The 142,236-nt window shown below is 46.0% G+C and overlaps 6 protein-coding genes across 23 annotated transcripts in view; 2 read left to right on the plus strand and 4 right to left on the minus strand.

The window, feature by feature from the left end:
• Positions 1-5,101: 5,101 nt before the first annotated feature.
• mtmr10 (myotubularin related protein 10) lies at positions 5,102-32,869 on the plus strand. Of its 4 annotated transcripts, none has more exons than XR_013573814.1 (15): positions 5,102-5,497; positions 12,965-13,037; positions 16,081-16,223; positions 18,276-18,366; positions 19,093-19,243; positions 19,497-19,584; positions 20,329-20,417; positions 20,883-21,013; positions 22,238-22,307; positions 22,914-22,984; positions 24,437-24,609; positions 26,426-26,596; positions 27,232-27,411; positions 28,087-29,742; positions 29,811-32,869. XR_013573814.1 is itself a non-coding variant. In XM_078532407.1 (14 exons), exons 1-14 carry the CDS (start codon positions 5,339-5,341, stop codon positions 28,681-28,683), a joined length of 2,187 nt encoding a protein of 728 aa, XP_078388533.1. In that variant the 5' UTR covers positions 5,102-5,338; the 3' UTR covers positions 28,684-29,796. The 4 variants fall into 4 exon arrangements, 2 of the variants coding, with proteins under 2 accessions (XP_078388533.1, XP_078388534.1); XR_013573815.1 differs by having other exon boundaries at positions 30,108-32,869; XM_078532407.1 differs by lacking the exon at positions 29,811-32,869 and having other exon boundaries at positions 28,087-29,796.
• A 2,423-nt stretch (positions 32,870-35,292) lies between these two features.
• Positions 35,293-47,266, minus strand: fan1 (FANCD2 and FANCI associated nuclease 1). Of its 3 annotated transcripts, XM_078532410.1 has the most exons (13): positions 46,726-47,266; positions 43,877-44,017; positions 42,815-43,013; positions 42,018-42,251; positions 41,638-41,769; positions 39,818-39,926; positions 39,259-39,378; positions 38,768-38,932; positions 37,864-38,029; positions 37,674-37,777; positions 36,716-36,910; positions 36,245-36,373; positions 35,293-35,841 (listed from the first exon to the last, which is right to left on the minus strand). In XM_078532410.1, the coding sequence occupies exons 1-13, from the start codon at positions 47,228-47,230 to the stop codon at positions 35,701-35,703; spliced, it is 2,340 nt and encodes a 779-aa protein (XP_078388536.1). In that variant the 5' UTR covers positions 47,231-47,266; the 3' UTR covers positions 35,293-35,700. The 3 variants fall into 3 exon arrangements, with proteins under 3 accessions (XP_078388536.1, XP_078388538.1, XP_078388537.1); XM_078532412.1 differs by lacking the exon at positions 42,018-42,251; XM_078532411.1 differs by lacking the exon at positions 38,768-38,932.
• A 1,485-nt stretch (positions 47,267-48,751) lies between these two features.
• mphosph10 (M-phase phosphoprotein 10 (U3 small nucleolar ribonucleoprotein)) lies at positions 48,752-61,204 on the minus strand. The gene is made up of 11 exons (XM_078532409.1): positions 60,997-61,204; positions 59,057-59,702; positions 57,426-57,580; positions 55,457-55,628; positions 54,427-54,568; positions 54,028-54,095; positions 52,610-52,747; positions 51,534-51,644; positions 50,505-50,612; positions 49,784-50,014; positions 48,752-48,996 (listed from the first exon to the last, which is right to left on the minus strand). The coding sequence occupies exons 1-11, from the start codon at positions 61,062-61,064 to the stop codon at positions 48,847-48,849; spliced, it is 1,989 nt and encodes a 662-aa protein (XP_078388535.1). The 5' UTR covers positions 61,065-61,204; the 3' UTR covers positions 48,752-48,846.
• Positions 61,205-71,370: 10,166 nt separating this feature from the next.
• Positions 71,371-136,720, plus strand: LOC144670054 (amyloid-beta A4 precursor protein-binding family A member 2-like). Of its 9 annotated transcripts, none has more exons than XM_078532416.1 (14): positions 71,379-71,395; positions 91,367-91,476; positions 96,613-97,564; positions 101,987-102,067; positions 102,735-102,774; positions 103,541-103,686; positions 105,645-105,680; positions 105,929-106,015; positions 107,544-107,729; positions 110,158-110,337; positions 112,729-112,941; positions 119,072-119,191; positions 134,450-134,590; positions 135,707-136,720. In XM_078532416.1, exons 3-14 carry the CDS (start codon positions 96,686-96,688, stop codon positions 135,776-135,778), a joined length of 2,181 nt encoding a protein of 726 aa, XP_078388542.1. In that variant the 5' UTR covers positions 71,379-71,395; positions 91,367-91,476; positions 96,613-96,685; the 3' UTR covers positions 135,779-136,720. The 9 variants fall into 9 exon arrangements, with proteins under 9 accessions (XP_078388544.1, XP_078388542.1, XP_078388540.1 ...); XM_078532413.1 differs by lacking the exon at positions 71,379-71,395 and adding an exon at positions 77,489-77,572; XM_078532419.1 differs by lacking the exon at positions 71,379-71,395 and adding an exon at positions 77,489-77,572 and having other exon boundaries at positions 103,547-103,686.
• LOC144669940 (histone H2B type 1-A-like) lies at positions 73,493-73,901 on the minus strand. The gene has a single exon (XM_078532223.1). It carries the CDS (start codon positions 73,877-73,879, stop codon positions 73,493-73,495), a length of 387 nt encoding a protein of 128 aa, XP_078388349.1. The 5' UTR covers positions 73,880-73,901.
• Positions 136,721-136,842: 122 nt separating the features above from the next.
• Positions 136,843-142,236, minus strand: part of fam189a1 (family with sequence similarity 189 member A1) — a 56,901-nt gene continuing 51,507 nt past the window's right edge. For all 5 annotated transcript variants that reach the window (XM_078532424.1, XM_078532423.1, XM_078532428.1 and 2 more), the window contains 3 exons: positions 141,271-141,768; positions 138,410-138,732; positions 136,843-138,173 (listed from right to left, as the gene is read on the minus strand). In XM_078532424.1, the coding sequence (XP_078388550.1) occupies positions 137,988-138,173; positions 138,410-138,732; positions 141,271-141,768 (1,007 nt within the window). In that variant the 3' untranslated portion in view covers positions 136,843-137,987. The remainder of the gene's footprint in view (positions 138,174-138,409; positions 138,733-141,270; positions 141,769-142,236) is intronic.

Below are 142,236 nucleotides of genomic sequence, written 5' to 3' on the forward strand. Positions count from 1 at the left end.
CTTGCTCAGTCCCAGAATATTGGGGCCTCACTTTTAACAAAAATAACCAAGTTTGTGGAGCTGATGCTGAGGAAATTCACAGAACCAATTGCGTGGAGGCTTCAGGAGCCGGGGGGTAGGAAACGTGACAAGACGAGTTTACAAACTTTCCAAAACCCCGTCCTTTCCAGATGGCGGGACAGAGGCGTATGTGAGGGAAAAGCCAAGGTTTTTGACGGGCAGAAATGAAACTTGACCCCTAGGGCAGGCAAGGAGATATTACAACAGGTGGGCAAAGGGCTGGTCAGAGAGAGAGAGAGAGAGAGAGGGAGGTTTTAAGGAGCCTCTTAAAGAGAGATGGGAGGGAATTCCTGCCAGTGGTGAAACAACGGAAATCAGGGATGCGAAGGTGAGAGGAGTGTAGATGTTTTGGAGGTTTGTGGAGAGTGCAGGAATGCAGGGACAAGGCCACGTAGGGATTTTAAAACCAAAAGATAAGGATTTTTAAATTGCGGTGTTGTCTTAACTGTTCAAGTAGATTCTGATTGCCTCATGTTCCACTGCACACTGTGGGGATCGATTTATAATCAGTGTAAATGTGGGACTGTGCAGAAACTGACCCAAACCATAGGTTCCAGTTACATAGGCCAGGTCACATGGAGTTGATCAAGGGAGAATGGCACATTCCACTGTTAGCTGCACTGCTGCAGCACTGTTTCAAGGTGGAGTGAATTATCTGCTCGATAATTGCCAAGGCTCAAGGTCCCTTGAATATATCCTCTAACCTGGGGCAGATTGAGACCCCCAGCTGCTGCAGTGGTGTCACACCGTCTCTCAAAAGTTTCAGTTACTCTGGTGTGATTTTGCGAGGAGTTGAGCGCAGGATAACAATGTCACAATGCCAGACGAGAGGAAGGAGAGAGCTCTCCTTGGTCTGGCCAGGATCACATGCTTCAACAAAAATAATTTATTTCTATCAAGTGAACCTGGAACGTTTTCTCTGATTCTGCCACATCCTTTGTGAGTTTTCTACATGGGCAGCAGCAGTCACTAGCATGGCAATCATTTGGGAGGCCTTCATCTTAGGAACCCTAATACAGTCTGAAATGAGCTGTTGGTCTCTGTGGTGGTTACCATAACTCCATAAACAAATATCTCCTCGGTATTAAAGCCTGTTCTTCAAATAGAATACAAACTACTCAAAACATCCCCTTGCGCTTTTAATCTTTCAGAAGGTTGGCACTGTGGGAGTACCGCACTGTCAGACAGTTGGCGCAAAACCTTTTCACCCATAGGGTTGTGGGGACCTGGAACACTCTGCCTGAAAGGGTGGTTGATGCAGAAAGCCTCAAAATATGTACTTGGATATGCACTTGAAGTGCTGTTCCCTACCAGGTTATGGATGAAGAGCTGGAAAGTGGACTTAGGCTGGATGCCTATTTGTTAGCTGGTTCAAACATGATGGGCTGAATGCCCTTCTTCCGTGCTATGTTTCTATGCTAATTTTTAACTTTGTGCCATTAAACTGTGCAATGATATAAAGTGAGCGATGGGATTACTCAGTCCACATAAGCCATGTTGAACTGGATTTTGATGAGTGGGAGGTATTTAGTCACAAGTAGGTAGCGTTCCCGTCCCTGCGTTGATACCACCGTATCTGTAATAATGAGAGAGGTGTTCCACTGAGTTACGTTGAACACTTTCAGCCAGTGCTACACTCGTGATAACAGTGATTGAATGACTCACTCACATGGCAATGGGTTTTAATAATCCAACAGAAAAGTTATTGTTTAACCCACCAAAAAGAATGTGTTTAATGCAGTGTGAACAGATTAAGAAATGGCAGGGAAGAATGAATATCTCATGCACACGATAGAAAGGCACAGACTTGTAACTAGCTGTCGCAGTGACTGGATGTTTGATTATTTTTCCTGATGATGAACTGGGTGCTATTTCTGACTGCTGCTTTCCCCTCCACCCCTTTCTCGGTGCTAGAATTGGTTTGTGGCCCGTTCTCATCAGCCCACACCCACATACACTGTTGAAAACATCTTGTGTCTGTTTAATGAATTTTAAAATAACTATCTTTGACGGGTATTTGCATCTCAGTGCCCTTCTCACACCAGTTTCCAGCACTAGAAATATAGGAACAGAAGGAGGTAATTCAGCCCTTTGAACCTGTTATACTTTTTAATTAGATTATGGCTGATCTGTCTTAACTTCATCTACCTGCCTTGGTTCCATAACCCTTAATACCCTTGCCAGCAGAAAATATATCTGTTGCAGTTTTGACATTTTCAATCAGCCTCAATAGCTTTTATGGGGTGAGTGTTCCAGATTTCCACTGCCATTTGTGTGAAAAATATCTGCTGGAATTTTGAGGTTATTTGGTTACTCGGGATGTTACAGTCAAACCCTTTCTGTCCTTGTGTGATGTTAATAAATATTCCCTTCAAGCATTTATAATTTTTGTTGTACCAGCAAAAATCTTCCAGACAGAACAGGATCTTGTAAAACTCTCAAAAACTGCAGGGATTCAGGACTGTTTTCAAACAAAAACCAGCTTAAAAGCAAAAACGAGTTAGGAGTGATTTTAGAATTTAGGCATATCTCCTTGAAAGTGGGCTTAAAAAAATCAATGGGTGGAAGGGAACATTTATTTGGACTGAATTTTAAAAGTACTGATTTATTGTGTGAGATTTAGGCACAAATAGTATCTGAAATGATACCAAGTTGGAGGGGTACAAAGTGCTTGGCTTAAACCTGTGGCTGAGGCAGGTAGTGCGGTATCTTTGGACTGGAATTTTCATGCAGTTTCTGCCCAGCAGTATGAGGGTGTTTGGTCTGTAATAGGCTGCACTCTCCGACTAACTGTACAACTGGCCGGCACTCCCAAACGCAGGGCCAGCAGTCGCTAATGAGGCAGTTTTACAACCTGGAGTCTGCGCCCCGGCTGCACGTTCCTTAAGTTTTTGATATGAAGCAGCAGATGGTTGGTTATGAATACGCAAACATGTCACGTTTTTTTAACTGATTTATAACCAAGTTGAGTGGGAGCATTTGTAATCCTGCTGGGAGAATGGAGTATACCCCCGGTATGGAGTGATGTGTTAATTAAACCTCTGAGCAGTGAGATACTACACAATAATAGCTCTCCTTCATTAAATCAGAAATTTTCTGCCAATATCAAACAGTAGGTCGATGCCCTAGAATCAAAATGTTTATGGCACAGAAAGAAGCCACTCTGCCCATCATGTCTGTACCAGCCGAAAAAGGAGCCACCCAGCTTAATCCCACTTTCCAGCGCTTAGTCTGTAGCCCTGCAGGTTACGGAACTTGAGGCGCATAGACAGACACCTTTTAAATGAGTCGAGGGTTTCTGTCTCTGCTACCCTTTCAGGCAGTGAGTTCCAGACCCCTACAACCCTCTGGGTAAAAAAAAACTTTCCTCATCTCCCCTCTAATTTTTCTACCTAGACACTGACCTCTCTGCTAAGGTAAGTAGGCCCTTCCCATCCACTCTTATCAGGCCCCTCACAATGTTGTACATCTCACTCAATTCTCCCCTCAGTCTCCTCTGTTCCAAGGAGAACACCCCCAGCCTATCCAATTTTTCGTCAGCTGCAATTTTCCAGCCCTGGCAACATCCTCATAAATCTGCTCTGTAACCCCTCTAGTGCAATTACAACCTTTCTGTCATGAGGTGACCAGAACTACACACAGTATCAAGTCGTGGCCTAGCTAATGCTTTGTATAGTTCCAGCATAACCTCCCTGCTCTTATATTCTATACCTTGACTAATAAATGAAAGGATTCCATATGCCTTCTTAACCCCATCTTAACTTTTTAAAAAATCTTTCACGGGATATGAACATCGCTAGCTGGGCCAGCATTTATTGCCCATCCTTAATTACCCTTGAGAAGGTGGTAGTGAGCTGCCGTCTTGAACTGCTGCAGTCCATGTGGAGTAGGTACCCCCACAGCACTGTTAGGGATTATTTGTTGAAGTGTTTTTAATCTTTCAACATTGCCCTTGGTTTTTTATGAGTCAAGCTGCAGATCATCAGAATGGAAGAATATAATCACTTGCTTATTTCATGCACCCAGTTTTAGCATTAACCCCTCAACCTGGTCAGGTACAGCACAGCCAGCTGCAAAGTGACTTCCTAACCTTGCTATCCTTATTTCTTTGACCTAAACAGGAAAGCACAGGGTATTTTCTAAATGGTGAAAAGCTAAAAAATAGTGAGCCCAGTATATAGATCATCAAAATGTCAAGAAAAATTCAGAAAGGCTGATACAATGCTGGCCTTTATATCCTGAGGGCTAGAGTACAAAGGAGTAGAAGTCACGCTTCAGCTATACAAAGCCATGTTTTGTCTGGAGTACTTGAGCAGTTCTGGTTACCACACCTTAGGAAGGATATATTGGCTGAGGAGGGAGTGCAGCATGATTTACCAGAAGAATACATGGACTCCAAGGGTTAGATTAGGAGAGATTACTCAAACCAAGTTGCAGTTCCTGGAATTTAGGTGGTTAGGAGAGATTTGATCAAAGTTTTCAAGAAACAGGGTAGCCGAGATTGTAGATTTCTGCTGATTGGGGAGTCCAGGATGAGGTGGCATAGTCTCTAAATTAAAGCTTTACTTTACTCACAAAAGGTGGTAGAAATTTGGAGCTCTTTTCTGTAAATGGCAAGTGATGCTGGATCTATTGGAATTTTAAATCTGAGATTGATAAATTTTGTTAACCAGAGGTATTAGAGGATAAAAACAAAAAACTACTGTGGACGCTGGAAATCCAAAACAAAAACAGAATTACCTGGAAAAACTCAGCAGGTCTGGCAGCATCGGCGGAGAAGAAAAGAGTCGACGTTTCGAGCCCTCATTAGAGGATGTGGGTTGGTATGTGCATTTAGGTCGCAGATCAGCCATGAACTCATTGAATGGTGGAACAGGCTCAAGGGGCTAAATGACTTCCCATGCTCTGATGTTTCCCCAGCGCAGAAGGTGGATGAATGCAGTTTTAAAACCTTATATATAAAAAAAAAATCAAATTTTAAAATCTTATATATAAAAATAATAAATTTTAGTTTTCAGATTGCCTATGCGCATAACACCAGAATTAAGAATGGAAGTTTACAAAAACTATACTGAATGCAATCATTTTTCTTGATCCCTTTCTTTCCACGACTCCTTCCCCCACCAACTCAAACAAAACTTGGCCTAGACCCTATTTGGAATAAGTAGGTTATGAAATGTTGGGCTGAAAACCATAGCCTTTGATACTAGAGTTATAATCCACAGTTTGATACCTTTCAGGGAGGGAGCAGGTTGAGGTGGAGACCAAGGTACTTCTAATGCCCAGTTGCTTTGTTTCAGGTGAACTTGTGGTGAGTGAGACCAGTAATGTTAGAAAATGTATCGCTACGGACACGAGTGCACACGACCTCTATGGGACATTGCTATGCACCAACTTCAAGATCTCCTTCATTACAAAGGATGTGACACCTTTTCGGGTTTGTACATTCTTGTAAACATGCAACATATTAGTAAAATTTCTTTATCATAAGCATAAATATATTGGAACTTGCATTTCATAGAACTCTAGACGAGAGAAAATTGAATTGTTCTACTTAAAGCAGTAAAAGATATGTGGAGATTTAATAGAACTGTTCAAATTCAAAAAGGATTTTGATGAAGTAAATAATGAGAAATTGTTTCCACTGATGTAAGGGCCAGTGATCAGAGGATATGGATTTGATATCCTCTGATATCAAAGGACCTGAGGGGGAGATGAAGAGAACTTTTTTTTTTGCAGTGAGTTATGATCTGGAATGCACTGCCTGAAAGATAAGGTGGATTCAAAATTGGCTTAGTTATAGGAGACAGAGGGTGATGACGGAAGGATGCTTTAGTGACTGGAAGCCAGAGTCCAGTGGAGTACCACAGGGATCTGTGCTGGGCCCCCTATTATTCTCCATTTATATAAACGACATAGATGACTATGTGGGGGATAGGATTAGTAAGTTTGTGGAGAACACAAAGATTGGCCGGATGGTTAACAGTGAAGTTGAGTGTCTTGAGCTACAGGACAATATAGACGGGATGGTCAAATGGGCAGATAAGTGGCAGATGGAATTTAACCCTGAAAAGTGAGAGGTGATACATTTTGGAAGGAGTAATTTGATAAGGAAGTATTCAATGAATGGCATGACACTAGGATGTTCTGAGGAACAAAGGGACTTTGGCGTGTGCGTCCATAGATCGCTGAAGGCGGAGGGGCATGTTAGTGGGGTGGTGAAAAAGGCATATGGGACACTTGCCTTTATCAATCGAGGCATAGATTACAAAAATAGGGAGGTCATGTTGGAGTTGTATAGAACCTTGGTGAGGCCACAGCTGGAGTACTGTGTGCAGTTCTGGTTGCCACATTATAGGAAGAATGTGATTGCACTGGAGGGGGTGCAGAGGAGATTCATCAGGATGTTGCCTGGGATGAAACATTTAAGTTATGAAGAGAGGTTGGATAGACTTGGGTTGTTTTCGTTGGAGCAGAGAAGACTGAGGGGCGACCTGATTGAGGTGTACAAGATTATGAGGGGCATAGCTAGGGTGGGCAGGGAGCAGCTGTTTCCCTTAGTTGAAGGGTCAGTCACGAGGGGACATAAGTTCAAGGTGAGGGGCAGGAGGTTTAGGGGGGATGTGAGGAGAAACTTTTTTATCCAGAGGGCGGTGACGGTCTGGAATGCACTGCCTGGGAGGGTGGTGGAGGCGGGTTGCCTCACATCCTTTAAAAAGCACCTGGACGAGCACTTGGCTCGTCATAACATTCAAGGCTATGGGCCAAGTGCTGGTAAATGGGATTAGGTAGGTAGGTCAGGTGTTTCTCACGTATCAGTGCAGACTCGATGGGCCGAAGGGCCTCTTCTGTACTCTGTGATTCTATTTGAGACTGTGGCTAAGAGGAACTAAGGTAGTCGGCTAAGAACAGGGGTTGAAGGGACTTCTTGAAAGAGGTGAGACTGTTAAGGCTGTGTAGGAATGGCAGGAAAGAGGCAATGTGAGAGGGTTGGGGGTTCAATGATGTGATTGTTAGGGGAATGTAGGGGGAAAAGGAGGGACAAGTGGATAGCCCAAGTTTAGAAAATTATATAATGAGAGCCTTAGATCAAATAATGCACACTGTACATCAATGAGGGGAGTGTTTATTGGGTAGTGCACAGACTTTAATATGACATGGGAGCATTATACTGGGTAATGCAGTCAGCATCATGGTGAAGCAGTCTGGGAAGAGCATCCTTCAGTCAGCATCGCGGTGAAGCAGTCTGGAAAGAGCATCCTGCAGTCAGCATTGCGGTGACGCAGTCTGGGAGAGTGTCCTGCAGTCAGAGGGGAAGAGCAATAGTGGTGGAAGACTCGATAGTAAGGGGAACAGACAAGCATTTCTGTGGCTGTAGACATGACACCAGGATGGTATTTTGCCTCCCTGGTCAGGGTCAAGGATGTCACTGAACGGCTGCAGGATATTCTAAAGGAGGAGGGCAAACAGATCGTGGTACATATTGGTACCAACGACATAGGTTGAAAGAAGGATGAGGTCCTGCAAGCAGAATTTAGGGAGCTAGGAAGCAGATTAAAAAACAGGACCTCAAAGGTAGTAATCTCTGGATTACTTCCAGCACCACGCGCTAGTGAGTATAGAAATAGGAGGTTAGTCCAGATGAATGCGTGGCTGGAGAGATGGTGCTGGAGGGAGGGCTTTAGATTTCTGGGACATTGGGACCATTTCTCAGGGCAGTGGGACCTGTACAAGGCGGACGGGTTGCACCTGAACCGGAATGGGACCAACATCCTTACGGGGAGGTTCGCTAGTGCTGTTGGGGAGGGTTTAAATTAACTTGGCAGGGGACGGGATCCTGAGAGAAGGTTCAGCAGGGGGAGATGCACGGCCAAAATTAGAAGAGAGAGCAAGTCAGTCTGGAAGGCAGAGAAATTATAGGCCAGTTAAGGTACAAAGGAGTTTGGCAAAGTTGGATGGTATTTATTTTAATGCAAGGAGTTTGAGGAATAAGGCAGATGAGTTGAGGGCACAAATTAACACATGGAAGTATAATGTCATTGCTGTCACAGAGACATGGTTGAGAGAGAGGCGGGATTGGCAGCTCAATATTCCAGGATATAGGGTCTTCAGGCAAGACAGGGAAGGAGGTAAAAGAGGGGGTATCGCAATATTGATCAAGGAATCAATTACAGCAGTAAGGAGGGATGACAGCTTATAAGGCTCCTCAAATGAAGCCATATGGGTAGAACTGAAAAACAAAAAAGGAGCAATCACATCGCTGGGAGTGTACTTTAGGCCCCCAAACAGCCAGAGAGAAATAGAAGAGTAGATATGTAGGCAAATTTCAGAGAAGTGTAAAAATAATAGGGTGGTAATAGTGGGGATTTCAACTTCCCCAACATTAACTGCGTTAGCCATAGTGATAGGTTTAGAGGGAGTGGAATTCTTAAAATGCATCCAGGGGAGCTTTTTAAGCCAGTACATAGAAGGTCCTACAAGAGAGGGGGCGATCCTGGACTTAATTTTAGGGAATGAAGCTGGGCAAGTGAAGAGGTATAAGTGGGGGAGCAATTTGCAGATAGTGATCATAACTCCGTTAGATTCAAGGTTGTTATGGAAAAAGCAAGGATGGACCCTAGAAATCAGAGTTCTAAATTGGGGGAAGGCCAATTTTAATAAGATCAGATATGATTTGGCTAGAGTGGACTGGGAGCAGCTACTTTTAGGTAAATCTGCGTCAGAGCAGTGGGACTCATTCAAGCAGGGAGAGTACAGGGCCAACGTATTCCAGTAAAGAGAAAGGTGGGACCAACAAATCCAGGGAACCATGGATGTCGAGGGACATACAGGATTGGATAAAGAGAAAAAGGGAGGCTTATGGCAGATACTGAGGGCTCAAAACAGTGGAAGCCCTAGACAAGTATAGAATGTGTAGGGGGGAACTTAAAAAGGAAATTAGGAGAGCAAAAAGGGGGCATTAATAAACATTGGCAGGTAAAATAAAGGAAAATCCAAAGTTATTTTACGAGTACATTAAGAGTAAGAGGATAACTAGGGAATGAGTAGGGCCCATTAAGGACCATAGTCGTAATTTGTGTATGGAACCAGAAGACGGAAGTAGGGTTCTAAATGAGTACTTTGTGTCGGCGTTCACAAGTGAGAGGGACAATGTGGGTATGGAAATCAGGCAGAAGGACTGTAATATAATTGAAGAAATTAGCATAGAAAGTAGATAAATCTCCAGGCCTGGATGAAATGTATCCCAGGATGTTGAGTGAAACAAGGGAGGAGATAGCAGGGGTACTACCAATAATTTTCAATACCTCTCTGGCCACAGGAGAGGTGCCAGAGGACCGGAGGACAGCCAATGTGGCACTGTTATTCAAGAAGGGAGGAAGGGATAAACCAGGGAACTACAGGGCAGTCAGTCTAACCTCAGTGGTGGGGAAACTATTGGAAGCAATTCTAAGGAACAGAATTAACCTACACTTAGAGAGGCAGGGATTAATCAAGGACAGTCAGCATGGCTTTGTTAAGGGGAGGTCATGTCTGACCAATTTGATTGAATTTTTCGAAGAGGTGACCAGGTGTGCTGATGAGGGCAATGCATTTGACGTAGTCTACTTGGACTTAAGCAAGGCTTTTGATAAGGTCCCGCATGGGCGACTGATAACGAAGGTAAGAGCCCGTGGGATCCAGACAACTTGGCAAATTGGATCCAGAATTGGCTGAGTGGCAGGAAGCAGAGGGTGATGGTCGAGTGGTGTTTTTGTGACTGGATGCCGGTGTCCAGTGGGGTTCCACAGGGATCGGTGTTGGGTCCCTTGCTGTTTGTGGTATATATGAACGATTTAGACTTGAATGTAGAAGGGTTCAACAGTAAGTTCAAAGATGACACGAAAATTGGTGGGGTGGTAAATAGTAAGGAGGATAGCCTTAGATTACAGGAGGATATAGACGGGTTGGTTAGATGGGCTGATCAGTGACAAAGGGAATTTAATCTGGATAAGTGAGGTGATGCACTTGGGCAGGACAAACAAGGCATGGGAATACATGATGAATGGTAGGACCTTGGGAAGTACCGAGGATCAGAGGGACCTTGGTGTGCATGTCCACTGGTCTCTTAATGGGACAAGTAGATAAGGTGGTTAAGAAGGCATATGAGATACTTGTCTTTATTATCCGAGGCATAGAATATAAGAGCAGGGAGGTTATGCTGGAACTGTATAAAACGCTGGTTAGGCCACAGCTAGAGTATTGCGTGCAGTTCTGGAATCCACATTATAGGAAGGATGCGATTGCACTAAGGAGAGTGCAGAGGAGATTTACCAGGATGTTGCCTGGGCTGGAGAGTTTTAGTTATAAGGAGAGATTGGATAGACTGGGGTTATTTTCCCTGGAGCAGAGGAGATTGATGGGGGACATGATTGAGGTGTATAAAATTATGAGGGGTGTAGATAGGGTAGACAAGGAGGAACTTTTCCACTTGGTGGAGGGATCAATAATCAGGGGGCATAGATTTAAGGTAAAGGGCAGAAGGTTTAGAGGGGATGTGAGGAAGAATTTTTTCACCCAGAGGGTGGTGGGAATCTGGAACTCATTACCTGAAAGGGTGGTAGAGACAGAAACCCTCATAACATTTAAGAAGTATTTGGATGTGCACTTGCGATGCCATGGCATACAATGCTATGAACCCAGTGCTTGAAAATGGGATTAGAATAGTTAGGTACTTGTTTGACTGGCGCAAACTCGATGGGCTGAAGGGCCTTTTTCTGAACTGTGGACCTCTATGACTCTATATGACTCTATAATGCGCAGTGTTAACTCTATAATGCACAGTGTTATATATAAATGAGGGGAGTGTTATACTGGTTAGTGTGCAGTGTGTTTCAGGTCAATGAGGCGAATGCTATACAGTGTAACACACGGTTTTCTATAACAGTGATGGGAATGTTATGCTGGGTAGTGCACAGCATGTCATAGGACACTAAATGGATTGTTTTACTGGGTAGCGCACAGTCAGGGATAGCTTATACTTTATGGTCCTTTCCAGATAGACAATCTGAGGAAAGCTTTCTGCTTCTCTTGTCTCGTCTCTAATCACTGCCCCATTCATCTGTGCCTATTAAGAAACTTAAGTGGTGTAGTTGTCTGAGAGGAAGCACGTGCCCAGACAGGTTCATAAAATGAAGAATTGGGACTGGCTGTTTAGCAGGAGGAGCGGAAAGCCTGTGTTAATCACCTCTCATTTCGTCACTGTAAACAAACCACATGCAGCTGAGGTGAGAATAACAGGAATATCACAGAGTCTTAACGGCACAGAAGGAGGCCATTCGGCTCATCATGTCTGCACTGGCTCTCCAAATGAGCATTATGACCTAGTACCATTGCCCTGCCTTTTCCTCGTACCCTTGCACATTGTTTCTATTCGAATAATCATCTAATGTCCTGTTGAATGCCTCAATTGAACCTGCCTCCACCATACTTCCAGGCAGTGCATTCCGGACCACTCACTGTGTGAAAACGTTTTTTCCCATGTCACATTTGCTTCTTTTGAAAATCAATTTAAATCTGTGACTTCTCATTCTTGATCCTTTTGCGAGTAAGAACAGCTTCTACCTATCTACTCTGTCCAGCCCCCTCATGATTTTGAACATTTCTATCAAATCTCCCCTCAGCCACCTTCTATCAAAGGAGAACAGCTCCAACCTCTTCAATCTATTCTCATAGCTGAAGCTTCTTATCCCTGGAACCATTCTTGTAAACCTCTTCTGCACTCTGTCCAGTATGTTCACATCCTAAAATTTGGTGCCCAGAACTGTACACAATATTCCAGCTGAGGTCTAAAAAGTGTCTTATGTAAATTCAGTATAACTTCCCTGCTCTTGTACTCTATGCCCCTATTAATAAAGCCAAGGATGCTATATGCTTTATTAACTGCTCTCTCCACCTGTCCTGCCATCTTCATTGATCTATGCACATATACACCCAGGTCTTTCTGATCCTGCACCCCCTTTAAAATCTCACCCCTTATTTTATATTGTCTGTCTATGTTCTTCCTACCAAAATGCATCACCTCACACTTCTCTGCATTGAACTTCATCTGCCACCTAATTGCCCACTCCACTTGAAGTTCTACATCCTCTTGAAGTTCTACACCATCCTCCTCACAGTTCACAACACTCCCAAGCTTCATATCATCCGCAAACTTTGAAATTATCCCCTGGACACCAAGATCTAGATTATTAACATATATATCAGGAAAAGCAAGGGTCCCAATACCGACCTCTGGGGAACTCCACTACAAACCAGCCCAAAAAATATCCATTGACCATTGCACTCTGCTTCCTATTTTTCAGCCAATTTTGTATCCATGTTGCTACTGTCCCTTTTATTTCATGTTATTATAAGTTGGAAGGAAAAATCCAAATGATAATTTCATACAGGGAAATTTCTTCTGTATTATTTGTGATAGAAATTTGCTTAGCTAAATCTTCAAGTGTATATATCAGTAAGTACATTAGAATGGTGTGCTAAAGATATTCGGGCTCGTTGGTGTTCCTCAGTTTGTTTAAAGTTGTCCCCAGTTTTGCATGTGTAGGTAGTTTGCTAGGTTAAAATTGTAAGGTGACTTAAAATTGGTGTTCCTGCACCTGTATCACATGAGATTAACACTAGAATTTTACTTTTACAGTATTTTCTTTCTCTGTACTTATAAATTGCATGTTTCATTCTGTACCTATTGTTGATTGTTGCCACAGTACCTGAGACTACATTGTATACTTACAACTTTCTGTCTTGTAAAACTATATTCAATGTTTGCAGTCTTAAGGTGGAAAGCAAAGTTACTCATTCTTACTGACTGTCCTTCTCCTGTGAAGAGGTCAGAGTTTGATTTTAACCTTTAACTTTTCAACCACAGAAATTTCAGTACCGAAACCTGCTGTTGGAGGAACATGACATCTCTCTGACCTGTGTGGACCAGGTCGTGGCAGGTATAGTGCTCTTCAGTCATCTGTTCTATTATTCATTCAGATCAATACCTGGTCCTTTACTGATGATATGTTAAATCGAAATTTGCCAAGTCTTAAAGCAGTGAAATAAAACCCCAAAATGTTGGAAAACAGAATTTAAAAAGAAGAGTGAGAGATTAATACTTGATTGACTTTACAGTCTGTGACTGAGTTGCTGTTTGTTTCTGATTTTAATTATTCTTTGTTGGCTTTTGTAGTGTATAAATTAAGGAGGTTGGGTTGTGAATGAGTCTCAAATTGGTGCTTATTGGCCAGTCTCGTTATTAGAGACTGTCTGATTATGAGACTATTAGAGAAAGTTCTGTGTTTGACTCAGATTCAGAGTATCAAACCTCAAAGATTTTTTCTAAACTCCCTTTTTATGCCTGTACAATTCTTGAATGTTTTCTTCCTGTTTTTGTTCACCACCTAGTGCAACTGTGCACAGCAGGAATGGAGTCTGGGAATTTCTGGATCTATGTGGCTCAGTACCATGCAGGATTGCTAACAGCTGTGGAGAGCTAGTGGGTCTTTTAAATCCATGTTGGAATTGTGTTAGTGAGAATGTTTCATGCTGCCCAGACTTTAATCCATGGTTAGGCTATTTGCTCTGAACTTTCCTACCTTTTAAGCCTCATAAGCAGCTGTGTTTTACACACTATTCCTCATCTGTGCATTCTTTTTGTGTTAAAAGAAAGGCTCATTGTGCAGTTTCTTATAATTTTACTTATTCCCGGCACTTCTAATTCCATGCAACTCCTCACCACCTTCAGTCTCCCCTTTCACCCACAATCTACAGAGCCCAGGCATGGTATCACCAAGCCTTGTCCTTCAGATTTGCCTTGTTATCTCTATGGTTGTTTGGGACCTTGATGTTGTCCTATACTGTGGGTTATGACCTTTCACCCTTGGTGCTATTCTCTGCTGTGGGTTTTGACACTTCAACTGCAATTCTCAACCTGATTTGATTTAGAATTTCAAAGTTTAAAAATAAGTTTGGGTATGTGACTAAACTTAAGTGTGAAAAATGTGATTTCAATCTGGCAATTCATGTGCTTTTGAAACTTTCTTTGCTGCTGAAGGGCAGGATGGGAGGCCTGTACTATTCAGTGCCAGTGCCATGTCTTGGACCTAGTCTAGTTTATTTGCCTGGGGAGATGGTGGCATTGGGGTATTGTCATTGGATTAGCATCCCAGCGACCCAGGTTAATGCTTTAGGGACTCCGGTTCAAATCCCAACACGGCAGATGGTAAAATTTTGAATTTGATAAAAATTAAAAGTCTGAACATGAAGCCGTTGCTGATTGTTGTAAAAATCTGGTTCACTAATGTCCTTTAGGGAAGGAAATCTGATGTCTGGCCTGCATATGACTCCAGATCTGCTGCAGTGTGGTTGACTCGTAAATGCCCTCTGAACAAGAGCAATTAAGAGATGGGAATCATGGGCAATAAATGCTGGCCTAGCCAGGGATGCCCACATCCCATGAACGAATAAAAGAAACCATCCCCTGTACTTGTAGTTGCACCTTGCTGGACTGCGCCTGTCTCCATCCTGGATCAAGTATCACCAGTCCACAGTAAACAATAAACCTTCTTTAATGAATGTGTGCAGGAGCATATTTGCCCCTCTAGTGTTTTTAACATTTCTATTCAAAATAACTTGGTCCTGTTCTGACTATAGCTGTAGTCAGTAGTTAATCTATGGGCAGCCATTGAACAAGGTTGCTGCAAATTGGAGGACTCGGCTAGGTCAAAATCCCCTATTAAAGGACGATTGAAGCCTTTTTGAGTTGTTTCAGTCAGATTATCTTTGCTAGCCGGCCCCTGTTGTTCCCTTCTTGACGTTATCTTAATGATAGCTGACAGCCTGCATCCCCTTCTTGCACTGTACCCAAGTGGTTTTAGAATTCAATGGGTGCCATCAACACCTGTTACCCATGAATGAGCATCGGCAGAATATTTGGCCATGATCCATTAATGTAACACCCTGATTGGTATTCTCAGCCCAGAGGCATTGAGGCTAATTGTATTTTTGCTGAGGTCAGCTAACTCAACACAAACTAGGGTTGGGAACACCTTGCAAGAAATAATAATGAAGCCAGAACTAACAATCCCTTTTTAAAGGGAAGTAGATAAATATTCTGGTATGTGAGGCTGAGTATCATGAAGGAGGGTAAGGCATTGGTGCGATTGTTTAGTAGTGATGCCTGTGAGCTAGTTGGATCTTGTCATTTGGTTGCAGTCAGTATCTTGGAGGGCCACACTGCTTCTGTGGATAATCTGGAGCAAGGGCTTATCTGCATGTACCTAATACCTAAAGGGATCCAAACACTGAAAGGAATCCAAATTCATCCACAGTCAGCTCAACAGATTTGGACACATTGTTAGTTACATGAAAGCAAATTCCACCATAGAGTCTTCAGGGTTGGAGAAATACCTGGAAAAACTCAGCAGGTCTGGCAGCATTGGCATAGAAGAGCACGGTTGACATTTCGAGTCCTCATGACCCTTCAACAGAACAGTTGAAGGGTCATGAGGACTCGAAACGTCAACTGTGCTCTTCTCCACCGATGCTGCCAGACCTGCTGAGTTTTTCCAGGTATTTCTGTTTCTGTTTTTGTTTTGGATTTCCAGCATCTGCAGTTCTTTGCTTTTATATTTGAGTCTTCAGGGTTGATGCGCGAAGATATTTTGATGTCCAGTGCTTTGTCTCTTGAGAACTAAAAAGCTAATTTCATGAAGGTAGGCGTGCAAGGATTGGGGAAGTGGCAGATTCAAGCAAAAGTCGGCGCACTGAACTGTGAAAAGTCTTTAAAAGAAAAAAGGAACTGGGGACAGAATGTGTGTAGATTCTGAAAGGCGCTGCTGCTTAATTTACTACATATTTGCAAAGTGTGTGCATATGCGGCATGCACATGATGTGTGTGTGTTTTTCACTTTAATGTGTCTGCCTGTGGCAGAGTTGGTCAGGCGGAGCTTGTTTCTGACCATGGGTTGGTTTGATGTTCTATTTTCCTTTGTCCAGTGAACGATGAGAGAAAGAAGAGGAAGGTTCTTGGACCCAACCAGTGCCTGAAGTTTAAACCTACCGAGCTGATCATTTACTGCAAGGATTTCCGTATCATCCGCTTCCGTTTTGATGAATCTATTCCAGAATCTGCTAGAAAGGTGAAAAGTGTACCTGGATATGGTGGGCACAGTGTGGCTCTGGGTACTGGTTGTTTGGTGGTTGTGCAGACAGACTAACTACATGAAAGAAATGACAGAAATGGAAATGGAAAGCTGGCACTTGAGACAGGGCTCTCCTGTCTGAGTTGTGTAGCTGCTCTCTTGATGAATGGTAGTGATTGTATTGTGTGTACAATAAAACTGAAAAGAGCCTGGAGTAGTTCAGGAGTGGTCATGTGCTGTGCATGAAATGCTCTTTGTGTACGGCAGGAATGACTAGTGAGGTCTCTACCCCAGTGTGGACTTTAACTATTTACTACACTTGCAAGCTGTGAATAATTGACCTTTCCTCCTCTTACAGGACTGCCATTTAGTAGAAGGTTTTCCCAAGTAGATAAAAGTACAAACTGAGAAGTTAGCTTTTCTTTAGCGTTTGCTGAATTCTCCTGAATCTGATATTTGCTGGAACATTATGGAAATGTAACTTTCTAAAAATCTTAGGATCTGGGATCAGGGGTTGCTAAAGTTAGCCTTAGTATCCAAGGCTTGGGTGGGTGTGGGTGGAGGGGGAGAAAGTAAAACAAATTCAGGATTTCCACTGTCATTATTATCCTGTTAACCCTGCAGAAAATTGCACGTGTGGGGATGACAGGTGATGACAGGATTGGGGTGAATGTCCTATTGTTTTGTCCACTGTCAAGTGGCTATTGGGATGCTGCTGATGCCTCCTGCAAGGAGTAGCACCATCTGGTGTGAGGGGCAGCTGAATAGAAACATCCCTGGTTCCCACTTAGCATGATGAGTTATTTTGGATCCCCAGGCTATTTTCTGTTGACACTTTATAGTTATATTCGAAACCCAAGGCCCAGTCTACGGCCACTGGAAGTGCTGAGTGCACTTTCCTGGCCCAGGACGATATTCAACCCAGAAGGTCCTTGTTTAAAATTGTCTGGCCGGACTGCTGTGTAGTTATTGACTTGACCAACTTTACCAAAGACCCAGTACAGACATGATAGGGCAAATTGCCTCCTCCTGTGCTGTATAATTCTATGACTCTGGGTATTTGCAGGAGGAGGGATTGCGTTGGTATCGAACCTTTCCGCAAGGTCTCGAGGCCTAACCGTAAAAGCATGAGATAGTGACTTATTTTTGGGAGAGTGTCAGACTCTGCCATTCAGGACAGAAGTGATGGTGAAGGAGCAGCCTGGGAGCTGAAATATTTTCACTTATTAATGCACTAGGTCTTACATGCTGGATGCCCTGGCAACAGCAGCAACTCGTAAGTTATAGTGCACCTTTTAATGTAGTAAGATGTCACAATATATTTCACAGGAGTGTTATCAGACAGAATTTGTCACTGGAGCTCAAAAGGAGCTATTAGGAGGGGTGAACAGAAGCCTGGCTAAGGGGGTAATTTTGAAGAAACACCTTAGAGGAGAAAGAAATGGAGAGATGTAGGGCAGGAATTCCAGAACTTAGGGCCCAGACAGTTGAAGGCAGAGCCTCAATGGTGGAATGATTAAATTGACAATTTGTGAAAAGGCCAGAGGATCGCAAGCATCTTGGAGGCTTGTAGTGCTGGAGGAGATTATTGAGATGGGGAGGGGTGAGGCTGTAGAGGGTTTTGAAATAAAGGATGAGAATTTTAAGATCAAGGTGTTGCTGAACAGGTGGGCAATCTAGGTCAGTAAGCACAGGAATGATGGGTGAACAGGACTTGAGTTCGGATATGCCATTGGACCTGGAGAAGAATGAAACTAGATCCTAATGAACCTTAGAGTGCATCCTTTTTGGCAGCTTTTTGGTTCCCCAATGTCAAAGCACCTTTGGAGAACAGCTGTAAACTTGGGTTCAGAACCGTGTGGAGGGTAATCATTTCACTTTAGCAGGTTTGGTGACTGCTGCCATTGTGGAGAGTCACCAGAAGAATTTGGGCCATTCTTTAAAACTGTGACCTGACAGCTCCACCATTTCTGATGAGAAGCAGAGGCGACAGCTATTGGTGCAGTTTCCGCAACCTGTCCTTAATTGTGGATTCCTGCTTTATTCCAGATCTGCCTTGTGATTGCGCATTACTCTCAGCCTAAAGATCTCCAGTTGTTGTTTGGGTTTGCATATGCCAAGGAGAAGTGCCACAATTCAGGTAAGACGGTAGGAATATCACTGGGCACCAGGCACTCCGTCATTTGATGGTATTTGTCTTCTGGTGTTTATTTGCCCCAGTGAGTCACATTTTTTACTGAATGGATTGTGCTCAACAATAACACTTGCATTCACTTGCAGAGTAAGCAAAGTTTCCTGTAAACTTCTCGACAGGCCTGGTATTATCAGTGCAGTGAGTAACTGAGCTGTGCAGGTCAGGCTCTGCACTGAGTTCACTGTCCTTGGCTGGAAGTCTAGCCTTATACCTATGAGCTGTGGAGGGGAAAATTCAGCCAGAGTTTCTGACCCTGATCACTCTTATTGGCCCTTTTGGATTGTATGCTTGAGAATTATCATTTGAGGACAGGATTGGAGATCACTGGAACTGGATTTTATTGTAAATTGACCAGTTCTGGAGGTGAGGAAGGAAAAAGTGAAAAATTAAAAGAAAAAAAACTGGCATTTATACAGCGCTTTTCATGACCACTGGGCATCTCAAAGTGCTTTACAGCCATGAAGTAATTTTCAAAGTGCAGTCACTGTTGTAATGTTAGGAAGTGCAACAAGAAATAATGCCCACCAACGAGAATCATTTTGCTGTAAAGCTACAGAGTGTGGCGCTGGTTGGGGAATCACATGATCCAATATTGGTGCTTGATTACAGTCAGAGACTTCTGTCTCGAGTTACTGATGGAAAAATCTCTAAGTCACGATTGTCTTCTCTTAGTTGACAATATGAATGGAACAGACCCAGAAATGGATGGACTGCAGACATCACTGTTTGAAACCTATTCAGACTGGGATAGGGAGATAAAGCGGACAGGGGCATCGGAGTGGAGGGTTTGTTCTGTCAATGAACACTATGCTACTTCTACGAGGTAAGAAAACTTCAGAAACATTGACAATGGCTTGGAAACATGCAACAGTGTTTAACATGGTTGTGTTTCACTAAGTGAATTAGATATCTAGAGTAAGTGAGAGTTGGGGACGGGGAGTTTGCAGGAGACGGTGGAGGGCGATGGAGTGGTAGAGAGTGGGATTAATCTGCTCTGTTGCTGTATGTGCAGAGTTTGAGTACCAATGCTTTAATGTGTGAAGTTTTACTGTGTTCATTCTATTGTGGTTTTTCAGCCTTCCGGAGTACTTCGTTGTTCCATCTTCTCTGGCGGATGAAGACTTGAAACAGTTGGTTCCTTCTTTCAACGGTGACCGAATCCCAGTGAGTGTTGATCTGTAATCACAGTGCACATGCTTTCGTTTGACAGTAAGTGAACCGGAGGGATTCCCCAATGGTTTAAACACTTTAGTGCATCCAGACCTCCAGTTCTACTGTGTGCATGCAGCACACACCTTTAACTGGATAATTTTATTGCCTAGAGTGTTAATACACATGGCGCAGCAGCAGCACCATAAGCTCTTTGTGCTTTGGCTCTGCTTTCTGCATTGAGCTAGTGCTTCGAAATAAGGTATGGAACACAGCAAAAAGTACCAGGCAAGGGAAGTAACTCCTTCACTTTTATTTATACTGCAGGTTAATATATGTACAGATCAGACTGAGAGGCTAGTGAGATTTGGAGGAGAAATATAGCTGCTACTAGGCAGAAGGCTCAGATCTTAAATATGGAGTTTATTCCTATAAAATCTACTTGGACATAGACACTAGGTAAAAAAGGGGGGTATTTAGCGAGGGGGAACACCTGGAATAAATCTGTTCTGGCCATACTGACTTTACATGTGTGCGGCCTGTAATTTCATTCCATCTGAATAATTCCTTCTACTTTCCATTTATGAAGTAACAGAATTGTTTGTAAAACCTTTGTAAAAGCAGTAAAAAATTTCAAATGAAAATGAGGGCAGTTTACAGATTATGTAATTAATTCATTTTGTGAGTGCTGTATTTTTGAAAGAAGCAAGGATTGTGATTGAGTTGGAAGGTAAAGCTTTGCCTCTGATTCTGTTACAGATGTGGTGCTGGCATCATTGGACTGGCAGTGCCCTGGTAAGAATGGCCAACATTAAACCTGGGCCAAAGCTGAGAAAACACAATACAAGGTAGGGAGATAGTAACCCTGCCTATCTCCAATGTTTGGCTCAGATTATTGATTTCCAATATGAATCAATTCCTCAACTAGTCACTAATAACCACATTGTGAGACTCTCATTGGGGGGCAGTTCGTGAAGGTGCTGACTCTCACTGGGGGAAGGGGGACAGTTCCTGAAGGTGCTGACTCTCACTGGGGGGCAATTCCTGAAGGTGCTGACTCTCACTGGGGACAGTTCCTGAAGGTGCTGACTCTCACTGGGGGAAGGGGGACAGTTCCTGAAGGTGCTGCCTCTCACTGAGGAGCAGTTCCTGATGGTCTGGAAGATGCTGGGTTGCCAATGTTGTTAATGCTGATGTGTTCCTCAGTAACATTGTTGAAATGTAACAGAAACTTCTCTTCCTTGTAGAACAAATGCAAGCTGCCTGTCTTGAGCTAAGTGCTGTATAACTAAATCTTCTCCTATCTTTGTTAGGATCCTTAAGGCAATAGCACAAAGTCATCCAGAGAAGAGTGAAGTATTTAAATCTGACTTGGATAAGAATTTACCAAGTATATCAGAGGTGCAGGCAGCGTTGGTGAGACTCAAGCAGCTGTGCATTAATGGTGAGGTGCGATTCAGGACTTCCCAACATTGTGTTTCTCGTGTTTGTGTTATGCTGAATTCCACAGAAATAGTTTGGATTGTTTTGTGTGCAGTTGGTTGGTGGGGGAGTTGTTTGTGTCCCTGTGGTTCCTCGTCTTTGAGACGATTGGAGTTATGTTGTCCCAGTTGCATGCTGTTGTGTTCTCAGCTGACTGGTCTCAGTGCCTGGGTTAGGGAAGGCAGGTAACAACAGATCACCATTGCTAGTGATTGCTCCCCACTTACCCATGCTGCCAATCCTGCATGTAGATGGTGGGTGAGGACTGAATTGGCCCGCCATAAAAAACAGTTTCACCTGGCAACATGCTGAGCCAATACTCGCTGTCAGGATTGACTGACTTATCGATGGTCATTGGATTGTGAGCATTCTGTGGAACTATGTCTTTGTTTGGAGTCATGGGGTTGTGGAATTGGCATTGCAACATTTTCTTCAGAAGTTGTTTCACTAATACCTTTCTCGCTGGCCCCTCATCGTCCATAAACTCCAGTGGTCAGCTGCTGTAATCTGTACTGTTCACCCATCACCCCTATCTTCATTGACCTACACCAATTTCCTATCGCTGACATTATTACGTTTAAAATCATTGTCTTCCTTTTCAAATCCATCCATGGCCTTGTGTCTGTAACCTTTTCCAGTCCAGGCTGACTGTGTTTCCTCTTCTTTTCTGTAAGCCCCGCCCTCCCTGAATCCTTTCCTAATTTAGCCCCCCTCCCTATCCTCTCTCACCTTCTCAAACCCTTTGCCCGCCTGCACCCCCCACAAAACCCTTTCCCTCTGCACTTATTCTCAATCCTTAAAAGCCATCTGAAAACTAGCTGAGCTTTTTGACCAAGGCTTTGATAAACTTGTCCAGCCCTTGCTCCTTGGTTCTGCAGCTGCTCCTTTGTTGCCTTTATCAATTGCTTAACTCCTTATTTGCCCCCCCTGCCACCACAAACAGCCCCCCACCAGCCCCAACCTGGTAAAATGCCAGGGATCCTTTCTATATTAAAGTTGCTATTATAATTGAGAGTTGGCTAATTGTCCAGTGCAGTGGATACACCTTGAGGTTCTTGATAGAACTGAGTTAGATACTTGCAATTCCATTACCAGGAAACTCCCTGTTCCCAAACATCTGCAATCTCTCTACAACCTTTTGATTAAACAGCAAATAATCATATGAATGTGATTTGCTTCATTGTAGATTTATTTGAAGAAACAGATGAGAAGTGGCTGTCCTCTTTAGAAAACACTCGGTGGCTGGAATATGTCAGGTAAGAACAAGAAGCAGGAAAGAGAGAAGGCCACTCAGCCCATTACGGACATATCCAACTACTGATATTGAGTTAAAAGCAAAATACCGTGGGTGCTGGAAATCTGAAACAAAACTAAAAATAGCCGGAAAAACTCAGCAGGTCTGACAGCATCTGCGGAGAGGAATAGAGTTAACGTTTCGAGTCCGTATGACTCTGATATTGAGTGTTGATTAAGGGCGCCAGTTCAATATTGAATACCTGAATTCTTTTGTCAATGCTGCTGTGTTTCCAGATCTGAAAGCATTTGGAACAGGAGAGGGCCATTCAGTCCCTTCAGCTTACTCTGTCAAGCAGTCATAACTGATCTATATCTTCTTCATTTCCCCTCTTGGGGGAATCCATACCCCAGCATGGGTCAAGGCCCATGGAACCTGTACTCCGGTAGGAGTCAGTGCCCACAGAACCTTAACCCCAGTGTGAGTCAGTGCCCATGGAATCTGTACCCTGGCGTGAGCCAGGACCTGTAGGATCATATCCAACGCAGCTCAGTGCTGTCAGGGAAAGAGAGAATAAAAGGAAATGTTTGTTTTGAGTGAACTCTGTGTGGTCTTCCTATTTTCATAGACTGTTCCTGAAGCACTCCACGGAACTCTCTCAATGGGTGTACAGCGAGAACATTTCTGTCATCATTCAGGGTGAGTAATAAATTTTTCACATGGTTAATAATGAGCATCCAGTGCACGAGTTTGAGCCGTGTCTTGTGTACAGAGCAATGTCAGGTGCATCCTATCCAGTCCTTAGAGCAATATTCAGGTGCTCCCTGTCCAGTACACGGGACAATATTCAGGTGCACACTGTCCTGTACGCGGAGCAGTATTCAGGTCCACCCTGTCCAGTACACGGAGCAATATTCAGGTGCACCCTGTCCTGTACACAGGACAATATTCAGGTGCACACTGTCCAGTACACGGAGCAATATTCAGGTGTACGCTGTTCTGTACACTGAGCAATATTCAGGTGTAAGCTGTCCTATACACGGAGCAATATTCAGGTCCACCCTTTCCTGTACACGGAGCAATATTCAGGTCCACCCTGTCCTGTACACAGGGCAATATTCAGATCCACCCTGCCCTGTACATAGGGCAATATTCAGATCCACCCTGCCCTGTACACAGGGCAATATTCAGGTCCACCCTGCCCTGTACACAGGGCATTATTCAGGTGCACACTGTCCAGTATGCAGAGCAATATTCAGGTGCACCCTGTCCTGTACACAGGGCAATGTTCAGGTGCACCCTGTCCTGTACACAGGGCAATATTCAGGTGCACACTGTCCAGTACACGGAGGAAGATTCAAGTAGGCACTGCCCATTATACAAAGCAATATCTGATGCACCATGTCCTGTAAGCAGAACAGTATTCGGTGTCTCTTGATGCTCCCGACATTCCACATTTCGCAGCAAAGGGGGAAGCAGCTTAAATGTATCCAGTGTAGCTTGAGGTTGTGTTCATTTTTTTTTCTTTATTCTTTCATGGGATGTGGGCATCGCTGACAAGGCCAGCATTTGTTGTACGTCCCTAATTGCTCTTGAACTCAATGGCTTGCTAGGCCATTTCAGAGGGCAGTTAAGAGTCAACCACATTGCTGTGGGTCTGGAGTCACATGTAGGCTCGACTGGGTAAGGATGGCAGATTTCCTTCCCTAAAGGACGTTAGGGAACCAGATGGGTTTTTACAACAATTTATAGTTTCATGGCCACCATTACTGAGACTAGCTTTATATTCCAGATTTTATTAATTGAATTCAAATTCCACCAGTTGTCATGGTGGATTTGAACCCATGTTCACAGGGCATGAGCCCGAGCCTCTGAACTACTAGTCCAGCAGCATTTCGAATACGTCCCCATCTCCCCCGCACCCCCCCAATGTACCTAATGCACCTTGGTAAGTGTGATTCAGGGCATTAACTGAATTTATCTACCAGAGAAAGGTTAGTGTCTTAGTGTTGGGTTCCTGCAAGAGAAGATGCTTGTCACGGACAGGCAACATTCTCTCTCTACTGCTCTGAATTTGCAGCAGCTTTTTAGTGGAGCTCAGTGCTCAAAATGAAGCTTTTCATCCATGTCGACCATGTGTCCCTTCATCAGAGGAGGAAGGAAGAGACCTGAGCTGTGTGATAGCCTCGGTTGTGCAGGTGATGTTGGACCCCCATTTCCGTACCATCCTGGGATTTCAGAGCCTGATTCAGAAGGAGTGGGTCGTGGCTGGTTACCGCTTCTTGGATCGTTGTAACCATCTTGGAGAGTCTGAGAAACATGAGGTGAGGATTACACCTGCTCTTCCTTCCTAACTTAAAATCAGGGTTTTTAGTTAGATTACAGCAGACTGCAGTAAGGCTGTGCTGGGAATTGGACAGATTGTGCACTCAACAGAGACCCCCTACGATCACCTTCCAGTTTCAGCAGTAGGTTTAACCCTCTAATATGGTCAATAATTACATTAAAATTGCAGGACGGATTGTACCTTAGATCAAACAGTTACGTTTCGCATGAGCCCCACTGTAACAAGGAATTGTCCCAGGGTTAGTTTTTCTCACATAATCCCTCGCCCCCCACTATTTAGTTTAAAACCCTCTCTACAGCCCTACTTATATGACTGACCAGAACGCTGGTCCCAGCATGGTTCAGATGAAGACAGTCCCAGCAGTACAACTCCCACTTGGCCCAGTACTGGTGCCAATGCCCCATGAATTGAAACCCATTTCTGCCACAACAAATTTTGAGCCACGCATTTAACTCTCTAATCTTATTTGCCCTATGCCAATTTTCTCATGGTTTAGGTAATAATCCAGGGATTACTGTTTTTGAGGTTCTGCCCATTAATTTAGCCCTTAGAAACGCATCTCTGAGAAGAATCTCTTTCCTAGTCTTACCAATGCCAGTGGTACCTATGTGGGCCATGACAACGAGATCCTCCCCCCTCCCACTGTAAGTTCCTCTCCAGCCCAGAGCAGATGTCTTGAACCCTGGCATTGGGCAGACCACACAGCTTGGAGTGACGCTCTGTACTGCAGAGGAGCGCAGAGTGAAGCTCTCTACCGTCCCCAATACCACTATATTCCTGTTAAATCCTCCCGCTTGAATGGCTTCCTGCAGCAGGGTGCCATGGTCAGTTCGCTCATCCACCCTGCAGCTCCTGCTTTTGTCTGTATAGATTACAAGAATCTCAAACCTTTTGGACCAATGCAAAGGCTAAGGCTTCTCCAATTCTACCTTTGATTCTAATACCTGCCTTACTCGCAGTTGCATGTTCCTGTCTCTGACCAAACCAGACCACCCTATTCTAAAGGATGTGATGACCTCCTGGAACAAAGTGTCCGGGTAACTTTTCCGCTCCCTGGTGTTTGTGTCTGTAGTTTGGCCTCCAGCTCAATGACTTTGAGCTGAAGTTCCTCTAGCTGATGACACTGTGGATGTGTTTGCTTGGATCACACTGCTGACCATGAGCTAGCACATTCTGCAGCCACCACACATCATCTGCCCTGCCATCTTTATAATGTTTAATTAATTATTTTGCTGATTAATTTAAATTCATGTCTCTACTTCTGACTGTGATTATATTATAATTTAATCAAATAAATTATTTACTTACCCTAATTGAAATTCCCTAGTTAAGATAAATAGGAAAATTCAGCCAACCAAATGAGAAAAATATTCACCAATCAATCAACTACCTTTTTTTCTGTGATATCACGCTTGATTTTTCTCAGAATGCAGCCAATCCGCTCTGGAGCCACGGACCGGACCGGACCGGACCGCCTTTCTCAGGGTCCTCCTCTGACCCATTCCTCTAGGTGTTGCTGACTGCCTTTCTCAGGGTGGTCTCCTTTCAAGCTACTCCCAGGTTTAGTTCTAATATTTTGGGGTCTAATTTTGACAGGGCTTCAGTTAGGAAACCCAGAGGAGGGTAAACTGACTTGGCTTGCCAATTCTTTTGGCTGCTCTTGGGGTTATTAATGCTCTGTAGCTGCATGCCTGCTATGTTTGAACTTAGAGTGAGGCAGCTTGCTGTGATGTCCTAATTCTGATATGGATGCATTAAAGTATTAACTATACTGTGTTTTTCTTGCACTCAAGTGTCCCCTGTTTCTACTGTTCCTGGACTGTGTGTGGCAGCTACTGCAGCAATTCCCAGCTGCATTCGAGTTCACTGAGACATACCTGACTGTCTTATATGACAGCCTGAGGATTCCCCTATTTGGCACCTTCCTTTTCAACAGCCCATATCAACGGATGCAACAGAGCCAGGTGGGTGCAGACAACGATAGAAGATACTGCCTGTTTGGATCACTTTACCCTCATCTGAAGGTGTTGCCTGTTGGGATACAGTTTACCATCTGCTGAAGATGCTTCCTGTTGGGATACAGTTTACCTTCCCTGAAGGTGCTGACTGTTGGGGTAGTTTACCTTCCCCTGAAGGTGCTGACTGTTGGGGTCCAGTTTACCTTCCCCTGAAATTGCTGACTGTTGGGGTAGTTTACCTTCCCCTGAAGGTGCTGACTGTTGGGGTACTGCTGCTGGAAGCTTGCCGATGCTTTGTCCAGTGGTTACATAACCATGAGGGATGTTATAAACAGGGCCTGATACTGCCCTTCCCAAGTGTCCACATGCATTTGGGGCTTGGGTGTGTCTGGTTTGAATGAATGTACCACACTGGGAGCTGCACTAACTCAATGAGCTGTCTTAATTACTGAATAAAATGTAATGTAAACAAACCACAGCAACACCGTGACCAGTGACTGAAACCTCACATAGTTAACATTTGGACATATTGCTAACTTACTTAATTAGTCTACTAACTGTTAGATCTGTATTGAATTTACAGTGTCTGCAATGTTATACTTGGTGATTAGTTTAATTTAATTCTCTTCCATTAAATATAGGATTTTGCTGCTAACGGGAACCTACAAAGTGAAGGGAAAGGTCTGGAACTGCCCTCTGTCTGGAACTGGTCGCTGCAGTTCACGGCTAAAGATCTGTCATTGTTCAATAACCCTCTGTACGTTGGCAAAAGTGTGACATGTGTGCAGAATGGGACAATCAAATCCTTCAAAAGAGCAAAGGTGAGTGTGTCTGAGAGTTTGGGTATTTGTTTCAAATGTTGTTTCGAGACTCCCATAAGATTGTTTCTTAGCCCCAGACTGTTTTCTCTCTGGTACCCTGGGGAGAATGGTGTTTTCTACAATGCCGGCCAACTCGACACTTCAACTCAGCTGTCACTAAAAGATAAACATTGTCGGGGACAGTAGGAATCCCAAGAGCTCAAGTTTCTTCCTCAGTAATATTTATAGTTGATCTGGGGGAAGAGTAAAAATCCTAAGACCACAGTGCAGGGCAAGGCTGGGATTGGATAGATGCAAACTGGAGATGAGCTGTGGCGGGGGGAGTGGGGGATAGGGTTTTGGTGGGGTGGGGTGCGTGGGTGGGGGCTTCACTTGGGTGTGAAAGTCTAAATTGGAGGGAGGGTGAGGAGTTTGAGATAGTGGAAAGGAATCAGTCAGAGGAGAAGACTGTGCGACGTGCCTTGATTTTAAGGCAGCGAGAGAACTGTGTAGAAGGATCTCGAGAAGCAAGGAGTGAAAGCTGTAGGAGCCCGGAGACTGGAGGAGCTTTGAGAAAGATTGGAGAGGGTGGGGTGACTAATAGCTTTTCTCACTGCCCATCGCTGTTCTGTGACTGCTGTGAATAATGGAGACTGCAGAAGCAGCTTGTTTACTTTACTGCTTATTTCTTATCAGAAGAATTCCTCCTCCTCCATCTATTCGGTGTACACGATGAAGAATGGAAAGCTCAGTGACCAGCTAGACTTCTTTCCGCGCAGAAACTCGATACAAAGACCGAGCCCTGATTTAGTGCAACTGAATGAGAGCTACAATTGCAACATGGAGCGTTACTTCAGGGACTGGCTCTCGAAGCCCTTGGACCTGCACGGAATCATTCTGCCACACCTCAGCAACGCGCATGCCCAGCTGTGGAAGCAATGTTACTTACGCTGGATCCCTGAGGCGCAGATCACCAACGGAGGATTTATCAGCGCCTTTCACAAGATCTCTTTACTGGCGGATGACATTGAAACTCTCCAGCAGCGTCTTCGTCAGTATTGGAGTGACTCCTGCCTATCCGGCTCTCCCAAGTCCTGCAGTCGCAGGATGTATTTCCGTGCCAAAGATTTCAGTGAAACACCTGGGACGCTTGACTGTTTCTCCTCATCTTTTCCCTTCTCTCCTGTTGGGAACCTCTGTCGACGGAGCATTCTGGGAACGCCACTAAACAAATTCCTGCTCACTGCTGCCAAAACATGGCCTTCTACAGAAACCCTGGCCAACGAAGATTGAAGATCCCTAGATTGGGGACAGTGAGGCACTGGCATCCCAGTAAAGGCCAGAAGCTAAACCTAATCAAACTGAACACTGCTCTCTGACACTGATGATTAATGAATATGCAAAATGATATGTTAGAGATTTGCACAGATATTTTTAAGAGGAAGGAGACTAGAGGGAAAGCATTCGATGTTAGCACATCTCCGCTCCCAGAGGGTTTCTTAAATATTTCTTATGTTGAAGAAACCCTTGGTCTTTCTTCGAAGCATAATTGCAGCCAAAAGCTGCCACTCATTGCCTGCTTTATGTTTGAAGTCCTTGTAATGGGTGGCACAGTGGGTTAGACACTGGCGTTTTACCTCTGGGACCAGTCTGATGAGCTGAAACTCTGCTAGTTGTATGACCCTGACATAGAGTGACAATCTGACAGCAGTAACATTGCACTAATTGTAATCTCACTGGGTGCCTGAAATGAAAAGTGTTCCTCAGCACTAAGACCTCACACACCTTAATGACCAAGTTTGCCTAAAGAGTTTATAAAAATTCCAGTAATTTTTTTTTAAACAAAAGCTAGTCCTGAATAAATTATTTTTTGTATATTTTAAAAACGGCACAATTTTTGACCAGCCTTGAATCCAGCTGGCTGCAAGGCAACTGTTGGGAGTTTGGGGTTGAGAATATCCCTGTGATGGGGAATTGCACTCCACCCAACCTCAGTGTGTTGTGTTCAGTTTAGAGATTCCTTCATACTAGAATAACTGAATTTGCTCAGTAGGAGCGAACGTCTCCAACCCCCACCCCCAGTTACCTCTCTCAGCAGTGCATTGTACAGCATGTGAGGCCTTTCACACTAATGCAACTAAACCTTGGTACAAGGAATACAGAGCATTAATCCTTTAACATCAAACCTTGGTCATTTGGCCTATTTCAATGGCTGATTGCTCTCACCATCATCCTGTGCACTCTGGTAACCTGGCTGAATGTTGCAGTGCTCACACTGACCACCCGATTCTCTATCCACCCATCAGTGAAGAAAATACGCCTCTGTTCAGTTCTTATTCTCCTTTCCTGAAGGTGCTGACTCTCACTGGGGGGGACAGTTCCTGAAGGTGTTGACTCTCACTGGGGGACAGTTCCTGAAGGTGTTGACTCTCATTGGGGGACAGTTCCTGAAGGTGCTGACTCTCACTGGGGGACAGTTCCTGAAGGTGCTGACTCTCACTGGGGGACAGTTCCTGAAGGTGCTGACTCTCATTGGGGGACAGTTCCTGCAGGTGCTGACTCTCATTGGGGGACAGTTCCTGAAGGTGCTGACTCTCAGTGGGGGACAGTTCCTGAAGGTGTTGACTCTCCCTGGGGGACAGTTCCTGAAGTTGCTGACTCTCAGTGGGGGACAGTTCCTGAAGGTGCTGACTCTCACTGGGGGACAGTTCCTGAAGGTGCTGACTCTCATTGGGGGACAGTTCCTGAAGGTGCTGACTCTCAGTGGGGGACAGTTCCTGAAGGTGCTGACTCTCACTGGGGGACAGTTCCTGAAGGTGCTGACTCTCACTGGGGGACAGTTTGCTGGGCACAGGTAGACCTTGACTCTAAGTGACTGTTTCTCATGAACATCTGTAATAAGTATTGTTGGCAGCATTTTCGAGATGGGCAACCTCTCAGTCTCAATTGTATTGTTAGCTGACACTGATGTGCAGCAGTTGCTGGATGGAAGGGAGCAGCAGGGACTCTGCTGGATATTTTCTTCTCATCCAGAAGTGCTAAAGCCCACGACAGTACCAGATCTTAGGGCTCAGCACTGCCAGACAGTGGGGCCTGGAACCCTATGGTCTCTGTGGCTGAGTAACATTCACTATAGTTCACAAAATCATTTGTAAACCTCAACTTGGCTCCTACAACATTCCTCTCACCACACTGCAAGTGCCTGACCGTTGTAATTCTGAACTGTGATCAATTTTTACCCAACATTATAATCACTTACAGCAGATATATTCTCCTAGTGTGGTAGAGTGTGGGAAGCCTGATATGAGACTTCTGTCAATGTAACTTACCACCAAAGGCTACAAAGAAACAGCTCGTATATCAGCTCAGAGTGGGTTGAAATTCTGAATTTATTCATGCAGGAAGTTGGTGGCTGAGCTGGTTTTGAAAACTTGTTTCTCCTTTTAGGGTGAAGCTGCGAGCTCGGCTTTACTCAGCCATGCTACCCAACTGTGCTACCACTTTGATCTGAGATGACTCTAGTCTAATGTTTTACTTCCACTGAAGATTCTTTCAAGATGGCTGGGCATTTCTTTCAGGAGACAAGGAAAGTTGTGACTAATGGCTGTCTGCATTCGCAGTTACCCTCAGTGAGGATAACCTGAAACTGTGCAATTGTCATTTTAAATCTAAAGACTTGTTATCTACACACAATGCTGAGCAGGAAAGCTGTAGAATTCGGAGGTGATAAGACTGTGAGGAAGGATCTGATAGCTCAGCCTGGATCAATGAGCTGTCACTTCCATATGTCTCCGGTGTGGAATGAATCCTGGATTCTGCAGATTCCCATTGAGTGTCCTCTAACTAGCTTAAGTCGCACAAACATTGTAATTTCTCAGGCCCTGCCATCTCGGGTAGCAGAGCTGTGTTTAAGAAGCTTCATAAATCGAGATAGAGAATTCATAAATTCTTAAGTGACATGAAAAACGCAGCATTTACACAGCAGGTTGGTCAGTCTGTGAAAAGTTAAAGTAAGCTGATGCTTTGGGTGAGTTTCAGCCACTGAAGGGTCATATCCCACATATTAATCTGTCTCTTCGCTTTCAGGTGTTGGTGACCTGCTGTATATTCCCACAGTTTGCACTTTTTCTCAGTAGGTTGGCGTCTGTTTTACTTTTTAATCTTTGAACTAGCAGAAACATTGAGAATTATTGACACAATCAGACGACTTCTGTGATCCTTCTTTATGACTTGTTCTGAGCTCTGACAACAGCGGTTCAGTGATTGGTGACTAAAGTATGTTGTTGTGTAAAATGGATTTCTCCTCTAGATGTCTTCGCTGTGGGATCCTCCTCCGGATGTGCTTGGATTCCACAACAAACCCATTCCCAGAATAAGTTTAAATAAAAGGTTCTGGGAATAGGAATAAGAAAACGTTGGAAAAGCTTAGACAGCATCTGTAGAGCATGGAGGAGAAAAGTGGGGGTGAATTTGGTGCCCATCTTCCTGGATACCTGATGAATGATAAAGAAAGGCACTGTTGCAGAACATTTCTTATGATCTTAAGGGCTGAGAGAGTTTGCTGACCAACCTGCACCTCTGGACTTGTCTGATACCTTAATTATATGTTTAATTTAAAGAAAATTACCTCTATATTAAAAATAGAACTATTTTCTAGAATAATCAGTGAGCTATCTTTCCAGTCTGATTGCAGCTTAACCCAAAGCCATGTTATGTTCCCTGTGGTCAGTCTCCTCCTTGGCTGAGACGCGATCTATCTACACACATTTCCCAGTGTTGAGTTAATTGCAGGTGGGGATACATTAATTAAGGTACATGAAGTGATTGTATTCTTATTTGCAATACAGTCCTTGCCATAAAATGTCCAACCAGAGCATTCTGTCCTGGAAGAGAGTGTTGGCTCAGACAAACAGAATCTTGCTCAGAATAAGTCTCGCCATATTAAACAGAAAGAGTCCTACAAAACTGCCAGGAACCTCTGAATAGGGAATGTTTATAGTGAGCCTCTGCGGCTTGTTCATTATGAAACTTTTGCTTTGAATTACTGCAGTGTTTCAAACTCCAGTATCCTGGAGAATTATTCAGTAAGGGTTTGATCTGTTGAAGCTAAAGCATTAAAGCTAAAAATGAGGGAACCAGCAACTGCAGTCACTTGGGGAGTAGAGTAACTATTTCAAACCCTTTTGCATTTTAATATACAAATGTCTCCAATGCAGGATGTTTCTGCTTTCTTTGCACGTTGCACCCATCCTTGACACAATGTTATTGCTTTTCTTTGCTTGGTTATTCCTGTGTTATGCTATTTATTCAACGCCTGTTTTTATTTAATTCCAGGTTTAGCAGGTGTTTCTGTCAGCGGGTGTTGGAAGGGCTGGGTTTCAGCTGCTGTGCACTGTGTGCATTACAATGTATTTCAATACCTGTTCATCCTGTGTGCCTCAAATGAAGCAATAAATACTTTGTTGTAAATGTTCCTTAACTTACCTGCCTAAAGCCTCCCATTGTATAATGAACATTATAGAGTGATGTGAAAATTCCAGGAGCACTGTTGACCTGTTTGTGACATGCTGCAGTGCCTTTTCATCCCCAACAAAATCATCACTTTCAGCCATAGATTATTGTTTCATTAAATCTCCTGCGTCTATCCCAGGGTGAGGACCAGTGAAAGAAAAAAGAATTTCTCTGGCTGAGAACCCTTGGTAATGTATGCAAAGAAACTAGCTAAAATTAACAAGATATTGGGTTGTATTAATTGAATTATCCAGTATACACCAAATGCTGCATTTGATACTTTACAAGTTGCTTGTCTGGCTGCACCCTGAGGACTAGAACCAGTTTATGTTCCCCCTATATGGTCTAGAGGAAAGCAATAAGAACTAGCTTAAAAACCTCAGCTAGTGAGGCTCAAGGGCCTTGGTCTATTTACATTTAGAGCAATGTAAACTTAAGAGGCAACCTGATAGAGGTCTGTAAAATAATGAAAGGGTTGGATAGTATCCCTATTGACAGATTATTCCAGATAACAGTTTGAGGAGGACTGGGGAACGTGGGTTTAAACTTTTGAAAAGTAGAAATAGATTGAATGGCAAGGGCTTCTCTTTTTCCAAAGAGTAGTGAGCCTCTTGAATGTGTTGCCAGCTCGTGTCAACTCTGCCTTCGAGAGGGAGCTGGATTGATTCCCGATTTGGAGGGTGGGGTTTGGCGAACACATCAGACAGATGATAATCTTTGAAAACATTGGGTATGGGAGATCTCTTTTGACTAGTTTTGATCACCTGAGGGGTCAGGGATGATTTTTCCATAGTAATTTTTCCTTTATTGGCCTTGGGTTCTTTTGTTTTTGCCTCTTCCAGATAAGAGGAGGAGAGGAGCATTTAGCTGTGATAGTCTAGCTATTGGGATAAGTTCAGGCTCAGTGGACCAACTGGTCTTTCCATGCCTGTTAAATTCATTTGTGGGCACACGGTGTCAGTCCTGTGTAAGATTTTGGGCTTGGGAGCCATAGATAACTAAAATAGTCGAGTATTTGTGATTAATTTTAAGGTAGAAGCAACGGTTTAGATCTAATGCATTAGTGCATTTCTTGACTCTGGGAGCCCCTGGTGTACTTGACGAGCTTAATGGGTGAGGCAGCTGGACTGTTTTAAAGTCAGAGAGAGGCACTTGCTACCATATACAGATAAAGCAGGAGTATGATGTTGAAATAGAGGATCAGCCTCGAAGGGCTGAATGACCTACTCCTGCTCCTATTTTCTATGGTTCTTACTCTTCAGGAGGCTGACTTTGCAATTTTCTGATTAATTTTGGAGCCCCAAGTCTGGCCATTGTTCAACTCTGCAGCAAGTGAGGCAGAGGGGCAATTTTGAAACCAGAGAGAGCCTGGCATTGAGACATTGATCATAAAAAGCCACCTGCACTGAAACACTTTAAGGATGCTCTCAAAACATCCTTGAAGAGGTCAAACATCTTCACTGACTTCTGTTGACTGACCAAAAATGGGAGAAGGTTCATTCAGGAAGGCACCAAACACAGGCTTGTTTGGGAACATACAGAGGCGAAGTCAAGGTGGCAGAGAGAATGCAAAAGCCTCCAAACAACTCACTTAACTGACCCTCTAAGCAACATCTGCCCCACAAGTGGCAGAGTCTGCAGATCACACATTGGACTTATCAGCTATTGCAGAACCCATCAAACTGGAGTGGAAGCAATTTATCCCCAAGCCTGAGGGACTGCCTAAGAAGACACGTAAGGTACAGTATTTCAATTTGTACATTGGTTTTTCTGGGCGAGAAAAGCCCTCTGATTTAAAGGTTGTAAAACCTATCAATTCTCATTCACTGCTCTGGTTTGGTGGGGGACAGGAGAAGAGCTGAGATTCAGAACAGAAAAATCAACAGCTACTAAATAGACCCAGCCCCTCAAATCAACATCGCAGACAGTATCAAGTTGGGATCAATTTGCACTTTTGAAAAGGAAGAATCATAAAAAGATTAATAGGCCTGGAGTAGGAACTAAATGTGTGATTGATAGATGTGAGTTTGTGATGGTGTGTTAACACTTCAAATTTCTTGTTCTGGACTTCTGTCTAAGATCTGAAACACTTGATATTATTGCAACGTGATCATGATAAAGGGAACTAAACTGGTGAGCTGTGTAAAAATTTAGTATTTGGAACTAATGCTTTGTTGTTGTCACTGGTGTTAGGCTTAGAGAATACTATAACCTTCCTCGGGTTCAATCAGGCTTGCCCAGTAACAGAACCATAACACAACCAGGCACAGTATGAAATATTTATTGTAGTTTCTATATGAGGACATCTCCAGAGCTCCTTTGTACAAGTATGAAGGTGCTGAAAATACTCAGCAGGTGTGGCAGTCTGTTAATGTTTTACCGTTATCAATATCATTTTTCAGCTTCCTGATACTTTTTTTATTTTAAAAAGTTTCACAAAAGTGCTGTAAATACTCAAGTCTGAAAGAAAGTTACCGTTTCAAGTCGAATATTATGCTTTGAAATGTTTTTATTTCCAGCATCCGCAATATTTTGCTTTGATAGTTTTTCCTAGGCAGCTTGGCAGCAGGAGCGTGAGTCAGTGAAAGAGCTCCCTGGGCTATTTCAGAGCATTGTACATGGCATCAATAGTGGATGGCTGATACTGGCTTTCTTCCAAGACCTCATCTAAGTTGCTATCTCCAGCAGGAGCCTTATTAACCTGGCCATGCCCATCCCATCCTGCAGGATGAGCAGGAATATGATCCTCCCTGACCCTGACCTGGAGGAGCGGTAGGAGGTCAAGCTGTCCTCTCACTGTCATGAGCTTAGTTGGTGACTCCGTGCTCCAATCGCACTGACATGGCAAACTTCGACATCAGCCCCAAGTCTCCGCAGCTGGTCCAGCCACACCATCTGCTTGTGGGAGAGTTGGTCAGTTGGACCTTTCACTTCTGCGAGCTGGAAACCAAAGAGAAAAATGACAGGTGAAGAGTCTTTAAAGTGAAGCAGTCACTTCAGGTGTGACAGGATATTCAGGTAATGCAACATGTAAAGATGTATGACACACACACTGTCCTGGAGGCCAGTTCCATGGGCACAGCTACCCCAGTGTGCTCTCACTGGATAAGTGTGTTAGGGAGGATGAAAGACCTCATAATACTGAGAAAGGAGCAGAAACCTAATTCTCCTCAGATTTCTCCTAACACGAAGGGCTGAGAAGCATTGGCTTCCACACTCTGGTTGAAATTCCAGGTTGTTCTTGCTCAAATGCAAATTAACACGAGAAAAACAAACAGGCAATAGTGGATCAGTCTTGATTCACAGAGGTTTCAGGCTAGTGAAACACCAGTCAGTCACTCACCTTGTACTGGAGGCTGTGGCTGTTCCACACAACAAGATCAGGGAGGCCTCCACGGCAGTGCCTCAGGTTTTTGGCCAGAATGCTACAAATGCCACTCAGGAACAGACCACCCAGACAGCTCACTAGACTCTGAAAACATTCCACAAACATGTCAATTCAGGACCAAAAGGGGACAACTTCATTCTAAATCAGGCAGTCCAATCACAGAAAGCTTACGGCACAGAAAGAGGCCACCTGGCCCATTGTGTCTGTGCTGGCCAAAAAACGAGCCACCCAGCCTAATCCCACTTTCCAGCATTTGGTCCGTGGCCCTGCGGGTTATGGCACCTGAGGTGCATATCCAGACACCGTCCTTTCACTGAGATTACAACAGAGTATAGTGGGTGGGAAAATTTTAATCCTGTGTCACTGTAAACACTGGGGTACAGTATTGGTGGGGACAAGTAACTCACTGGGGTAGAAGCTGTATACCTGGGCTTGCTGAAGAGAGCTGAAGATCTCCCAGTTGATTAATGTGGCAGTTGTGTTTCTGTGATTGTTCCATACATCAGCGATCAGACTGTGGAGAGTTTCTATGGGTGCATCTTGCAGGAACTCCACCCTTGACTCAATGGGCTCCCTCCGGTGCTGATAGAAACAGTCAGTGTAGAGATCTAGAGGACAAGCCTAGACACACACAATCATTACCTTCGTACTCATCACAGTAACATAGCAATTGCCAGATGATAGAAGACTAGCTCTGTCTAGTTTGTCTTTTACCATTCTGCTGGTCGTATGGTACAATAATGGAGTTATTGACTAACCACAGTGATCAGTCTCTATCAATGAGTTTACAAGCCAGACATGAGGTGAGGAAAACCCCTAGTGGTGGAGAGCTTTGGGAACCAGAGATTCAAAGTCACCTGTTCCTCCAGAGTCAGATACGTTCAGGATACGTCATGTCTCAAGTTACTCTGATACTGCAACCAAAATAGAATTATCGAGGGGAAATCTGATAGAGCTGTACAAGATTGACAGGTTTAAATGAGGTAGGCAGAAAAATAAGCTGTTCCTATTAATTAACTTATTGCACAAGGACCAGGGGACACTGATTTAAAGTTTTAGGCAAAAGATACGAAGGAATGTGATGAAGAACTATTTTATGCAGCAAATGGTAATGACCTGGAACACACTGCCGCCGAGAGCGGTGAAAGTGGAGACGATCAAGGATTTCAAAAGGAAATTGGATGCAGTTGGCGCTTAAACTTGCAGGACTACAGAAGAGTGGGAGAATAGGACTGATTGCAATGCTCTCCAGAGCCGAATTGGCTCCTTCTGTGCCATAATGACTGACTCATTTGCAGCAGCATGAACTGACACTATTTAACAGCTTCCACTAGCCTCTGACAGAGGGAAGCACCTCTAACAACATGACGTTTTAGCTAAATACCTGATAGGGATTTCGAAAAACATCTGGGATTCCAGACAGAAAGATGATGTCCCAGAAGAGAAGTCCAAATAGCGTTAAGAATATGGCTCCTTCACCGTGTATTCCTGTAACAGACAGGGCAATAGATCACCACACAGTCCTTGTTCCTCAGCACCAAAAAGCAAGCAGATTTGGTGCAGTGGTTAATTACCCTGATCGAAGCCTTGCTGCCGATAGTGGGCCAGAGAAACCTCCTCCACCGAACAGATCACCGTAGAACAAGGCTCCCCCTGGCCCAGATTTGGCACTTCTCTGGTGTTCTCCATCAGAAACAAGGAGTTGCCCATCCCTGGGCACGTTCTGCCCTTTATCATCACCTAGAAAGGAAATTACAATCTAAGTTTCTAAATACTTCAGCTAGGACTCTCTCTCAGGGCATTACCATCCTGAAATAATTTGAAGGGTTAAGTAAGAGTCCCCTGGGCCAGGAAAGCAATGGTTGGTCTGGAATTCCAGGTCCGATCCTGGCCATGGAAACTCTTTCGAGTTATCAACAGTCACAGATTGCAACTCTTTCGAGTACAATCACAGTTCTTGGTTTCCAGGAGTGGGACATGAACCCACAACCCTCTGATTCAAAGGCGAGGGTGCTATGAACTGAGCCACAATTAGCCCCAATCTCAATGAACCGGAGAAAGGAAACAATCAGCCATAGTTCCAGCTGCAGGTGAGGAAGGTTCCTGTGAACAGATTGCACACGTCAGGTGTCCAAGTGACTGGCATTCTTTGTCACATATCTGCATCAGCACCTTCAGGAGTGAAGCTGGGTAAACGGGGGCCAATCCTCTTCCAGGGTAGGGAGAGGAGGGGGATCTGCTGGTCTACCCATGCATTGAAATAGCAGCCGCTATGGTCCCTGACAATCAAGGGTGAATGTTTGTCACTGTTTTGCACAGACCCAGTCAGGCCTATGCTCTCAAAGTTATGGGAATAACACAGTCAAAAAGAGTGTTAAACAAAAAATCATCCAAATTAGACTAAGAGAAAGAAAGAATGCGATGTCTAGCATTGGGTAAATTATTATTGACCATGGGCCCCTGAGCTCCTGCCCTCACATGTGACACATCTTCCACTCTCATCACTGGCAGGTCCTGAAGAAGGTGATGCCATTTCTTGCAGCTCGGGGAATCATGTATCCGCATAGCCCGCTGGTATAGAGCCAGCCGATGTCCTGTGTGAACCCATACATCGTCCAAACCTTTCCGCAAACACTGGACTGCCTGGAATCCAAAATCACATGAACAGGAATCCATTCCAACAGAGTAATCCGAGGAGACAGTGAACAGAGTATGAATCAACTTCCACTGCCTGTTAAACCTTGAACATTCCTCAACCAGCTTACCTAATCTAGTTAATGATCAAACCTGGTTATTAAACAGCAAAATCTACCAGAATCAGAGTACTGGGTTCAATCCCCCCCCCTCTTGCCATTGCCTGTGAATGATCAATCAGAACTTGAACCTGCCCCCATCACACCAATGCAATGATGTGAAACATCAGAGGTTTTAGACAGCAACCACCCTGACCCCTGCCCGCACTCTGTTACCTGTTCAGTCTGTTTCAAATGCTGATGGAGATTCAGACTCAATCGGTTCCACCAGCGCCCGCGGCTCGCTGGACAATAGATGCTTTGTTCCAAAAGACTTTTCAATTCTTCCACTGCCTCCTAAGAATGAGATTCAAAGACAGGGTTTAACATTCTGATACCAACAGCTTCAATCATCACATCGAAAAATACGCTTAACTAAACAACCTGTGCAACTGCCCCCAGTCCCTGAACAGAATCCCCCTAGGCCCATACTGGCTCACCAGATCACTATACCCTGTACAAGATCACCAATTCCCCCACTGGATTGTCAAATCACTGTATTAGATCATGCTATTTCCCTATTGGGTGACTGTATCCTGTACTAGACTCCCAGTACCAAATTATTGGATCCTTAAGCCCTGCACTAGGTCCCCATGCCAGTAACTGGATCAACACACCCTGCATTGAATCACTGGATCCCTGCACTGTACCACCAGATTACTATAACATATACAAGATCACTGAGATCCCCACTGGATCCCCAGCACTGAATTGCTGGATTATTTTACATTTTTACCTCGTACATGCGCAGTCGCTGTAAAATTTCAACCCCGCGGAATCGGATCCTTGTGTAGACCCAATCCGCAGTGAAACATCGCAGATATACCGGGAGCTCCTGATGGAACCTAAAAATTAACCAACATTCATCAATTGCTGTAAGATGAAAAAACACTTGTCAGATATTGAATGTTTACAGTGTGCCTGTGCGAAACCAGGGATCAGACTTTGTCCTCATGGCCCCTGGCTCAAACCTATCTGTCTGTTAGCTGTTACAGCACCTTGGCCAATTTCAACCAGGCACTGTGGGACCTAGATCCACAGCACAAAAAAGTACAGGAGCGACAGTGAACATATTACACTCTCGGGCAGTAGGCAGGAACATTGAGGGAGCTTCACTCTATCTAAGGTAGCAGGGCAGATAGATAAGGTGGTTAAGAAGGCATATGGGATACTTGCCTTTATTAGCCAAGGCACAGAATACAAGAGCAGGGACTGGAACTGTATAAAACGCTGGTTATGCCACAATTGGAGGACTGCGTGCAGTTCTGGTCACCACACTACAGGAAGGATGTGATTGCACTGTAGAGGGTGCAGAGTGATTTACCAGAATGCTGCCTGGGCTGGAGGGTCTGAACTATGAGGAAAGATTGGATAGGCTGCGGTTGTTTTCCCTGGAGCAACGATGGTTGAGAGGGGACCTGACAGAGGTGTATAAGATTATGAGAGGCATAGATAGGGTGGATAGGAAGGCACTTTTTCCATTCGTAGAGGGGTCAATAACCAGTGGGCATAGATTTAAGGTAAGAGGCAGAAGCCTAAGAGGGGAGTTGAGGAGAAATTTTTTCACCCAGAGAGGTAGAAGTCTGGAACTCATTGCCTGAAAGGATGGTTGAGTCAGAAACTCTTGCAACATTTAAGTATTTAGATATTCACTTGCATTGCCATAGCCTCCAGGGCTATGGGCCAAGCGCTGGAAAATGGGGTGAGTGTAGTCAGACCTTTGTTAACCGGTGTGGAATGATGGGCCGAATGGCCTTCTTCTGTGCTGTAGACGTCTGAGTCTAATCCGAGGTGTACCTGCCCTGGAGCATTTGATGGAGAAGTGTAGGGGGAGCTTTACTGTGTATCTAACCCCATGCTATACCTGTCCTGGGAGCACTTGATGGGACTTATCCAAACCTCTGCTGCTTGCAAAGGATTATGAGTCCGGTTCTCCTTTCCTGTATCCTTGCCAACCTGCACAATGAATTCTTATTAACCATGGCCTCAGCACTAACCTACCTACCCTCTGCAACGCCCCCCTATTCTCTCACACCCACAACTATTCCAGATATGGTCTCCCTTTTGTTCACTCCACTTTGAGATGCAAAACCTTCAGCTGTTTTGTCCCAACATTCAGGAACTCTCTCCCTATTTCCAAAAAGCTCAGCCCAGTTTTGCCATGCCAGTGATCATCTCTTTAATTCTTTTATCAGTGCTGTCTCTGTGAAACACTCCGGGGACGTTTATTACATTAGAGACTCCATGTAAATACAAGGTGCTATTCTTCAGGTCTGTTTTCCCACCTACTATCTGAGCTTCTCCAAGCAGACAGGAGTGGTGCTCCCCAGTTACCTGAAATGTCAGCTCTCACACACTGTCAACACACAAAGTTATGGAATTAACAATACACCTTATTACAAAGCTGCACAAGGCCCTTCAATAGATCATTATTTGCCCTGGGGCGGAGGGGTTGCAGTGCTATCAAGAGAGGGGTCATTATCTCCATTGAAGGCTGTTACCACCCGACTGGGAGCATCACAGCCCCCTCGTATGCTGTGCATTCCCTCTTATTACCTGACATCATTGCTATTTTCCAGCTGGATCCACTTCTCTCTGGCAGTTTTATAAATCTGGAGAGCATCGCTCCAGGTCCCACGGGTCATCGCTGTTAACATCTCAGCCAGAGAATAAGTGGCCTCAACGTACCTGTCAAGGAAGTAACAGGTCATTGTATTAAATGGCAGAAATTCTTCTTCAGAACAACACTGGGAAGCTTCACCCATCCACCTACACATCCAACAATCTAACTGATATAGCCATCTATTATACATCATTTAACTGGCAGTACATTGATCTTGCCATTAATTCCCACCCTGGGCGAGGCAATTATCCTGTTAACTGGATAGATGCTATACTGTATGTATTTTATTGAATAGATCAGGGTGTGGCATCACCTGAGCAGGTCATCTCTGTGCCGGAATATTTTCTTCTCCCTCAGCACGGTGTAACTGGGGAATGTGACATGACCCATGTTGGTAATGACTACGGTGGACAGCTGACTCTGGCCAGCGGCTGCCGCCTCCTCTTCATCCGTCCACTCCGTCAGATTGAAGAGTAGCAGCACCCGTGAGAACACAGCTCGGGCTGGTGCAGCAACTCTCACACAATGTCCGACCAGTTCCTTTGTCCTGACAACACATAACACGATTAAACAAAAAGCCATTGAACACAAACAGAATGACGTAGGGTTTACAGCACAGATACAGGACATGCAGCTGGTCTGATATTTATGCTCCACATCAGCCTCCTCCCCACTCTCTTCATCTAATCGTATCAGTGTATCCTTTAATTCCTTTCGCTCTCTTGTGCTTATGTAGCTTTCCTTTAAATGTATTGATGCTATTTGCCTCAAAGAGCAAAGAAAGGCCATCAGGCCCATGCACTGATTTTCTCTATTAGTCACCATGCAAACAACAACAGCCCTCCCCCCTCACACCCGACCACCAACCATCTCTGGGAGTGGAAATTGCACCTTCTTCTCGTGCCGGTTAGGAGCTGCACACTGTCCCAGTTCAGCCTCCACCCCCCACATCATCCTATTCCTCCCCAGATCAGAGGCCCTTCCCCGCTGCCTCGTCCCTCCATGGAGCAGGGCCCCCAGTATCCTCCTTCCTCTCCCATGGGCAGTGTGGGCTCTGCTCTGGTCTAACTGCAGCTGGTTGCAAAGCTTAAATGGTGCCTTTTGAAAGACCTGTTGAGGATGGCGAGGCCAGGACTCGACGGGTTCTGGTTACAGCTGAAGATTGATTGCTGCTTGGCCAAACGTAACAGGGACTTCAGAATCTCTGCCCTCTGACCCTGGGGTCGCAGGTGGAAGCTTTTAGCCAATAGTTTGAGCTCAGGAGCCGACAGCAGATCCAGGGCCTCGGAAACATCGCATAGGTCTGACCCTGGGAGGGTGAAAAGAACACTGTCAGTGTTTAAATGCGCAGGGTCCTGGGAGGGTGTGGGCTGGAAACGCTGGGTAACTGGCAATCGGCTGTGGGTAATGGGTCTTGAGGAGGGGACTGTCAGTCCACTTCTCCTTGCCCCTCCATCCTGAGTCTACTCCAGATGTGTCTCAGGGAGTGACATCATGTGCCTCAGGTACATCTAGTTCAGGTACCGGAGAAAAACAAAAGGCCCTGGGGGAGAGGGGTAATAACAGAGATAAAATAAAGGAACAGACAGAGTCTAAAGTGATTTGCAAAAGAAGCAAATGTGACGTGAGAAAAAACTTTTTCACACAGCGAGTGGTTCGGGTCTGGAATGCACTGCCTGGAAGTATGGCGGAGGCAGGTTCAATCGAGGCATTCAAGAGGGCATTAGATGATTATTTGAATAGAAACAATGTGTAGGGGTATAGGAAAAAGGCAGGGCAATGGCACTAGGTCACAATGCTCATTTGGAGAGCTGGTGCAGCAGACATGATGGGCCGTATGGCATCCTTCTGTGCCATTAAAATTCTGAGTGTCACTGGGAGAAAGGTTACCAAAACCATCTTTTAAACTAAGCTTTTGAGAAGGTTCTTACAGGTGAAGGGAAAAGGGGATTGGTTTGGGGAGAGAGTTCCAGAGAGTGCAGTCAAGGTGGCTGAAGATGCTGCCCTAAGGGAGCGGTGGGGTGGGCTTCAAAATAGGCTTGAGTTGAAGGTTCAAACAGTCCTTCAGCAGGTGCAAAGGCCATGGGGAGAGCTGGAGATTAAGATGATTTGGCATTTAGTAATGCAGCTTTCTTCAATGTTCTGATTAAAACCTGCCCTTGGATCCCATACCTGTCTGTAACAAGCCTGCGAGCCTCAGCTCCTCAATGCTGGGGGTCAGGTCCAGACCAATCTCAGGATAATTCAGTTTTGTTATTTTCAGCCAATTCAGCTTCCGTTGAAAGAGTCGCACATAGAGCTTCTGGCCAGCAACTGTGGATGAGATGGAGCACCCAGTAAGTACAGCAACAGCATCAGACCCAAACAGCAGGATAAATTGAGATGGTTGTTAAAAACACACACGGGAGTCTTGGTTTTATGCCTTTATTACCTCCAGACTCAACTATTCTAAATCTGATCTCCCACGTTGTATCATCTGTAAACTTGTAAGTCATCCAAAACTCTGCTGCCCATGTCTTAAATCACAACAAGTCCCGTTCACCCATCACCCCTGGGCTCCTTGACCTGCATTGGTTCGCGGTAAAGTAACATCTTAATTTTAAAATTCTCATTTTTGTTTTCAAATCCCTCCTTATCTCTAATTTCTTCCAGTCTCGCAACCCTCTGAGATATCTGCGTTCCTGTAATTTTGACATCTTATGCATTTCCAATCACAATTGTTCCACCATTGGCGACCGTGCCTTCAGTTGCCTGGGCCCCAAGCTCTGGAATTCCCTCCCTACACTTTTCCGTTTCTCTACTTCAATTTCCTACTTTAAGACACTCCTTAAAATTTACATTTTTGACCAAGCTTTTGATCATCTGACCTAATATTTCATTATGTGGCCTGTGTCATACTGTTTTATAATGAAGCAGCTTTAGATGTTTCATTACATTAAAGGTGCTATATAAATACAAGTTGTTATTAGAGTACAGTGAACCTTGATAAAATACTGCTTAGACCTCAGCTGCGGTAATGCGTCCATTTCTGGACACCATACTTTAGAATGTCATGGCCTTGGAGAGGATGCAGAGGAAATTTACTAGAGTGATAGCAGGGATGAGGCACTTCAGTAATGTGGAGAAATGAGAAAAGCTATGGTTGTTATCCTTACAGCACAGGTTAAGGGAAGATTTCGTAGAGGTGTTCAAACTGAGGGATTTTGAGAGCAAATAAGGATAAACTATTTCTAGTGGCAGGAAGGTCAGGAATCAGAGTACGCGGATTTAAGGTGAATGACCTGGATAGCTGAGGAGATTTGTTTAATGCACTGAGTTATTATGATTGGAATGTGATGTCTGAAGGGCAACACAAGCAGATTCAATCAACATTCGAAAGAGAATTTGAAAACACCTGAAAAATTGTAGAACTATGGGGAAAGAGCAGTGAAGTAGGACAAAATAGCTCTGCCGAAAAGGTGGCACAAGCTCGACAGGCCAAACGATCTTCTTTTCCCTTGAGATTTTCAGAACTAGATCTGAGATAAAGCCAACTGAAGTCAGAGTTCAGCAACCTGTGGCTCTGGAGCCACAGTGGCTCATTGAGGCCTTGTTTGGCTCCCAACTTTTGATTGATCAAACCCATTTTGATGGTAATTAAATGGCTTGTCTCTTTGTTTTTTAAACTTTATTAACATTGTACTTCTGAGAAAGTATCATTTAATGAACCTTTTTGTAAAAAACCTTAAAAACGCTGAAATGATTGTCTTGTTTCTCATTAGTATCGGCATTTGAGTAACAGCAATGTGGGGACTGCATTTTTGACTACATTTAAATTTGAAAATTTAAAAGTGGCTCTTACGAATTAAAAACAAAATATGCTAACATACAAGTTCAGCAGATAATAGGGAAGGCAAATGGAATGTTGGCCTTTATTTCAAAGGGAATGGAGTATAAAATTAGGGAAGTCTTGCTAAAACTGTACAAGACACTAGCTAGACCATACCTAAGGTACTGTGAACAGCTTTGGTCCCCTTATGGAAAGATATACTGGCATTAGAGGCTATCTAGAGAAGCTTCACTGGCTTGATCTCGAGTATGGAGGGATTTTCTTATGAGCAGAGATTGAGTAGGTTGGGCCTGTACTCATTGGGGCTTAGAAGAATGAGAGGCGACCTTATTGAAACATAAGATTCTTAGGGGGCTTGACAGGGTGGATGCTGAGAGGTTGTTCCCCCTTGTAGGAGAGCCTAGGACCAGAGGGCATAATCTCAGAGTAAGGGGGCGCCCATTTAAAACAAAGACGAGGAGGAATTTCTTCTCTAAAGGGCAGTGAATCTGTGGAATTCTTTATCGCAGAGGGCTGTAGAGACTGGGTCGTTAAGTATATTCAAGGCTGAGATAGACAGATTTTTAATCAGTAAGGGAATCAATCAAGAGTTATGGAGAAAAGGCAGGAAAGTGGAATTGAGCATGATCTGATCAGATCAGCCATGATCTCATTGAATGGCAGAGCAGACTCGATGGGTCGAATGGCCTACTTCTGCTCCTGCATGTTATGGTCTACTATGGATATTGGAGATCTGGAAAGTTAAATTGGATTCAAACCGTTAACCTGTTTTTTTTTTCTCTCTGTCCACAGATGCTGCCAGACCCGCTGAATTTTTACAGCACCTTGTTTGTATTGTCTGTGCCATGAGGGTTTTGTCGACCCCTTGTACTAATAATGGCTGTTCTACCACACAGCCATTCAACAGTAAGAGTCACCAACACAAAACACCATGTTTTGATTGATCAGAAGTACAGGGACGCAAATAAATCCAGGCAAATCTGCCTGTATTTCAGTCGAACAAGTCTTCACCCCCACTGACCATGAGTGTCACCCAGAATATTTAACCATGGAATGGATCCCAGAGCCTGATCCGGTTCTCACTCAATGTCCATGGGTCAGCCCCTGCTCTGCGGTACTGAGGCCAACTGCAGCACCCGAGCTGGATTCATTCAGGTCAGTGCGGCTTCAGGCCACTCGCTGCTCCATTCACCTGAGAGTTTCTGGAATGTTCGCAGCCAGTGCTGGTCCTCCTCATTGAAAAGTTCTTTATCTTCACTCCCCAGAACTGCCTCCAGCACCATCAGGAAATTGCTCAGGTAATAGGGGAGCGGGAAACGGTCCTCACCTTCTGCCTGTTCCGGCGCCTCATCTCCCCGGCCTGAAGCCTCAGCGGGGGCCGCCGCTCCAGCCCCACTGAGGCAACCCGCCTCCGGGCCCGGCTCTAACTCCGAGGCCGGGGCAGGGGCCGCGGGCGCTTTCCGATATCGCCTCGAGAGCTTGGACCACCGGCGGCTCCCGCTCCCCTCGCCCTCCTGCCCCGATTTCTCCTCAGCCCCTGAGCCACTGTTGCCCGTGGGGAGAGCGGCCTCTGGTTCTGCCGCTGTCTCCGGCAGGCCGCGGTCTGAGGCTTGAGGACCGCCCCCGGCTGAGGCGTTGCTTCTTCGAGCTCGGAGAGAAAGGCCAGAGCGCGGCCTCTTCTTGACCGGTGAAAACATGCCGGCGACCCACACCGGCCCCGCCAATCACAACCCGGGCCCCGCCCCACACCGGCCCCGCCAATCACAACCCGGGCACCGCCCATCAAAGCCCGGGGCCTGCCCCCGCCAATCACAGCCCCGGCCCCACCCCATACCGGCCCCGCCCCACACCGGCCTCGCCAATCACAACCAGGGCCCTGCCCCACCACAGCCCGGGCCCCGCCCCACACTGGTCCCCGCCCATCACAGCCCGGGCCCCGCCCCCGCCAATCACAACCCGGGCCCTGCCCCACACCGCCACCCCCCGCCCATCACAGCCCCCTAGGCCTCGCCAATCACAACACGGGCCCAATCCCTCACCGGCCCCCGCCAATCACAACCCGGGCCCCGCCCCACCCCGGCCCCCGCCAATCACAACCCGGGCCCCGCCCCACCCACACCGGCCCCCGCCAATCACAACCCGGGCCCCGCCCCACACTGGACCCGCCAATCACAACACGGGCCCCACCTATCACAGCCCAGGCCCAGTCCTGCCAATGGATTGGTTGAGAAGGCGGGAGAAGTGGTAAATGGCATTCAATCTGGAAAAATGTCAGGTAACGAATGCATTTGGGGAGGGAAAACAAAGCAAGGGAATATGCAATAAACGGGAAGTTGAGAGTGGTTGAGGAAGTGAGACATTGGAGTGCATGTCCACAAGTCCTTGAAGGTGGCAGGACAGGTGGACAAGTCAGCCTATGGAATGCTTTCCTTTATTGGGCAAGGTATTGAGTACAAAAGCAGGGATATAATGATGAAACTGTATAAAACGCTGGTTAGGCCACAGCTGGAACTTTGTGGACAGTTCTGGTGACATTACAGGAGGGACATAATTGCACTGGAAAGAATGCAGACGAGATTTACAAGTATGTTGCCAGGGCTTGAAAATTGCAACTAAGAGGAGGCTAAAAGGGTGACCTAATTGAGGTGCACAAAATTATGAGGGGCCTGGACAGGGTAGACAGTAAAGACTTGTGTCCCCTAACTGAGGGGTCAATTACCAGGGGACATAGATTTAAGGTGATTGGTAGAAGGATCAGAGAGGACATGAAGAAAAACTTTTTCACCCAGAAGGTGCTGAGCATCTGGAATTCACTGCTTAATTTGTTGGTTGAGGCTGAAACACTCAACTCATTTAAAAGGTACCTGGATCTGCATCTGAAGTGCTGTAACCTACAAGGCTACAGAACAGGTTCTGGAAAGTGGGAATAAAATGAGCGGCTAGTTTCTTTTTGGCCAGCGCAGACAAGATGGGCTGAACGGCCCCTTTCTGCACCATAACTGTTCTACAGTTCTATCTGGCAGGCTCCCATCCAATTCACTTATGTTTATCAGTCTAAGATGTTCTTTGCACTTACCACTTTGAATCCTGTGGGCTATAAACCGGCAGAAAAAGCGATTCTTTTTGTCACACCGGTCAGTATGACTAAGTTTAGCAGGTGCCTGATGCAGCTCTATCACACGACCTGGGAATCTTATAAAGTGACACTCCAACCAGCATAGAATAAACTCAGTATTTTATTAGGAAAAAGCCATGTTTTAAATAAGTACAGGAAACAGATGGGTCAATTTTTAGAAGAGGTAAAGGAGCTGTATTAAAGTTTCAGCTTGCTTGCTGAAAGCTCTCTGTGTTTGTTCTGCTTCTTGGCTCCGATCTTGGCTCCTTTCAACTCAGCTTTCACTTGGTCTTGTAACTGGGAGAAAAAGGCCTTTGAAGAGCGTAGAGTTTTGTCTTTCCCTTCATCCTTTTAATAGTTAAAAATAATTGAGTTAGAGTCCACTTTTGAAAATTTGGCTTTTCCTTCCTGATGAATTACATTGGGAAAATAAAGGCATGAGAATACAGATTGTTCCATACAATGCTGCATTGTGCCAGGGTCTACTGTAATAAACAGGAGCTCCTATTCAGGGTACTGATGCCTCAGGCAGTATCTAAAAGGAGTGACTTTAGAAACTCTTATCTAAAGGAGTATATAACCCAGTAAATGATGATTAAGTGAGAGGTTGCATTCAAGAACGAGCAGGTAATGCCGAAGTATGATGCAATTTGGGCAAGCAAACTGATCCAAGGTTTTGAGATAAAATAGCGAATGCTAGAAATACACAATGGGTCAGAAAGGGGAGGTCAGTATTCCAGTCAGCTCTTCATACAAGGACCCAACCATAACATTAACCTATCTTTTCTCTCTCAGATGGTGACAGCCTGCTGTGTAGTATTTTTTTGAAACTATAGGGAATTTGAAGGGGAATGGAAGCAAGTTAAATGACACTGATGGTCTGTTTGAAATTGCAATGCTGTACATGGAAGGAACTTGGCCTGAACATTTTGTAAAGGAAACATTTGCTGGCAATTTATTCAGTCACTCCTTGCTGTGAACAGGAACAATGAGACTCACAGGGTGATTATCTGGCGAAGGAAGCAATCATTGAAAGGAAATAAAACATTCTAAAATTAATTTAATCTCTCCTTCTGACATATTCAACAGCCTCATTACACTGCTCCAATGTTCATCACCATACGACAGTACTCACCTTCAGCAGCGTCGCCTTTCCTTCCTGGGTCAATTTCCTCACTTTTTCAGCATTCTTTTCCTTCACTCGTTTATTACTCAGCTTCACATTCAGCTTCTCCAATACTTTCTGACGCGCCTCCTTCTCTCGTAATCGGAGACGTTTCAGTTTTTTCTTCTTCCTTCTCTCCCGTTTCTTGTCTGTTGCTGTCTTTTCGGTGTCTCCTTGGAGGTCCCCAGCTCGACCCTTCTCCTGTAATTATCAGCCCAATCAGCACTGCGACACTAACTGCAGGTCTTGCATCTCATTCAATACAATAATAAACCAGCTTCCATACAAAACAGCCTCGATAATAAATACAATAAACAGCCTCTATAATAATAGCAATAAGTCAGCTTTCATAGAAAAACACATCTTACCCATCATCGCACCCCACCCCCCTCCCACCCCGTAGAGCCTCACTGGTGCTGCAAATGCGATGAATCTCAACCATAATCCCAATCCTGATCCCGTTCTCATTCAAAGTGTGTATACTTATTTTCCAGCATGGAGTCACTAACACAATTAGGAGCAGAGGTACAAGCTTGGGTTCCTTCTCTAAAACCATAAGCGTAGAGAGTAATGTCACATTCCTTCCCCAGCTGGTATCAGTTAAAGGCTGGGCACTGCGGGGCTCAGTGCCATTCCATGGAGGGGCTTAGTGCTGTTTGCCTTTACATTACCTTCCTCTTTAGTTTCTTACCTTGACTTCTTCTGGTGCCAGTAGAGTGGCATCACTGACATTCACTGGTGCCACTTCCTCCATACTAATGGACGGCAGGTTAGAGACCACCTTCACTTCAGGCACAGGCTGACAAAAGAAAAAAAGTGTCATTACAAACTCACCCCTGACTACCAGGAAAGTTTAAGCAACCTTTGCCCTCCTACCTTGCTCCAAGGCCAGCTGAGGACACAGTTCAATGTGCAGAGATGCTCAAAGTGACCTGTCCTCCAGATATGGCAGCAGACAGAAACTGAATTTTGCACAGCACAAAGATCAGAGAGTCAGAGTGTTGTAGACTGCAGGATTAAACCTGGCCTTAGGGCAAGTGTGTGAGGGTCACAAACTGACTGCATTCAAACTGCAAGTGCAGTCCACTACACAAAAACAAAGTTTAAATGTCAAGGGAAATACTGAGCACTTGAACTGTAGACTTTATGTTTTGGCGCCAGAGTCTGAACATTCAATTCTACTCCAGCAGTGTGGGGAATGAGTGCCTATGATTTTACCAGTTCTCTCTGACAATCTGCGCTCTGATAGTCTTCCCTCCTGAGACCTAACTCTTGTTGTCTACAGTACCACAGGTATTGCTCACATGGTACCACATCCAGGTAGTAATTCTTCCTGTGTGTGCTGAGATTAAGAGACATCCAATTACATTTTCCAGCAGGGGTCACAGGGTAATCCAAAGGAGCAGGAACTTTAGTTACTTTCCCCTTTACCAGGGTGCTGAGGCGCATTGTGGTTTCCCCCCCTGCTGCAATCAGCTAAATCAGCACAATCCAGAAATAGTGCGTGAGATCTTGCTGATCTGAATTGCTTCAGCAGCCAGCCAGTTCCAGTCACACTGAATGTAAAACATCAAACAACGCAACAGGGGTAATGACCATATCCAGTGGATGTCAGTGTGGCCCGGGAGTAGACAACAGCTGTGCCCTTGCAGCGGCGGAGTTAGGCAGTCCATGCTTGTCTCCAGTTAACCTCCAATGTTACACCATTTCCTTTACTTACCGGTTTTGGTGTGAACTGGAAGTTTGAGAGTGCGTCTAGTTTGAGGAAAAGGGAATCCATCAACTTCTGGATCTCAGCATGCTGCAGGTTTTCCTCCGTTTCAGACTTTTGCTGCAATAATAAAACTTTAATTTAAAGATCTGACAGGCACACAGCCAACCAACAGTTAGCTGATCTCTCAGACTCATATGACAACGGACTGTAAATCTAACATTTGACTCTCAGCAACTACATTTATTAATTACAACTTAACCGTTCCAAATATCACATTACTATTAAACAAGCAACTATACATATTCCTCTCCAAACTCTCTATTGACAAAGTCCAAATGTTTTAATTTTTGTCAAATATGTCCTCTACTCAAGGTGCTGACTCTCATTGGGGGACAGTTCCTGAAGGTGCTGACTCTCACTGGGGGAACAGTTCCTGTAAGTGCTGACTGTCACTGGGGGACAGTTCCTGAAGGTGCTGACTTTCACTGGGGGACAGTTCCTGAAGGTGCTGACTCTCCCTGGGGGACAGTTCCTGAAGGTGCTGACTCTCCCTGGGGGACAGTTCTTGAAGGTGCTGACTCTCAATGGGGGACAGTTCCTGAAGGTGATGACTCTCAATGGGGGACAGTTCCTGAAGGTGCTGACTCCCACTAGGTGGGGTGGGATAGTTTTAATGGAACAGTTCTTGTTTATTACCATACCCATATGCTTAGCCTGCGTATGTGAAAAAAATGTGTCGCAAAAGCATTCAAAGTTTTTCCTGTTCATGGGATGTGGGAATCGCTGGTTAGGCCAGCATTTATTGCGCATGCCTAAATGCCCTTGAGAAGGTGATGGTGTGCTGCCTTCTTGCACTGCCTCAGTTCATGTGTTGTAGGAACACCCACAGTGTTGTTAGGAAGGGAGTTCCAGGATTTTGTGCAACTGTGCCAGGCATCATTGCTGAGCCCGATTCTGGTCCAATTTCCTGTGTTTAATCTAGATGTTGAAATTGTTGTAATTCCATTCAAATTAATCCTTTGTTCAAACCTCATCTAATCCCCAAGGTGTTTGTGCCTCCTGAGATCACCTAAGATTATTACCTGAGTTTGCTTTAAATATTCTTGCTCGTAGACTTCAGCCAGACTCAGCTTGCTTTTCTCATGGTCCAAGGTGAGTCGCTTTTTGTATTCAAAGACCTCATCTTTTGGTTTTTCTTTACGTACAACATCGTCCCAGGCCTGTAACACAGATCACATGATGCTTACCCATCAACAACTGATTAATGGCCATTCTTAAGTGGCTGTAATCAACAGAACTTACAAAACAGAAATAGTGCAGAGAACTGGACCCAACCGATTCCAATATGACTTCAGTTAAAAGGAACCTTGTGGAAAATCCACTGTTTAAGACAGAGTAAACATATCAATACTGAACATTCACCTCATCAATCCTAGCTGAAACAGAAAATGCTGCACATGCACATCAACACACAAAGTGAAGAGGCAATGAAACACTTGGGATGGGGACCTCATCATAGCTCCAGCGGCCACCCAAACTGGTCCACCTGCTAACTGCACTTCTTCCTTTTCACCATCAGCCTGATTGACCTGCAATACATATTCTAGGATTTTGTGTTATTTCTGATTGGAGGAAAGATAATTTATCCCAAAAGGGGACATTCAGTCCTTGTCACCAGAATCAAAGTTAGGAACTGGTTTTCCACAGCTCCATTTTCCTTCTTTCTTGCCCCATCTTTAACCACAGCAATTAGAATATTAAATCTAATGCCAACCACATGCAGCAAAGTGTTCCCTTTCCATAACTTCCTCCACACTGGCACATTACATTAATGCTTATCTCAAGGTCACAGCCTTGCCTTTGATCTGATCAATTGGCCTCGTTTATCCTGTTCATCATTTAGAATAGCTCAATGAACGCCTCCCACACTGATCTCTCTGCTCTTGCACACAAAATGGAGCGATATATTCTCAATCTAATTACAGACTCCAGGGCCAAGAAAGATCTACTTTTAATTAGAGATGGTAGTAATTCAAGCATACAATTCATTATAAATTTGACATATATGTGAATCATTAATCCCACTTCAATAACTCCACTACTTTCCATTCTTTACAACATCTTCATTTTCCACTCTATTAGCTGCAGTTGTCTTTTGTGTTTTCCACATTTTGTTCTACTTTAGATTAAGAATCTATTTTCTTGCTTTTCACGTTTGGTTTAAATGGAACCACATTTTCTCTGTAGCACTCCAGTGGGTGAAACGTGTGAATACACCACACTTGGCAAGCACTAGCTGCCCACATAATTAGGCACCAATGCACAGTTAGAATATTCCAAGCCATCAGTTGCTAGGCATACTAGGGTACGTGGCACTAGCTGTTAGGTTGGAGATTTTCCTGAGTAACTTATTTCACAGCTTCTTGCTGTCAGTTACTCAGGAAAATCTCCAACCTAACATAAGCTGGTCCAGGAGTTACTGACAAAGCCTTCCACTGACCTGGTCTTTAATCCTCTGCATAATAACATCCTCCAGTTGAAGTGTTGTCTCCTCAGTGATGACAGGAGCTGGGAACAGAGATCAGAAATTAGTACAAACTCAATACAAAGCAAACTATAACACAACTTTAATGTTTCAGGTCAACGATCCTTCATCAGAACTATGAATTCTGATAAAAGATCACATACTTGAAACGTTAACTCCCTTTCTCGCTCTACAGATGCTGCCTGGCCTGCTGAGAATTTCCAACATTTTCAGTTATAATTTCAGCAAAGCTTAATGCTAGGCCAGTAAACACACTATCTCATACATCCAGACATACCAAAACCAAAATGAGTGGTCTTTGCCAACCCTCCCGCTTCCCCAGTTTCAAGGTGAGTGTGCAAGGGCAAGACATACCCTTTCTGACTGCATTGTCAAACAGGAGGTCCTCCTCCAGCAGGCTATTCTCTGGTCGTTTCTGGGCACTGACCTCTCCCAGGAGCTGCCAAGGCTTCTGTTCCAAGGCCGATTTCTCCAGCTGCTGGATTTGTGTGTTTAGCTAGAGGAAACAAAACACAACGCTGGTTACCCGTGGAATTACACTGCATAGAAATTACAGGCTGGACACCAGCCATTCACCCAAGCAGCCCAAGTCGATGCTTATCCTCCACACAAGTTATTCTAATCCCATGTCACTGTTCTTTTCCTTCAACCACTAATCCAACCCATTCCTAAACTAACTCTGCAACCTCTCAACCCTGAGTAAAAATGTTTCTCCTGCTCTCTGTCCCAATAATTTTACATTTAATCCTACATGCATATCCCCTCAATCACCAAGAACAGTCTTTCAATCTACTCTGTCCAATCCCTTCATAAGTTTAACCTCTTGTAACAAAAACAGTCCAGATTTTTCTAGAGCAAAATATCGCAGATGTTGGAGATCTGAAATGAAAACAGAAAACATTGGAAATACTCTCAACAGGTCAGGCAGCATCTGTGGAGAGATAAAAACACCTGATTTTTTTTCAAGGCTTTGTATTAAGACTTCTAACATCATCTCTTGCTTCCCCACAAATTTAAAATTCTCACACTTATGTTTAATTCCCTTCATAGCTGTTACCCTCCTTATCTCTGCAACCTTTTCAGCCATACACCATCCACCCCAAAAATCCCTTTCCCCCAACTGCAACCCTTAGTGTCTCCCCTACTCCCATCACCCCACTATTGGTAGCCATACCTTCAGCCATATAAGCTCTAAGCTCTGGAACTCCTCTCTAAATCTCTTCATCTGCAAGACGCTCCCTGACCAAACTTTTGATCATCTTCCCAATAACTCCTTTGGGGGCTCTTTTATATCTCAGGGAAGTGTGTTGACATTTTCTTTCAGCTGAAAGTGGGTGTGGATATTGTGCCCTGTGCCTGAATTAATAATCATTCCAATAATCACCTTTTCTTGGCGTTTTTCGAAGGCTGATTTTGTCTCTTCTGGCTTCTTTCCTCCTATCTCATTGGCCAATTCTTCCACATCACTGTCATCTGACAGGTTAAAACTAACTTTCTTGTGGGCCCTCTTGGCCTCTAGGCTACTCTCGGATTCAGCCATCTCCTCCTCCTGGTCTCTGGGTTACAGAAAAAAAGAAACAAATTAATACAACAAATAAATATGGGATCTACACTCTAGTTTATAAGTAGAATACATCTATTTTCAGCTTGTACTTATGTTGTTATGTGCTATTAAGCATGATACCACAAATCAAATTCTTACAGATTACCAGGGGGGTGTGTGTGACACAGACCAATTGCTGGTGCTGTGCAGCGTATAATTCTTTCAATAGCTTCTACAGGACTCTGTTGCCAGTGGTTCTGAGGACCTGTGAAGCCAGTAGCCCAGACTGCATCCCATCGCTAATCTCATTTAGACCGTTAGTTGGGCTTCTACATCTAGTCTCAGTGCCATGACTAATTGTACATGAATAAAGAGGTTCAGCAATCCAGATGCATATCATTAAAAGCCAAAGCAGAGAAAGAACAGTAAGATCAATGGGTGCTGGACTTCATCATAAGGTACAGAATAAAAACCAAGACAGTACCCATTGCAGACACACATTGCTGGTAGTCTTCAACTGGAGGAAAGTCCAGCAACAGAAACCTGGATCATATATGGAACAAAGGAAATGGCAAACAAGGGTTATATTTGCAGGTGATGAGGAGGATAAGGGCTAATCTGTTACCCACTGTTGACCAGTTGGCGGACACTCAGTTTCACCTAAGACAGGAAGAGTCACCTGAAATGGATCATTCTCAGGATGACAGGCTGTTACTAGTGGGGTACCACAAGGATAAGTGCTAGGCCCACAGCTGTTCACAATCTATATAAATGATTTGGATATGGGAACAAATTGCAATATTTCCAAATTTATTGATGACACCAAACTGGGTGGGAACGCAAGTTGTGAGGAGGATGCGAGGAGGCTTCAAGAGGACTTGGACAGGCTAAGTGAATGGGTTAGAACATGGCAGATGGAATATAACGTGAATAAATGTGAAGTTATTCACTTTGGTAGGAAAAACAGAAAGGCAGAATATTTCTTAAATGTCGAGAGGTTGGAAAGTGCAGTTTCCAAACAGACCTGGGTGTTCTTGTTCATGAGTCACTGAAAGTTAGCATGCAGGTGCAGCAAGCAATTAGGAAGGCAAATTGTATGTGTTTGTTGGCCTTCATCGCAAAGGGATTCAAGTACAGAAGTAAAGATGTCTTGCTGCAGTTACATAGAGCCTTGGTGAGACCTCACCTGTAGTATTGTGTACAGTTTTGGCCCCCTTATCTATGGAAGGATATACTTGCCACAGAAGGAGTGCAACAGAGATTCACCAGGCTAATCCTGGGATGTCAGGATTGTTTTATGAGGAGATATTGAGCAAACTGGGTCGGTATTCTCTAGAGTTTCGAAGAATGAGAGGTGATCCCATTGAAACATTCAAAATTCTTACAGGGTGCGACAGGGTGGATGTAGATAGGATGTTTCCCCTGGCTGGTGAGTCTAAAACCAGGGAACATAATCTCAGGATAAGGGGAGGCCATTTAGGACTGAGATGAGGAGGAATTTCTTCACTCAGAGGGTGGTGAGTCTTTGGAATTCTCCACCCCAGAGGGCAGTGGAAGCTCAATCACTGAGCATGTTCAAGACAGAAATTGATAGATTTCTGGAGGCTAATCCAGGGATATGGGGATAGTGCGGGAGAGTAGAGTTGAGGTAGATGATCTCATTGAATGTCAGAGCAGGCTCGCTGGGCCAAATGGCCTACTCCCGTTCCTATGTTGAAATGTCAGAGGAATGTCAGTGATGCTGGAGTTGGATCCAGTGCCTAAGGGTGGGGGTAGGAGGAAATGGAGGAAACAACTTCAGAAAACATACTCATCGATTTCTTCCCCCTCCTCAAATTTTTCTGGCTCTGGTTCCCCTTCTGCCTCAATGCTTTCTTTCTCCTCATCGCCATCTTCTTCTATAGGTTCCTCATCCATGACTGGGTTGAAGAAATCCTTGTACTGCAGGTTCCTGGAACTCTTGGTCTGACAAACAGCAAACAAAATTCAAACATGTAAAAACAGTAATACAACAGAGTTCCTTAATCTGATCTTAAGTCACAGAACATCACTTTGCACAACCTGCAGCACTGGGTACATCCTGCACACTGGCCACAGCTGACCTCTATCATCCCTTACTCAGAGTTGTAAAATTCAGCTGTCTGACTGTGTGCTCTCTCATCCTGCCTCTCCAATCCACAACATTGATATCTACTGAAGAGATTATACTCTCGCTGTTACACTCTTCTCAAGGTGTCTTTGTAATCCAGATGTGTGTGAGGGGGAGACTGAGAGCAAGAGAAAGGAAGAGAAAACACAAGAGAACAAACATCTCTGAGATAATCCAGCTGCCTTCAAACTGAGCCATTGAGATCCTTACACATGGAGTGTTCCTGTTGGCCACAGTCTCTCTGTAGGGACAATTCCCACTTATCCAAGTCTAGAGAGCTCTGCAGAAGTTGGCAGGAAGGGCTTTGCTGCAGTTGAACTAACTGAACCCACACACCTTACTTACAGTATTAACTGAAGCCTAGGGGAATGAATCCCAACCCTAGCAACAGGTCAATCCAAACCAAGTCCCAGTAGTAATCCAGACTGGTTGGTTGATCAAGTCCCAGGGTACTGTGGGTCAAGTTTCAGATTACAGAGACCATGAGATTCTTCACCAGCATGTTGTCTTGGAACTACCTTGATCCTATGCAGAAAGCTGTGGAGTTCCCTCTTCCACTCCATCAGGATAGTCGCTAACTGGTAGCAGAAGTTTCGCACTGAATCCCATGGACCAGTGATCCCACAAGTAGGAGGTGCAGAGTTTCAGCAGCAGCTATATCCCTGAAACCCAGTTATGAGGGTCACTGGATTTGGATAGACGAGTATGTGCGCTCAGACTATGTAATGCACCCTTTCCCCCAAAGTTTTCAGTTTCCTCGTCAACTGTATGATAGAAATTTGCTCCAGTGAAGGCTGAAGAAGAGTGGGAGAGAAAGACAGAGACAGCTACAACACGAGACAGGAACATGGTTTTGTCTGTGAGCAATATTATCAGCATGTGGTTACTTCATTAAAGATCTTCATTTCAACTCCGTCCTCAGGTAAATACATTATTAATGTGGTACCCAGCTATACAGTCCAGTGGCTCAATCCCCAGCCTGTGCTAAGCTAACTCATCTCAGCTGGGAGAATGGCGAGGGTGCAGAATTTCCCCAGCAATCCTGGGGTAGAGAGAGGAAAAACGGATCAACTGGGGTCCCTGATCCTGGTCACAATTGAGTGAGTGTCTGCACACTGGATGAAGGATGTGCTGCCTTCCATGATCCAGTAGCCCACTGCCTCTCATTGTTTCAGCTCATACCTAAAGAATGGCCATTAGTCAAGGTACTGGAGACTGATGGGCATCCATGAAACCATATCACGACAGAGATCAGCACCGGCGGCAAGCTGAATACTGGGCAAGATTATTACCTTTATCTTAGTCTTTGTTTTCAGGACAAGTTCTTCATCTTCAGAGGGAATATCTTCAAAATAATCTATTTCTTCATCATCATCTTTCTGCTTCCCTTCTTCCTTCTCAACTTTCTTCAAAAAATCTTCCATTTCCGAAAGTCTAAAGAATTTATCGTCCAGTTCTGAGCTGCTGGCAAACCTTGGGCTCTTTCTCTGGAGTTTAGTCCTTTTCTCAACTTCATCAATATCAAAGTTGAGGTCAGAATCTTCATCACTAGGATTTTCTGTTTGAACATGTTCCCTGTCCACTGTCTGCTTTTTTGACTCTTCCTCCTCCTCATCACTCCCCTCCCCAATCTCACCATCTGCTTCTGTAGACTCGTTATTTTGGAACTCTTCCTCAGGAGCTTCAATCTCCACATCTTCTGTATCAATCAGTCTGATAAGAGTGTCCTGAAGTAAAAAAGCCACTGTATTCTTGAAATAGTTTAAGACCGAATTGTTCTGCAGTTCGATCTCCTGCCAGATCTGCTCCTCATCAAACTGTTCTACCACCAGCTCCTTCAGCGGGCTTCCAGCAGTAGACTCTGGCTCTTGCACCTTCTGAAAATCGTACAGCTCCTTAGTGAGAACAGTGAAGTCAGACGCCAAGCCATCCTGTACACTAGGAGAGAGAGAGGAACAGTGTTAATCCAAAATCTCACCCTCAAACACAACAGCTCAGGATTCACTTCTTACATATTACATTCTGCCACCCTCCAATCTTCTCACAAACATGTTGACTCCTGTGGTTCTACAGGAAAGTCTGCTGCCAAGGTGCAAACCAGGTGGTGCACTCCCGGTCAGTATAACTGGGATCCGGACGGCGCGCTCCCGGTCAGTATCACTGGGATCCGGACGGCGCGCTCCCGGTCAGTATCACTGGGATCCGGACGGTGCGCTCCCGGTCAGAATCACTGGGATCCGGACAGTGCGATCCCGGTCAGTATCACTGGGATCCGGACGGTGCGCTCCCGGTCAGTATAACTGGGATCCGGACGGTGCGCTCCCGGTCAGAATAACTGGGATCCGGACGGTGCGCTCCCTGTCAGTATAACTGGGATCCGGACGGTGCGCTCCCGGTCAGAATAACTGGGATCCGGACGGTGCGCTCCCTGTCAGTATAACTGGGATCCGGACGGCGCGCTCCCGGTCAGTATCACTGGGATCCGGACGGCGCGCTCCCGGTCAGTATCACTGGGATCCGGACGGTGCGCTCCCGGTCAGAATCACTGGGATCCGGACGGTGCGATCCCGGTCAGTATCACTGGGATCCGGACGGTGCGCTCCCGGTCAGTATAACTGGGATCCGGACGGTGCGCTCCCGGTCAGTATAACTGGGATCCGGACGGTGCGCTCCCGGTCAGAATAACGGATCCGGACGGTGCGCTCCCGGTCAGTATAACTGGGATCCGGACGGTGCGCTCCCTGTCAGTATAACTCGGATCCGGACGGTGCGCTCTCGGTCAGTATAACTCGGTTCCATAAGTGGCTCCTCGCTGGACTCCGGAGCCGCTGTCTCCCTGCCCCGGTTACCCAATGGGGAGCTCGGGCCGCCCCGGTTACCCGATGGGGAACTCTGGCCGCCCCGGGTTCCCGGTTACCCGATGGGGAGCTCGGGCCGCCCCGGTTACCCGATGGGGAGCTCGGGCCGCCCCGGGTCCCCGGTTACCCAAGCCGCCCCGGTTACCTGAGCAGCAGCTCCGGGGAGCTCGGGCCGCCCCGGTTACCCGAGCCGGGAAGCCCGGGCCCCCCCAGGTTACCCGAGCCGCCCCCGGTTACCCGAGGCGGGGAGCCCGGGCCGCCCCGGTTACCCGAGCCGGGAAGCCCGGGCCCCCCCCAGGTTACCCGAGCCGCCCCCCGGTTACCCGAGCCGCCCCCGGTTACCCGAGGCGGGGAGCCCGGGCCGCCCCGCTTACCTGAGCAACAGCTCCGGCCGCTCCGCCGCGCGCTCCAACCGCCGTGCGCACTCGCCCAGCGCCGCCATCTTGCCGCCCGGCGTGGGGTAACACTGAGATCGTCCCCGGAGCTCCGAGCCCCTCACACCCAGTTCCGGTTCCGTCCCCGTCCCCCTCACTCCTCTTTCCCGCCGCTTCTCAAAAGTTTTCGCCGATTTGGGGGCGGGATGTCCGCGCGTTAACTGACCTGAGGCAAATGTAATGAGGTGTTAGGGTCTGAGGAGGCTGAACGTAAATCTCGAGGCCTCAAGCGTGGGGGCGGCCCGGATCAGTGTCTCCCGGGAGCTTGAACCGTTCTCTGGTCGAAGCGGCGGGAAAGCGGGGAGCCCGGGCCGCCCCGGGTACCTCAGCAGCAGCTCCGGCCCGCGAAATGTACCTCAGCCCCTGTCAAAGAATGGAGCTGAAAACAAAGATAATCCGTCCGATAATCCACCTCATAAACAACTGGGATTCAGGACAAAGGAGCTGCCTTCTTCCGACGAGGTGTCACCCAAGCTGGACTGTGGTAACTTTGACAATCTGTTGGACGTAAACATTTTTTTAAAAAAAAAACCCCCGTTAAATATTATTATGTTAACTGTTAAAAGCTTGGAACTAATTGTTAGGTGTAAGTTTTCCGACGGGTCGCATTTCACAGCTGCACTGGAGTCACGTGATGTGTAAGGGAAGTTTAAATTGTTTTTTTTTACAAGGCAGCATGACCAATATTAAACCAGAGTTCTCATCTTTCCAGGCTTGAAACGTGATTATTAACAACATCAAGGGACCAAAATGGTAGAGGCGATCTGCAGATGCTTCTAAATAAACATTAAGTTTATTTACAATATACTCAGCAGCAACTACACCTGTGCTTTCAACTCCAACTCTTATCTCTGCACTGATTCCTGAGGTAGCCCACGCTACTGTCTTATTGGTTACCACATGCGATCTTCCTGACAAGTATTATTCATAAATACATGCTAAATAAAACAATTACTACATTTCTCCCCCTTTAACTCAGCTATACATATATTTACAAGTACATATTTTTCAAGACAACATAATATTTACTCTGGGTAAGGAATTTACAAGTTCGGTCTTTCAGTTGGTTTCCTGTTACGCGTGGAACGTTGCAGCTCCACAACTTCAGATTCTTTACCAGGAACCTCCTTTTCTGGATTTGCCTGAACATCAGGTGCTTCGGTGGGCACTTGCAGTTCTGTATCCTCAGCTCAGAAAGCAGCACGGAGTTTGGAGATAGAAAGCCCATAAAGCACTGGAGTTCGGAGAAAGAGAGCCCATAAAGCAGCGCAGAGTTCAGAGAGGGAGAGAGTGCACAAGGAAAGCAGACCTGCATGAGAAAGGAGCGACGGTGGGAGATAAAAACTGGCGGCAGAGAGCCCCTTCAACCCGCTTCTACCTATCGGAGCTGAAGTGTGACGTTCGTGTCTCTCCTCTTGATTGGCCAAGTGGTTTAAATCAGGAGACATTATTAAAGCTGAAGAGTACAGTTAAGAAATTCACTTCTAAAATAAAGAGAAAATTTATTATGAAAATAAATTGACAAGAAATATAAAAACAAACAGCAAGAGCTTCTATGGGTTTTTAAAAAGAGAGTGGCTAATGTGAGCATGGGACCCTTGGAGGATGCAACTGGAGAATTGATAATGGGAAACAGGGAAATGGCAGATAATTTAAACCAATATTTTGCATCAGTCTTCATGGTGGAGGACACTATAAACACCCCAAAGATATCAGATAAGCAAGGAGCTAATGGGAGGTAAAATCTTGTAACAGTTTCTATCATGAGGGACAAGTATTTGACAAACTAATGGGACTAAAGGCAGACAAGTCGCCAGGGCCTGATGGCCTGCATCCAAGGATTTTAAAGGAAGTGGCTGCAGAGACAGTGGAGGCATTGGTCGAAATATTCCAGAACTCACTGGATTCCAGAAGGGTCCCAGCGGGTTAGAAAACCGCTAATGTGGCGCCCCTGTTCAAGAAAGGAGGGAGACAAAAAGCAGGAAACTATAGGCTGGTCAGCCTAACATCCATTGTTGGGAAAATGCTGGAGCCCATTATTAAGGATATTTAGAAAAGCTTAACGCAATCAAACAGAGTCAACATGGTTTTGTGAATCGGAAATCCTGTTTGACAAATTTGCTAGAGTTCTTTGAGGATATAACAAGCAGAGTTGATAAAGAGGAACCGGTAGATGTAGTGTATTTGGATTTCCAGAAGGCATTTGATAAGGTGCCACATAAAAGGTTATTGCACAAGATAGGAGCTCATGGTATGGATGGTAATGTATTAACATGGATTGAGGATTAGTTAACATACAGAAGGCAGAGAGATGGGATTAATGGGTTTTTTTCAGGTTGGAAAGACGTAACTAGTGGAGTGCCACAAGGATCAGTCCTAAGGCCTCAATTATTTACTATCTACATTAATGACTTGGAGGAGGGGGCAGAGTGTAATGAATCCAAATTTGCTGACGATACAAAAATAGGTGGGAGGCATGTTGTGATGAGGACATAGGGAACCTGCAAGGGGATATAGATAGGTTGAGTGAGTGGGCAAAAACTTGGCAGATGGAGTTTAATGTAGGAAAATGTGAGGTCATAAATTTTGGTAGGAAGAATCAAAAGGCAGACTATTATTTAAATGGAGAGAAACCCCAAAAAGGTGCAGCACAGAGGAATCTGGGTGTTCTTGTGCATGAAACACAAAAAGTTAGCATGCAGGTGCAGCAAGTAACTAAGAAGGCAAATGGAATTTTGGTAGGAGGTTGGAGTTTAAAAATAGGGAAGACTTGTTATAACTGTACAAGGTGTTGGTGAGGCCGCACCTGGAGTACTGTGTACAGTTTTGGCCCCTGTATTTAAGAAAGGATATACTGGCATTGGAGGCAATTCAAAATTCACTAGGCTGATTCCTTGGATGAAGGGGTTGGCTTATCAAGAACGGCTAAACAGGTTAGACCTTTATTCATTACAGTTTAGAAGAATGAGGGGTGATCTTATTGAAATGTACAAGATTCTGAGGGGGCTTGACAGGGTAGATGTTGAGAAGATGTTTCCACTAGTGGAGGAATCTCAAACTAGGGGACATAGTTACAGAATAAGGGGACACTCATTTAAGACTGAGATGCGAAGGAATTTCTCCTCTCAGAGGGGGAGGGTAGTGAATGTCTGGAATTTTCTACTCCAGAGGGTTGTGGAAGCTAGATCACTGAAAGTATTTAAAGAGAGGTAGATTTTTGAAATATCGTTGAATTGAGGTCTATGAGGAGCTGGCACGAAAGAAGAGTTGAGGCCTGGGGGAGATCAGCCATGATCTTGTTGAATGGCAGGGAAGGCTTGAGGGGCCAAATGGCCTACTCCTGCTCCTATTTCTTATGTTCTAATGTTATATTCTTGCAGGAACATCAGACGTGTCAGTCCTGGGTTGAGTATCCTCAATAGGAAACGCAGTCCCGGTCATGACCACTGGTGGAACCAAATCTTGGTGATTTGTCTCTCTCTTCCTTAAATGGTCCACATGTTTACGGATGATCCAGCCTTCCACCTCCACGTGGTAAGATAAAGGTCCAGTTACCGCACTTATTTCACTCAGTAACCACTTTGGTCCTTCCCTGAAATTTTTCACGTATACCTGCTCTCCTATGGTAAATTTCCTCTCACGAGTATGCCAGTCGTGCCTAGTTTTCTGGCTTCCCTGACTCCTTTCCACTCTCCACTCTAAACGTGGCATTATTAAGCTAAATCTTGTCCTGAGACGGTGTTTCAACAATAATTCTACAGGTGTGAGGGATGGTCCTGCAATGATAAACCATTGAAACTCAGCACCTGTAAATGCCACGCCATTATTGGAAACGACTACTTCTGGTTGTCCGTGAATGGCAAAACTCTGACATAGTTTCTCAATTGTAGCGGCCGACTTAGATGACTTCACCTCATATATGTCCAACTGTTTTGAATGGGCATCGACAATGATCAGAAACATTGACTACATTGGACCTTTCCTGGGAACAATGTGTAACTGCACCCAGGGTCTACCTGGCCACCTGGCTACATGGGTGTAACGAAGCTGTTGCTGGCAAGTTTTGCAGTTGCTGACATTGCACACAGTGCTTTACTAAACTATTTCGCCATCCATCCCAGGCCACCATAGATAGCTGCGTGCTATGGTCTTCATTCTGGAAATTCCTGGATGGGAACTGTGCAGTTCAATTAACAGAAGCTCCCTTCCCTTTGGAGGAACTGTCACTCAAGCTCCCCACAACAAGATGCCATCCTGACTGGTTATTTCATGTCTTCTGTTGAAATATGGTTTCATTTCCTCAGTTACGGGCTCCTGTGACCAGCCATGTAGCACTTGTTCTCGTACCTGAGATAGGACTGGGTCCCGACTTGTCCAGTCTCTGATCTGTCGAGGTCATTCCAGGGAGGAATCTAAGAAATTTAACAGTAAAACAAGTTCCTGTGGAACTGGGACGTGCTCATAATTTTCTTGTAAAGGCAAATGACTAAGGGCATCGATGTTTGCAATTACATTGCCAGGCCTATATATGGAATAGTATTTGTATGCTGCCAGAATTAAGGCCCATCGTTGTATTCTTGTTGAGGCTGTGGGTGGTATAGCCTTGTCCTCACTAAACAATCCTGGCAATGATTTGTGGTCTGAAAGGATTGTAAAATGATGGCTGTGTACGTACTGGTGAAATTTCTTCACACCAAAGATGATGGACAGACCTTCTTCTTCTATCTGTGAGTATTCCTTTTCCACCATGTTGAGCGCCTTTGATACGTAACCTATTGGCCATTCCGTGCTGTCGTCAATCCGATGAGAGAGCACCGCTCCTGCTCCATAGGGTGATGCGTCACATGTCAGCGCCAATTCTTTCATCTGGTCATAATGCACTAATAGATTGGACAAGTGCCACAATTGTTTCACCTTTCTGAAAGCTTCTTTCTGGGGTGCCTCCCAAGACCAACGTTGGTTCTTTTTGAGTAGAGAATGCAGGGGGGCCAGCACTGTAGACAAATTGGGTAAGAACCGCCCATAATAGTTGATCACTCCGAGGAATGATTTGAGCTCTGAGTGTTCTTTGGCGCAGGTGCCTCTCTTATGGCTCTCACCTTCTCCTCAACCGGGTGGAGGCCCTGTGAATCTACCCAGTGATCCAAATAGATTACCTCCTTCTCTTAGAACGTGCACTTTTTGTTTTAAACGCACTCCAGCCTGCAAGAAGCTTGTAAAGCTTCTTCTAAGTTTGCCAAATACTCTTTTTCAGTGAATCCTGTCACCAATAGATCGTCTAAATAGACTACAACCTGGGGCAGTTCCTGCAGTAAGCTTTCCGTTGTTCTGTGAAAGATGGCACAAGCTGAGGAGACACCAAAAGGCAATTGTGTATATTGGTGCAACCCTTTGTGGGTATTAATTGTGACACATTCCCGGGAGGCATTATCCAACTCTAATTGGTGATAAGTGTGACTCATGTCAAGCTTTGTGTATATTGTCCCTCCTGCCAGCTTGGCATACAGGTCTTTGATTTTTGGCATGGGGTGCTTGTCTAGCTTAGCTGCTTTGTTAACCGTTAGTTTGTAGTCTCCACAAATTCGGATGCTTTGGTCGGGTTTAAGGATGGGGACTATGGGTGCTGCCCATTCTGAGAACTGAACAGGTTGTAAAACGCCCAGTTTCTCTAGTCTGTTCAGTTCAATGTTGACTTTTTCTCACAGGGCATATGGCACTGGTCTTTCCTTCATGAAGCGAGGGGTTGCTTCTGGATCCATACGAACTTAATCTCCTTTAACCAACTTTGCCCCAGGAGGCTTGGCCCCTCACCTGCTACCACCATCACGGGTAGCTATGCCAATTGGCTTCCAAAATGGCCAGTTAATCTGCTTATGCTTTTTACTTGAATGTCATCACCTGTATATGTTTTAGCTTGGCGGCTGTTTCTTCTAAACTTAATTGATGTTCACCATTATTCAAATAACTGAAGGTGTGTTCCCCAATCACTGTAGTGGAAACTCCTGTGTCCACTTCCATTCTAACAGGTTTGCCATTTACTTTCACTGTGACAAATATTGGTTCTGTCTTTCCAACTTTCAGATTAAACAATGAGTCAGTGTCTGCATTTGTTGTTTCAGGCTCTTCTACATTGTAGATTTCATTGGGCTTCTTCTTTTGTTTACAAGCCTGCTTGAATCTTTCCTTGCACTGCCTCATTATATGTCCATTTCTATGACAATAGTAGCATTTGATTTTTTTAAACTGCCAATCGCTAAAATACTGATTGTTTCCACCTCTGTTAAAATTATTCTTTGATTTTGCTGCTAAGTTATTTTTCTTTATTCTCCGGCTAGCGGGGGCTGTTTCCCGCTTCTCGGCAGAGACTCGCTTTGACCCTTCACAAGGTCCATCAATTCATCGAAATTCTTTGAATCTGGGTCACTGGGTGCCATCAAACTTCGAATCAGACTGTAGGTTTTGCTCCCACAAGTGCTCAAGGGGATCACTCACCTCTTCCCTTCTCCCGTAATCTTGTTCGCTTGAAAAAAGAACGCGAGGCTGGCTCAAACGGATCATTCTCCCAAATTGTGGCATTTTGAGAAGGGCTATTTTCTTCAATTCTAACGGAGCTTGCTACTTACAATCACTGGGTGAGGTACAGTGCCAATTTCTTTTTAACTTGATTTTTTTCTGTTCAATTCTGTTTTATCCTCATCGCCAGTTTGTTGTAGGGTGGCAGAGCTGTACTATTAATGAAAGGGTTGATCTGCAGATGCTTCTTGGGTGGAAACATTAAGTTTATTTACAATATACTCAGCAGCAACTACACGTGTGCTTTCAACTCCAACTCTATCTTTACACTGACTTCTGAGGTAGTCCGAGTTACCCTTCTATTGGTTACTACAGATCATGTGATCTTCCTAACAAGCATTGTTTTTAAAGGTACATTACACACTAAATAAAACCATAATTACTACAAACACATAGCATGTTGGCAGCAAGTGTCTGTGAGTAAACCTGAAGTATTTTAAATTAACTTAATGCTGATTTGGAAAATTAATCCACATTAGGGCCAGAAGAGAATCTAAGTGAATCTTGTGAAAATGGAAAATGAAATGTCGACTGGCACAGCAATGAATGCACAGCTACAGCCCATAATGAATTGGGAAGCTGATGACGTCATAGAAGCATTTGCGAAGTTTAAACAAAAGTGCAGATTGACATTCAACATAATTTCCTAAAAGCACTAGGAATTAAGAGAGGGTCAGCTATATCTTTCTGCAGGCAGGAGATATAGGATTAAATTTATTTAACAGCTGGGAGCTTATTGAAGAGGACAGCAAAAACCCAAACGCAATTTTTGAAAGATTCAGCACCCATCTTCAGTCAAAATCGAATCATCGGATCAACCGGTGTGAATTTCAAGGCCTCAATCAGGAAATAGGCAAGCCAATTGATAACTTTGTGACAAGATTTAAAAATGCAGCAAGAAAATGTTAGTTTAAGGACACAGATGAAAGGTTGATTGATCAACTAATTTAGGGTTCTGCACACCCTGAAGTACAGAAATTGCTAATCGGGAAGGATGAGCTCACAATGTAGCAGGTTGTAGACACTGCCAGAGCACATGAAGCCACAAGCAGACAGATGATAGCTACTGAAGTACCAGCCAGATCATGGCATCCTGTGGGAGCCGATTTATTCACACATAATCAAGAATGGTATCTCTTGGTCATAGACTACTACTCAAAGTTTCCTTTTATCTGGAAGATGAAATACTTAAGAGCCACAACCATCATCTTAGCAGTGAGAGTTCTGTTTGCTGAGCAAGGGATTCCTGAAAGATTGATATGTGACAATGGCACCCAGTACACATCCAGGGAAGTGAAGGAATTCACCGAACAGTATGGGTTCAACATCATCACCTCATCACCACATTATACCCGAGGACAAGGGGTCAGAGAAAGACACATCCAGATGGTCAAAAGAACCCCAGCGAAATGCCAAGAGACAAAGGAAGAGCCAAACCTTGCCTTATTGTCACTCCGATTCACACCTGTCATGGCCGACATGAAATCACCTACAGAGTTGCTGAACGGAAGAAAATATAAGACTACTCTGTCAAGCAAAATACACCCTCCAAGTGACCTGGAGGAAGTGAGCGAACAACTTACTGAAGCACTGGAAAGAGGAGGTCAGCATTTCAACAAACATGCAAAATCCCCATCAAAGGACAAAGTGTACAGGTACAGGATCCAGTTATGAATACCTGGAATCCAGCAAAAGTTGTTGCTGAAGCCGAGACAGCAAGGTCTTACGTAATTGAGACCGAAACTGGCAAACAAATGAGGAGAAACAGCGTCCATATTTGACCTATACCGGAGCTGGAAAAACAGAAAAGACCAACAACACCAGAAACATCAAAATCCAGGGAAACAACATTAACAACATCACTAACAAATGAGACAACATTAGCAACAGCAAGAACGACTCCTGTAACACCAGAGACAAGACACACAACATCACCTGTGCAGTGTGCCAACTCACCACCCAGAACAATGAATGTCAAACCTACAAGATGGACCCACAACATCCTACCACCTAAGCGATACTTTGTATAATATTTTTCAAAAAGAATACACACTATAAAAGACTCTAAGAAGGGGTTCAGTTTCATTCCAAAAGTCGATGGATAATCTTCTTTAGTCCAGAAAAGTTAATGCCTGGAACAGCCACAGGAATTCAAAAGGCAACAAGAACATAGCAAAAACATTGGAAAAATCCACACAAAATTACTATTGGTGAAACTCAAAGCTGTGGAAGTCCAGGGGTTTTTTATTCATTTTCGGGATGTGGGCGTCGCTGGCTAGGTCAGCATTTACTGCCCATCCCTAATTTCCCATAAAAAGGTGGTGGTGAGCTGCCTTCTTGAACTGCTGCAGTCCCTGCGGTGTAGGTACGCCCAAAGTGTTGTTAGGAAGGGAGTTCCAGGACTTTGACCCAGCGACAGTGAAGGAATGGCAATATATTTCCAAGTCAGGATGGTGAGTGGCTTGGAGAGGAACTTCCAGGTGGTGATGTTCCCACGTATCTGCTGCCCTTGTCCTTCTAGATAGTAGTGGTCATGGGTTTGGAAGGTGCTGTCGAAGGAGCACTTCGTGAGTTTCTGAAGTGCATCTTGTAGATGGTACACACTGCTGCCACTGTGCGTCGGTGGTGGAGGGAGTAAATGTTTGTGGGTGGGGTGCCAATCAAGTGGGCTGCTTTGTCCTGGACAGTGTCGAGCTTCTTGAGTATTGTGGGAGCTGCACTCATCCAGGCAAGTGGAGAATATTCCATCATACTCCTGACTTGTGCCTTGTAGATGATGGGCAGGCTTTGGGGAGTCAGGAGGTGAGTTACTCGTCACAGGTTTCCTAGCCTCTGACCTGGTCTGGTAGCCACAATATTTATGTGGCTAGTCCAGTTCAGTTTCTGATCAATGGTAACGCCAGGATATTGATAGTGGGGGATTCAATGATTTGTAATGCTATTGAATGTCAAGGGGTAATGGTTAGATTCTGTCTTGTTGGAGATGATCATTGCCTGGCACTTGTGTAGTGTGAATGTTACTTGCCACTTGTCAGCCCAAGCCTGGATATTGTCCAGATCTTGCTGCATTTGCACATGGGCTGTTTCAGTATCTGAGGAGTCGTGAATGGTGCTGAACATTGTGCAATCATCAGTGAACATCCCCACTTCTGACCTTATGGTGGAAGGAAGGTCATTGATGAAGCAGCTGAAGATGGTTGGGCTTAGGACACTATGCTGAGGAACTCCTGCAGTGATGTCCTGGAGCTGAGATGACTGACCTCCAACAACCACAACCATCAAAATTTGTGCTAGGTATGACTCCAACCAGTGGAGAGTTTTCCCCACTGATTCCCATTAACTCCAGTTTTACTAGGGTTGATCCTGCTTAACGAGAATAAATTGGCTGAAGGGTGTAAAACAACAGATCCTCATAAGAAGAATTATATTATATGGGAATGAGTAATGAGTGAGGCAACTTTACTGTTTGCAATTGACAACAAGGAGCTTGATTTAGAAGCCCAGTGGAGACTGGTAAAGTTTGGAGATTAAAAAAACAGGAGGTAAAATTAAAGGAAGTAGTTGAAAAATTACAGATTTTTTTCTTTATTCTTTCAAAGGATGTGGGCATCACTGACAAAACCAGGATTTATTGTCCATCCCTAATCGTCCTTGAACTGAACATTGCAGAGGGCAGTTATGAACCAACTGTGGATCTGGAATCACATGTAGGCCAGACCAGGAAAGGATGGCAGATTTCCTTCCCTAAAGGACATTAGTGAACCAGGTGGGGTTTTATGACAATCGATTAGTTTCATGGTCATTATTACTGAGACTAGCTTTATAGTCCAGATTTATTAACTGCCGTGGTGGAATGTGAATTCCCAAAGCATTAATCCGGGCCTCTGGATTACTAGTCCAGTGGCAATGCCACTATGCCACCATCTCTCCCTGTCAGTATAACTCAGGGCCAGACAGTGCACTGCCAGCCAGTACAACTCAGGTCCAGAAGATGCTGGTGTGTATAACTCGGGTCCAGACAGTGTACTCTCGGTCAGTATAACTCGGGTCCAGACAGTGTAGTCTCGGTCAGTATAACTCAGGTCCAGACAGTGTACTCTTGGTCAGTATAACTTACTGGATGGTGCACTCCCAGTCAGAAGTTGGAAATTTTTAGCTGTTTAATATTTAGTAGGAAATAAATTTAACTGCACAGAATAAAGGCAGATGAAATACTGACATCAGATTTACAGCACAGAAAGAGACCATTTGGCCTGAGATATGCTCCACATGGGCCTCCTTACGCTCAACATCATTTAGCTCTTGACAACGGATCCTTCTATTCCTTTCTCCCTCCCTCATGTATTTATCCAGCTTCCATCTCAATTACTTCTTGAGGTAGTGAGTCCTACATTCTAACCACACTCTGGGTAAAGAAGTTTCCCCTAAATTCTTAATTGGATTTATTAGTGACTCTCTAATATTTATTAATTTAATGCAGGTAAGTGTAAGATACTGCTCGTGGAAACAATTGGCAGCACGTAATTTGTGAATTGTATTGAAAAACCCATCTGAACTGGAAGAGATCTGGATTTAGGGTGGGTTTGGATGGGAGAGTTAGAGTTCGAGAGGAATGGAGTTCATTTGGAGAGTTATCCGACCAGTTGATCTTGGAGCCAAGCAAATTGCATTAAATATACTATCATATTGCTCAGTAATTGGCTACTGTCTCCTTCACTCTGTTGATGGCCAGGCAATGTGAACTGATGATATGGGACATCTACCTGAGAGGAGCCGGGGTGAGGATTGATATGCTGAGGAGCTGGTTGGAGGATTGAGGGTGGAGAGTCTGCAGGCTGCTGAAACTGGACATACACCAAGAACTGGGAGACTAACATCGTTGAGATAAATGTGGTCATTAGTTGTGAGCTGCTCCCTTATCTACTCCTGTAACACAGCAACATCCAGGGCAATCTTCACTCCATCAGGAAGCCTAAGTCACTCCTGAACAGACTGCGTGTTTGATTTTTGGTCAAAGTGGGAAAGAGCAAGGCCACCTGATTGTCAAACCGCCTTTTGTGTATAGTGGCCTGAGGAGAGAAAGAGGAAAAGGGTGTTTGATTATGTAAGAATTATGTATCAATGAAGTTAAAAGCTGCGAGACAGAATTTAGTCAGCAAACCAACCTGGAATCCAGGCTTTACATAAATTGTTGTTTCATCTTCCTTTGTGTTAATCTCCAATCTTTGCTTGAATAAATTTCCAGCTTGCAGGCAAACAAAAATCACACTGATAGTAACGAACACACTCTGCCTGGACTGTTTCCAGGACACCTCACAATGGACAGACACGCCTGTAAACACTTTGCTTTGACCATCAGCATCAGGAAAACAAATATCATGGGTCATACCACCACCTATCAGCATTGACAATGTGATGCTGCAGGTTGTTGATAGCTTCATATATGTAGGCTCTGCAATCACCAGTAATCTGTTGCTTGATGCTGAAATCAGCAGACACTGCAAAAGCTGCAGCTGTTATGTCCAAGCTGAGGAACAGTCTGTGGAACAACAGCAACCTGACAAAACACCACACTGAATGTCTACCAAGTCTGAGCCCTTATTACACTCCTCTCCAATGGTGAAACCTGGAGACATTTGCTAGGCAACATCCTTAGACAGTGTTCAAAACCCACGACCACTACCATCCAGAAGGACAAGGGCAGCAAATAGATGGGAACACCACCATCTGGAAGTTCCCCTCCAAGTCACTTGCCATCCTGACTTGGAAATATATTGCTGTTCCTTCATTGTTGCTGGTTCAAAATCCTGGAACACCCTTCCTAACAGCACTGTGTTTTTTTATAATCTTTAGAATGATTGACCTAAATGGAGTTGGTATATTTGGTGACCGCTTTGGTGCCTTCGAAGATGGCGTGTTTGGCCAGTTCCCCTGGCAGCATGAAGCAGATGGCACTCTGGATCTCCCTGGCTGGGATGGTGTGGCACTTCTTGTAGTGAATGAGGTGCGAAGCCTCGGAGGTGATGTGCTCAAAAATGCCGACAACCAAGGAATTCATAACACTCATGGCCTTGGGTGAGATCCTGGTGGAAGGGTGGACCTGGGTCAGCACTCTGTACACGTAGGTGGAATAGCTCTGCTTGCGACATTTCCTCCGCTTCTTGGGCGGCTTCCTGGTGACTTTAGTCAGCGACTGCTTCGATGCCTTGTGGGATGCACCGCCCTTCGCCGCAGCCGCCACCTCAGGCATTCCACTCGACTTGGAGCAACTCATGTTAGCTCTAACAGCACTGTGGATGTACCTACACCATGTGGACTGCAGCGGCTCAAGATGGCGACTCTACCTTCTCAAGGGCAGTTAGGAATGGGCAATAAATGCTGGTCTAGCCAGCGTCACCCACACCTCATGAATGAATAAGAAAAAGGCAGAAGAAGAGGCTGAACAGTTTCCACCTTGGCTGTCTCAGACCTTTCCTCGGCATCTCTTGGTAGGACAAAGTCAGCAACTCAGAGAGCCTGGGGTGTGCTAATTCCATCAGCATACACTCATTGCTAAACTAATGACATCTGCACTAGCTCAGCCACATTCATAGGATGGATGACGGTCATATACTCAGAGACCTTCTGTATCGTGAACTGGCCACTGGGTCACGGCCTCCTGGGTGCCCATACCTCTGCTACAAGGACACCTGTAAATGAGATATGAAGATAGCGGGCATTGACATTGGAAACTGGGAGACAGTTAGCAACAGTCTTGACATCTGGAGGCTGACTGTTTGGAAGGGCATTGGAAGAGACGAGCAGAAACAGAAAGCTCAGCGGGCTGAGAAGAGGGCCCAGAGAAAACAGAGGCCAGAGAATCCTGTCTTCCTCTCTGGCAAATGCAGTAGACTGCCATGCCAGAATGGGCTCCTGAGCCACACCAGGCGAACTTTAGCACCGAGCTGACCACCGTAGCGCAAACTATCATCTTATGAGATGGAAGTCTGTCAAGAAAATATTAGAATCACAGAATTTGGATAGTGCAGAAGGAGGCCATTTGGCCCAGAGTGTCCAGCTCTCCAAATGAGCATTATGACTTAGTGCCATTCTCCTGCTTTTTCCCCATACCCTTGCACGTTGTTTCTATTCAAATAATCACCCAATGCCCTCTTGAACGCCTCGATTCAACTTGTCTCCACCACACTTTCAGGCAGTGCATTCTAGACCGGAACCACTTGCTGTGTGAAAAAGTTTATTCTCACATCGCATTTGCTTCTTTTGCAAATCACTTTAAATTTGTGCCCTCTCGTTCTCAATCCCTTGACCAGCGGGAACAGTTTCTCTCTATCTACTCTATCCAGCCCCTCATGATTTTGAACACCTGTATCAAATCTCCTTTTAGCCTTATCCTCTCCAAGGAGAACAGTCCGAACCTCTCCAATCTATCTTCATGATTCAAGTTTCTCATCCCTGGAACCATTCTTCTAAACCTCTTCTGCACTCTCTCCAATGCGTTCACATCCTTCCTATGGTGTGGCGCCCAGAACTGTACACAATACTCCAGCTGAGGCCTAACCAGTGTCTTATATAAGCTGAGCATAACCCCTCTGCTCTTGTACTCCATGCCCCTATTAATAACACACAGGATACTGTATGCTTTGTTAACTGCTCTCTCCACCTGTCCTTCCACCTTCAGTGATCTATGCATATATACACCCAGGTCCCTCTGCTCCTGCACACCCTTAAGAATTGAACCCCTTATTTTATATTGTCTCTCCATGTTCTTCCTACCAAAATGAATCACCTCACATTTCTCCACATTGAACTTCATCTGCCACCTCCCTGTCCACTCCACCAACTTGTCTATGTCCTTATGATTCTTATGCCGGACCTTATCAAGTACCTGGGAGTGGAAATTGCAGAGGCACTAGTGATAATCTTCCAGTCTTCTTTAGACAGAGGGGAGGTGCCAGAGGACTGGAGAACTGCAAATGCTGCACCCTTGTTCAAAAAGGGGTGCAAAGATAAAGCTAGCAACTACAGGCCAGTCAGTCTGACTTCAGTGGCAGGGAAACTTCTGGAAACTATAATGCGGGATAAAAATCAATAATCACTTAGACAAGGCATTCGATTTAAGGTGATTGGCAAAAGAACCAGAAATGACTTGAGGAAAGAATGTTATTTAGGCAGTGAGTGGTTAGGATCTGGAATACACTACCTGAGAGTGTGGTGGAAGTAGAATCAAAGGTAGTTTTCAAAAGGGAAAATTATTAGATGAGAAAAAATGCAGAGCTACAGGGATCAGACAGGGGACTGGGGCTAGCTGAGTAGCTCTAACAGAGAGCTGGCGTGGACATGGTTGGCCGAATGGCCTCCTTTGTGCCGAAGCTATTTCCCAATTCTAACAGATCCTCATGCACCATTATGTTCATGCCCATCTGCTTCATAATCAACAAAAACAAAAATTGCTGGAAAAACTCAGCAGGTCTGACAGCGTCAGTGGAGAGAAATGCCCACATGTCCATCCTTGGCCTGCTGCAATGTTCCAGTGAAGCCCAACACAAACTGGAGGAACAGCACCTCATCTTCTGATTCAGCACTTTACAAGGGGGCGCCCATTTAAAACAGAGATGAGGAGGAATTTCTTCTCTCAGAGGTTAGTCAATCTGTAGAATTCTTTATCGCAGAGGGCTGTAGAGGCTGGGTCGTTAAGTATATTCAAGGCTGAGATAGACAGAGTTTTAATCAGTAAGAGGATCAAGGGTTATGGGGAAAAGGCAGGAAAGCGGAGTTGAGGTTTTTCAGATCAGCCATGATCTCATTGAATGGCAGAGCAGACTCGATGGGCCGAATGGCCGACTTATGCTCCTACATGTTATGATCTTTACAGCCTTCCGGACTTAACATTGAGTTCAACAACTTCAGACCATGAACTCTCTCCTCCATCCTCACCCCTTTTTTTTCAAATATTTATTTTTAAATTTTTATATATATTTTCCCCACCTATTTTTATTATTATTATTAAAATTTGTTTCCATTCATTGTTTTATCCCCATCTATTAGCCTATTTTGATCTTTTCTCTCACCCCCTTCCTCTCCCCTCCCCTCACCCCACCCCCCACTAGGGCCATCTGTCACTTGCATATCCTGCTTTCTACTCTTAATGTCACCATGAGCACCTCCTATAGCCAGCATCGCCACCATCAACACCTTTTTGTTTATGACATATTTTGCAATCTCTCCTTTGCCTCCACCTTTCACTGGCCTTCTATCCAGCTTCAGCTGTCCCACCCACCCACCCCCCCTTAAACTGTGTATATGTCACCACATTCTGTTTGGTGCTAAAGAAGTCATACGGACTCGAAACGTTAACTCTGTGACTTTGTCACCACAGATGCTGTCAGACCTGCTGAGCTTTTCCAGCAATTTTTTGGTTTTTGTTTCGGATTTCCAGCATCCGCAGCATTTTGCTTTAAATGTTATGCTTCCCAACCAATGTTGCAATGATTGTCCCTGAATCCCACCCCCAGAAAGCCCTCCATCTGTTTGGAATGAATCTTAGCTGCTGTGGGATTTCTGTCCATGGCCTCCAGGGTCCCTGCGACAGCTGCTCACTCTGGGTTAAAATGCAAAGTTTATTTGTGCCCGAGTCTCACCCTCGCAATCTCCAAGCGCTCTGGGCTCTGAGGAATGACGGATTCAGGGTCCCGGGCTCGGTATCGCTGTCGTACATTCAGGGTCCTGGGTTCCAGCGGTGACGCCGTGCAATGCAGCGGGCACCCCGGACTCTGAATGTGGCACGCCGGCGATCCATTCAGATTGCCGGGTGCCGGCGCGTCTGCCCAATTCAGTGTGCGGGGTAAGGGGGGGCGCTGGCTATTCAGGGTCAGGGGCTCCGTGCACTGGGGGACCGGGAACACAAAGGAACAGAGGCTGAGCCGGCAGAGTGTGGGACAGGCAGGTAAGCAGCAGCAGCCACCTGGGGGGGGATTGGCATCACCTCCTCCCTGCAGCCGAGAGCAGCCGCTCTGCCCTCACTCTTCACCGGGCTGCAAACAGAAGCGATGCTGCGGGACCGGTGAGGCTCTGGGTGCAGAGCCCAGTGCGGAGGCTGCCACAGTCTCAGCATCTCGGGGAGGTACAGGCACTGATGGATGGTGAGGGGTAACGGGGGGGGGGGTGGGGGTGATATCTGTAAAGGACCTCAACCAGGAAGCGCTTGCCAGTGAAAATGTTGTGAACCCCACGTGTCGGTGTTTACAGACCAGCACTTGTGCTTCAATGGGGCGGGGGGGGGGGCTCATGTTTGTTTAATGCAGTCCTGGGAAGGGGTCTAGCCAAGGTTTGGGGTGAGGGTGCCCCCCCAATTGCAGCTGTATCCCAATGGTTATGGAGACTGCTCCCCTGTGGGGGAGACAGATTGCCATTCTGGAGGGGTTGGTGGTGGCTGGCACCTCGGTGGGGGTGGCTGGCAAGGGTGACTGTTTCCCTGAGTAGGGGTGGAACTGATTGGTCTGGGGCTGGGGAGGGAGAGGGGGGTGGGGTGATAGGGGGTGAGTGTTTTTGCTGTCCAGAGATTGTTGGAAGGAAAACAGGGAAAACAGAACTAAACCGCACCATCAGATCCAGAGGTCTGTCTCAGTTAGCAGAATGTTGGTGCTTTGGGAAACCTGTGGTCTGTTACTTGTACCTTCTGTGACACTATATCGCAGCTAGTGTGATTAGCAGTGAGATTCCCTCACCCTTGTCAATGCGGATGCTGCATAACTAGAGGTCTCTTGTCACACAGAGATGAATGAGGGTTACCTTGAGCTGGGTTTAGCTGGTTCCAACAAGATAGCCCTAATAATGCTCCTGGATGAAGAGACAGTGAGACTATCCAGTAGTCCATGCCAGTAATCTCCTGTTCTATCTGGTTAACTTCCAGCACGTTCTCTGGGTCCCTGAGCCTTGCTGGGGAGCTGTCAGGTTATTCACTTTGGTTCTAATAATAGAAAATAAAAAAGCAGAATATTCTCTAAAAGGCATGAAAAGCCACATAAAGAGGTATTAGGGCAGCTGACCAGATTGGTCAAAGTGATAGGTTTTAAGGAGCATCTTAGAGGAGGAGAAAGAGGTAGAGAGGCAGAGAGGTTTACAGAGCTAAGGGCCTTGGCAGCTGAAGTCATGGCCACCAATGCTAGTGCAATTAAAATTGGAGATGCCCAGGAGAGCAGAATTGGAGGAGCACGGATTATCTCAAAGGTTTGTGGGGCTGGAGGAGATTACAGAGAGAGGGAGCAGCAAGGCCATTGAGGGATGTATGAGAATTTTCAAATCAAGGCTTAACCAGGAGCAATTGTAGGTCAGCGAAATGGTGGGTAAATTGGACTTTGTTCGAATTAGGTCACGGGCACCTGTGTTTTGGATGTCTTCAAATCTGTGGGGGGTAGAATGAGGAAGGCTGGAGTGCATTGGAATACTGAAGTCTAGAGGTAACAAAAACATGTAGATGAGAAATAGGAGGAATCCTTAGGGACACCCGAGGGAATGGTGTGGGAGAGGAAAAGAAGCCATTTCAGGTGATTCTCTGGCTGCATTTAGATAGATAAGAATGGAACCAGTGAGAGCAGGAGAGTCGTCGGAGGAGGATGGTGATGTCAACTGTGTCACAGGCTACAGACAGATCAAGAAAGACAAGGAGGGATAGCTTACACAAAAATAAAAGCAAAAATACTATAGATGCTGGAAATCTGAAATAAAGACTAAGTGCTGGAAAAACTCAGCTGATCTGGCAGCATCTGTGGAGAGAGAAGCAGAGTTAACGTTTTGAGTCTGATATGACTTCTTTGGATAGTTTAGCTTTGTCACAGTCACATAGGTTGCCATTTTTGAGTTTGCTAAGGGTCCTTCCTGGCCTTCATGCCAGTAGGCATTGTAAATGGTTTCTTCTCTTTGGCTACTGTTGTGGTCCCTTTCAATCCTTCTCTCATTACACCCCCTCAAAGATCCCATCCTTGACCCCTGTGCCTTTACAAACTACTGCTCTATCTCCAAAGTGGAGGTAGAGAGAGAGAGAGAGAGATGGGGCAGAATGGAAAGAGAGAGTTCCCTTGTCACTGTGCTCGATTCTCTCTCACTCCCTCATCACTGTGCTCTCTCTCTCTGCTTCTCTGTCTCTCTCTGTCCCTGTCTCTCTCGCTGCCTGCTCTACAGTTCTTGAATCTTATTAACCAGTAACATTTAGGATGAGGAAAGGAGATTCTTTGTTTGGAGTTTGACTAAATGCCCATTGTTGCGTATAGCCCTTGTGTAATTAGGACCATAGATACATTCCTCTGGGAGGCCTGTTTCAGCTTACAGAAATTTTTCATTTCATTTCTAAATGGCATCTTTGCTGCGTTTCAGCAGGATATTCCTGGGCCCAAACCTGATGGTCAATTTATTGGGTTTCTATTCATAGGTAGAAAATGTGAATTAAAATTTCCTTCTTTGGAATTCTACCTATCTCACGCCGAACCCACTGTCCCAGATGCTGCCTTGCAAACAGCTCTTTGGATTCTGCTCACTGGTGTGTGGTAAGGGCTGGGCAAGAGAGACCAGGAATGCTTCACTCACTGCTCCCAATGCGCAGGTATTCTGCAGCTACTTCCTCACTTCCTGACTCCCCAAAACTTTTGTACTGTCTGCAAGGCACAAGTCAGGAGTGTGGTGGAATGTTCTCCACTTGCCTGGTTGAGTGCCGCTCCAACAACACACGAGAAGCTTGACACCATCCAGGACAAAGCAGCCCGCTTGATTGGCACCCCATCCATCACCTTAAACATTCACTCTCTCCACCACCAACCTACAGTGGCAACAGTGTGTATCATCTACAAGATACACTGCAGCTACTCACCATGGCTCCTTCAACAGGCACCTTCCAAACCTGCAACCTCTACCATCTAGAAGGTCAAGCGCAGCTGATACATGGGAACACCACCACCTGCTAGTTCCCCTCCAAACCACTCACCGTCCTGACTTGGAAAATAAATTGCCGGTACTGTTTCTTCACCAAGTCAAAATCCTGGAACTCCCTCTCTAACAGCACTGTGGGTGCACCTAGGGCAATTAGGGATGGGCAATAAATGCAGGCCTTGCTAGTGACGTCCACATCCCACGAATGGACAGAATAAGTAGACACTTAATCAGGTTCCTGGTCCATGAACAGGTCTTGAGGCCTGTGCATCAATCGATCACAACTTGGAACAGTGAGGAGTTTTCAGTGATACCCTGAATCAGCAGGTCAACACTCAGAACCCGGAGCACTGGTGTAAAATACCTTTCTGTTGTCCTCTCCCACAGAGCCAGTGCTTTTTAATTTAAGATTGAGTTTACAAATAGTTTTGCAAACTAATTGCCTAAATTCCCAATGATGCATAGAATCACAGAAAGGATCGATGTGCGCTGAGAGTTTTATCGACCTGAACTGTTGGAGAGGGCAGTGTGCCACGTGACAGTGGATGGTGAATTCTTGGAGCTAATCTCACCAAGCTCTAAATGACATGTAGGAACAATCATTTCACCTTTAGTAAAACTGAGTTACAAAGGCAGTGTGAGGGCTTAACGAAGCTGAGTTTCTGCAAAACTTCCTGCTGATTATTTCTAATTAAAATCCCTCACAGGCTCTGTTAGAATAGCAGGCGCAAGCCAAGAAACCTGGAGTGAAGCTGTCTCCTACAGGAAAGCCTTCACTCTGCCAGGGCCAATGCATGCAGGTGGCTGGGAGAACTGATGCAGAAATCTCTACACTAGACATGTTCTTGTGATTATATCTGCTGTTTGTGGTCTGTTAACAATGCATTATATATAGCAGAGCATAAGGTGAGGTGTTCACATTATACTGCACATGAGTGTTTGAGAATGGTGACAGTGGTTCAGGCTAAAAACTCAGAACATATGGTCTCAACTCATGGAAAATAGTACTAGGAGACACTGTAACGTGACAAGGTGTGGGCGAGAGACACTGTAACGTGACAAGGCATGGGCGAGAGACACTGTAATGTAACAAGGCGTGGGTGAGAGACACTGTAACGTGACAAGGCGTGGATGAAAGATACTGTAACGTGACAAGGCATGGGCGAGAGACACTGTAACGTGACAAGGCATGGGCGAGAGACACTGTAACGTGACAAGGCATGGGCGAGAGACACTGTAACGTGACAAGGCGTGGGCGAGAGACACTGTAACGTGACAAGGCGTGGGCAAGAGACACTGTAACGTGACAAGGCATGTGTGAGAGACACTGTAACGTGACAAGGCGTGGTTGAGAGACACTGTAACGTGACAAGGCGTGGGTGAGAGACACTGTAACGTGACAAGGCGTGGGAGAGAGACACTGTAACGTGACAAGGCGTGGGTGAGAGACACTGTAACGTGACAAGGCATGGGCGAGAGACACTAAGGAAACAGGGCATGGGCGAGAGACACTGTAACGTGACGAGGCTTGGGCGAGAGATACTGTAATGTGACAAGGAGTGTGCGAGAGAAACTGTAACAAGACAGGGTGTGGGCAAGAGAAACTTACCAGACAGGTCGTGGGCAAGAGACACTGAACAGACGGGGTGTGGGCAAGAGACACTAACAAGAAAGGGTGTGCATGAGAGACACTGTAACGAGACAGGGAGTAGGCAAGAGATGCTGAGACAGGGTGTGGGCAAGAGATACTGTAAACAGACAGGGTGTGGGCGAGAAATACTGTAACCAAACAGGGTGTGGGCGAGAGACACTGTAACCAGACAGGGTGTGGGCGAGAGACACTAATGAGACAGGGTGTGGGCGAGAGACACTGTAACCAGACAGGGTGTGGCCGAGAGACACTAATGAGACAGGGTGTGGGCGAGAGACACTAATGAGACAGGGTGTGGGCGAGAGACACTGTAACCAGACAGGGTGTGGCCGAGAGACACTAATGAGACAGGGTGTGGGCGAGAGGCACTAACCAGACAGGGTGTGGCCGAGAGACACTAATGAGACAGGGTGTGGGCGAGAGACACTCTAACCAGACAGGGTGTGGGTGAGAGATACTGTAACCAGACAGGGTGTGGGCGAGAGACACTCTAACCAGACAGGGTGTGGGTGAGAGACACTAACCAGACAGGGTGTGGGCGAGAGACACTGTAATTAGACAGGAGGTTTGCATCTTTCCCTGTAACTGCTGACCCATTTCCCAATCAAGTGCAACATCTATAGTCAGTCCCAGGTGCCCGCTAGTGGTCCTCAGAGATGCAGTTTCACTTTAAGTATGGCGTTTTGAGTGTTTGTTCAGGACTTGGTTCTTGGCCTTGGATTACTGTGTCTTGAAATCCTAGACCAGGACACTGTCTCTCATTATCTGCATTTAAGGCATATGGCAGTGAATGAGTGACAATTCGATATATGTAGCAAAACAAATAGGCAGGAATCCTGAGAGATTCAGTGTGCTGGTACTATACCAGTTGCTGTACTGGTATAACCACTCTGCTCCTTACACCTATTAGTTACTGTGTTGGATACTGTTAGTTGGTCTACATAAGGCACCAGAGATACACAGATCCTCATGACTCTCTGTCCTCTGGGTTGGGGTCACATGGATGTGCATGGCCTCCATTAACCTCTGAGACCACACTTTGCCTCTGAAGTTCGACAGGGAGCCAAGGCCAAGGAGAAGACCCAATCTTCAGCTCACTGGAAATTATAGAGGGGTTTCCATCAATGATTGGAAGCATTTGTTGTTTTAGTTCCCATCCCGAGGCCCAGAGACACTGAGGCAAATTGGACCCCCCCCCCCCACCCCACCTCCCACCTCCCACCACCTCGCACAGACGGGATTGAAGCTGGCACCTTCTGGCCTGTGTGACTCAGTACCACACCTGGCAGTGCCAGTATGTTGTATCTTAATTCTGACACTGTCTCCACAACGTGCTTCTTGCAGTTTGTTATCCGTACACCTCTGAGGAGGCGACAAGCCAGCCATCTGTTGCAAACAAGCACTCAGTAAGATGTAGAGGGAGCACAGTTCAAAACTGTTCCCTTTACGGCGAATAATTTACAACAGAACAGAAAATCTTCACAGAGCCCAATGTTCCCGGATCATGGCAGGGAAAGTGTTGCTGCCTCGGATGTGAGGCAGCAACAGTGCCTTCTGTAGCTTCTTAGCAATCCCCTGTGTACTGCACATGTTCCAGAGAATAAGACAGACTGCGGTTACTCCATATTACTTGGTCACGGAGACAATATTGAATTTTGAGCTCTGGTGAAGTTTCAGGAAGATTGGGAAATTTAGAACAAGATAAAACTAGTCAGTCATCAGTCCAGCCTGAGTCAATGTCTAATCATTGTGTTGCTGAAGCAGTACCGTACCCCAGTGTTATACTGTGACAAACCTGTCCCCACCAGTACTGTACCCCAGTGTTGTACTGTGACAGACCGGTACCCTCCAGTGCTGTAGCCCAGTGTTATACAGTGACAGACGTGTCCCCACCAGCTCTGTATCCCAGTATTATACAGTGACAGTCATGTTGCCACCAGTACTGTACCCTAGTGTTATACAGTGACAGACCTGTCCCCACCAGTACTGTATCCCAGTGTTATACAGTGACAGACATGTTGCCACCAGTACTGTAGCCCAGTGTTGTACAGCGACAGACCGGTACCCCTCAGTGCTGTAACCCAGTCTTATACAGTGACAGATGTGTCCCCACTAGCACTGTATCCCAGTGTTATACAGTGACAGACATGTTGCTACCAGTACTATACCCTAGTGTTATACAGTGACAGATGTGTCCCCACTAGCACTGTATCCCAGTGTTATACAGTGACAGACATGTTGCCACCAGTACTGTACTCTAGTGTTATACAGTGACAGACCTGTCCCCACCAGTACTGTACCCATGTTATACAGTAACAGACCTATCCCCACCAGTACTGTACCCATGTTATACAGTAACAGACCTGTCCCACCAGTACTGTACACCAGTGTTATACAGTAACAGACTTGTCCCCACCAGTACTGTACCCCAGTGTTATACAGTGACAAACCTGTCCCCACCAGCACTGTATCCCAGTGTTATACAGTGACAGACATGTTGCCACCAGTACTGTACCCCATTGTTATACAATAACAGACATGTCCCCACCAGTACTATACCTCAGTGTTACACAGTAACAGACCTGTCCCCACCAGTACCGTACCCCAGTGATATACAGTGACAGACCTGTCCTCACCAGTACTGTCCCCCTGTGTTATATAGTAACAGACCTGTCCCCACCAGTACTGTACCCCAGTGTTATACAGTAACAGACCTGTCCCACCAGTAATGTACCCCAGTGTTATACAGTGACAGACCTGTCCCACCAGTACTGTACCCCAGTGTTATACAGTAACAGACCTGTCCCACCAGTACTGTACCCCAGTGTTATACAGTAACAGACCTGTCCCACCAGTACTGTACCCCAGTGTTATACAGTGACAGACCTGTCCCACCAGTACTGTACCCCAGTGTTATACAGTAACAGACCTGTCCCCACCAGTACTGTATGCCAGTGTTATACAGTAACAGACCTGTCCCCACCAGTAATGTACCCTAGTGTTATACAGTAACAGACCTGTCCCCACCAGTACTGTACCCCAGTGTTATACAGTGACAGACCTGTCCCCACCAGTACTGTACCCCAGTGTTATACAGTAACAGACCTGCCCCACCAGTACCATACCCCAGTATTATACAGTGACAGACTGTCCCCACCAGTACTGTACCCCAGTGTTATATGTAACAGACATGTCCCCACCAGCACTGTATCCCAGTGTTATACAGTTAGTGTTCATTCCCCACCAGTACTGTACCCCAGTGTTACACATTGACAGACCTGTCCCACCAGTACTGTACCCCAGTGTTATACAGTGACAGACCTGTCCCCACCAGTACCGTGCCCCAGTGTTATACAGTGACAGACCTGTCCCCACCAGTACCGTACCCCAGTGTTATACAGTGACAGACCTGTCCCCACCAGTACCGTACCCCAGTATTATACAGTGACAGACCTGTCCCCACCAGTACCGTACCCCAGTGTTATAGAGTGACAGACCTGTCCCCACCAGTACCGTACCCCAGTGTTATACAGTGACAGACCTGTCCCCACCAGTACCGTACCCCAGTGTTATACAGTGACAGACCTGTCCCCACCAGTACTGTAACCCAGTGTTATATGTAACAGACCTGTCCCCACCAGTACTGTACCCCAATGTTATACAGTGAGAGTTCTGTCCCCACCAGTACTGTACCCCAGTGTGATACAGTAACAGACCTGTCCCCACCAATACTGTACCCCAGTGTTATACAGTATGAGTTCTGTCCCCACCAGTACTGTAACCCAGTGTGATACAGTGACAGACCTTAACCCTCCAGTATATTAATCCTAGTGTTATATAGTGACAGATGCATATACACTGGTACTATACCTCAGACCTATTTCACAGTATGATAATTTCACTCACATCCAGTGTTAGACTTTACTGTAACCGTGGTGATAGTGCTGTGTGTGTGTCTCATCCCTGTGCCAATATCTGATATGTGAAGCAGATCACAAGCTTTGCGTTAACCAAAAGTAAAATGGAAGAGGAGGTTGTGGTCTTGTGTTCACATCTCGGTCAGTGAGTCAGAAGATAGAATAAATTACTGTCCCTGTATTATGTTGAAGATTAGTCACTTGATTGCTACCAGTTTCTGTATATAACTGCAAGGGCAGGTCAGTGCTGGCATCAAGTGGTACTGGAGTCAGTGTGTGACTGCACTATTCCATAACCACTCGGTGTGATATTAGGCTAATATCCAACAAAGAGTCACTAATGATCAATGCTTAATGTGAAGCTCTTGTCTGAATGTGGTATAGCCAATCACCAGGATGTCAGGCTACACGATAGTGAATGTCGATTGCAGATTAGAGTATAATGGGAAAGTCTCAGGGTGGTGTTGAGCCCATCAAGCCAAGAGCAGGATGGGGTGGGGACAGAGAGGAAATGGGGGAGAGTGGGGCAAGTAGAAGAGAGCTGGGAAAGATGGGCTGAATACAGCAGCTGCTGACTGAGAGTTCAAACTGTGATGGCAGTGAGCCACTTACATCAGCTGGGCTGTGCAGAATCTGCGCAAACTGTCAGCCTGAGCTTTTCTACTGTTTAATAGAAATCTTAAGTGACTTAAACCCCGAGAGACCACCTAACCTTCTGAAAATGTGGTAACAGAAATGAGCTGCCCTCAAAAAATAAAAGCAAAATACTGCGGATGCTGGAACTCTGAAATAAAAACAAAGTGCTGGAAAAACTCAGCAGGTCTGACAGCATCTGTGGAGAGAGAAACAGAGTTAACATTTTGAGACCGTGACACTTCTTCAGAGCTAAAGAGGAGTCAAAATATGATGGATTTTATACTGCTTAAGGGAGGGTAGAGCAGATGAAATGAGATAGAAGGTCAGGGATAGGTGACAGCTAAGGAAAGATCGACAAAGATGTCATGGATACAAGACAAAGGGAATGTTAGTGGTAGTGGTGAGGAGTAGAGAAGGTGCTGATAGTGGCATAAAGGTAAGAGAGCAGAAGGTGTTAATAGCAGGACAAGGGTCAGCACTCTCTGAAAGCAAAACATAAAAACAAGTGACAGGTGGCCCTGTGGGGGCAGAGGGGGTTTGGGGAAAAGGATAAAAAACAAATAAATAAAAGTATAAAATAAAATGTTAAAAATAAATAAATGGATTAAAAAGGGGGTGAAAATAGAGGAGAGAGCTCACGGTCTGAAGTTGTTGAACTCAATGTTAAGCCTGCAAGGCTGTAAAGTGCCTAGTCGGAAGATGAGGTGCTGTTCCTCCAGTTTGCGTTGGGCTTCACTGGAACATTGCAGCAGGCCAAGGACAGACATGTGGGCACGAGGCCAGGATGTTGAAATGGCAAGCGACAGAGAGGTCTGGGCCATGCTTGTGGACTGAGCGGAGGTGTTCCGCGAAGCGGTCATCCAGCCTGCGTTTGGTCTCCTCTGTGTAGAGGAGACCGCATTGGAAGCAGTGAATGCAGTAGACCAAATTGCGTTGCTTCATCTGAAAGGAGTGTTTGGGGCCTTGGACGGTGAGGAGGGAGGAGGTAAAGGGGCAGGTGTTACACCTTCTGCATTTGCATGGGAAGGTCACATGGGGAGGGGGTGAGGAGTTGGGGTGATGGAGGACTGGACCAGGGTGTCACAAAGGGAACAGTCCCTATGGAATTTTGGCAGAGGGGTGATGGGCAGATGTGTTTGGTGGTGGCATCATGCTGGAGTTTGTGGAAATTTTTTCCCGCCATTTTCGCCAACTCCAGCATGACCAGTGGTATGCTGCGGGGATCAATGCTGGGGCCTCAACTTTTAACAATTTATATAAATGATCTAGATAAAGGGACCGAAGGTACAGTTGCTAAATTTGATGATGACACAAAGATGGGTAGGATAGTAAGATGTGAAGAGGACACAAGGAGGCTACAAAGAGATATAGATAGGTTAAGTGAATGGACAAAGATCTGTAAAATGAAATATAACATGGAAAAAGGTGAAATTGTCCATTTTGCCAGGAAGAATAAAAAAGAATTTCTAAATGGTGAGAGATTGCAGAGCTCTGAGATGCAGAGGTATCTAGGTGTCCTAGCGCACAAGTTGCAGAAGGTTAGTATACAGGTACAGCAAGTAATTAGGAAAGCTAATAGAATGTTATCATTTATTGCGAGGGGAATTGAATACAAAAGTAGGGAGGTTATGCTTCAGTTATGCGGAGCATTGATGAGACCACTTCTGGAGTACTGTGTACAGTATTGCTCTCATTTAAGGAAGGATGTAAATGCGTTGGAAGCAGTTCAGAGGAGGTTTACCAGACTAATACCTGGAATGGGCAGGTTGTCTTATAGGGAAAGGTTGGACAGACTAGGTTTGTATCTGCTGGAATTTAGAAGAGTAAGAGGTGACTTGATTGAAACACATAAGATCCTGAGAGGGCCCTTGACTGGGTGGACGTGGAGAGGATGTTTCCCCTTGTGGGAGACTCTAGAACTAGATTTCACTGTTTAAAAATAAGGAGTTGCCCATTTAAGACACATTTGAGGAGAATTTTTTTCTGAGGGTTGAGAGTCTTTGGAACTCTCCTCCTCAAAAGTCAGTGGAAGCAAAGCCTTTGAGTACTTTTAAGGCAGAGCTAGATAGATTCTTGATAAGCAAGGGGGTGAAAGGTTATCGGGGGTAGGCAGGAATGTGGAGTTGAGGTTACAATCAAATCAGCCATGATCTTATCGAATGGCAGAGCAGGCTCAAGGGGCCGAGTGGCCTACTCCTGCTCCTAATTCGAATGTTTGTAACCTTACGTCAGACCTATGCAAACTGAGGTTTAGTTGGAGCTTTCAAGACTGAGATTGATAGATTTTTGTTGGGTAAGGGTATCAAAGTTTACAGGACTAATGCTGGTAAATAAGTTAATATAGATACCACCCGTTATTTAATAGAATGGCAGAACAGGCTCAAGGGGCTGAGTGACCCAGGTGAAGGGTCAAGGCACACAATGTAGGGCAATGCCAAAGATTGGCAAAATATGAAGAATTGGGTCAGGGGAGTAGTGAAAGGTGACACCATGCTTGGGTTTACAACCAGTAGATTAATCATAATCGATTCACTAAAATAACGAATAAGGTTGGAGCAGGATGAGGGAGGAAGAGAGATTTTCCTCCCCACATTCAATTTCTTAGTTTTCTGACCTACTGTTACTGTAGTAACAGCCTGGTATCTGCACATCTCCAAATGTCTCTGGTACTTTTAGTCAGTAATCCGGATAAAGCTTAAAATTCTATGAAATTGTGTTCCATTTATGATTTTGTGATAATATTACTGTGTCTCCATGCAAGGCTGAATGGAAGCTGTTAAAGAGGAAGTGTACCTGATCAGGATTAACAAGGGGCTGACGTTTATTTCCTAAAGTTAGTTCATGATAAAGATAACCTTTGCCTTTTGCCTCCCCAGCCCTTAACATCCCCTTTCCAAAAACTTAGCAAACGCATTTCCAAGACAAATGTGCCTCTTTGAACAGAGGGGTATCTTTTAGATTAAAACACAGAAGTGTCCAAGGTATAACACCCACAGGGAGCCTCATTAAATGGGAGTACGAGGCAGACACAGAGCTAGAACTCCACGGCACAAACTCTCTGGGCGTTCCTGTTGAGTGAGACCCATCCCAGACCTGCGGTTTTGCTCAACTCCACATCAGCAAACACTGTGGGAGGGAAGAAGAGATATTTTCACAACAACATCCCAAAGCACTTTACAGCCGATGAAGTACTTTTGAAATGTAGCCACTGTTGTAACGCAGGAACTGCAGCAGTCAATTTGCACACAGCAAGATCCCAAAAACAGCGATGTGACAATGTGTTTTTATATTGATTGAGGGATAAATATTGGCCAGGACACCAGGGTGAACTCCCCTGCTCTTCTTCAAAATAGGACCATAGGGCCTTTTACCACCGCCTGAGAGGGAAGACATGCCTCTGTTTAATGTTCCGTCTGAAAGATGGCGCCTCTGACAGTGCTGCATCCCCTCAGTACTTCACAGGCGTGTTTGCTTTGATTTTTCTGATCAAGTCTTGGAGTGGGACTTGAACACACAAACTTCTGGCTCAGAGGTGAGAGCACTTACCTTACCCAAGGAAGGATATACTGGCCATAGAGGGAGGGCAACGAAGGTTCACCAGACTAATCCTGGGGATGGCGGATTGTCCAATGAGGAAAGATTGAGGACACTGGGCCTGTATTCTCTAGAGTTTAGAAGAATAAAAGGTGATCTCATTGAAGTGTACAAAATTCTTACATGACTCGACAGGGTAGATACAGGAAGGATGTTTCCCCTGGCTGGGGCGGTCTAGAACCAGGGGACACAGTCTCAGAATAAGAGGCAGGCCATTTAGGTCTGAGATGTGGCTGAATTTCTTCAGCCAGAGGTGGTGAATGTTTGGAATTCACTACCCCAGAGGGCTGTGGAGGCTCAGTCATTGAGTATGTTCAAAGCAGAGGTCGATAGATGGCTAGGTACCAATGACATTAAGGGATACGGGGATAGTGCAGGAAGATGGCGTTGAGTTAAAAGATCAGCCACGATCTAGTTAAGTGGCGGAGCAGGCTCAAGGGGCTGAATGGCCTACTCCTCCTATTTCCTAACTGAGCCATGCTGACACTGGAGGCTGAGTTTTCTATCTTTTCTGTTTCTTTCTTCCCCGCCCGCCTCCCTGTTCCTCTTGCTCCTGCGCCCCTTGTTAATGCACACACTAACCACTGTTCCATCTGACAGGGTCTGTACTGTGCACATTTTCTGTAGCATCCATACTCTGTGCCTTTTATTCTGATAAACATCAAGATTTTTTTTTAAACAAAGGGATTAAAAGAAGGGCCAGAAATAGAGGACATCTGAACAAAAACAGAAAGATCTGCGAATGCGCAGCTAACCTGGCACAGCTAAAAGAGAGAAGTGGGGTTAGAGTCTGGGTGAAATGAAATGTTCAGTTTCAGTGATGTTAGCGAACTGTCCAGTTTCTCCAACGCCTGCATGTTAAAGTAAGCCTTTTTATAGACTGACAATGAAATCCTTACAACTGCTTGTCATGAAATGTGTTTGAGAGCGAGGGCCATGAATTATTTATCACGGCTCCCATTTGGGCCCAGCTGCAGATATTGCTGACTGCCAGTGGTCACGAAATTTCTGCTGTTTACAGGGAATCGGTGCTGAACTGTCCAGAATTTCCCTCAATCCAGGAGCAGTATTCCCTTCAGGACGTTAATCTCTCTGACACCGCCCCCCAGGGTTCCAGCTGTTCGGGAAGAGCTGGAAGGTGAAGAATGTTTTTTGTGTGGAATATCGTTTGTGTGTGTGTGTGTGTGTGTGTGTGTGAGAGTTAACGGACTGATGGATCTCGCAGTTGGCAGGTATTGTGCTTCGATTGCCCTTCCACACTGAACAGCACTGGTCCCAGTCACAGGAGAGCAGTGAGGGACTCTTAGAGACCACAATTAAGCTGCATTCGAGAGCTCCGTGCGACCATTGTCCCAACAATTGCAGCCATTAGACAGGCTAAAAATGGAGGCGCTGTGAGACTCAGTGAGGAGCTTCACTACACGCCTTTGGCTCTGGACTGTACAACAGACGGAACAATGCCACATTTCTGTTTCCATAGTGACCAGCTGGGTTGAAGATTCATTATTCCAGGCAGTGAGGATTGTACAGAATCAGCACCCTTAGCCCTTGCCAGAGAACAGTGCTGCATCAACTGTCACCCTTCCTCCATTCTGAGACAGAATCCAAGCCGAACACTCAGTGCAGAACTGAGAGAACACTGCACTGTCGGAGGGTCAGGGCTGAGGGAGTGCTGCACTGTCAGAGGGTCATTACTGAGGGAGTGCTGCACTGTACCAGGGGTTGTACTGAAGGAGCACTGCAGTGTCAGAGGGTCAGTACTGAGGGAGCGCTGCACAATCGGAGGGGCAGTACTGACAGAGCGCTGTCGAAGGGTCAGTTCTAATGAAGTGCTGCACTGTCAGAGGATCAGAACTGAGGAAGCACTGCACCATTGGAATGTCGGTACTGAAGGAGCACTGCACTGTCAAAAGTTCATTACGGAGGGAGTGCTGCACTGTTGGAGGGGCAGTACTGAGGGCATACAGCACCGTCAGAGGAGCAGTACTGAGGGAGTTCTGAGTTGTGGGAGGGGCAGTACGGAGGGAGCGCTGCATTGTCAGAGGGACAGCACTGAGGGAATGCAGTACAGAGGGAGCTCTGTGCTGTGGCAGGGTCAGTACTGAGGGAACGCAGCACTGTCAGAGGGGTAGTATCAAGAGAGCGCTGCACCATTCGAGGGTCAGTACCGAAGGAGCATTGCACTGTCGGAGGGTCAGTACTGAGGGAGTGCTGCACTATCGGAGGGTCAGCATTGAGGGACTGCTGCACTGTCGGAGGGTCAGTCCTGAGGGAGTGCTGCACTGTCGGAGTGTCAGTCCTGAGGGAGCGCTGCACTGTTGAAGGAGCAGTTCTAAAGGAGTGCTGCACCATTGGAGGGTCAGCACTGAGGGAGCGTTGCATTGACGGAGGATCAGTGTTGAGGGAGTGCTGCGCTGTCAAAGGGTCAGTTCTAAGGGAGCGCTGCACCATTGATGGGTCAGTACTGAGGGGGATACATACATACAACACATACCCTTGTGCAAAACAGAGGAGGGAGGAAAGTTACTGGGTGGAGCTGTCCCAATCTGGAGGGTGGCGTGGGACAGGGCTGAGTTGGGCGGCGGCACAGTGCTGGAGCTGTAGACAGTGGAAGATATTTGACAGTAGCTTTGGACAGTGTTAGACTGGGCTCTGGACCGAAGAGAGTGATGGACACTTGTACACATAAATAGAAAATGGGTAGTAAGAGGCAGAATAGGGCCTATTAGGGGCAAAGAGGATGATATATGCTGTGGCACAGGGCAGGACTAGAATGCTCAATGAGTATTGAGTGTTTACCAAGGAAGAGGATTCTGTAAAATATCATTAGAAGCAGAGATGGTAAAAGTGGTGGATGGAGTGAAAATTAACATGCACAATGAACTGGACATGCTGGCTATGCTTAGGATGGGTAAGTCGCCCGGTCTAGAAAGTTTGCATCCTAGATTGCTAAAGGATGTGGGGGTGGTGATAGCAGAAGGGCTTGCCATAATCTACCAATCGCCCCGAGATGTTGGGGAGATCCCGAAGATTGGAAAATGGCAAAACGTGATACCCTTGTTCAAGAAAGGGTTTAAGAACATTTCTAGTAACTACAGGCCAGTCGGTTTAATATCAGTGGTGAGTAAGGTTTTAGAAACAAAAATCAGGGAAAATTAATTAATTGGTACTAGGAGAGGTTTGAGTTAATTAAGGACAGCCAGCACAGATTTGTAAAAGGCAGATCATGTTTGACTCATCAAATTGAATGTTTTGACAAAGGATAGAGAAGGTGGTTGAAGGGAATGTGATGGATGTTGGCTGTATGGATTTAATGAAAATGTTGATAATGTACCACATGAAAGGCTGGTTAACAAAATTGAGTCACGTAGAATAGGAGGGTCAGTGTCAGTATGGATAAAATAAGGACAGAAAACAGTAAGTCTTGATAAATGTTTTTTAGACTAAGGAATGGTACACAGTGGCGTTTCCCTTGAGTTAGTGGTGGGATCACTGGTCTTTTTGACATATATATTGGAGATATATATATTGGACATATAATAATGATTTGAATATTGGAGAAGAGTAAAATTTCCAGATTCTACTAAACTTGGATGTGTGGCAAACAGTGAGGGTGAGAAGGGGAGGCAGTGACATAGTGGTATTGTCACTGGACTAGTATCCCAGAGACCCATGGTAATGCTCTGGGGACCTGGGTTCGAATCCACCCCCCCCATGGTAGACGGTGAATTTTGAATGCATTTGAATTAAAAGTCTGGTGATCACCATGAAACCATTGCCGATTGTCGTAAAAACCCACCTGGTTCACTAATGTCTGGCCTACATGTGACTCCAAACCAACAGCAATGTGGTTGACTCTTAAATGTCCTCTGAACAAGGGCAATTAGGGATGGGCAATAAATGCTGGCCTAGCCAGCGACACCCACATGAACGAATAAAAAAAAAACTCAACTGCAACAGGTTATAGATAGCCTAGCAGAATGGGTGGTCAGGTGGCAGATGGAATATAATACATGGAAGTGTAAGTGTAGAAGTTCACATCCCATGAAAGAAGATTTTTAGAAAGAGAGTACTAGGTAATTGTCTGAGTAACAGACTGGGTGATCTGAACCGCAAATGTAAGGCTGCAGCCTGCTAACAAGACAAATGCAGCCCACCCTCAAACCCAGTGACAGAGCTCACATGGAAAAGAATACATTTTAACAGCAGCTAAAAGAAGCGGTTTAACAAAAAAGCAGGACTTGAGTTGGAGATTGGACAGTGAAAGGATCAAATGAATTCTCTCTGGTTATAACCAGTATCTGTTTTGTAACCGAGAGACCGAGGTTTAGAAACCGATCTGACCCAGAATCCCAGGGCAAACCTGACTGAGTCAGTGTGTGTGGAACCCGTACCCCGGTGAGAGTCAGTGTGTGTGGAACCCGTACCCCAGTGAGAGTCAGTGTGTGTGGGACCCGTACCCCAGTGAGAGTCAGTGTGTGTGGGACCCGTACCCCAGTGAGAGTCAGTGTGTGTGGGGCCTGTACCCCAGTGAGAGTCAGTGTGTGTGGAACCCGTACTCCAGTGAGAGTCAGTGTGTGTGGAACCCGTACCCCGGTGAGAGTCAGTGTGTGTGGAACCCGTACCCCAGTGAGAGTCAGTGTGTGTGGGGCCCGTACCCCAGTGAGTGTCAGTGTGTGTGGAACCCGCACCCCAGTGAGAATCAGTGTGAGTGGGACCTGTACCGAGTGAGAGTTAGTGTTATGAGACAGCCTTTTGGCAAAGCTGAGCAATTTAAAAATCCCAGAGAGAAACTTTAAACAACTGTCATAACCTATATCTTTAAGTGGTATGTTTGAGATGCAACTCTAAATTCAGGAATCAGACCACCAGTTCTCGAGAGGTTTTATGTCAAACAAAATTTTATTAATTTACACAAGTTAAATACACATACATGGCTACAAATTACTACTATTATAACTTTTAACAAATTCCTAAGCTAATCTCCATTCAGGCAATAGCAACCCATAGATTTTTAAGCAGACACCAGGCAAGGCATTTTCACCTTACGAGTTCAAAATGAGGTTCCTTTCACTTTGATTGCTGTGGAGTCAGTTGGAGGCTTACAGCTGCTTTGATCTTGCATTGTTTCTGTCCCACACACACAAAACTGCTGAAGTTATACCCAGCACAGCTCATTGAATGTCAATTCTCATTGTATCGCCAGCCCCTTTGAACCCACCTCTTCTAACAATAAAACCCCTTTCATAGTACCAATTTTATTACCAATATAAACATATGGCTTGGTCTCTGCTCGCTAGGTGCCAGGTTTCACTCCACTTCTTGAATGCTCTATTCAAAAAATGCAATGCACTCTACCTCTCTTACATCTCAAAACTAGTACATATCAAAGCACCCAGACTAGCTGGCTTTAATCCAATTAAGACACACCCACAGACTAAACCTATATTTTAAAGGAAAAATATTTTCCAATAATATATATATTAATAGCTTCATGACAGTCAGTGTGTGTGGAACCCATTCCCCAGTGAGAGCCAGTGTGTGTGGAACCCATACCCCAGTGAGAGCCAGTGTGTGTGGGACCCATACCCCAGTGAGAGCCGGTGTGTGTGGGACCCGTACCCCAGTGACAGCCAGTGTGTGTGGGACCCGTACCCCAGTGAGAGTCAGTGTGTGTGGGACCCGTACCCCAGTGAGAGTCAGTATGTGTGGGACCCGTACCCCAGTGAGAGCCAGTGTGTGTGGGACCCATACCCCAGTGAGAGCCGGTGTGTGTGGGACCCGTACCCCAGTGACAGCCAGTGTGTGTGGGACCCGTACCCCAGTGAGAGTCAGTGTGTGTGGGACCCGTACCCCAGTGAGAGCCAGTGTGTGTGGGACCCGTACCCCAGTGAGAGCCAGTGTGTGTGGCACCCGTACCCCAGTGAGAGTCAGTGTGTGTGGGACCCGTACCCCAGTGAGAGCCAGTGTGTGTGGGACCCGTACCCCAGTGAGAGTCAGTGCCTGAAGGAGACCAAGGAATAAACATAGATTACTGCGAAAGTGGTGTTTGGCTGGTTGCTGAGGGGATGAATTAAGCTGCCTTCCCTGAAAGACTGTAGTGGAGGCCCCGAAAATTAGTATTATTTATAAAGGGCGCGTAATGACCTGTGTTATGAAGCACCAGCTGATAATTGTGTTCCAGGTGGATCCCTATTTACTACATGTTTTACTCTGTAAAGGTGTTAATGTTTTGTTGTTGTTATGCACTGATGCCCTTCTCTTTACTGCAGATTACCTCTCTGAACCCAGGACTGGAATGTGAAGGGACGGCAGTTGTAACCGGCTAGAGCTGGTGACGATGGCGAGTAGCTCGGTGGAGCCTGGGGTGGGTCCTTGCTCCACTCCCCCTCACTGCCAGGAGGAACCAAAACACCTACCCTCTGAAGATTGGCAGGAGGATGGCAAGGAACCCTGTCCCATTGCCGTGGATACCGATCTCCGTGACAACCCAGGGGACGGTGACTCGAGCTCTGACTACGTAAACAACACGTCTGAGGAAGAAGAAGATTATGATGAAGGTCTGCCTGAGGAGGAGGAAGGTGTGACTTATTATATCAGATACTGTCCTGAGGAAGACAGTTATCTGGAAGACATGGGGTGCATCGGAGGGGGCTATGGGACTCAGGCTATCTCTGCAGCAGCAGCTGATGACTGCCAGGAAGCTGTAGAAGAGGCCTGGGCAGAATCTAACGGGCTCTCCCAAGCGATGACTGAAGAATCTGAAGACCATGGTTGTGACAGGGATGGTCAGCCTGAGGAGTCAGACTGTACTGTGGCCCAGGCAGAAATGAGCAGTGAAGGAATTGGCAGCAGTGAAGGAACTCCTCGGGAGTATTCTCCCTCTGAGCACGTGGCACAGCCCCCTCCCACGTCCCGGCACCACGGCAGCAAATCGGAAGTGGATGCAGAGGAAGCGGAGGAGGATATCGATCAGATTGTAGCTGAAATCAAAATGAGCATGAGCCTGAGCAGCTTGAACAGTGTTGGGGAGCAGAGTCTGGAGGAGGCTGCGAAGGGGAAGTTAGACAGAAACCTGGCCAGCTGTCATGGGAGAGGGGAGGGTCGTCCCCGACTCTGCCAGGCATCACCCGGTGATGGAAAAAGTGACGAGGCTCCTTTCAGTGAGAAGCCGGGGCTGAGAGCCCCTGAGGAACACAAGCAATGGAACTCCGAGCAGGTACACATTGCCTCAATCAACACTTCCTCACAAGCTAAAAATCATTTCATCTCCTCCTCCCCTGAATGTTCTGGTTTACTCTGGAATTTCCCCTGGAGCTGCTCTTTGCCCCTTCACTTTCCAGTATCTCTCCTAAATTGTCATTTATCCAGTATGAGCCAAGATAGTATTGGCAGGCTATTCAACTGTGGAAGGTGGGATCCTACGCCACTCCACATCCACACACATTGCAGGGAGCACTGAATAGGGATCAGGAGCAGGAACCCTGGCTGATGAGTTTCTCAGACTCCATTAACTCAGCAGAAGGTGAGGAATGGAGAGCTGGTCGCTCTGTATCTGCCCTGTGCTGGTCGCTCTGTACCTGCCCTGAGCTGGTCGCTCTGTACCTGCCCTGAGCTGGTCGCTCTGTATCTGCCCTGAGCTGGTCGCTCTGTATCTGCCCTGAGCTGGTCGCTCTTTATCTGCCCTGAGCTGGTCGCTCTGTATCTGCCCTGAGCTGGTCGCTCTGTATCTGCCCTGAGCTGGTCGCTCTGTATCTGCCCTGAGCTGGTCGCTCTGTATCTGCCCTGAGCTGGTCGCTCTGTATCTGCCCTGAGCTGGTCGCTCTGTATCTGCCCTGAGCTGGTCGCTCTGTATCTGCCCTGAGCTGGTCGCTCTGTATCTGCCCTGAGCTGGTCGCTCTGTATCTGCCCTGAGTTGGTCGCTCTGTATCTGCCCTGAACTGGTCATTCTGTATCTGCCCTGAGCTGGTCATTCTGTATCTGCCCTGAGCTGGTCGCTCTGTATCTGCCCTGAGCTGGTCGCTCTGTATCTGTCCTGAGCTAGTCGCTCTGTATCTGCCCTGAGCTGGTCGCTCTGTATCTGCTCTGAGCTGGTCGCTCTGTATCTGCCCTGAGCTGGTCGCTCTGTATCTGCTCTGAGCTTGTCGCTCTGTATCTGCCCTGAGCTGGTCGCTCTGTATCTGTCCTGAGCTGGTCGCTCTGTATCTGTCCTGAGCTGGTCGCTCTGTATCTGCCCGGAGCTGGTCGCTCTGTATCTGCCCGGAGCTGGTCGCTCTGTATCTGCCCGGAGCTGGTCGCTCTGTATCTGCCCTGAGCTGGTCGCTCTGCATCTGCCCCGAGCTGGTCGCTCTGTATCTGCCCTGAGCTGGTCGCTCTGTAGCTTCCCTGAGCTGGTCGCTCTGTATCTGCCCTGAGCTGGTCGCTCTGTAGCTTCCCTGAGCTGGTCGCTCTGTACCTGCCCTGTGCTGGTCGCTCTGTAGCTTCCCTGAGCTGGTCGCTCTGTATCTGCCCTGAGCTGGTCACTCTGTATCTGCCCTGAGCTGGTCGCTCTGTATCTGCCCTGAGCTGGTCGCTCTGTATCTGCCCTGAGCTGGTCGCTCTGTATCTGCCCTGAGCTGGTCGCTCTGTATCTGCCCTGAGCTGGTCGCTCTATATCTGTCCTGAGCTGGTCGCTCTGTATCTGCCCTGAACTGGTCGCTCTGTATCTGCCCTGAGCTGGTCGCTCTGTATCTGCCCTGAGCTGGTCGCTCTGTATCTGCCCTGAGCTGGTCGCTCTGTATCTGCCCTGAGCTGGTCGCCCTGTATCTGCCCTGTGCTGGTCGCTCTGTACCTGCTCTCAGCTGGTCACTCTGTACCTGCCCTGAGCTGGTCTCTCTGTACCTGCCCTGAGATGGTCGCTCTGTTCCTGCCCTGAGCTGGTCGCTCTGTAGCTGCCCTGAGCTGGTCGCTCTGTATCTGCCCTGAGCTGGTCGCTCTGTATCTGCCCTGAGCTGGTCGCTCTGTACCTGCCCTGAGCTGGTCGCTCTGTACCTGCCCTGAGCTGGTCGCTCTGTATCTGCCCTGAGCTGGTCGCTCTGTATCTGCCCTGAGCTGGTCGCTCTGTATCTGCCCTGAGCTGGTCTCTCTGTATCTGCCCTGAGCTGGTCGCTCTGTATCTGCCCTGAGCTGGTCGCTCTGTATCTGCCCTGAGCTGGTCGCTCTGTATCTGCCCTGAGCTGGTCGCTCTGTATCTGCCCTGAGCTGGTCGCTCTGTATCTGCCCTGAGCTGGTCACTCTGTACCTGCTCTCAGCTGGTCACTCTGTAGCTGCCCTGAGCTGGTGACTCTGTACCTGCCCTGAGCTGGTCTCTCTCTATTTGCATTGAGCTGGTCGCTCTGTATCTGCCCTGAGCTGGTCGCTCTGTACCTGCTCTCAGCTGGTCACTCTGTAGCTGCCCTGAGCTGGTGACTCTGTACCTGCCCTGAGCTGGTCTCTCTCTATTTGCATTGAGCTGGTCGCTCTGTATCTGCCCTGAGCTGGTCGCTCTGTATCTGCCCTGAGATGGTCGTTCTGTTCCTGCCCTTAGCTGGTCGCTCTGTAGCTGCCCTGAGCTGGTCACTCTGTAGCTGCCCTGAGCTGGTCGCTCTGTATCTGCCCTGAGCTGGTCGCTCTGTACCTGCCCTGAGCTGGTCGCTCTGTATCTGCCCTGAGCTGGTCACTCTGTACCTGCTCTCAGCTGGTCACTCTGTATCTGCCCTGAGCTGGTCGCTCTGTATCTGCCCTGAGCTGGTCGCTCTATATCTGCCCTGAGCTGGTCGCTCTGTATCTGCCCTGAGCTGGTCGCTCTATCTGCCCTGAGCTGGTCGCTCTGTATCTGCCCTGTGCTGGTCACTCTGTACCTGCTCTCAGCTGGTCACTCTGTATCTGCCCTGAGCTGGTCGCTCTGTACCTGCCCTGAGCTGGTCGCTCTGTATCTGCATTGAGCTGGTCGCTCTGTAGCTGCCCTGAGCTGGTCGCTCTGTAGCTGCCCTGAGCTGGTCACTCTGTATCTGCCCTGAGCTGGTCGCTCTGTATCTGCCCTGAGCTGGTCGCTCTGTATCTGCCCTGAGCTGGTCGCTCTGTATCTGCCCTGAGCTGGTCTCTCTGTATCTGCCCTGAGCTGGTCGCTCTGTAGCTGCCCTGAGCTGGTCGCTCTGTAGCTGCTCTCAGCTGTGGGGCTCAGAGGTCAGGACACTGCCAAATTGGAAATAGTTAACCAAGGGAGAAACTAAATTTATTGGGGCCCCTGAGGTTGCCATGGTAACACAGTTCCACCTGTGATGTATTTAAAGAAGTGAAGTTCCTCATGTCTTTATAATTATTTATGGCAGTTATAAAATGATTGAAGTTCCTTAATATATTAAGTTGGAGTTTGTGCATTTCAGAGAGAATGGATAGTTTAGCAAATTGGTGCTATTAATAGCTTTTTGAAATAAGAACAGCTTTAAAATATATCAGTAATATTTATAAAATCTGGAGCATAATTAATATTTTAAACATTCATCCTGTCCTCTGTAACATTTAGAGTGCCAGCAAATGCTGCTGGGTTGCCCTGTGATTCCAGATATTTAAAGAGAGGTTATGTGGCACTCCCTCCATCCCTCTGTCTTGTCTTATTGTCCAGTTGAATGTGTTCAAATCCTCGGTCAATTGCTGCCGTTTCCCTCACCACTTCCTCCTGTGACATTAGTGGGCATCATTCCTCACATTTCACTGTTCCCATTCATGTCAAATAGCTGCTTCCAGGGTGTCTCGAAGCAGTTTTTGGAAAGGATTGGACATGATAGTTCAGTACAACTCACTTTGTAGAACAGAATGTGGAAATGCGTCCTTTGGTGGTCTCAGCACTGCGCTTTCTCACCCCCATTGATCTTCACCCCTGCCCAACACTGAGAGGGAACGCTCAGATTTGACCTAAACATGCTGATTTTAGCACAAGACAGTTCCAAATGTTAACACTGAGCCAAGGGTCCCACGGAAGGCTGATTCAGCAGGGGCAATCTTCTCATGTTAGCAGCAACATAGATGCAAAAATCTCAAGGCAGTTTTACTCTGTACCTAACCTCATGTTGCACCTGCCCTGGGAGTGTTTGATGGGGACAGTGTAGAGAGAACTTTACTCTGTATCTAACCTCGTGCTGTACCTGCCCTGGGAGTGTTTGATGGGGACAGTGTAGAGAGAACCTTACTCTGTATCTAACCCCGTGCTGTACCTGCCCTGGGAGTGTTTGATGGGGACAGTGTAGAGGGAGCTTTACTCTGTATCTAACCCCATGCTGCGCCTGTCCTGGGAGTGTTTGATGGGGACAGTGCAGAGGGAGCTTTACTCTGTATCTAACCCCGTGCTGCGCCTGTCCTGGGAGTGTTTGATGCGGACAGTGTACACAAATATATGGTCACATCGATAGATGATAAATAGCTGGATAGATAAATGGATGGATGATGAGACAGTGAGAGGAGGAGGGAGATAGAGACTAAAATAGTTGGATGAAAGGACTGACAGATGTAAGGTTATAGATCGACATTGAGTGATATATGAACTCACTGACTGATGGATGGTCAGATAGAGAGGAGGGAGATAATTGGAAAAACCAGTTGTAAAAAGTTATTTCTTTGTCGTTAGGTAACTCCTGACATAGAGCAGCCCCGGAAACAGCAGCGCTCCGACCTCAATGGCCCGGTTAACAATAACTATCTTTCTGAGGTAAGTTCAGCTCCTTTACTGTGGACCTTTATCCTTTAATGCAATGCTCGTGGCTCTGTGGAAAAATGAACCATCTAGTGTGGTGCTGGGCTGGCAGACTGGGAGCGATCGCAGTCTATACAGAATCAGCTGGAATCTGTTGGAGGAGAGGTGGTGTTTGGGCTGCTACGATTGGTTGCACCCCACAGGGTGAGGCAGGGAAAAAAATCAGCCAGGACTTGTGCTCCTGATCACTATCCAGTGACTCCAAACGGAAGGAGCAGGGGTGTCAGACATGGCTGAAATGTTTTCATGGACTTTAATGTCCTTCTGATACCCACCACCTTCATTCACACATGAAAATTGGCAATTTGGATGAGCCAGCTGGCATCCAGTGCCTGTACGCTAGTGAGAGTCAACGTCTGTATCTGTCAGTGCATATGTCTATTCATCTATATCATGAGCCATCCTATTGACCATCTATCTATCTGTCTGACCATCCATCTGTCTAACTGACTAGATAGTGAGTTTACCAGATCCAGTTTCGTATTCACGTCATCGTGGGGGTTGAATTTAAAGTCAGGCTGTGCTGGGTGTGTCCGCGTAGAGCACGTTGTTTGTTGAGTTGCAGTTGGTTAGTGTGGTGCTGTGGGGGAGGGCAGCTGCTAATGTCTGGTTTCTCTTTCAGCAAACAAAGAAACCATCAGCCTTTCCCAACTTTGTGGATGGTGAGTACTTCTCAAATATTGCCAGATGGAAATGACTGGTCAATCGGGCTGCCCGGAGCGGGAAACCTTATTAAAGGGCCATGCAGTGCAGCAAAAATAGTTTAGTTGAAGTTTCTCATTGTCAATAATACATAATATAACATCAGCAAGTGGTCTACGTAATTAAATGTTTTGCATCTGGTGTGTGACGAGATGTTGCTAAATTTTGCTTAATTTGATGTTATTCCAACCCACTGCCTGGTGTATCCCCAGGACCACATCACCAAACATAGAAAAGGGAGAAGGGAATAGAGTGTTATGATGATAGGTTTAGATGAGGAAAGATGAGAGGAGGCTCAAGCGGAGCAGAAACACCAGCAGGGAGTGGTTGGGCCAAATGGCCTGTTTCTGGACCTTATATCCTATGTAATCCTGTGTAAAGCCTTGTCCTGAGCTGCCTGTGAGTTAAGGGAGAGATATACTTGGATATAATAAATATCAATAACAGATATTAATATACAGAGGCTCATACTGACCAGCCAGCAGCACAAGCATGTCCTGAGACCTGACTCAAGCCAGTAATCGATACTGGGAGACTGATAGATGCTCGGAGACTGATACACTGTGCTACAATCGCCACTTGAGCCCTCTATGTTCTACTAGTGATGTTTCATATTTTCGCTTGACTTGGTGTCTGCTTGTAATTGAAGTGTTCGCTGCCCTTGTCACTTGCAGGGGGGCCTCAGGGTGTTTCTTGAGCTTTGATTCTGTGCTGTTTTTGGTTAAGTTCCAGGTCCCTGTGAGCCTGAGGATCTGATTGATGGGATCATTTTTGCAGCCAATTACCTGGGTTCCACACAGCTATTATCTGAGCGAAACCCCTCCAAAAACATCCGCATGATGCAGGCCCAGGAGGCTGTGGGTCGCATCAAGGTATCTTGTTTAACTCAGCTTATTTCACTGCTGTTCAAATTCTGTCATTCTGCAGATATTGCTATGACCTGTGTGAATGTTAGTTTAGAAACAAACTGATGCATTGTCAAAGTAGCAAAGGAACTGCACAAAAGCGCTGTAACCATCACTAATATTTACAAGCCTCATTGAGAGAGGGAAACCAGGGAATTATAGGCCAGTTAGCTTAACCTCTTTTGTTGGGTAATGACTAGATTCTGTAGCTAAGGATAAAGTGACTGAATAACTTGAAAATTTTCAGCTCTGAGAACAGAAGGGTAAGTCATCCCTCATGAATCTGATTGAATTTTTTGATGAAGTGACATGAGAATGTCCATGGACATTAATAATAAGGACTTAACAAAGTCATTTGATGAAGCCCCTCATAACAGTCAGTTAGTTAAAGTTGAAGTTCACAGAATTGAAGGCAAATTATTGACCTGGTTGGGAAATTGGCTGAGTGACAAGAGACAGAGTAGAGATAATGAACAGATACTCTAACTGGCAGCATGTGGCTTGTGGTCTCCTGCAAGGGTCTGTACTGGGGCCTCAGCCACGCACTATTATTTGTAAGGACTCAGATGATGAGATTGAAAACTGCATATCCAAATTTGCTGATGATACAAAGAGAGAAGGCACTGTAAGCAGTGTAGAAGGAAGCATAAAATTGCAAGAGATATTGATAGGTTAAATGAATGGGGAAAACCGTGGCAACTGGATTTCAGTGTCGGCTAATGATAGGTCATCCATTTTGAACCTAAAAAAGATAAAACTGGAGATTTCCCAAGAGTGAAAAACTCGAAACAGTGGAGGACCAAAGAGACTTGTTGTTCCAGGTCCTTAGCTCATTAAACTGCGATGAACAAATACAGAAAATAATCAAAAAGGATAGTAGAATACTGGCCTTTATATTTAGTGGACTAGAAGAGGGTAGATGTCATGCTTTATCTTTGCAAAGTCCTAGTTAAACCATACCAAGAGCACTGAGAGCAATTCTGGGCACCACATCTTAGAAATGATATATTGGCCTGTGAGGAAGTACAGCGTTAATTTGCCAGAATGACACCTAGATTCTTAGGGTTAAATTATGAAGATTAGACAAACAAAGATTATATTTGCTGAAATGCAGAAGTTTAAGGTCTAATTTGATCAAAGTTTTCAAGGTATTAAGGAGGACAGAGAGAGAGAAACTATTTCTGCTGGCTGGGGAAGTCGAGGACTAGGGGCAATAATCTAAAGACTACATCCAGGCCTTCCAGGTGTGATGTTAGGAAACAGTTCTACACACAAAGTGGTAGAAGTTTGAAACTCTCTTCTGCATATGACAATTGGTGAGGTCAATTGTTAATTTTATTTCTGATATTGAAAGATTTTTGTTAACCAAAGATTTTAAGGAATATGGATTTAGGTCGTAGATCAATCTGGACCTCATTGAATGGCAGTGGAATGGTCCCAAGGGCTAAATGGTGTCCTTCTGCTCCTATTTCAGAGTCCCTGCTATAAATAACATCTCGTAATCCCACTGTCGCCCACCATCTCTAGGAGCTGGTTCCACGGACACTGAGATTCAGCTGCTCTTTGGACATTCCTGTGTGAACTTTGAGATCGAGTGCCTGCTGGGTATTTGATCTTGGAGGGCCTCACAGGCCTCGGTCCTGAGCCTTTCCTAACCCAATGTCCACGCACACACAATCCAGACATTCAGGAGCAGGAAGTATTGAGGCCAATTGTTAGTGCTATGGCTCGGAATCAAACAGCTATGTTGTGGCAGTGAAAATGTGAGATGACAGTGCACTGTGTAATTGTGTCCCCCTTCCCTCCTCGCTTTGCCTCCCCACCCCCACCCAACAGTGCATAGTGACTGGGTAGATGTTGTGTGTCAGTATCTATTGTGCCACCTCCAGCGTCTAACATTTTAAAAATATTTTGTTGGCCTTCAGAGGGTGCAGAAAACATCAAAGACCAAGAAGAAAGGGGTAAGTAACCAACCTGCAGGAGCCTTCCCTGTATCCTGTGACGATTATTTGATCTATGCTTATTGTTTTAATGGGACAATGACACAGACAACTTAATTGCGTGTGACATTATACGTTTAGTTCAATGGATACCAAACTCAACGGAGACGCGTAACTGGCGACTGAATCACTGTCAGCCACAGTCCCGGTTAGTGGACTGGATTTCCAGGCAGACTTTAGCAATGACCCTGTCAACCTCTTTCTTTCAGGGTTCCGATGGAGATTCTCAGCCAATGACAGAAGTGGATCTCTTCATCTCCACTCAGAGGATAAAAGTTCTGAATGCGGACTCGCAGGTAACAGTATGTGTGGGAGACCCGGTACCTCACCCCAGTAATGGTAGATTTGGGCGTGGGGGAAAGAAAAAGAAGGATCGGTGGGCAGGCTGGCAAGACGATAATGGAACACTCCAGGGCTCTGAGCTCCTCGCTGCTGATTCCAGTTTGCAGTTTAAACTGAGCGAGCACTGAGGGGGGTTCAGCTCCTTCGTTACATTTATTGGAAAAGTGGGGAGCAGAAATCTTGTTTGCAGTCACAGGCATTGCGCAAGGAAACCTGTGGTGACAAGAAATCAGCCTGGTTAAGGAAGAGTTAATAAGCAAAATAAAAGTTTGTATGTCTATAGCACCTTTCAGGACCTCCAGAATGCTCCAAATATCAGTCAATCAAGTACTTTGAAGTGTAGTCATGGTGGAATAGAGAAAACATAGCCGCCAATGCGAACGGATCCCACAAACAGCAGCATGAGAAAGGTGAAGAATTTGTTTTTAGATGTTATCTGGGGGCTAAGTATCAGTCCAGGATACCAGGAAAACTCCACTGCTCTTTTTATACCGACATGGAATCTTTTACATCCACCTTGGAGAGCAGACACTTTAACGTCTCAATAACACCTCCGCCAGTGTGGTGCTCCTACAGTACTTCCCCTCTGACAGTGCGGCACTCTGTTGGTCCTGACCCTTGGACAGTGCGGCGCTCCCTCAGCACAAAAGCTAGGACAGCGTGGCGCTCCCTCAGTACTGACTCTCGGACGGTGCGGCACTCCCTCAGTACTGACCCTCAGACAATGCGGCGCTCCCTCAGCACTGACCCTCTGACAGTGTGGCTCTCCCTCAGCACTGACCCTCAGACAGTGCGGCGCTCCCTCAGCACTGACCCTCTGACAGTGTGGCTCTCCCTCAGCACTGACCCTCAGACAATGCGGCGCTCCCTCAGCACTGACCCTCAGGTGGTGCGGCGCTTCCTCAGTACTGACGCTTGGACAGTGCGGTGCTCCCTCAGTACTGACCCCTTGGACGGTGCGGTGCTCCCTCAGTACTGACCCCTTGGACGGTGCGGCGCTCCCTCAGCACTGACCCTCGGAAGGTGCAGTGCTCCCTCAGTACTGATGCTTGGACAGTGCGGTGCTCCCTCAGTACTGACCCCTCGGACGTTGCAGCGCTCCCTCAGCACTGACCCTCGGGACAAGACGGTGCTATCTCAGTACTGACTCTCGCACAGTGCGGTGCTCCCTCAGTACTGACCCTTGAATAGTGTGGCAGTCCCTTGATACTGCACTGAAGTGTTAGCCTGGAGCTTCTGCTCTAATCTCTGGACTGGGGTTGAAACTCATTCTGACTCATGGGAGAGGGCGTTACCCACTGAATCACAGCTGACACCACATCTGCGTCAACGTAAAAAATAATGAAAGGAATAAGCACCAGTTCCTGGATTGGTCACTGTTTCTGGATCTGCGCATTCAGAAGTTCTGATATCTCTAACCCCGTTGATAAACAGCTGTGGTTCTGTCAGCAGCTGCTAACCTTGATGTACCTCCTGTTCCAGGAGCCAATGATGGACCACGCATTGCGCACAATATCCTACATCGCAGATATCGGCAACATTGTTGTTCTGATGGCTCGGAGACGAGTGCCAAGGGCAGCTTCCCAAGATTGTATTGAGAGCACACCTGGGAGCTTGGAAGGCAAGAAACAATACAAGATGGTCTGTCACGTCTTTGAGTCTGAGGATGTGAGTATTTAGATATTTTTCCTGTAATGTGTCCTTATGAGCTGCCTGTTGCTTGGTTCCAGCTCAGCAGACAGTGAATGCACTGCACAGCCTCAGCAGAAATACTTTGAGTCGATAGTTAAAGACAATAGGGCACTTCGATAAATTGAAGGTAATCAGGCAGAGTCAACATGGTCTTGTGAAAGAGAAATAACGTTTCACCAATTTATTGGAGTTCTTTGAGGAAATAACATGCGCTGTGGATAAAGGAGAACCAGTGGATGTCCTGTACCTAGATTTTCAGAAGGCATTTGATAAGGTGCCACATCAAAGATCATTGCGGGAAATAAAAGCTCATGGTGTAGGAGGTAACATATTGGCATACATAACAGATTGGCTGGCTAACAGGAGGTAGAGTGTTGGCATGAATGGGTCATTTTCTGGTTGGCGGGATGTAACAAGTAGTGTGCCACAGGGATCAGTGCTGGGCCCTCAACTTTTTACAGTTTATATAAATGACTTGGATGAAGGGATCGAAGGTATGGTTGCTAAATTTGCTGATGATACAAAGATAGGTAGGAAAGTAAGTTATGAAGAGGACTTAAGGAGGCTACAAAAGGATATAGATAGGTTAAGTGAGTGGGCAAAGATCTGGCAAATGGAGTATAATGTGGGAAAATGTGAAATTGTCCACTTTGGCAGGAAAAATAAAAAAGAAGCATATTATTTAAATGGGTTTCCTTGTGTGTGAATCGCAAAAGCTTAGTATGCAGGTACAGCAAGTAAAGGAAAGTTAAGGCAGAGGGGCATGTTAGTGGGGTGGTGAAAAAGGCATTTGGGACACTTGTCTTTATCAATCGAGACATAGATTACAAAAGTAGGGAGGTCATGTTGGAGTTGTATAGAACCTGAGTGAGGCCACAGCTGGAGTACTGTGTGCATTTCTGGTCGCCACATTATAGGAAGGATGTGATTGCACTGGAGGGGGTGCAGAGGAGATTCACCAGGATGTTGCCTGGGATGAAACGTTTAAGTTATGAAGAGAGGCTGGATAGACTTGGGTTGTTTTCGTTGGAGCAGAGAAGACTGAGGGGCGACCTGATTGAGGAGTACAAGATTATGAGGGGCATGGACAGGGTGGATAGGAAGCAGCTGTTCCCCTTAGTTGAAGGGTCAGTCACAAGGGGGCATAAGTTCAAGGTGAGGGGCAGGAGGTTTAGGGGGGATGTGTGGAAAAACTTTTTTACCCAGAGGGTGGTGACGGTCTGGAATGCACTGCCTGGGAGGGTGGTGGAGGCGGGTTGCCTCACATCCTTTAAAAAGTATCTGGATGAGCACTTGGCACGTCATAACATTCAAGGCTATGGGCCAAGTGCTGGTAAATGGGATTTGGTAGGTAGGTCGGGTATTTCTCACGTGTTGGTGCAGACTCGATGGGCTGAAGGGCCTCTTCTGCACTGTGACTCTGTGAATAGAATGTTATCATTTATTGTGAGGGGAATTGAATACAAAAGTAAGGAGGTTATGCTTCAGTTATATGGGGCATTGGTGAGACCACTGGAGTACTGTGTACAGCATTGGTCTCCTTATTTAAGAAAGGATGTAAATTAATTGGAAGCAGTTCGGAGAAGGTTTACTAGACTAATACCTTATAGGTTTTCTTATAAGGAAAGGTTGGGCAGGCTAGGCTTGTATCCACTGGAGTTTAGAAGAGTAAGAGACAACTTGATTGAAACATTTAAGATCCTGAGGGGTCTTGACAGGGTTGATGTGAAGAGGATGTTTCTTCTTGTGGGAGAATCTAGAACTTGGGGTCACTGTTTAAAAATAAGGGGTCACCCACTTAAGACGGAGATGAGGAGAAGTTTTTTTCTCTCTCAGAGAGTGGTGAGTCTTTGGAACTCTCTTCCTCAAAAGGCGGTGGAAGCAGAGACTTTGAATATTTTTAAGACGGAGGTAGATAGCAAGGGAGTATGCAGGAATGTGCAGTTGAGGTTAAAATTGGATCAGCCATGATTCTTATTGAATGGCAGAGCAGGCTCGAAGGGCTGAGTTGCCGACTCCTGCTCCTAATTTGTATGTTTGTATGTATGGCCTGTTCACCCCACTAGGTACCTGGGCTCCATTCACGTGGACAGTGGTGGGGACCTGGAATTCTGGTTGATTTTACAGAACAACAACAGGCCACATGGAAGACTGTGAACAGCTGATCACTCAGGGAGACAGCCCGTTTCTTACCAGTGGGTCAATTCTGGGTATAATTTCACGCTGCTCGTCAGTATTGAATATTTTATTAATTGTTGAGTGAATAAGGACCAGGGATTGAGGCTGCTCCTTCTGCCCTCTGTGACTCAGTACAGCATCAGACAAGCACTCATCACTTACTGAGCCTGTGAGATATTTAACTATTGTGTTGGTGTTTTCAGTAATGTGCCTTGTACCCGTGCAGGCACAACTGATAGCCCAGTCCATTGGACAGGCGTTTAGTGTTGCCTACCAAGAGTTTCTGCGAGCCAATGGGATTAACCCTGAGGACCTGAGTCAGAAGGAGTACAGTGACATCATCAATACGCAGGAAATGTACAACGACGATCTCGTCCATTTCTCCAACTCTGCCAATTGTAAAGAGGTGAGTCATTCATGCTCGGTTCATGTGTCACACCCAACCCCTCTCCCACCCTCCACCTACACATTTTCCCCTCCCTCGCCCAGTACACACACACTTCCCCCGCCTCAAATACACACTCCAGGGGACCAAATGAATGGTAGCTAAATTTTCCAACTGATTTGCCAAGATAGGTAGGAAGGTAAGTTGTCAAGAGGAGGTAAAGAGTCTGCAGAGAGATATGGAGAGGTTAAGTGAGTGGACAATAATTTGGCAGATGGAGTATAACGTGGGAGAATGTGAACTTGTTCACTTTGGCAGGAAGAATAAAAAAGCAGCAGGTTAATTCAATGGAAAGGTTGCAGAACTCGGTGGTACAGAGGGATCTGCGTGTCCTGGTACACGAATCACGTGGGCCAGGATTTTCCGACCGTCGGGTGGGCTCGGCAGGGGTGAGTGGGAGCGGCCGCGAACTGGACCGCCGCCCGCGATCGGGCTGCGACAGCCATTTCACGCTGGCTGGCCAGTTAACGGCCAGTTAGCGTGAATCTCACGCTGTGGCGCTCAGTGTTGCCTCTGTGTGTGTGTGTGTGTGTGTGTGGTGTGGCGGGGGTAGGGGGGAGGGGGAGGACGGAAGTTCATGCATGCGCGCGGGTACGTGCAGTAAAAGCTCCCTGGGGAGCTGAAGCTTTTTGAACATAACATTTTTAAATTCCTTATCTATTTTAATAACATCCACCCCCCCCACCGTGTGACTCTGTCACATGAGCAGGGACATGTTACATATTCGTTTGGAAATTTATAAATTTTAAAAAAAATCACGGATCGAAACCTCATCCCGCCCGTGGATGAGGTTTCACCAAAAAATCCAAAGGCCGCTTGGCCTTTTCGCCTGCCCCCGCCCACCTGTGAAGTCGGACAGGTAGCGAAAAGTTTCGTTTAATTAGGACAGTAATGGCCTTAATAGGGCCTGTTGTTGATTGTTGGCAGCCGCGCTGCTGACCGAAATATCGCGCGAGTGTGCGATGACGTCGGGACGCTCACCTGACATCATCGCGCATCGTTTTATGCTCATTCGGGGCCGGGCAGCACGCTGCCCAACGACGCAATGTTCTGCCCATTAAAGTTAGTTTGCAGGTACAGCAAATGATTAGGGAGGCAAATGGAATGTCGGCGTCTACTGCAAGAGGAATGGAATCTAAAAGCAGGGACGTTTTACCACAGCTGTACAGGACCTGGGTCAGAGCAAATCTGGAGTATTGTGTGTCAGTTTTGATCTCCTTATTTAAATAAAGCTGTAATTGCTTTAGAAACAGTTTAGAGAAGGTTTGCTGGGCTCATTACTTGGGTGAGGGGCTGATCTAGTGAGGAAATGTTGAACAGGTTGGAGTTATACCCATTGGAGATATAATCTGATTGAAACATGCAAGATCCTGAGGGGAACGGATTGGGTGGATGCTGGGAGGATGTTTCCTTTTGTTGGGGACGGGGACCAGGGGACACAGGGTAAGAATAAATGGTCTTTCTTTGAAGATGGAGATGAGGAGAATATTTTTCTCTCAGAGGGTCGTTAGTCTGTGGAAATCTCTTCCCCAGAGAACCGTGGAGGCCGGGTCATTGAATTTATTCAAGGCTGAGTTAGAGAGATTTTTGATTAACGAGGGAGTCGAGGGTTATGGGGGACAGACAGGAGAGTGGAGTTGAGACACAATCAGATCAACTATGACTTTATTAAATGGCGGAGCAGGTTTGAAGGGCCAAACGGCCTACTCCTGCTCCTAATTCCTTTGTCTCACCTGCGTTTACGCTCCCCCTCCTACCTTCCCTGTGTACACTCCCCCTTTCTCTCCTCCCCAGTGTGCCCTGCCCTCCCTCCTCCCCTGCGTACCTGCTCTCCCCTCGCTCCTCCCCTGTATACCTGCTCCCCATCCCTCCTTCCCTGTATACCTGCTCCCTCTCTAGCCTCCCCTGCGTACCAGCTTCCCCCCTCGCCTCCCCTGCGTACCTGCTTCCCCCCTCGCCTCCCCTGCGTACCTGCTTCCCCCCTCGCCTCCCCTGCGTACCTGCTTCCCCCCTCACCTCCCCTGCGTGCACTCTCCCCTCCCCTGCGTACACTCTCCACCCTGCCCGTCAACACTTCCCTCCCTGCTCCCCCAGTTAGATACTCATCCAGTACACTCTTTCCCTCCGTCCATTGGGTCCAAACTCTACCTCTGTCCTGGTACATGCTCCCCCCACACCCCCTTGGGTATAACCACCCCCCCCTCCCCCAGGACGCTCCCCCCACCCTCTCCCGGGTACACAATACCCCCAGGATGATGCTGCTAATGATGTGATTGTGTGATCTGGATTTTAGGTCACTGGTACTTTACCCTGTAATATTGGGGTTTGTTGTCTTTCTCACTGTTTCCACAGCTACACGTTGAGAAGCTAAAAGGGGAGATCTTTGGGGTTGTGATTGTGGAGTCGGGATGGGGCTCAATCCTGCCCACTGTCATCCTGGCAAATATGATGAATGGAGGACCAGCAGCTCGCTCAGGGAAGCTCAGTATCGGAGACCAAATAATGTCCATTAATGGCACCAGCCTAGTCGGCCTCCCACTCACCACCTGCCAAGGAATCATTAAGGTACCGCCTGGTATGATAGTTATAATGAACCTTGTCAGAGAGTTCAACGTAAAGCCCAGACTGGGAGGGAGAGAGGATGAAGGAGAGTTGATGTGCCCCCTGACCCCCTCCCAGTGCAGGAGTCTGCACTCAGTGCTGCTTTGAGTGCACGGAGTGTCAAGTTGGGAGTTTGGTGAGTGAGGGAGTTCGGTGAAGAGGGGAGCTATAACTTAATTATGAAAAATAATTTTATTGAATGAACACAGTAAAGATGGCAGGGCAGGTGATGTGTCACGGCTGCAGCATATGGGTACTCCTGGAAGCCACTGCGACGCGTCAGGGAGGGGGAAAGTTACATGGAGGCTTAGTTGCAGAAGGCAGCCACCACCCTTAGGTTAGCATCATCTAATGTGGTCGGTGGCCAGGGACAGGAGGGTGTGACTGTGTGAATCAGGCCGGTAAGAGGATCGGGAAGGTGGGAGAGGAAAAGCCTCAGCCCTTGCAACTGACCAATAAGTTTGAGGTTCTTGCAGCTTGCATAGACAAGAGTGAGGGCTGCGGTGTGGATGAGCGGGCTGACCATGGCACCATGGTACAAAGAGGCATTCAAGTGGGGGGAACTAAAAGGAACATAGTGGTAGTAGGGGACAGTATTGACCGGGGATAGACACTGTTCTCTGCAGCCGTGAGTGAGAAACCAGAAGGCTGCCAGATGGCTGCGTTGTGTGCCAGGTGCCCGGGTTCAGGACACCTGCTCAGGGCTGGAGAGGAGCTTGCAGTGGGAGGGGGAGGATCCAGTTGTTGTGGTTCATGTAGATACCAACTACATAGGTAGAACTAGGAAAGAGGTTCTGCAGAGGGAGTATGAGGAGCTAGGCACTAAATTACAAAGCAAATCTCTAGATTATTACCTGAGCCGCGTGCTAATTGGCATAGGGTAAATAAAATTAGAGGGATGAATGCGTGGCTCAAAGACTGGTGTGCGAAAAGTGGGTTCCGGTTTGTGGGGCACTGGCACCAGTACTAGGGAAAGTGGGATCTCTACCATTGGGACGGTCTACATTTGAATCGTGCTGGGATCAGTGTTCTAATGAATCATATAACTAAGGAAGTAGAGCAGGCTTGAAACTGAATAAAGGGGGCGACGATTGACTAAGTTAAAGGGAAATGATCAAGGTAGCAGTAAAGGTAATGATAATCAGAGTATGGCAGGAAGGGACAGTGATTACAAACTTAAGAGTGTGCCAGGCTTGGGCTGACAAGTGGCAAGTAACATTCACGCCACACAAGTGTCAGGCAATGACCATCTCCAATAAGAGAGAATCCAACCATCGCCCATTGATGTTCAATGGCATTACCATCACTGAATCCCCCACTATCAACATCCTGGGGATTACCATTGACCAGAAACTGAACTGGACTAGCCATATAAATACTGTGGCTACAAGAGTAGGCCAGAGGCTAGGAATCGTGTGACAAGTAACTCACCTCCCGACTCCCCAAAGCCTGTCGACCATCTATAAGGCACAAGTCAGGATTGTGATGCAATACTGCCCACTTGCCTGGATGAGTGCAGCTCCCACAACACTCAAGAAGCTTGACACCGTCCAGAACAAAGCAGCCCACTTGATTGGCACCACGTCCACAAACATTCACTCCCTCCACCACCGACACAGAGTGGCAGCAGTGTGCACCATCTACAAGATGCACTGCAGGAATTCACCAAGGCTCCTTCGACAGCACCTTCCAAACCCATGACCACTACCATCTAGAAGGACAAGGGCAGCAGATAGATGGGAACACCACCACCTAGAAGTTCCTCTACAAACCATCCTGACTTGGAAATATATCGCTGTTCCTTCACTGTCGATTCACTCCACGTGACATCAAGAAACGGCTGAAAGCACTGGATACTGCAAAGACTATGGGCCCTGACAATATTCCGGCAATTGTACTGAAGATTTGTGCTCCAGAACTTGCTGAGCCCCTAGCTAAGCTGTTCCAGTACACTTACAACACTGGCAATGTGGAAAATTGCCCACGTATGTCCTGTACACAAAAAGCAGGACAAATCCAACCCGGCCAATTACCACCCCATCAGTCTCTTCTCCGTCATCAGTAAACTAATGGAAGGGGTCATCAACAGTGCTATCAAGCGGCACATGCTTAGCAATAACCTGCTCACTGAAGCCCAGTTTGGGTTCCGCCAGACCACTCAGCTCCTGACCTCATTACAGCCTTGGTTCAAACATGGACAAAAGAGGTGAAGTCGAGGTCAGAGTGACTGCCCTTGACATCAAGGCCACATTTGATCAAGTGTGACATGAAGGAGCCTTAGTAAAACTGGAGTCAATGGGAATCAGGGTGAAAACTCCGCTGGTTGGAGTCATACCTAGCACAAAGGAAGATGGTTGTGGTTGTTGGAGGTCAGTCATCTCAGCTCCAGCACATCTTTGCCGGAGTTCCTCAGGGTAGTGTCCTTGGCCCAACCATCTTCAGCTGCTTCATCAATGGCCTTCCTTCCATCATAAGCTCAGAAGTGGGGATGTTCGTTGATGATTGCACAATGTTCAGCACCATTCGCAACTCCTCAGATACTGAAGCAGCACACGTCCAATATCCAAGGACCTGGACAATATCCAGGCTTGGGCTGACAAGTGGCAAGTAACATTTGTGCCACACAAGTGTCAGGCAATGATCATCTCCAACAGGAGAGAATCTAGTCATCGCACTTGACATTCAGGGATGTGATGTAATACTCTCCACTTGCCTGGATGAGTGCAGCTCCAACAACACTCAAGAAGCTTGACACCATCCAGGACAAAGCAGCCCGCATGATTGGCACCCCATCCACAAACATTCACTTCCCTCCACCACCGACGCACAGTAGCAGCAGCGTGTACCATCTACAAGATGCACTGGAAGAACTGACTAAGCCTCCTTCGACAGCACCTTCAAAACCCACGACCACCGCCATCTAGAAGGACAATGGCAGCAGAAAGATGGGAACACTACCACCTAGAAGTTCCCGTCCAAGCCACTCACCATCTTGACTTGGAAATATATTGCTGTTCCTTCACTGTCACTGAGTAAAAATCCTGGAACTCCCTCCCTAACATCACTGTGGGTGTACCTACACCACAGGGACAGCAGCGGTTGAAGAAGGCAGCTCACCACCACTTTCTCAAGGGCAATTAGGGATGGGCAATAAATGCTGGCTTAGCCAGCGGCGCCCACGTCCCATGAATGATTTTTTAAAAATCAGAGACAAGGGTATTAAATCTAAATAAAGGAAACTATGAGGGTATGAGGGGAAAACTGGCTAAGGTAAATTAGGAAACTATGTTAAAAATGTGACGGTAGACAGGCAACAGTTAAAGAGCTAATACATAGTTTACAACAAAAATACATTCCTATGATGCACAAAAACCCAGCAAGTAATGTGTTCCAACCATGGCTAATGAGAGAAATCAAGTATTGCATTAAATCAGAGGAAGAGGCATATAAAGTTGCCAAAAATGATAAACCTGAGACAAAAACAAAAATAGCTCAGCAGGTCTGACAGCATCTGCGGAGAGGAAGACAGAGTTAACGTTTCGAATCCGTACGACTCTTCATCAGAACTGAAGAAGTTCTAAAGAAGAGTCATACGGACTCGAACCGTTAACTCTGTATCCCTCTCCACAGATGCTGTCAGACCTGCTGAGTTTTTCCAGCTATTTTTGTTTTTGTTTCAGATTTCCAGCATCCGCAGTATTTTGCTTTTGTGATAAGCCTGAGAATTGGGAAAAGTTTACAATTCTACAAAGGAGGCCAAGAAAAAGATTAAGAAAGGGAAAAACATGAGAGTAAACTAGCAAGAAACAAAAACTGACTGTAAAAGCTTCAATACATATGTAAAAAGGAAAATGAGCAAAAACAAATGTGGGTCCATTACAAGTGGATTCAGGAGAATTTATAATGGGGAATAAGGAAATGGCAGAGAAACTAAACAAATTCTCGTGTTTGTTTTCATGGAGCAAAATACCAAAAACCTCCCAGAAATAGTGGAAATTCAAGGGACTAGTATACATGAGGAACTGCAGGATATTAATATCAGTAAAAAATAAATAGTACTAGCAGAATTAATGGGAATCCCCTGGACCTGATGATCTACATGTCAGTGTTGAAAGAGGTGGCTAAAGAGAGAGTGGATGCATTGGTGGTCATCTTTCTAAATTCTGTAGACTCTGGAATGGTTCCTGCAGATTGGAAGGTGGCAACTGTAATCTCACTATTTGAGAAAGGAGGGAGAGAGAAAACAGGGAACTGTAGACTTGTTAGCCTGACATCACTATTAGGGAAAATGCTAGAATCTATAATAAAGCATATGATAGGATTGGAGAAAAAGCAACATGGATTTATGAAAGGGTAATTATGTTGGACAAACCTGTTGTAGCATTTTGAGGCTTTAACTGGCAGAATAGATGAGGGGGAACCTGTGGATGTGCTATATTTAGATTTTAAGAAAGCTTTTGATAAGGTCCCACATGAGATTAGTAAACAACATTAGAGCACATGGGATCGGGGGTAATATACTGATACGGATTGAGAACTGGTTAATGGACAAAAAACAGAGAGTAAGAATAAATGGGTCATTTTCAGGTTGGCAGGCTGTAACTAGTGAGGTACCACAAGGCATGGGCCCCAGGTATTCACAATCTACACCATTGATTTGGATATGGGATTAAATGTAATATTTCCAAGTTTGCAGATGACACAAAACTAGGTGGAAGTGTGAGTTGTGAGGAGGATGCAAAGGGGATTTGGAAAGGCTAAGTGAGTGGGTAATAATTTGTCAGATGGAATGAACCGGGGAGAAATGAGAGGTTATCCACTTTGGTAGGAGAAACAGAAAGAGAGTATTTCTTAAATGGTGAGAGGCTGGGAAATGTCGAACTTCAAAGGGACTTGGGTATCCTTGTTCATGAGTCACTGAAAGCTAACATGCAGGTGCAGCAAGCAATTTGGAGACAAATGGTTTGTTGGCCTTCATTGCAAGAGGATTTGAGTATAGGAGTAAAGGTGTCTTACTGCAATTATATAGAGTGAGGCTGCACCTGGAACAGTGCATGCAGCTTTGGTCTCCTTACCCAAGAAAAGATATATTTGCCACAGAGAAAGTGCAACAAAGGTTCACTAAATTAATTCCTGGGATGAAGGGATTGCCCTATGAGGAAAGAATAAATAGACTGGGCCTTTGTTCTCTGGAGTTTAGATGAATGAGCGGTGATTTCATACACACATACAAAATTCTTACAGGGCTCAGGGTAGATGCAGGAAGGATGTTTCCCCTCCCTGGGGTGTCTAGAACCAGGGACAAAGTCTCAGAAAAAGGGGGAGGTCATTTAGACCTGAGATAAGGAGGAATTTCTTCACTCGAAGTGTGGTGAATCTTTGGAATTCTCTGCTGTGGAACTGTGAAGGCTCAGTCGTTGAGTATGTTCAAGATTGAGATTGATATTTTTAATATGTAAAAATCTATCAAGGGACATGGGGATAGTGCAGGAAAATGGTGTTGAAGTAGAAAATCAGCCACGATCTCACTGAATGGCAGAGTAGGCTTGAAGGGCCGAATGGCCTACTCCTGCTCCTAGTTCTCATGTCCACCCGCCACCCGCCCCCCCATACCCCAGTTCCCCAGTGTTGTGATCTCTGAGGTAGTGCAGCTGCCTGAACTCTCTCCTTCCTTCTCCCCCCCCTCCGCCCCCCAGAATGTCACTCCTGCCCTGAGGATGCTGCCTGTTGTAGGGCGAAAGCTCAACTGAATCATCGAAAAGCTCACCTGAGTCCGTTGTTCATGTGGCAGCTCAGACAGTGACTGTCAGCCGACTGTTGTACCATGCAGGAACTGGAGCTCATCTTCATCCTGATCCTTTTAATGCACTCTCACATATACACACTCCCATGCCTACACTTATGCCCTCATTCACACTCACACAGACTATGTCTTTTACCTCCAGACTAACCTGGAGCTCCCCATTGCTCAGCTCTGACTCCAATCTTCGTACTTTTGTCCCAGTTGAGATCAGTGATTGATCCTGAGAGTCTCTGAGATCAATGATTAAAATCCTTCACTGCTGGTAATTTAACCACATTTCTTGTTTTTCAGGGTTTGAAGAATCAGGTTCAGGTTAAGCTGAACATTGTGAGCTGTCCTCCTGTCACCACCGTGCTGATCAAACGTCCCGACCTCAAGTATCAGCTGGGCTTCAGTGTACAGAACGGCATTGTGAGTACACAGGGCAGGGTCATGACCAAAATCCCGGACCACGAAAGGGTTAAAAACAAAAGCTAAGCATCCCACTCCTGATCTTCCTTAAAACAATATTTCACCCTCCGACATTGCAGCACTCCCTCAGTACTGATCCTCTGAGTGCAGCACTCCCTCAGTACTGACCCTCTGACAGCGCAGCACTCCCTCAGTACTGACCCTCTGACAGTGCAGCGCTCCCTCAGTACTGATCCTCTGACAGTGCAGCGCTCCCTCAGTACTGACCCTCTGACAGTGCAGCGCTCCCTCAGTACTGACCCTCTGACAGTGCAGCGCTCCCTCAGTACTGACCCTCTGACAGTGCAGCGCTCCCTCGGTACTGACCCTCTGACAGTGCAGCGCTCCCTCAGTACTGACCCTCTGACAGTGCAGCGTTCCCTCAGTACTGACCCTCTGACAGTGCAGCGCTCCCTCAGTACTGACCCTCTGACAGTGCAGCTCTCCCTCAGTACTGACACTCTGCCAGTGCAGCACTCCCTCAGTATGGTACTAAATGCTTGAGCTGGATTTTATGCTGATGTCTCTGGATTTGAACCTTTGACCTTATGACTCAGAGGTGAAAGTGTTACTCCCCTGAACCACAGCTAACAGTTACTTGAAGTTTTAAACTGCTGGGGCTCAAGTTTCATGCTGTCCAATTCAATCAAGATGCAACTGATTGAATTGTCCCAGGCTTATTCTGAGTGAGGAAATCCATTGGGTCACAGTCCAGCACTGCCCTCTGCTGGCAGCACAGAACATCACTCGGCTGCAGATTCTCCTTGTGCAGGGAGGCTGACACACCCCCTCATTGGGCTCTGTTCATCTGCTTTCAGGGAAATTAAATTCTCTTGTCCTGCATCATACTGTGACTTTAGCTCTTCACAAGCTGCAGTGAGCAATCACTCGGGAGGGGCAGTGTGTGTGTATGAATATACGGGTATTGGTGAAAAATTTTGGTCGTTGCTTTCTTGTTTGTGATATTCATTTAACTGATTGTTTTATGAAAATATTGTTCCTTTATTTAAATATGTGGCACTGTCCATGAATATGCTGTGCAAGGGATGTCACAAATGGACTCACCTCTCTCATTGAGATTGGAGTGAGGTTAGCTCAGCCTGATTTTACTGTATGGACAGGAGGGCTCTGTCAAATGGTACCTTCCCCCGACACTGGCCCTCATACCCCAGGTAGGTGGCTCTGCTCATGCTCGTCCTTCCACCAAGATCATCCCAACTCCAAGAAGCGTGCTAAATCAATTTGTGGGAACTGTCGAGGCGTTTCCATCTGTCTAACGTGGGGAAGATTCTCACGTGAATCCTCCTGAACGTCCTCCTACCTGTCGGCAAAGACTTTACTTCCAAAGACCCAAAGTGGTTTCTGGTTATTTTTGGCTCAACGAATCCAAAACAAGTCTCTGGAACAACACAAAGTGGCCTTTGTTGATGTGTCAAATATCTTTGACTCCATCACCCACGAAGCCCTTTGGGAAAATCCTCCAGAGGTTTAGATGTCCAGCAAAATTTGTTGCTATCCTGCAACTGCTGCATGGCGGTATGTACAGCAGCTGTCCTTTGCAACCCTTTCGTATCCAGATGGACCTCAAGCGAGGTTGTGTGATTGTGCCAACTCTTTTCAGCATCTACTTCAGCCTGGTCATGGAACTTGTTCGTTTTCAACGATTGAGTTTCGACTCGATGGGAAGCTTTTCAACCTCTACAGGCTGAGAGCCAAGACTTAAAGTGACCCTCCAGCATGTCCACGACTTACAATATGCTGAAGACTATGCAATAGCTCTCACTGCAAGCGACATTCAGGCCACCCTCAACCTCTTCAACTCTGCATAAAAGTGGGTTGGTGTCTCACTCAACATCAGCAAGATCAAAATCCCCCTCTAGGCCTCTCCTGGATAAGCACCTACATCGCCAGCTATTGTTCTTAATGGGAATACTTTAGAAGTCATTGAATGCTTCCCATATCTGGGCAGCTACCTTTCTCAAAAGGTCACCATCAAGGCAGAGATCCAATCCCTGGAATCAGCTAAACCAGCAGAACCTTCCAAAAGTTGCACAACCAGTCTTCAACGAAGAGATCTCCTAAAGTCTACAACACTGTTGTTGTCACCACCCTTCTACGTGTCAGTGAGACTTGGATCATTTACCAAAGGCACCTCCAGATGCTGGAGAATCTCCAGCAGTGGTGTCTCCGCAGGATACTCAAAGTCAAGTGGGAGGACAGGTGAACAAACTCCCATCCTCCCTGAAGCCGAATCGGCTCCAGTATCACAAACATGACACTGTGAAATCAGCTCCTCTGGTCTGGACACTGCATCCTCGTGTCATGGACTCATAGATTCATAGACATTGACATGCACAGGAGGAGGCCATTCGGCCTATTGTGTCCGTGCTGATCAACAAAGATCTGATTACACTGATCCCATTTTTCAGTGTGTGGCCCATAGCCCTGGAGGCTATGGCAACGCAAGTGAATAATGTCAAATAATCAGCTTCCAAAACAGATCCTCTTTTTGCAACTTAGGGAAGCCACTCGGCCTCAAGGAGGACACGTTGAAGGCCTCACTGTAAAGGGGACAGATTGACACTGGTGCACGGCAGGAACTTGCCGCTAATCGTGTCATGTGGTGGTGTCATATCCAACAAGCTGCAACACAGTCAGAACTGACCACATAAACTCTGCTGTGGAGAAGCAACAAAAGCGGAGGGAGAAGAGAGCAGAAGCCTGGCTCAAGACTGCCCCCTGTCTTCAGGGCAACTCTTGTCCCATCTGCACCAGGATTGGCCTGAGTGACCTGAGGACGCACATCATAAAGCCTGGCAGACGCCACCCTTGTTTCGAAGGATTGATGACTCTGTATGGAATGACCAGCAGGTGGCAGTGAGAGGCTGCATAGACAGACTGGGGTTATGGTATCAGTCTGGGTGTGTTGGATTCCAACTAATTAATTTTAATGAAAGGAGAAATGAGATATATATATAAAAAAAAACAGCATCAGATAAATAACCTCCAGCCGAACCCTAACTAGTGCTGCTAGGACTGGATATTTACACTTCAAATCTCCACTGCTGAACTTCGACCTCTTTGGTCAACCTTTCACCTCTATTCCTTGAGGTTTAAACTAAAACTTGGCAGTACTCTGAATTTATCTCGTCAGTGGCCTCAGCAAATGAGATCACACTGGGAGGAGATAACTGCTTTGTCTCTTGATCTGATGAAAAATGACACACAGTATGATTGGAATGAGATGTAAAAGATATTGCAGGAAGCATGGCACCCAGCAAGCTCATGGAGGTCTGTTAGTCCATTTCATCTCATTGCTTCACAATAACAACCTGACTACCTCCTTATCGCAGCATCCAGCTGCTTCCTAATCGAGTTCCAGTGTTCTGACCTCAGTTACAATCTCTGCCTCCCTACTCCCTCTCTTCCTGCTGCGTATCGAGTTAGATATTGTTCTGAGTTTACTTGATCCTATGAGACACAATTTAAAAGTGGAAACTTATTTGGTGCGAGCAGTCCATCTAAAAATAGAGCAGCATCCAAAATATGCAGCGTTGTGTATACTGTTCTGGTTCTGAGGTAGAGAGAGCTTTACTCTGTATCTAACCCTACGCTGGGAGTGTTTGTTGGGGACAGTGTAGAGGGAGCTTTACTCTGTATCTAACCCTGTGCTGTACCTGTCCTGGGAGTGTTTGATGGGGACAGTGTAGAGGGAGCTTTACTCTGTATCTAACCCCGTGCTGTACCTGTCCTGAGAGTGTTTGATGGGGACAGTGTAGAGGGAGCTTTACTCTGTATCTAACCCTGTGCTGTACCTGTCCTGGGAGTGTTTGATGGGGACAGTGTAGAGGGAGCTTTACTCTGTATCTAACCCCGTGCTGTACCTGTCCTGGGAGTGTTTGATGGGGACAGTGCAGAGGGAGCTTTACTCTGTATATAACCCCATGCTGCACCTGCCCTGAGAGTGTTTGATGGGGACAGTGTAGAGTGAGCTTTACTCTGTATCTAACCCCGTGCTGTACCTGTCCTGGGAAAGTTTGATGGGGACAGTGTAGAGTGAGCTTTACTCTGTATCTAACCCCGTGCTGTACCTGTCCTGGGAAAGTTTGATGGGGACAGTGTAGAGTGAGCTTTACTCTGTATCTAACCCCGTGCTGTACCTGTCCTGGGAGTGTTTGATGGGGACAGTGTAGAGGGAGCTTTACTCTGTATCTAACCCCGTGCTGTACCTGTCCTGGGAGTGTTTGATGGGGACAGTGTAGAGGGATCTTTACTCTGTATCTAACCCCGTGCTGTACCTGCCCTGAGAGTGTTTGATGGGGACAGTGTAGAGGGAGCTTTACCCTGGATCTAACCAGTGATGCACTTTGTTCTCTAAATTCCCATTTTCAGTTCCAATAAAGGTACCAAACATTTCATTATAATGGACCTGAAAAGGAACATCAGCTGGGATTTGTAGGAATTGTCGTGCAAATATTATTCCTTTGTTTAATTATGTTAAACATCTGGTGTTGGGATAGTGAGATAATCACTTCTGGAGCTGAAATGGTGATCGGTAATTCAGCTTTATACAAATCTCCCTTACAAAACCACAAGGCAGCTCCACCAGCCCCTATAGTTCAGCCTGCACTGACAGGGATGAGTGCAGATCCAACAACACTCGAGAAACTCAACAACATCCAGGATAAAGCAGCCCACTTGATGGCACCCCATCCACCACCTTAAATATCCACCACACCAATGACACACAGTAACAGCAGTGTGTACCATCTACAAGATGCACTGCAGAAATTCTCCAAGGCTCCTTCGACAGCACTTTCCAAATCCTCCACCTCTATCACCTAGAAGGACAAGGGCAGCAGACAGATGGGAACACCACCACCTGGAAGTTCCCCTCCAAGCGACTCACCATCCTGACTTGGGAAATATATCGCCGTTCCTTCACTGTCACTGGGTCAAAATCCTGGAACTCCCTCCCTAACAGCACTGTGGGTGTACCTACACCACAGGGACTGCAGCGGTTCAAGAAGGCAGCTCACCACCAACTTCTCAAGGGCAATTAAGGATGGGCATTAAATGTTGGTGTTATGGACAGGAGAGAGAGGCAAAACTAAACTCCTTTACTCTCTCGCCGTCTGTCCATAAGAAGAGGTGTTTTTTATATAAAAATAGGCTGTGGTGCTTATTCCAAGTCACAGCAAACTCTTTTAGGATTAAATCAGAAGTTTAGTTTATTCACACAATCAAACCTGAGGGATGATCACAAGCTCACACGTACACACGCACACACGCACAAGTATGTAGTAAGGGGGATAGAAAAGAGTGTGTTTTACAACCATGAATAAATTAACAGTAAAATGAACCATAGAAATAGATATCAATCATGTCATTTTCAAAGGCTAGAAAATCCAGGTCCAGAGGGGGTTCCCTCACGGAGAAGTTCCAATTAAGCTGAGCTCCTGGCTGAAGGCACAAGCGCAGAATTCTGTTAAAGATGATGGCGGCATAATGAGATGAGGTTGATATTCAGAGACTTGGTCTGTTGTGCAGGTGATAATCAGTGGCTTCCAGATACACAAGCTTTGAAGAGGCTTTGACTTGTAGCAGGCTGCTTTGTCAGCTTTTTTTTTGTTTGCATGTTGGAGGCAGACTGCCTTGTGAGGCTAGAAAAATGATATTAAAAGCTGTCCAAAGGCTAGATACTTGGGTCACGTGATGGTTCATTAGTGAGTTAATTGCAGCCTAACAAGCAGTTTGTGTGCTTTGGACCAAAATCCATTGTTTACCTTAATTCAAAGATAGGAGATAGCTGATGGTGTTTAGCGCCTCTGAAGGTATAGCGAGTTTCGATGGCTCTCCCTTTGTTATAGTCCAGGCTGGGGAGACAAGTTGTCTGCTGGTCCTCTAGATTCCTGGATTATAATGGGTTCTTATAAAGAGATGAGATTTCACAAGGATGAGGGTGGGAGTCTTTTTATCCTTGTAACTGCTGTTGGAAATTACTAGACACTGTGGCCAATCTGGTGAATCATGTGATCTGTAGCAGCCATCGTTTGGTTCATAAAGTTCATTTTTAAATAAGCAAAAGAAAGAATAAAGTTGGTTTACACAGTCTGATTTATTTCATATCTTAGGGACATGTCACTAGCCTAGCCAGAGATGCCTACATCCTGTGAATGAATAGATAAAAAAAAATAATAAAATCCGGGGAGAGTTGCTCAGTGGTTCTCCATTCAAAGTGTCATCCTGCCCTGTTCCTCTGTGCAATGTTTGTGTAGCGTTCATTTGAGGTGTAAGGAGAGAGACCGAGTTTAGCAGGTGTTATAAAAGTCACACTTAGTTGCTCGTCGGAAACTCCCAAGTCCCGACAGTCTTTGGAGTTTCCGTGCATGTGCAGAAGGGGAGAATGCTGCACACACGCAGAGTTGCATCTTTAAGTTCTTTACAGCGTGCCTGTGCTTAAAGAAAAATGGTGTGAAAACTCAGGTCAGGTGACTGAGCACAGAGCACCATCGCCAGCAGCTGTCTCAGGCGGGGGTGGGGAGAGATCCCAAAGGGAGAGGGGGGCAGGGAGAGGTCCCAAAGGGAGCGGGGACGGGGAGAGGTCCCAAAGGGAGCGGGGACGGGGAGAGGTCCCAAAGGGAGCGGGGATGGGGAGAGGTCCCAAAGGGAGAGGGGGTGGGGAGAGATCCCAAAGGGAGAGGGGGTGGCGAGAGATCCCAAAGGAAGAGGGGGCGGGGAGAGGTCCCAATGGGAGAGGGGACGGGGAGAGGTCCCAATGGGAGCAGGGACGGGGAGAGGGGATGGGGAGAGGTCCCAAAGGGAGAGGGGGTGGCGAGAGATCCCAATGGGACGAGGGAGTGGCGAGAGATCCCAATGGGAGCGGGGACGGGGAGAGGTCCCAATGGGAGCGGGGACGGGGAGAGGTCCCAATGGGAGAGGGGACGGGGAGAGGTCACAATGGGAGCGGGGACAGGGAGAGGTCCCAGTGGGAGCGGGGACGGGGAGAGGTCCCAGTGGGCGAGGGGACAGGGAGAGGTCCCAATGGGCGAGGGGACGGGGAGAGGTCCCAATGGGCGAGGGGACGGGGAGAGGTCCCAATGGGCGAGGGGACGGGGAGAGGTCCCAGTGGGCGAGGGGACGGGGAGAGGTCCCAGTGGGAGAGGGGACGGGGAAGAGGTCCCAATGGGAGCGGGGACGGGGAGAGGGGATGGGGAGAGGTCCCATTGGGAGCGGGGACGGGGAGAGGTCCCAATGGGAGCGGGGACGGGGAAGAGGTCCAAACGGGACAGGGGACAGGGAGAGGTCCCATATGACGGGTCCCAGAGAGGGGACAGGAATAGGTCCCAGTTCAGTTAAAGACAGAGGATTGGTGAAACAAGCTCCAAACAGGAAAAGGGCTGTGGAGCATCCGAAAGCTGGTGACTCTGTCCTGCAGTTGCTGGGGCAAAGGGAACCCTTTGGAGCAGTAAGGCTCTGCTTGGCCTGGCTGAAGAGTGGATGTTGCGCTTGCATGTTGGTGCGTGGGTGCATACTTGGGAACAGAATCTCGGGAGACAAGATTTAAACCTCGCGAGGTGGGCCGTTGTTGATGCTGTTCGAATGTGGTAATTGAGGAGGGCTCAGGAGAAGCCCTGAAGATCGAAGAAGGCAGTCGAAGGTTGGTGACTCCGTGTGGTGGGCCGTTAGGGTGAAGGTACCCCTTTGGAGCACCGGTGTTCTGCTTAGCACGACACAAAGAGCTGAAATTGTTGATGAGTTGATGTTTGTGTGTATACTTGGGAATCCAGGGGAAGGGAATCTTCAGATGCAAGATTGAAACCCTGCAAGTTGGGCTGTTGGTTGATGCCATCCAAGTTGGAGCAACGTTTGGAGAGAATTCCCAGGTTCGATCTTTGAAGGTGAAGACTGTAATCCCTCGTGAGATAGAGTTTCAGTGACAAAAACAAAAAATGCTGGAAAAGCTCAGCAGGTCTGACAGCATCTGTGGAGAGAAAGACAGAGTTAACGTTTCGAGTCTGTATGACTCTTCTTCAGAGCTAAAGGAAATAGAAATGTGGTGAAATACATACTGTTTAAGGGGGGTGGAACAGGTGAAGCTGGATAGAAGGCTAGTGATGGGTGGAGGCAAAGGAGAGATTGCGAAAGATGTCATAAACAGAAGGTCAAAGGGTTGTTAATAGTGGTGATACTGGCTAAAGGAGGTGCTAATGGTGACATTAAGAGTGGAAAGCAGAATGTGATAATGTCAGGACCAGGGTAAGCACTCTGGAAAGTGACAGATGGCACTAGTAGGGGGAGAGGGGACGGTGGTGGGGAAAAACGATCGATAAGGTTAAAAGTGGTCACCCAGTCTGCGTTTAGTCTTTCCAATGTGGAGGAGACTGCATTGGGTGCAGACTGGGTGACCGCTTTGCAGAACACCTTCGGTCTGTCCGCAAGCATGACCCAGACCTCCCTGTCGCTTACCATTTCAACACACCACCCTGCTCTCATGCCCACATGTCCGTCCTTGGCCTACTGCAATGTTCCAGTGAAGCTCAACGCAAACTGGAGGAACAGCACCTCATCTTCCGAATGGGCACTTTACAGCCTTCCGGACTGAATATTGAGTTCAACAATTTCAGATCATGAACTCTCTCCTCCAGCCCCACCACCTTTTTGATCCCCCCCCTCTCCCCTCTTTTTTTCTATATTCATTTTTACTTTTTCATATTTATTTATTTATTTATTTCCCCACTTATTTTCATTGTTATTATTTAAAAAAATTTATTTCCATTTTTATTCATCGTTTTATCCCCAGCTTTTAGCCTTTTCGATCTTTTTTCCCACCACCGACCCCTCCCCCTCCCCCCTCACCCTCACCCCCAGTAGGACCATCTGTCACTTACCCTGGTCCTGCCATTATCACATTCTGCTTTCCACTCTTAACGTCACCATGAGCACCTCCTTTAGCCAGTATCACCACTATTAACACCCCTTTGACCTTTTGTCTATGACATCTTTCACAATCTCTCCTTTGCCTCCACCTATCACTGGCCTTCTATCCAGCTTCACCTGTTCCACCCCCCCATTAAACAGTATATATTTCACCACATTTCTGCTTCCCTTTAGCTCTGAAGAAGAGTCATACGGACTCGAAACGTTAACTCTGTCTTTCTCTCCACAGATGCTGTCAGACCTGCTGAGTTTTTCCAGCATTTTTTGTTTTTGTTTCAGATTTCCAGCATCTGCAGCATTTTGCCTTTATCTTAAGAGTTTCAGTAAGATTGATTGACTCTCAGTGTTACTGACGCCTGGGTGGGATGTTGAGAAATCCGTAGACTCTGTTTTGGTCGCATTTGACATTTAATTGAAGAGTGATGTGTTCAACCACACTTTGCCTGTTAATTCACATGTACCTCATATTAACCCTGAGCGGAGCGGAGACAGCCAGACCTGTTAGGGACACCGCCACTCAGGCAGTGGATAAATAGAGGACGAGACTTGGGGCCTTCACTCACCTTCCGGGAGCAAAGACAGCCGGACCTGCGAGAGACACCTCTACTCGGGCAGCGGGCTGAGTTTGTAAAGAAAATCCAGGAGTGACATCACAGGAAAACTGTAAGTTCATTGGTTGGTGAGAAGTTGCTGTTAGGGAGTGTGTTTAAATAGCTTAAAACTAGAAAAACGTATCATTTATAAAGAAGTAGCTATTGGATTTCAGTAAGGAACACTAGCAATAGGGAAGTAAAGTTAAATCAAGTCAAAGTGAAATAAAGTAAGATAAAGTTAGCATAAGTGTAGTAAAGTTCAGTTACTAGTAGTTTGTTCTACTCAATCTATTTACTCTAAGTATAATAAATAGTTTTTAGAGTTACGGATGGCAGGTCAGCTCGGCCAAGTGGAGAGTACATCCTGTCGTATGTGTGAAGTCATGGACACACCATGTATCCCTGACAAACACGTCTGTGGGAGGTGTCACGAGCTGCACAAGCTTGAGCTCCAGATTTCAGAACTTGAGAGGCGGCTGGGGTCACGGGGTCATCTGCGAGGCAGGGGACTAGGTGAGTAGCATGTTTAGGGAGGTGGTCACTCCACAGGTCACAAGCGTACAGCCAAAGAGGGAATGAGTGACCGCCAGGCAGTCTAAGAGAACCAGGCAGGTAGTGCAGGAGTCCCCTGAGACTATCCTGCCTGCTAATCAGTTTTCTGTTATGGATGCTGATGAGGGCGATGGTTCCTCAGGGAAGTGCAGCCAGAGGAACCACGGGCTGCTCAGCTGTACAGGGGAGGAGGAAGAGGAATGGAAGGGCAATAATGATAGGAGATTCCATAATCAGGGGTTCAGATGGGTGTTTCTGCGCCAGTAAATGTGACTCCAAGATGTTGCCTCCTTGGTGCCAGGGTCAAGGATGTCACGGAGCGGCTGCAGGACATCCTTCGGGGGGAGAGGGACCAGCCAGAAGTTGTGGTCCACATTGGTACCAACGACATAGGTAGGAAGAGGGATGAGGTCCTGAAAGCAGATTTCAGGGAGTTAGGAAGGAAATTAAAAAGCAGGACCTCAAGAGCAGTAATCTCAGGATTACTCTCAGTGCCATGTGCTGGTGAGCATAGGAATAGGAGGATTGATCGATTAAATATGTGGCTGGAGAACTGGTGTAGGAGGGAGGGAATCCGATTTCTGAGGCATTGGGGCCAGTTCTGGGGCAGGTAGGACCTGTACAAGGTGGACGGGTTACATCTTAACAGGACTGGGCCTGATATACTCGCAGGGAGATTTGCTAGTGCTGTTGGGGTGAGTTTAAACTAGCTCGTCAGGGAGGTGGAACCTGAGGGGTGGCCCAAATGGGAAGAAAGTAAAGTTGGTAACAGGCAGTAGTAGAGAGATTAGAAGGCAGGAGAAACGAAGCAGAGCACTGCGTATGCTTTGAATGCGGAATAATGTAAAAAAATGCAAAGTTAAGGGCACTCTACCTGAATGTGCACAGCATTCACAATAAGGTACAAATAGAGGTAAATGGGTATGATTTAATTGCCATTATGGAAAGATGGCTGCATGGTGAGCAAGACTGGGATCTGAATATTCAAGGATATTCGCCGTTTAGGAAGGACAGACAAGGGAAAGGAGGTGGAGTTGCGCTGATAATAAGGGATGGAATCAGTGCATTAGTAAGGGAGGATCTCAGATCAGAAGAACAATATGTGGAATCTATTATCTATTTGGGTGGTGCCAGGAAACAGCAAAGGACAGCAGACGTTGATTGGAGTTGTTTATTGGCCACCAAACAGTAGTGCTAAGGTGGGGCATGGTGTTAATCAGATGAGAAAAGCATGTAGCATGGACAATACAGTAATCACGGGTGACTTCAATCTGCATATAGCCTGGAAAAACCAACTGAACACTAATGCTGTGGAAGACGAGTTTCTGGAATGTGTTAGGGATGGTTTTCTAGAGCAGTATGTTGAGGAGCCAACTACAGGACAGACTATTTTAGATCTAGTGTTATGTAATGAAAATGGGCTAATCAATAATTTTGTTGCAAAAAAACCTTTGGGGATGAGTGACCACAATTTGATAGAATGTTACATTGGGCTGCATTTTGCCCCCAGCGGGCAGGCCCAGGAGCGGCCGTGAAACTGACCGCCGCCCGTGATTGGACCTCGACATCGATTTCATGCTAATTTCACATTATTTTACCAGTCAGCGTGAAAAACATGTGCTACAATGCTGAGTGCTATCGGGGTGGTGGGGGCAGGAGGAGGGCGAGCGTGTGCGCGTGGAAGGCACAGAGCTGCCTCATTGAGCTGAAGGTTTTTATAAAATAAAAAACTTACAAATGTTAAAAACATGTCCCCTCATGACTGTGTCACATGAGATGGGAATGTTATAAATGACATTTATACTTTTTAAAAAGATTTTAAATTCCTGTTGGAAACCTCATCCCGTCCGTGGATGAGGTTTCATAAAAAAAATCCAAAGGTCGCTTGACTTTTTTTGCCTGCCCACCAACTGAACAGTTGGACGGGCAGCGAAAAATCCGATTTAATTAATTGATTAAGGGCCTTAATGGGCCTCTTAATTGTCGGGGGGCGGGCGGGCTGCCACCTCTTGTGGCGCAGCCGCCAAGCAAAATATCGCAAGTGCGCTATGACATCAGGATACTCACCCGACGTCATCGCGCACTATTTTACTCCCGCCCCCCCCCCCACACACGAGATAAAAACTCTGCCCATTATGTTTGAAAGTGAGGTAGTTCTCTCTGAAGCAAGGGTGTTAAAGTTGAATAAGGGAAATTATGAAGGCATGAGGGACACATTGGCTGAGGTGGATTGGGAAAATACATTAAAAGGTATGACTGTACATAGGCAATTGGATGGTTTTCAAAGAACTATTACATCGCTCACAGAATCTATACATTCCTTCAAGGTACAAAAACAAAAAGTCAGCTAACTGTGAGTAACAAAAGAAGTTAAGGATTGTATAAGATTAAAAGAAAAGGCTTTTAAAATTGCCAGAATTAGTGGTAAACCTGAACATTGGGAGGTTTTTAGAATACAGCAAAGGAAGACCAAGAAACTGGTAAAGAAAGGGAGAATAGAATATGAATGCAATCTAGCAAAAAACATAAAAACAGACTCTAAAAGCTTCTATAGGTTTGTAAAAAGGAAGCATTCGGCTAAGTCAAACGTGGGTCCATGACAGGCAGTCAGGAGAATTCATAATGGGGAATAGAGAAACGGCAGTGAAGCGAAATGATTACTTTGCATCTGTTTTCACTGAGGACGATACAGGAAATCTCCCAGATTTAGAGATCCAAGAGAGTAGGGAGAATGAGGAAATTAGTATAAATAAGAAGGTTGTATTGGAGAAATTAATGGGACCTGAAAGTTGATCAGATATTCTGCATCCGAGTGTTGGAAGAGGTTGCTATAGAGATAGTGGATGCATTTGGTGACCATTTTCCAAAATTTTATGGATCCTGGAATGGTTCCTGCAGATTGGAAGGAAGCAAATGTCACCCCACTATTTAAGGAAGGAGGGAGAGTTAAAACAGGGAACTACAGACCTGTTAACCTTACATCAGTAGTAGAGAAAATGCTAGAATTGATTATAAAGGATGTGATAATTGGATAATCATGATCTGATTGGGCATAGTCAACATGGGTTTGTGAATGGGAAATCATGTTTGACGAACTTGCGGCAAAATTTTGCCCTTGGCGGGGGTGCTTGGCAGGGGTGGTTGGGAAGCCGCCCGCTGCCCATGATCAGCACCAGACGGCGGTTTCGTGCTGGCAGGCCAATTAAGGCCCACCCGGCGTGAAATGCGAGCGGCAGCGCTCTGAGCATTGCCTGTGCGGGCAGGGGGGAGCAGGGCGAGCGGGCCGAGCATGAACTTCACGCGTGAGCGAGCGCTTCATAATCTCTCTGATGCACAGAACTGCCTCAGGGAGATGAACAGAAGAAAAAAAATAATTAAAAATAAAAATGCAATGAACCATGTCCCCTCATGTGACCCTGTCACGTGAGCAGGGACATATTATTAATGAAAAGTAAAGTTCTTATTTTAATTTTATTTGCTTTTGGAAACCTCATCCCGCCCATGGATGAGGTTTCCAAAAAAATACAAAGCCGCTTGGCCTTTTCACCTGCCCACCAACCGTTAGTTAATTTAATTGATTACTTAATGGCCTTAAAAGGCGACTGCACGTTGACGTCAGCATGCTCGGCTGGTGTCAACACTCGTCACTTCACGCTCAAGCGGGCCGGATGCGTGCGCACTCACCCACCGAGCGAAGATTTCTGCCCTTGGAGTCTTTTGAGGATGTTGCGAACAAAATTGATAAAGGAGAGTCAATGGATGTAGTATACTTGGATTCTCAGAAGGCTTTCAATAAAGCCCCCCCACAGGAGGTTGATTAGCACAATAAAAGCACATGGGGCAGGAGGCAATATACCAGCATGGATTAAGGATTGGCTAACAGGCAGAAAACAGAGAGTAGGAATAAACGGGTCGTCCTCAAGTTGACAGGCTGTGACTAGTGGGGCACCGCAAGGGTCAGTGCTTGGGCCCCAGCTGTTCACAATATATATCAATGACTTGGATGTGGGCACCAAATGTAATATTTCCAAACTTGGGGATGATACAAAGCTGGGCGGGAATGTGTGTTGTGAGGAAGATGTAAAGTGGCTACAGGAGGATTTGGACAAATTTAGTGAGTGGGTAATAACACGACAGATGGAATATAAGGTGGAAAAATGTGAGGTTATCCACTTTGGTAGGAGGAACAGATGTGCAGAGTATTTTCTAAATGGTAAGAGATTAGAAAATGTAGATGTCCAAAGGGACCTGGGTGTCCTTGTCCATAAGCTACTGAAGGCTAACATGCAGGTGCAGCAGGCAATTAGGAAGGCTAACGGAAGGTTAGCCTTTATCGCAAGAGGGTTTGAGTACAGGAATAGTGAAGTTGCTTCAATTGTACAGAAGCTTGGTTAGACCACACCTGTGTGCAGTTTTGGTCCCCTTACCTCAGAAAGGATATTATTGCCATAGAAGGAGTGCAATGAAGGTCCACCAGATGGCGGGACTGTCTTATGAAGAGAGATTGGGGAAATTGGACCTGTATTCCCTAGAGTTTTGAAGAATGAGAGGTGACCCCATTGAAAGCTGCAAAATACTTAAAAGGAATAAACAGGGTAGATGCAGGTAAGATGTTTCCCCTGGCTGGGAGCTTAGAACCAGGGGACACAATTTCAAAATAAGCCATTTGGGACTGAGATGAGGAGAAATGTCTTTTCTCAGAGGGTTGTGAATCTTTGGAATTCTCTACCCCAGAGGGCCGTGGAAACAGTCATTGAGTATGTTTAAGGTAGAGATTGATAGATTTCTGATTAACGCTAACGTAATGGGTTATGGGGATAGTGTGGGTAAAAGGCATTAAAGCGTTCAATCAGCCATGATCGTATTGAATGGAGGAGCAGGCTCGATGGGCTGAATGGCCTTCTCTTGTTCCTATATTGTAAATTGCTTTAACTTTTTGACCTTGTATAGAAAAGTTTATTTTTGTTTGTTCAAAACCCGTGGAATCTTGTGGCTTTCTTCACTGAGCAAGTGTCTTAGATTTCAAACTTTGTCTACTTTAAACAAAACGTCATTGGTCTCTCACGGATAATACCAACCACTCGGGGATCTGGCCAAAGATCACAACAGCAGTGACCGTTGTTTGCTTTTACAGATCTGCAGTCTGATGCGAGGTGGAATTGCAGAACGTGGTGGAGTCAGAGTGGGTCACCGCATAATTGAGATCAATGGGCAAAGTGTCGTGGCTACTGCCCATGAAAAGATTGTTCAGGCTCTGTCTAACTCAGTGGGTGAGGTAAGATCCCTTGATGCAAAGAGCTTCTCTCATCATAAAAATTTAATGGACAGATACAAAAAAAAATCTAAAAAGCTAATGGAATGCTGGCCTTTATATTTAGAGGACTAGAATATGTAGAAGTCATGCTACATCTATACAATGCCCTGGAGTACCGTTAGCAGTTCTGGGCACCACAACTTAGAAAGGATAAATTGGTCTTTGAGGGTGGGCAACCTGGATTTACCAGAATGATACCTGGGCTCAAGGGCTAAATTATGAGGAGAGATTACGTAACTAGGGTTTTACTTCCTGGAATTTAGCAGTTTAAGGGCTGATTTGATCAAAGTTTTCAAGATATTAAGGGGAACAGTTGGGGTCGAAAGAGAGAATCTAGAACTGGGTGACATAGGCTAAAAATTAGAGCCAGGCTTTTCAGGAGTGAAAATAGCGAACACTTCTACACGTGAAAGGGTGGATGACTCTTCTGCAAATAGCAATTAATGCTAGATCAATTGGAAATTTTAAATCTGGGATTGATAGCCTTTGTTAACCAGAGGTATTAAAGGATATGCAGTTAGGTTGCAGATCGACCATGATCACATTGGATGGTGGAAGAGGCCCAAGTTGATAAAGGGCCTAATCCTGTTCCTCCTATGTTCTCTTACAAAGTCATGATTTCATGAATTCAGCGGGTAATGTACCCTGTGAGTATTTCAGGGTACAGGTCGACACCTCCCCTTCCTCCCTCATCTCGAAGTTGTTTGAACGCACAGCTGTTAAACTTGGTTTTACATTTAAAACCATCTCAAAGCACTGAAACCAGAAAGATCATTACAACTTAACCCCTGAATGATCCAAAACTCTGTATACTTATTTGAGTTTATAGTATTAGGGAGACACGGTTTTATCCAATGGGTAGAAGATCCTGAATGATGCGACAGAACATTATTTTCATTTCTCAATGATGATTTGCTGTTGGTTTGGTATTGTCGCGAAAATCCATTCGTGTTTAAGCTGCACATCATCTAGCTGAAGTAGTCAACGCCCCGCCCCCAGCTGTCACACTCGATTAATAGGTATGCATGCTTTTGAGAAAGTTGGAATTTTTAATTGCTGAATTTTTACTAATCTTAGATCCACATGAAGACGATGCCAGCTGCCATGTTTAGACTCCTAACTGGACAAGAAACACCATTATACATTTAACTGTGTGAAGAAACAAGTCCATCTGCTCAACAGACAGGAGCCTTCAGCAGATCAGCTGAAGATTCTGTGCCGGGAAGAGGTGTTTGGTGGAATGAAGACAGAGTGTCAGTGCCTCGCGTATTGTGTGTGCGTGTCTGTCTGTCTCTGTGCGAGTGTGTGTGAGGGGTGTCTGTGCGCCTGTCTCTGGGTGCAAATCTGTGTGTGTTTTTGTCTCTGTGGGCGTATGTCTTTGGATGCATATCTGTGTGTGTGCGTGTGTGTGGCCCATGTGAGTGTCTCTGTCACTCCACTCTGAACTCTCTGCCGTTTCCATTGAGGGAACAAACGGCTCTTGCCCTGCGCTGGAAAATAACAAAATATTTTGCATTTTATAAAAGTTTCAACCAATTCTTTCAAAAGTTAGTGACAATGTCACTTCCATGTGATGTTGGTGTGCAATAAATATTTGAATGTCCAGTGCTGAATGTCAAATAAAGATGACCATTGAGTCACAGTCTGTTACCATTAGTAACAAGTATACAGGGAATACTCTGACAGCCCAACTTGCAGTGATGCTCACTGCTTTGAACTTTCTTTCTAGTGTTTCCTTTGTGTATTTAGCCCCAGTTGGAATGTAACAGATTAGTTCTGTTATCTTTGATGGACAACGGTTACTGGCCTAGCCTGTGTTTGTGCAGCGCGTGTTGTGTTGCTGGTGGGTGAGCTGTTAATATTAGAGTATTTGTATTTGTATCTTGAGATGCTGTCCCTATCACTAGAGGCTAAATGTTAGTTTGTCATTCTCCTTTCGTGTTACTCCAGTTGGAGACGAGTTGATGCAGCAGCAGATCCTGCGATCAATGTTTTATTGGCTGTTGCATGAGACTGCAGCTAGAATACAGAATGTGAAATAAAAAGTTTGAACAGCTGTGGATCGCTGGAGAAAACAGCAGGAAAAATCCAGACTGGTCTTTCCTCTTTTTCTTTTTAAAAAGGTTAATGATTGATCTGGCGTTTGGGAGGGAAAAGTCGCGGTGGGTGTGATACAAACAGTGGGAGAAGCACAGACATGGGACTAAAAATGGTAACGGCACTAAATTTATTTTTTGGAATTATACAAAAAGTTCATCTTTAATCCACAGGATTCAAACCAATTTAAAAAGAAAATACAGAAAAATAAATATGGTCATTTAATATTTCAGTCAAACTCCGATACCCCTGATCTTAATTTTAGCCTCCTAGGATTCTGCACTTTGATGCTGAACGTTGAGCATCCAAAACCCAAACCACGGCCTGGGCTCCCTCACATCAGACTTTGTTTCCTTTTGTTCACTGTCAGGTGAATATGTGGAGGTTATTTTATATTTCTTTTCTCTATAATGTTAAAATATATTAATACATCTTGCAACTCAGGAGAAAACAATATTGCTTAGTTATCCAGCAATGAGTTACAATCACCATGCTGGTATTTTGTTCCATTCGTGATTCTGGACACCCAGTCATCAGTCTGTTACTGGGGTCAAGTCCCAAAGCTCCACTTTCACAAATGAAAGGATGATTTAGCAGAGAGCCAGGACAGGCCAAAGGGCAGATGATTATAGCAATGGTCAACTCCCTGGATCGTAAGAACCATTGGTTTATTTTCCTCCCGGAGCTGATTGGTTAAACTCTTTGTGAGTTTTGGCACACAAACAAAATCACAGGCACAACTGTTCAACATGCACTTTGAAGAGAATAGTGTGCTAACTGAAGGGCTGCTGGTAACAGTTTAATAGCAACTCCGTTTCAGCCTGCCCTGCCAACTGTCTCTCTCTCTCTCACATTTCAGTAAATGGTCCTCAAACAATTGAAGAACAGAGTGGTAGGGCTGCTGCAAGGTACCACTTAGGCTTAGTGTTACTCAGTAACACAGACACAAACAACAGAATCATCTTCACCCACATACTTAATCCAGAACCAGTCAGCAATAATAAATTATAAATACTCATATCAAAACACTGCAAATGGTCCCACTGTAGAAAACAGTCAGAGCAAAGATTCATCCAACGTTTGCAAACAGCATCCAGTTGTCACAATCATACAGCTCATGCTGAAAGAGCCCAGTCTCCTTTTCCTATGTTCATACACAGAAAAGTTGATCTCTAGCTCTGGGTTTGAATGCTGACTAATCTGTTTCTTCCTCCCTCGTCCATGATTTGTTAATGTTAACTAGCGCAATCCACAGCGCGGTTCACAGAACGGTCTCTCTGCACACACCGATCAAACTGTGTGGCCGCTCGCATTCAAAGCTGTGGCCCGCTCGGAGAGTCCGCACTGAGGCTGATGGGGAGCTGAGATCGCCACAGCTCTGGAGGTGCAGGTCTTCCTGTAACCGCATTCTCAACATATTCACCGGATGGTGAGAACTTGTCATCACCTAATGGGGATAAGGAAACACGTCAAAGCGACATGAACAGCAGCAGTGACAGGTCCACAATTTCACCCGGTCCCGGGCACCCATGGGGGAACAGCGACAGCCCTCGATGTTGAAGAGGTTCCACCAGAAGCAGCAAAAATTTCCTAACCATTGCTGAGAAATAGTTTAAAATGATCACAACAAACGGTGATACCTGCACAACCCGCTCTGGCACTGGATGCAGGAGTGTCACCTACCTGGTCAATGACGCTGGCACTGTAAATAGCTTCCTCCATGTGTCGCTCATCTGACTTGATGACAGACCTGATGTTATTGACCACATGTTGTACCTCAGGAGCAAGGTTGCAATTTGAATGCTGCAAGAACTTAGCGACCAATATTTTTGTGTCCTTGTAGGTTTTCAGGTCAACAAGAGAATGTGGTCGTTCGCTGGAGATTCCCCGAGGTGCTTGCTGCTTTAGGTGCCCATCCACCATCCCTATGTCACGCTGCTGCTTGATAGACTGGAAACGTTTGGCAAAACGGCTGGAAGCAACAGAACGAAGCTCGAGACAGGGAGCTGAAGGATAAGAGCAAACAATCCATAAAACAGAACTTTGAGGGCCAGAAGGGCATTTTGCAGACAATTCACCTTCAAATATTAACCCTGGGTTACAGTATGGACAGAATCTGGAAAAACAATGACATTGCGCAAGACAATGTACTTGTACTTCAGACAACAGAGGGCCTGGTGAAAGGATATACTAACTGAACCTAGTAAAAGGTTTCACACTAATCGTAACCTGGTACCTCTGTGGGACAAGACACTAACTAGCACTGCATGGAGCATGACCTTTCCCCCCCAGGCTCAGTGATGGCCATTCCCAGGTATTTGAGATTTGATCTGGAATTCAAGAGAGGCTTATGTTCCACAGACATGCTCATAGATTCCTCTCACACTGCAGTCCATCAATGACATCTACTTCCATGCACTTGTCCACGGATGGCCTCCTTTGGCCATCACTCTGAGCAGTGCCCAAGCAAAGAACAAACAGTTCAGTGCACCTCAGTATAGAAGCTGCCGTTGATGTGAGACACACACATCTTGGGAGAGGAGTTCACAATTCCAGGAGACATGATCGCTTCAAACCCTCTCTCCCAGGCTTCCCCACCCCTCCTTACCCTATCACTGCCCCAGCTCCCCTTGTCACAGTCAAAAAGCAGATGAGATTTTCATTCTGGAGAGAGAACTACTTACCCCATGTCTCAGACAAGCATCATATTACACAATCAGTAGATACAAATATTCCAGGCATCACACTTTAGGACAAATGTCAAGGCCTTGGAGAGGGTGCAGATAGTACCGGGGTGAGGAACTTCAGTTATGTGAAGAAGCTGAAATAGATTCTTCTCATTTACTCTTATCAAAACAATACGTGAGTTTGAACAGCTCCATTAAATCTCCCCTTAACTTTTTGTGCTCTAAGGAGAACAACCTGGGTGTACCTGCCCTGGCAGTGTTTGATGGGGCAGTGTAGAGCAAGCTTTACTCTGTCTAACTCATGCTGCCCCTGTCCTGGGAGTGTTTGATGGAATAGGGTAGGGAGAACTTTACTCCGCATTTAACCCACATTGTACTTGCCCTGCAGTTGTAATAGGGAGAGAATACAATTTGTTAGAAGGGTATTATCACTGAGTGCCTGACATCAGTACTAAGTTGTCCCCCAGCATGACATTCTTCTCTTTATAAGCAGAAAAGTTTTAAAAATGTACAAAGATGTCTGTTTTGACCCAAGCAGGAAATGGGGTTATATTCTGATCTGCTCAATAAATGTAACCCTTGCTGACCCTGCCTGCAGCAGCCTGGCAGTGGAAGCATTGTCCTCCAATCAACTTGCAGGGAGTACAGGGGCTGAGTCACCTCATAGCAGGGGGCACAGGGATTAGGAGCGGGGGGAAGCAGAGGGCATGCAGTAAGTGAGTCAGTGCTGTTTTACACTACGGAGTTGATTGTGACTGCAATTGTGTAAAATGGCTCATAGTAAGGCAACAGCCATTTTTACGTCTCTCCCCATTTTAATTCCCATTTGATTGAGGTGTTTACAATGATGAAAGGATTTGATAGGAAAGTAAGGACAAACTATTTTCTCTCACAAGGGCAAACCAGGTCAAGGAGGCACAACTTTAAAATAAAAGCTAGACCACTGGGTGATGGTCAGGAAGCACTTCCACATAGAGGGGAGTAGAAATCTGGAACCCTCTCTCCTGAAAAGCTGTTATGGTTGGGTGTCAATTGGAACTTTCAAAGCTGACATTGGGTAAGGGTCTCCAAGATAATGGAGCAAAGGGTGGAAATGCATTCTGGGTTGAAGAGGCTGTCTTATGAGGAAAAGTTGAACAGGCTGGGCTTATACCCATTGGAGTTTAGAAGACAAAGATCTTATTAAAACATATAAGATCCTGAGAGGACCTGACAGGGTGGATGCTGAAAGGATGTTTCACCTTGTGGGAGAGACTAGAACTAGAGGACAGAGTTTAAAAATAGGGGTCCCCCATTTAAGAGTCAGAATTTTTTTTCCCTAAGAGGGTCGTTAGTCTGCGGTATTCTCTTTCCCCAGAGAGCAGTAGATGTTGGGTCATTGAATATATTCAATGCTGAGTTAGACAGATTTTTGATGGGGGTTGAACAGATAGGTGGAGTTAAGGCCACAATCAGATCAGCCATGATCTTATTGAATAGTGGAGCAGGCTCAAGAGGCCAAATGGCCTACTCCTGGCTCCTAATTCTTGTGTTCTTAAAATAGAGATTAGTAATTATTGAGTGGTGGAATTGGCTCAAGGCTGAATGGCCTTCTTCTGTTCCTACACTTCATTCAGCACAGATTAATGGAAGGAGGTAAGGGAAGATTTTCAGTATGTGGAGAGACAGTTGGTGTAGCTTTGATTTCATCTCAGAACTACAATAATCAGTGGTAACATTACATGTGCACGGCAATGACCATAAAACATCGATAGGTTTATGGGTCTGGTGCTGTGTGGCAATCTGGTTCAATCAGCTGGAAATAGGATTGGAAGCAGTGTGTATCACAGAACTCTGTCCCAGTCACTGGCTGTTCACCTTCTGTAGAAGTGCAGGCGGCAGGATCGCTGCTGGATCGGATTATTCTGTTCCCACCAGTTTTTCTTTGAGCTGGTAGCCTGACTCTGTCAGGCATGGTGGTAGACGGGGACTGCCTGAAGACTCCACAGCACATTTTAATTTGTTTGAGCGAAGCAGAGTTTGCCTGGGCTGGTGAATGGGGCTTTTTCCTCACTGTGCTTGCACTCAATACTGGACACTCTGACAATCTGTGCTCTCGCCATTCCACAGAACCCTGCGATAGAGCTGGTGACCTGCTTCCTTCCTCACGGGAACTCTCTGAATAGGTCCTGTGTCTCCACCAGACGTCAGCCTCCAAACTGGTGCAACCATGGTCTGTGGCAGTGGCAGGTATTGCACTGTCGGCAGAGTGCACAGATTCCTGAACTTCAAGCGAGCAGCAATCCCCGGATAAGCCAGTGTGTTCTGGGGCATCAGCAGATTCACACAATGTCAGTGAGGCATTGTCCACAAACACTGAAAAGGAGAGCAGAATATTTAAACACACACGCCTGATAATACATCGAGAAAGAACGCTCCCTCCCTCCTGATCGGTGGATCAGCACACTGACAACCCTCACACACCTCGCACACGTGGCCATCCACCTGGTAGGATCGCAGGCAGCCAGGACCAGTAAGCTATTCAACCATGGAGAAGTTACAGCCACACCTGCTCCTGACCTACACATGCAGTACCTCCCGGAGCAGGAACCTTGGCTGATGGTCTCCTCACTAGGCATTGGCCTAGGGCATTGAGTCTAACACTGGGGCAGGCCAAAAGCAGCTAACAGCACATTCCAGGATTGAGAGCTGGCATGGGGCATCTTGAAACCAACCCAATTAGTTCCGTCACCCCCAAGTCTTAGGTCGAGGATCAGACACAGCATGGAATTCTCAGGTAACACAAAATAAAATAGCTGCTCAAAATACACTGCTGACACCGCA

Source organism: Cetorhinus maximus, chromosome 30 (assembly GCF_964194155.1).
Source record: "Cetorhinus maximus chromosome 30, sCetMax3.hap1.1, whole genome shotgun sequence".
NCBI classification, from domain to species: domain Eukaryota; kingdom Metazoa; phylum Chordata; class Chondrichthyes; order Lamniformes; family Cetorhinidae; genus Cetorhinus; species Cetorhinus maximus.

Excerpts from the sequence above, each read along its gene's own strand:
- LOC144669940 (XM_078532223.1), bottom strand. The coding sequence starts at position 73,879 with ATGCCTGAGGTGGCGGCTGCGGCGAAGGGCGGTGCATCCCACAAGGCA.
- mphosph10 (XM_078532409.1), bottom strand. The coding sequence starts at position 61,064 with ATGGCGGCGCTGGGCGAGTGCGCACGGCGGTTGGAGCGCGCGGCGGAG. Across the intron at positions 59,703-60,996 it reads CGGCCGGAGCTGTTGCTCAG|TGTACAGGATGGCTTGGCGT; the intron begins GTAAGCGGGGCG and ends TCTCTCTCCTAG. Across the intron at positions 51,645-52,609 it reads AATATTTAAAGCAAACTCAG|CAAAAGTCTGAAACGGAGGA; the intron begins GTAATAATCTTA and ends TTATTATTGCAG.
- mtmr10 (XM_078532407.1), top strand. The coding sequence starts at position 5,339 with ATGCCCAGTTGCTTTGTTTCAGGTGAACTTGTGGTGAGTGAGACCAGT. Across the intron at positions 16,224-18,275 it reads TTCCAGAATCTGCTAGAAAG|ATCTGCCTTGTGATTGCGCA; the intron begins GTGAAAAGTGTA and ends GCTTTATTCCAG. Across the intron at positions 22,308-22,913 it reads CGGTGGCTGGAATATGTCAG|ACTGTTCCTGAAGCACTCCA; the intron begins GTAAGAACAAGA and ends CTATTTTCATAG.
- fan1 (XM_078532410.1), bottom strand. The coding sequence starts at position 47,230 with ATGTTTTCACCGGTCAAGAAGAGGCCGCGCTCTGGCCTTTCTCTCCGA. Across the intron at positions 37,778-37,863 it reads GCAGCAAGGCTTCGATCAGG|GAATACACGGTGAAGGAGCC; the intron begins GTAATTAACCAC and ends TGTCTGTTACAG. Across the intron at positions 36,911-37,673 it reads TTTTTCGAAATCCCTATCAG|GCTTGTCCTCTAGATCTCTA; the intron begins GTATTTAGCTAA and ends GTGTGTGTCTAG.
- LOC144670054 (XM_078532418.1), top strand. The coding sequence starts at position 96,686 with ATGGCGAGTAGCTCGGTGGAGCCTGGGGTGGGTCCTTGCTCCACTCCC. Across the intron at positions 97,565-101,986 it reads AGCAATGGAACTCCGAGCAG|GTAACTCCTGACATAGAGCA; the intron begins GTACACATTGCC and ends CTTTGTCGTTAG. Across the intron at positions 102,775-103,540 it reads CTTTCCCAACTTTGTGGATG|TTCCAGGTCCCTGTGAGCCT; the intron begins GTGAGTACTTCT and ends TTTTTGGTTAAG.